Source organism: Arachis stenosperma, chromosome 2 (assembly GCF_014773155.1).
Source record: "Arachis stenosperma cultivar V10309 chromosome 2, arast.V10309.gnm1.PFL2, whole genome shotgun sequence".
NCBI lineage: Eukaryota > Viridiplantae > Streptophyta > Magnoliopsida > Fabales > Fabaceae > Arachis > Arachis stenosperma.
The window spans coordinates 6,926,437-7,042,188 of NC_080378.1; the positions used below are offsets into that span (position 1 = coordinate 6,926,437).

The 115,752-nt window shown below is 33.1% G+C and overlaps 3 protein-coding genes and 1 pseudogene across 3 annotated transcripts; 1 reads left to right on the top strand and 3 right to left on the bottom strand.

Moving 5' to 3' along the window:
* Positions 1-32,312: 32,312 nt before the first annotated feature.
* On the bottom strand, positions 32,313-64,298 carry LOC130957377 (uncharacterized). The gene is made up of 8 exons (XM_057884240.1): positions 63,997-64,298; positions 52,034-52,380; positions 51,822-51,928; positions 51,487-51,633; positions 51,231-51,318; positions 32,955-33,673; positions 32,620-32,766; positions 32,313-32,408 (listed from the first exon to the last, which is right to left on the bottom strand). The coding sequence occupies exons 1-8, from the start codon at positions 64,296-64,298 to the stop codon at positions 32,313-32,315; spliced, it is 1,953 nt and encodes a 650-aa protein (XP_057740223.1).
* Positions 64,299-73,373: 9,075 nt separating this feature from the next.
* LOC130957970 (uncharacterized) lies at positions 73,374-85,292 on the bottom strand (annotated as a pseudogene).
* Positions 85,293-87,623: 2,331 nt separating this feature from the next.
* Positions 87,624-90,754, top strand: LOC130960642 (protein CURVATURE THYLAKOID 1B, chloroplastic-like). Its single transcript, XM_057886089.1, has 6 exons — positions 87,624-88,001; positions 88,427-88,530; positions 88,761-88,847; positions 88,982-89,044; positions 89,636-89,673; positions 90,357-90,754. The coding sequence occupies exons 1-6, from the start codon at positions 87,836-87,838 to the stop codon at positions 90,412-90,414; spliced, it is 516 nt and encodes a 171-aa protein (XP_057742072.1). The 5' UTR covers positions 87,624-87,835; the 3' UTR covers positions 90,415-90,754.
* A 3,899-nt stretch (positions 90,755-94,653) lies between these two features.
* LOC130961477 (cathecol O-methyltransferase 1-like) lies at positions 94,654-107,872 on the bottom strand. Its single transcript, XM_057887408.1, has 5 exons — positions 107,477-107,872; positions 106,488-106,653; positions 96,020-96,330; positions 95,848-95,912; positions 94,654-95,139 (listed from the first exon to the last, which is right to left on the bottom strand). The coding sequence occupies exons 1-5, from the start codon at positions 107,796-107,798 to the stop codon at positions 94,843-94,845; spliced, it is 1,161 nt and encodes a 386-aa protein (XP_057743391.1). The 5' UTR covers positions 107,799-107,872; the 3' UTR covers positions 94,654-94,842.
* Positions 107,873-115,752: the final 7,880 nt, after the last annotated feature.

Here is a 115,752-nt window from a genome sequence, read left to right on the forward strand (position 1 = left end):
GCAATGCCATGTTTGAACCATTCGTGTGTTATTTCACATTGCCATCATTCCAAACACCAATTACATAAAATGGCAAACTTATTATAATCACAGATACGTGTCGGAAATTCCATTGTGAAAGCTGTTTGACAATAATAAAGTGATCAAGGTGGTGAAGTCAAACTCAAAATAATCATGAAACTATTCAATCCCAATTCCAATTTCAATTCTATATGAATAGCCCCACACCACAGTTATAATAAGACATTTTTCACAAAATCGCATTTCATAACCAATAATGTTATAAATTAATATGTAGTTATTATTAATATACACGAGAAAAAATAAAAAATAATTAACCAGTTTTTTTATATTAAAAATAGGAGTAAAATTCGAACTTACAATCTCTAAGTAAGTATGAAAAGATTATACCATTTAAACTATAAAAAAATAAATAAAAGTAAATTATTAATTATATATATTGAAAAAACATTATTTTTTAATTAGTAAAAAGTTATCATAGTAGAATTTTCTATAAGATTGATAGAGAACTGTTTTTATTTATTATATATATTTTAAGAAATTGATTTGAGATTATATATATTTATGTTATTCTCTTAATAATGGATTATTTATGTTGTCTATTTCTATTAGTTTAAATTAAAAAAAATAGTATTATTACAATATAATATTAAAATTTCATATCTAAAAAATTCAATAAATTCTAAATAAAATAACATAAAGTAAATAAAAGAAGAAAACAATATTTATATAAAAAATAAAGTAAATTTTTTGTTTGAAAAAAATATTAAAATTATAACAATTTATATTATATTCTTCTATCTACTTAAACTTAAAAAAAATAGTATTACAATATTGTACAATCTTTCGATCTCAATTTCAATTCCATATGAATAGCTGACAACATAAGTATAATAATATATAAGATATTTTTAACAAAATTTTATTTTATAACCAATAATTTTATATTATATGTAGTTATTATTAATATTAAAAATTAAAATTAATTAATCAATTTTTTTATTTTAAAAGAAAATGAGTAAAAATAAAATTATTAATGATATATATTAAAAAAACATTTTTAGTCACTAGACTTTTTAAAGACATTGATTTGAGCTTATTTATAATTAGATAACATATATGTATATAATAATAATAATTACTCTTAAAAATGTGGGAATAAAATAAGAATTATTTAATATATAACATCAGTGAGAAAAAAACAAAAGGAAAAAGAAACACACATCCCCATGTGCAAGTGTAGTGTGTGTGTCAGAAGGACAAAACAACCCCTCTCCTTTTCAGCACAGCTCGAACCCCAAAGCTTATTTATAGGTAAAAAAAATTATTAAAACATTTTAACTAAAACTCTTTTAGAATATTTATTAATTAAATTCTTCTTTCAATAAATAAATAATAAAACTATCATAATTTTTCTCTTAAAAATATTTTTTATATTAAATATCTTTATAATACACGTAAGTCCTCTTTATAAATGTACCTGAAATTGTAATCATTCACGAAAATTAATTAAATATGATAAAATAATATATTTATTTATAAAATATATAATTTTTTAAAAAAATCATTTTAATTTATTGTTTTATATTATTTAACCATTAAAAACTGAATTAGTTTAATTACTTAACTGATTTTTAATTTATTTTTTAATTTTTGACCAATTCATTACCAAACAATTTTTGTTTTATATCAAATCGATCTGATAAACCAATTTCTATTAATTGAGTCGAATCAATTGATTCATTTTATTAGTTATTATAAAAGTTAATTATTCTGTTGGTTTTTAGAGTTTTGTCAAATTTTTAATTAAGTCTTTATATTTTTTTAAATTGTATCCTTGAACCAATATTTTTTAATTAAGTTTTTTTTTACAATAAACATTATAAAAAACGTTAAAAAAATAAATTTATCATTATACCCATTATTTACTCTTTACAAATTAAAATTCTAACTCTTTTTGTCTCTCCCTAACCTTTCTCCTCCTCTGTTTGACCATATCCAAAAATATAAATATTATAACTATCCATCACAGATCTAATTAACAATTGAGTGTCTTTAACAATTTTATTTGTGTACAAAATTAGAATAAATTTTAATAAAATGATGTAAAAGAGAGGAAAAAGGAGAAAATTTTCTATAATTAGCATATGAACCTTGACAAGTCTTTAGACCAAAAATCCGATTGAACTGAAAAAATTTTCTTTCCATCTTTCGATATTTTAGATGGATCTAAAATGAATAGAAAATCATCCTCCCTAATGAAATCAATAATATTCTTGGATTCAGCCTAAAACGAGGGTTTAATTTGGTAGTAAATTCGAATATTACATGTGATTTGAATTTAAAAAGTTGGACAAAATTAACTTTGGTTAATAATATATAAAGAGAAAGTGACCATTAATTAAATAAGCAATTAAAACGTTTAACTTTTTAGATCTTGAACCATGTTAAATAATTTTCTATTCTCTTCTACTACTTTATTATATCCATCAGCTTTAGTTGCCATATCCTCTGGTTGACTCCCTAAATTCATATAGAGTTCATTAAAAAAACTTTGAATTTGTGATTGCATATCCTTAAAATTATTCTTGGTTTTCAACTTTAAAGTTGAGATCTTAAAGAAAATACAGAATATTATAAGTATTATCACAGTAAATACAAAAAATCAAATCTCTATTTTTTTTAACACAAACTTGTAATTAATAAATCTTCATAAGTTTAACATTTCATCTATATCATATGTTGTCATTCATTAATGCTGTCACAAATCGAAGAAAGACTTTATGGTTAGGTTAATAATATAAACTATTATATATGGTGTTATTGGTGGCGCTGATAATAGAATCAACAACAAATAAAAGAAGAAAAAAAATTTCAAGTGCATAACAATGACAATAGAATTAACAACAATTAGAAAGAAAAAAAAAATATAATTGATAGAGAGAAAGATCTCCATATAACTCAAAACTCTTAGAAAAAAAACTGTTGTGCTGCAAGTAGCTAGCAACGGTGAAAACTAAAACTGTTCGTAATGACATATTTCGTGCAGAAAAAGATGAGAAAATATGATTCCAATAAAAAATTTTCAGCAGACACACCTTCAATGGTGGGGATAACAACGGTGAAGCAACACCCTTTAACAATGTTACAGTGGTAGAGTTGAGTTCGAGAAATGATTGTGTGCGCCAATAAAGAGACGGAGGAGGAAGTGAAGGAAAAGGGTTTTTGTTGTTCTTGAAATGACTAATTTTGTCCTTTTGAAAATTCAAGAGAAGAGACAATTAGGGTTTTAAAAAAGTTAAGGTATCTTTAATTTGGAGACAAAAAATTCTGTTAAACAAATGTTTTTGTCATGATAGGAACTTAATTGAAAAAAAATAAATGGTTCAGTGACCCAATTAAAAGGAAAAAAAAAAGTATAGGAACCTAATTAAAAATTTGACGAAACTATAGAAACCAACAAAGTAATTAAACATTCTCATAACTAATACAACTAAGAAAATGCAAGCAAATACAAACTTTTAACGGGTTAACTATTAATTCGATACTCGAAAGATTCAGAGATCTCTGAAAGATGTTATCAAAAAAACAATTCCTGAATGATTTAAAAATACGATAAAAAAATTAATAAATATTATAATTTTTGTAAGTAATAAAATTTTTTATATTTAGCAAACGGTTTATCTATTAAATCTAAATTTTTATGGTAACATTTGAATAAATATTTAGAATATGTATAAAAAAAATTTGAAACAAAATTTGATTTTTAGATTTTTCTTTTTATTTTTTAGAAAAATATGGTCATACACAATAAAAATGTTTTTAAAAAAATTTACTTGATAAAAAATTATAAAAAATTTAAAAATAAAAATATCTTATTTTTTTTATAATAATTATAAAAATTTATATCAAAATTTAATTTCTAAAATCATTTTTTAGAATATATATCTCTGGCGAAGACTTATTCATCGTTAATCAGTGATATGATTTTTCAGATGAGGCAACTTGCTTGGCTCAGGATTCGGTGGTCCAGGAATCTTTGGACCACTTAGTGGTCCAAGTAAAAAACATGTTTTTAGAGTTTTTTTATCAATTGCTATGTAGTCCTTGAACTAATTTTAATTACAAATTAATCTCATATATTTTATTTAATTATAAAAATTGTTTTTTATTTTATAAATTATTATTTTATCAATTATCTATTATATTTATTAACAATCAAATACAAAAATAACAACCAATTATATCCTCCATTCATCCTAATAATTCTAATTGATTAAAAAATTAACTTTGATATCGTTACGTTCGTCCATGTCTTCCAAATCGTGTTTCCTTGAAATTCAATCGATTGGTTTTTCAAAACAATCGATTGAATGATAACTCAATCGATTGCTTTACACTATATCACAAAACAATCGATTGAAAGTTGTAAGGTAGAATGGTAAAAAGCTTAAACCAATCGATTGTTTATACTTTCCAATCGAATGAATGCCTCAAAACAATCGATTGTTGTTGTTACTCAATCGACTGAGTTCACGAAAACAACATGAATTTGCCAAATACAATCGATTGAAAAGTGATGACATTGAAGTTTTAGCCAAATTCAATCGATTGGTAATGTAATCCAATCGATTGGAAGGTGATGAAGTTGAATGTTTTGCCAATTTCAATCGATTGGTAATGGTACCCAATCGATTGAAATGTGATCTGCGGCTATTTCAATCTTGTTATCTTTTTAGAAATTATCTTATTATTCATCTATCTTATCTTTAAAATTCTATCTTCAATTTTTTCTGTTTTATTTTTATGTAGATAAAAATAAATTAGTTTATCTACTATAAATTGGTGAATAATCCATCACTACAAGGATGATTAGTTTATCTACATAAAAATAAAACAGAAAAAATTAAAGATAGAATTTTAAAGATAAGATAGATGAATAATAAGATAATTTCTAAAAAGATAACAAGATTAAAATAGCCGCAGATCACATTTCAATCGATTGGGTACCATTACCAATCGATTGAAATTGGCAAAACATTCAACTTCATCACCTTCCAATCGATTGGATTACATTACCAATCGATTGAATTTGGCTAAAACTTCAATGTCATCACTTTTCAATCGATTGTATTTGGCAAATCCATGTTGTTTTCGTGAACTCAGTCGATTGAGTAACAACAACAATCGATTGTTTTGAGGCATTCATTCGATTGGAAAGTATAAACAATCGATTGGTTTAAGCTTTTTACCATTCTACCTTACAACTTTCAATCGATTGTTTTGTGATATAGTGTAAAGCAATCGATTGAGTTATCATTCAATCGATTGTTTTGAAAAACCAATCGATTGAATTTCAAGGAAACACGATTTGGAAGACATGGACGAACGTAACGATATCAAAGTTAATTTTTTAATCAATTGGAATTATTAGGATGAATGGAGGATATAATTGGTTGTTATTTTTGTATTTGATTGTTAATAAATATAATAGATAATTGATAAAATAATAATTTATAAAATAAAAAACTATTTTTATAATTAAATAAAATATATGGGGTTAATTTGTAATTAAAATTAGTTCAAGGACTACATAACAATTGATAAAAAAACTCTAAAAATATATTTTTTACTTAGACTACTAAGTGGTCCAAAGGTTCCTGGACCACCAAATCCTATGCCAACTTGCTTTGCTTCTCTACTTCTCCATGATAATCTCAACAAAAAAAAAAGGATACATAATATTGGAGCTAGAAGTGAACAAGTTCTTAGTAGGTCCAGCATTTTCAAAATAGTATTGCAAATTAGTTAAAATTCTGTTTAATTAACCACATGCATTACCAATTACCACGTTTTAATTTGAATATGAAAGTAACAGTGCTGTTGAATTCGGATATGGGGAATATAGGTGCTTTACGGCCATGTGGTGTTGATGGAACAACTCGGAGGGTCCGAGTTGCTTTAGATATTCCCTTTCATGAAAAAAATTGACAACAACAAACAATTCGAAGGGTTCGTTTTCTAGCTTCTGAAATTCATATTTGTTTAACCACAAATCGGACCATACGATTTCTTAAGTAAAATTTTAAAATCAAACAACTCGCATGGTCCGATTTATGTACTCTGAGTTTTTTCCAATTTTTTAACACAAATCAGACCCTCCGATTTGTGTACTCTGAATTTTTTTTCCACTTTTTAAACACAAATCGGAGGGTTCGATTTGTGTACTCCCACAATTTGAAAAAACACCAAAAATTACCATGTTAAAGTATATCACTCATCTTACTTCCATATTAAAATTTTTTAGCCACCAATTACAGCATGTGATTTTTCTTAAACCCGTGGATTATTCTACATTGAGCATTTCAAATTTATAATATGTAGCAATCAACGATTTAAATTTTAATAAAGTATTGTTTTTTTCTCTAACGTTTGGGATAGATTACAAAGTTGTCTCTAATATTTAAATCGTTCTATTTAAATTTCTAACGTTTTAAAATTGATTCAGTGTTATTCTTTTGTTAGGGATTTATTAACAAAATTGACGACGAGACAAAATTAAGACGATTTTTAAACGTTAGGAACTTAAATAAGACGAAAATATTGAGGACAAAAACGATACATAGAAATAAATTTTAATTTTATCCTTCAATAATATCAATTTTTTACAGTATATAGTTATTCAATTATTTTTTATTACATCTAAGTAAATTACACTTAATTACATTACTTTTATTCTAAATCAATTAAAAATTTGTATTCATCGTAAAATATTTGTAGAATGATTAGTATATAAACTTAGCTTGTGGAAACAAAATGATACATATACAATAAAATAATGTGATTTTAGTCATTCTACAAATATTTCATTATGATTAAAAATCTTTAAGAATAAAATTATAAAAAATTAATTTATTTAGAATGAAAGTAATGTGATTAAGTGTAATTTACTTAGATGTAATTAAAAAATAATTGAAAAACTATGTATCATAAAAGATTGATATTATTGAAGGATAAAATTAAAATTTATTTCATGATATCGTTTTTGTCCTTAACGTTTTCGTCCTATTTAAGTCTTTAATGTTTTAAAATCGTCTTAATTTTATCTCGCCGTCAATTTTGTTAACAAATCTTTAACGACATAGCAATATTGAGTCAATTTTAAAACGTTAGAAACTTGAATAAGACAATTTAAAATTTATTCTAAATATTAGAGACAAAAACGATCTTTATTCTTTAATAAATAATAAATAACGAATCATGTAAATGAACCAAATACATATATAATATAGGAAGCATTTCAAGTGTACTGGGAGTACCGGTGCACCAGTTGTTTTAACCGTTGATCTGAATTATAAAAAATATATATAATATATATTAATTCAGATCAACGGTTAAAACAACTGGTGCACCGGTACTCCCCGGTACACTTGAAATGTTTCCTAATATATATATTCATGGCAAAACCAATGTCTTCGGGTAACACATCACAGCATTGACTTGAATGAACAGTACCTAAAAGGAACAATGGTCAGAACTTTTTGAACTATGTGACTTCTTTATTGGAAAAGAAGAGACACACCCTTCGATCCTCTCTCTTATTATTCTTGCATTTCCATTTAGTTAAGACGCAAAATAGTTTTTGACATTAAAATCGTAGATTAAAATTGTTCATGAGATTTTAATTATATTAATTATATTTTTAAGATTGATAAAAATATATTATATTAATTTTTGACTATTTTTGTTAATAATCTACTGATATAATTTGATGACATAAATTATTAGTGATATATATTACTTTAAATTTTGACTACGAGTAATAATATGAGACATAACATATTAATGTAGATGGTTGTGTAACATATTATAATACTATTTGTTTACGTGTCACTTTGTGTCACATGTCGTCATTGTAACATTATTCGTCTAAGTATCATCCGTTATGTTATTATTATAGAAGTATAAAATTAGTTTTTAAGTTTGTTTTAAATGACTTATGTTCGTTTCTAAAATTAAATATCGTGCACAAAATTAGTTCTTTCTTTTGCTATTTTTTGGTAAATTTAAAATTATAAAAATTTTTAGATACACTAATTTCAATAATATTTTTTCACATGTCGTTTAAATACAAGTACTTTTATAAAATACTTTTAAAATTGTAGTTTTAATTACACAATTTTTTTACAATAATTTAACATTAATAAATTTGTAATATATAAGTATATTATTATAAAAAAAGTTATATTCTTGATTAAACACACTTTTTTTTCGTAAAAAAATATGCATGTCTCTAAACAAAAATCAAGAATTAAAATACATATATTTTTATTTTTTTTATTCCTATGAAATATACAATTTTTGGACTTAAAAATACTTTTTTTAATTAATCATATAATTCTTTTGTTAAATAACATCATCATTGTTACGAGACGTACCTGAAACTGATTGTGTGTAAATAAACTAGACGAAAGAGGTCAACGATGGTAGTAAGAAAGCTTGATGAAGCTCCTTCACATCAACTCCAATGCAATGGCGGGGATACCTGTAATGGACTCCAATACCTATGTGAGCACGAGTTTAAGTTGGTTAATGTGAGGTTTGGGTTGAGAAATACCTAAATTTATTGGAAATTTATATGGATTTTGCTAGGTAAACAATAGCTTTTGTAAACAATGTGAACAATGGATTCTAAAATTGGCTCAATAAAGTAAAAATATACTACACTCTCAAATTATCCACCTAATTTTAATATTAGGATAACCATATATCCGCACATCTAGTAAATTGAACATCCTATATATCTATTATTCACATTGTTTAATATTTTCATTGTCTACCTATACTTTTTCTATTTATATATAGGCTTGAAAAAGATGATGACTTAATCATCTGAGTTGATAATTTGATCTAAAGTCAGTGTGTAGTTCTTCCTCTATTGTATGGAAAGTTAGTTAATGTTACGTAGTTATCAGTATTAAATTATTATGAAAAAAAATTTGTATGATTAAAACTAAAATTTTAAAATTTTTTTATCAACAGCACTTGTATTTAAATAATATGTAAAAAAATATAATTAAAATTAATGCATTTAAAGATATTGAGAATTTTAAATTTATAAAAAAAATAAAAAAATTAGTGAAGGGACGACTACTTTGATGCATAACATTTAAATTAAAGGCTAAAATGAGTTATTTAATGTAAGTTTTAGAGACCAATAATTTGATACATCTATTATCATGATATAACAGATGATATATGAATGAATAATATTGTGACACGTGGTTAAATAATATTGTGACATGTGATACAACCGTCTATATCAGCATGTCGTGTGTTACTGATTAATCTGTCATTATATTATTACACGTGGTCAAATCAAGAAGTGATACATATCACTAACTGTCCATATCATGTTAATAGAAATGGATTAAGGACTAACATGGTATATTTTTGTCAATTTTAAAAATATAATTTATACAATTAAAATCTCAAAAATAATTTTAGTACCCATTTTAAAAAATTACTTTAAGATTTAACTCTATTTCCATTATTAGCATTTTTACAATTTTTAAGGATTTTTTCTAAGAGTAATCATTAACATTTTTGGCTTTTGATGTTATTAATAAATATTTAAAGTTATACACGTTTTGCAAGAAAAGAATTACACTTATATATATGACTTTTACATCATATTATGATGTTAGATATAATCGATTATTTATGTATTTTTAATACTTGATAATTTAAATTTTTAAAAGATAATTTTATGATGCGATAATAAAATTTATGTAAGAAAACAACTAGAATTCTATCTTTATTACCTAAATTCTTTTAAATAAAGATAGAATATCAACATAACATTAAAATTAAAAAAAATCTTAATATGAAAATGTATTAAATATACAAGTTAATCATTACATTCAAACAATTACATTCAAACAAATTAGGTGTTATAACAAAATTTTAAAGTGCTGAAAATCAAACTTGTTATCAAACTAGGAAAATGTTTAAAAGTTCAACTAAAGTCCAATTATAATTAAATCGAATATAATAAATTAAAAAAAAAGCTGGACCGATTCAACTTGTTTACAAGAATTTTAAGGATTAAGTACGATTTTGGCCTCTAATATAGAGGTCGAAAATTTATTTCGTCTCCAGCATTTTTTTCGTTACAAAATAGTCCCAAATATTCAATTTAATTTTAAAATCGTTCTTCAAACGAAAATATCCCTTTGTCCCCTCTTCTTCCTCAATATTAATCAGAAGCAGAAGCAGAAGCGCAAACGCAGAAACAAAAACAGACAAAAGCAGTAACCAGAAGCAAAAAAAAAAAAAAAAAAAAAACAACAACAACAACAATGGATAATGAAATCAGGGGGACAACAAAAACAGAACCAGAAACAAAAGCAAAAACAGAAACAGCAGGCAGAAGCAGAAGCAACCAAAGCATCAACAACAACAATGGAATCCTTTAAATCTGAAAAATTAAAGAAAAAAGGAATAAAAAATTGAAACAGAGGAGAAGTGTTGCGGCAGTGGTGGGAGAGGAGGGACTGCGGCGGTGAACGGCGGTGAACGGCGATGCGGTGTTGGCGGACTACAAATCGCCACGAGGAGGGCGCTGTGGTGGTCGGCGGTGCTGTGGAGGATTCGTTCCTCTCTTTTCTTTCTCTTTTCCTCTGCTCTCTCCTCTATTACCGTTAGTGTATGTGCTGAGGAAGAAAGGAGCAGCGACGGCAACGTGGAGCGGCTGCGGCGGCGTGGAGCAGCGACCTTTTCCCTTCCCCCACTTCCCTGGAAACAACACTCCCCCCCCAATTCTCTTTCTCTCTCGTCATCTCTCTCTTTCTTTTTATTTTATTTTATTTTATAATTTTTTTAGTTAGAGGTAATTTGGTAATAAAAATAAAAAAAATTTGGTAAAAAGAACGATTTTAAAACAAATTGAAACATTCGTGACTATTTTGTAATGAAAAAAAGGTCAGAGACGAAATAAATTTTCAACCTCTACGTTAGGAACCAAAATCGTACTTAACCCGAATTTTAATCTGTTAGAGATATAACTATTTATATTATCTATCTTATCAATTTAATTTTTTGGGAGAAGTGATTTCATAATATAGTATCTTGATGTTCGAAAGATCAAGAATTCGATCCTTAGTAAACCTCAGAAATGAAAAAAATAGCATACAACAAATAAAAGAAAAAAAAGATACCTATACAAAAATTAAACAAATTTAAAAGAGACGTTTAATTGAAGCAGAATATTAGAGATATAACCATTCATATTGTCTCTTCCTATCCTACGTTTAAACTCTTAAAAAAAATAATTTCATGATATAACTATTTTTCTAGTTTTTTATCAGTTTACTCATCACAATCAATTTTTATTCTGAACTGAATTGACTTAGTGACAAATTTTCAGTTAATCTGATTGAACCCATCGATATGGTCCAATTCTGATACCCATACAATTTTCTGAAACTCGATTATGGTGTATGTTTACCATGGTTATTGTATTAGAAAGCGCCAATACGTATTGCTAATGGACCAAAATCAGAAGACGAAAGGTATGTATTTCATTTTCAGCCTAAGGGGACCGCTCTATATGATATGGTATATATATGCATGGTACCCTTTTATCAGAATGAAAAGAGAATCTTAGCATTATTGACCTATATATATTTATGCTATGTTGCTTGGCTTACGTGACTATGCAAAATGCATGTTTAAGACTACGTCCTTCAATGGTGATGGGGATGGGACACAAATGTATTATTAATTAACATCATAAACTCACAATATCATATTCCAATTTTTTCACTTTAAAGAGAAAGCAAATTATTCGTTTTAAATATTCCTTTGCTTTTCATCGTTTATACACCAATATATATACCTTAATTAATTAATTAAAGTGTGACTATATTATCTGGTACGTCATCTCTTACAAAACTTTCTTTTATACTTAAAATGTGATTATACATAGAAAAACCTAATATAAAATTCGCTCAAATATTAAAAAGTGGTTTTCCATAAAAGAGGTATCATAGATATATGATTGTAGCTTTTAGAACAAAAAATTTAGAATTAAATTTTTATTGACTCTTAAAAAAAATTAGCATAAAAAAATAAAAAAGGAAACTCTATGCAAAATTGAGGTAAACGCAAAAAAATTCTTGTCTATCATGTTGCACACTATTGTTGGGATTTTCATGATTTACATGCAATAACTAGAGATGGTAGTAAGGACCAATTGTATAAGGAGGGTACACCTCTTTGCCAGAGAGAGGGTCTTCCTATTCCAACCTGAGAGCTTGGCTTGCATTTTGTTAATAGCAAATTAGAAATGATGCTAGTTACATCTCTTATGGATGAGGGGAACACCAATATAGTTTTTCGAATTTGCTGTAAGAGTTATTCTTAGTTTCTGGCTAAGTTATATCTTGGTGTTGTGGTTCACAATAGAGATGTTCGCAGTGCGGTTTAGTTTGGATATTTAAAAAAAAGTCAATAATAAATCATAAACCACAACAAAATAACTTAATAGAAAATATAAACACAGAATCAAAGTAAAAGCACAAGAAAATAAAATTACTAACAGAATTATAAAACCAAATTAAAAATAAAAAATATAAACATAGAATCATAAAAAACCAGAAGTAGAACCACAAAAAAATAAAATCATTAACAGAATCATAAAAACAGAAATTGAATACCTGATTGTAGGTTCCATTCTTGAGGACAACGACGTGGATGACGACGGCACCTGTTGGTTCGTGGAGGAGATGGCGATTGATGTGCGTGGACTATGATGGCAGCTCCTCGTGCATGGAGAGATGGTGTGGAGGAGCGGCGGGGGCTGTACGTGGAGGAGGACGACGACAAAGGGAAGGAGAGAAAGAAAGGACCACACCGGGAAGAGGGAAGCGCGATCACAACTAGAAAATTGTTTAATACAGACAAATTCGGTTTTTATTATAGACGGATTTTTGGTTACCGACATATTTCGTCCTTCTGTAAAAACTTCGTCGGAAATTATTTACAGACAGATTTTTTTCCGTTGGTAATTTACCAACAGATTTTTACTAGTTATCGACAGATTTTTCTTCGGTAAGTTCTCTCCTCCATTTTCCTGGAACGTCAAACTTTCCGAAGGATTTTTCATCGGCAATTTGAGACAGATTTTCTAACGAATTTTCCGTTGGTAATTGGCAACAGATTGTTCGACAAATTTTTCATCGGTAGTTGGAGCCTTGAAAAATCATTCCAAACTCTGAATACAGATAGAAAATTCGCCTATAAATCTATCAGTAAGGTAAAATAGAATTTTAGATTTTTTTTATATCTTAATAAATACAAATTTTTATCTAATTTGTATTTTTGAATATTTATAATATTTCAAAAAATAAACAAATTCATCGTATTATCAAACTAAAAGAAAAGTATTATAAACAAACAAGTCAATATAATTCAAAACATAAACAAAGTGTATTGATATATCAACTATAATAATAAGTAACAATCATACATCAATAAAATGTGTTGATACATCAACTATAATTCAAAACATAAACTCAATGTATTATTCTCATAGCATCATATAAATTTTGAATGCCAGCATTCTTATGAATGGACATTATCTCCATGATTAACTCATCAACTTTCAACTCCATGAATGATTCCTTGAGATACATGGTATCTGGAGGTACAGTAATCTTTATTCTCTCATCACATCACATCAGTTCCTTAAATGTATCTGTTCTCTGCTCTATGTACTAAAAAAATTTAAAGTAGTCCTTAGTTTTACCATTCACAGTATTTAAATTAGTTGTTACATAATTTGTATCCTAATTATTGGTGGTAATGAATTTTAACAAGGCAGAGTTAATAATACTATCACATAAGCTGACATTTAATCTTCTTACATGTCTTATCTCTTCAGTTGTTGGAAGGATTCTCACCCTGTTGGATCCATCTTGAGTTAATATTCTGTGTTCTGGAAGCATCTAGATAGATCTACATTTGGTAAGCTCTTCAACACTGCATCTAGATAGATAAACATGATATATAGGTAATAACAATAGCATCACAAGAAGTACCATTTTGTCATTCAAGTTCAAACGGTAGCAGCAAGGCAAAGAAGGGAGAAAATAAGTGAAAGAATTAGGGTTTTGCAGAAGATTGTTCCTAGTGGAAGCAAGATGGACACTCCTTTTGTAAATCTCGCTAAATTAGCTATTTTAATGAGGAAGATTAAAAATAAAAATCTTATATTAAAATAGGATAGAGATCTTTAAAATGAGAATTTTGACACAAATTTCAAAGAATTTAACCAAAGATTGAGCTAAACGGACCGAACCAGTCGAACCGGACCCAAACCAGACCCATAGACCCAACCGGACCCATTACTTAAATGAGCTTCATCTCCTTACTTCCCTTTCATTCCCATTTCCGTTCCAGCATCCATGGGAGAAGGGAGGTGAAGAACAACCCTAACTACCACAACAAACCACCATAACTTCCTTATCCGAGTTCCGATCGCCGCACCGTTTGCTGCTAAGCGTCAAGCACGTCGAGCTCTACAATTTCATCGGATTAATTTTATAGGTAAGTCACACCACTGATCCCAGCCTCTCAGTCTCTTGAAATTTCAAAATTTTGAGATTTTGGTTATTGAAATTCGGTGTCTTGATGTTTAGGCTCAAACTAGCTTGAAGAGCTTGTGGGTTCTTGTTTAATCAAGACATATATATGGTGAGAAATCTCAAAATTCTGAAAATTCTAGCTTATGTGGGTTGGGTATTGAATTTGGGTGTGAATTATGTGAATTAGACTTGTATAAGTGTATATTGAGGTTGATTGAGCATATTGGAGGCTTGGTGGAGTTTGGGAAGCCTTGCCTTGAAGATTTTGAGCTTGGAAGGTTGCTTTAGGTGCCTTGTTGGTGTCTCGGGTAATACGCAGAAATCGGCCAAGGTAGGTTAGGTTTTGCATGTATAATATATAATGTCGTGTGAAAACCTAGGCTAGAGAACTATAGGATAAGCTGGAATGGTTATGTGTATTGAATGTTTAGTAATAATGATATGGTTTGAGCATGTGTGGTATTCACTTGATTTTGTTGGTATTGAAATAATGAATGATGATGTGATGATGGTTGAAGAATTTATGATCATGGATATATATATATATATATATATATATATATATATATATAGAGAGAGAGAGAGAGAGAGAGAGAGAGAGAGAGAGAGAGAGAGAGAGAGAGAGAGAGAGAGAGAGAGAGAGAGAGAGAGAGAGAGAGAGAGAGAGAGAGAGAGAGAGAGAGAGAGAGAGAGAGAGAGAGAGAGAGAGAGAGAGAGAGAGAGAGAGAGAGAGAGAGATTGAAATGTTGGTGTTTATTGTCAATCTTGTGAAGGTTAGGTTGAAATGAGATGTTATTGAGTTGAGAAAATGATATGATTGTAAAGATTGTTGTGATATTATTAAGGGTAAGTTATATTGATGGTTATAGGTATGTTGGATTGGGTTGGAATGAGTTTTGAAAAGAAAATGAGGTTTTGAAGCTTTTGTGAAATTTGGTTTTTCGCTGAACTTCGGCAACTCATAACTTGACTTCCAGACCCCCTTCAAACTAGTTTTGTATGAAAATTGTATCCGTGAAGTGTACACCGTTTGAAGAACGGAGGAAAAATGATTTAGAACGAAAAAGTTATGTGCGTCGGAAGTTTGGTGTTTAAATTAGCAAATCTGTAGATTCAGAGTTAACCAAAACTTTGATAAACTTCACACCCAAGCATATGCGTGGCCGACGCGTACGCGTGGCCGGGGTAATTTGCGTACGCAAAACCTTCATACGCATAGGGTAGCTACTGCCTCGTGTGTATGTGCGCGGGCGAGCCTATGCGTACGCGTAATGGGCTAAGTTTGCACGCCCACGCGTACGCGTGACCGACGCATGCACGTGACTTGAGGTTTACGTGTACGCAAGATCCTCATGCACGACCATGCGCTACTGCCAGGCGCATCTGCGTATGCGTAGTCAGGTGATGCGTACGCGTGGCCCTGTTTTCTGCAAAAACTAGATTTTGAGTTTTTAAACTGAATTTCAAACTTCTAAACCTTTATTTTCTTACCGTTAGTTCTAAACTTGGTTAGGAAGCTTAGTAACAAGGTGGAGTTAGTAAATTAAGGTAACTTGATGGTGAAGTAAAGGTTAAGAATGATAAAATCATGTAAAAAGGAGATGCATGCATGAATGATTGAAGATGTTAAGGCTTGAATGTTTGATTTCTATAATTACTATGAAATTATGAGGCTTACACATGTAAATCATCTGAGATACGGATTTCTCTGGGTAAAGTATCGTGGCTTGCCACCACGTGTTCTAGATTGAGACCCGATACTCTGTTGACCCTGCGATGTAAGATGTGACCGGGCACTCTAAATTCTCGGGAAGGTTGACCCCCCATTGAGCAATTTATAATATGAGAAAAAGCTATGCATAGACTCTTGGGGATGCGCGTCGGGGGAAGTCCAAAGGTTTAGCAAACCGAACTTGTCGGGTTGGCTTAATAACCGACAGATGAGACTCATCGGCCATAGGACAGGCATCACCATATGCATATTACCTAAATTACTTGTCTGTGCAATAAATGAGTGTGCCTAAATGTATTTGCCATGCTAATTGTATAATTGTTATCTGTAGTACTTGTACCCTTCTTGTGTCTGATTTTATCTGTTTAACTGTGTATGGACCATTGGAGATGGAGGTTTCGAGGAAAGCCGGAAAGGAAATAGGACTAAGGTTAAGTTATGTTAGGCTTGGATATCTCTAGAAAGCTACCCCTTTATGGTTTCTGTTTAATATTTTAAGGCTTTTTTTTAATCTGAGTGTCGGCGGTCTAGGATTGCCTCTGGCATTTCCAAGACCTTATATATTATATGCATGGCACCTTCACCATGCTGAGAACCTCCGGTTCTCACCCCATATTGTATTGTTATTTTTAGGTGCAGGTCGAGAGGCTCATCGCTAGGCGTCTGGACTTCTGAAGCAGAGTAGTCTCGTGGTTTATTTTGTTGTACAACTTTATATATATGTACTTAGCTTTCTCTCCAAGAAACTTGTTTATTTTGTCCCTTCTAGAGGGCTGAGGAGAGTTAAGTTTTCAGGATATGTATATATATGTAAATATTCTCCGGCAAACCTTAGCTTCGTAGGCTGAGTTAGGAGCTTGTTATTCTGTACTTTTGGCCCTCTATTCCCGTTTTCTACTTTGTTATACCTATAATCTCTAGGTGTCTTAGCACTCAAGTAATCTTATTTTCTGAGCGTTACGCTTTTTATTTTGCTATTTTGTTTTATCTGTTTTCCATGGCTCCTCGTATATTACTCTTTTTCAGATACTATTATGTATATATATTTTGTTTTAGAGGTCGTAATATCACACCACCTCTATTTTACGGCTTAAGCGTAAAGCTTTGTGTGGTAGGGTGTTACAGCTTCAATGCTTGATGAACCTGCTAACTACCTCAAGACTCTCCAAACACGCCAACTCTAGAAGCAATTGCGTAGTTAGAAAAATTCAAAATTGAAAACTTAACTACTTATTCATAAGATAGAGACTTCATCAATCGAACACACGTGAAAATCAACTTATCTTGACTCCAAGTTTACAAGAAAAAAATAAAATAAAAACAACAATGAATTCATACCTCTAAGAACTAGAACAGAGATTGATTATATAAGTCTTTACCTTCTGATTGTCGACACACTCGCACATGGCCAGATTTGGAACAGAATCACAAAATTAGTGTTCGAATTAGAGTGGCGGCAGCGAGAGCTCTGCGACGACGGCGATGAAGGGAGCATACGCGACGAGAGCGGCAGAGAAGGCTGTGCAACGATGGCGACAAAGGGAGCAGACGCGACGAGAGCGGCGACGGAGGGGGCTCGTGCGATGCGAGCGGCGGCGACAGTGGCAGAAGAAGCTTGTGCGACGAAGAGAAGAAGTAGCTCATTGACGGAGAGAGGAACAAGCTCGTTTAATTTGTGTGGTGAATGGAGCTCGATAGGATGGGGGAGGAGAATGCTAGGTTTAACTCAAATTTTTCGACGGAATATTTTAAATTACAGACAGATTTTCTATCTGTAATAATTTAACAAAATGCAATATTTTTGTTCATTTAAATACAGACGAATTTTTCGTCGGTAATCATTTTCCACGAAAAAAAATTAATTTTTCCGACGAAATTATCGGCAGATTTTCTTTTCCGTCTGTAATTTATGCTAATTCATTTTCTTTCGTTTCCAACAGAAATTCTCTCGCAAAATTTGTCTGTATTTCCGTGGGATAAAATCTGTCAGAAATATCTGTCTATAATAAATAGTTTTTTAGTAGTAGATGAGGAAGGGTTGCCGCAAGGGTGATGTCTGACGACGTCAGGAGCTGAGAGGATGACAGCTTTGTGGAGAGCGAAAAGAGGAGTTTCCGACACTGTTGTAGATTGTGGGGTGGTCGAGTGTGGAGTGTGGAGAGAGTTACTGAGTGGTTTAGGGGTTCAAGTGAGGTTGGCTTGGTCATCTACTTGGGGTTGGGGTTGGTTTTATTTAGGGATTTTTAGTAAACCGGTCCAGTTCGGTTCGATTAGAGTTTTCACTAGCAAAATCGAAAACCGAACCAAATCACAAAAAAAAGCAAAATATCATATTTTCGATTTTTTTAATTTTTAGTTTGTTCGGTTTACGATTTTTTTGGTTCGGTTAATCAGTTTTGTTGGGTTTGGATCGATTTTGAACATCCTAATTCACATTGTTGGAAAAATCATACACGACTTTTCGAACCTGTTTTTTGGCCCAGAGTAGTTACAAAAGTGTTGGAGAGCTTCCTTAAACCTGCTTCAGGTCTGTCTTTACAAACAAAACAAATATGTGAAGTTTTAGATCCTCCTCTTAAGATTGTGACGGTGTGATAGGTTCTCATTTATTATTTTTAAGAATAAATTAAAGTACTCAAATTGACATGAAACATTATAATGTTGACAAATTTGATTATAAAAAAACTAAAACTAACTTGTAACTAAGAAAGATGTAATTATAACTACCCAAATTCTAATAATCTATCAAAAGTTTTTAAATTGCTTTTTTACTCTAACCTAATCACTCTCAAACTCTAATTTTACCTCATCTCCAACGATAATAGCATCACTTCACACCGTTACTACAATCTCACTCCCTTCAATCCAAATCCCAAGATCCCTTCTCACCCACCCAAAACCCATCTTCAACCTTTCTCTCTCCATACCACTGCCTTTCTCTCCTTCTCCCTCAAACTCACTCATCCCCGTTGCTCCGCCTCGCCATCGTGTGGCCTCCACCGTTGTCACATAATCGTTCGCTTAGAAAACTTATTAGTAATAACAAAAGGATTAACAACCGAATCGAAACAATAAAAAGATTTAAAAAATTTCATCTCCAATCTTTAAAAGTAATCGCATCTTCAATCTATTCTCTATCTCCTTTCTTTAATGCTGTAATCTTATTCCTTCTCTTCTTCTGTTTCTTTTTGATAGAAGTATTTAGAATTTTTGTCACCAAAATTAATATAATTACATCTTGACATTTGTTGCTAACAGCTCTCCTCTTAGATGGCTATAACTTCGTAATCTTTTCATAAGTCTTTTTGAAGCATGTCCAAGCTAAGAAAGGGTTGGTAATAAAGGACTGTCTATTATTGATACCCTCAAGCTTTGATAAGATATGTTGTTTATTTCTTCTTAAAAATGTGGCCGAAACCCTCCCTATTTCACACTTTAACTTTATCCATAAAGTTGGCTAAATTCAGCAGCAAATCTTCTAGGTTCGTACAACCCTCCTTGACCATATTATTATGATCTTAATTCATGTAAAGGAGCTAGGAATCTAAATGGTCTATTACTTCCATCCATATGATTCATCTGAAAGTCTAGTAAGATGGGAAGATGGTCAGATTTGAGTTTTGATAAGTGTCTAATACTAAAGTCAGAGAAAAGATTACAAAATTCAAGGTTTCGATAAGTGCTTTCTTTTGATATTACCCTTGCTCCATGTAAAGGGAGACGCTTCTTTGTACTTCTTGCCACCAAATCTTTCTCTTCTAGTGACTGTTTTTCAAAGTCGATAATAGTTATTTCCGGGTTCATACAGAAAGGGCGAAAGAAAAAACAATAATAACCTTTTTTCTCAACTACCACAACCATGATATAATTAAGGTGAAAATTCAGAAGCAGTCGACTTCACATGAAGTTGATAGCTGAGAGCCATTAGATGAAAATTTAGTCAAATCAGTCAAATCATCCAATGACTTCTAGTTATTAACTTCACGTGAATTCGACTGCACCTGAGTTTCTACCTATAATTAAAGACATGCGTTAATGAAATTCATAACATATATTAATTAAGATACTAAAATAAGTAAGAATACAATCAAATTATGTGAACTCAGCAGAATATTCCTTTTAGGTACCATGATCCAATGACGGAAAATGGAAATTCATTAACAGAAGAACTAAAAGCCTAAAACATGTATTGGGTCAATCTTAATCAAACTACTGATTATATGTCTTGAAAAAATCTTTTGTCCACGACTTGTCTCCGAGGAATCTTGACTTCTATAATGTCTTTAGTGGGTTTCGCCTTTTACTTTGGTTGAAAATGTGTTTTCTAATCTAGGAAGTGTAGAATTATTCTCACATTTATATAATATTTATTAGACGTTTAAATGGTATACTAATTAAAACTTTTTGTAAATTTTCCTAATTTTATAATATAATATATAGATAATTTTTATGAGATTAGGTCATTTTGGTCGGTCTTTTGATTATATTACATTATTAATATTAATTTAGAGTATGTTTTGGAACCATAAAAATAAAAGACTTTTTCGTTCAAAATAGTCTTTTGAAAAATAAGATCATGTTTAAAAAATAAGTAGTATATTTTAAAATAATATTTCAAAAACTAATGTATTATTCTTAAATTGTAATGATTTTACTAATTTAATCTCAGGTATCAAATATTAAATTATATAAATAATAATTTTAAATATACTACTTAAAAATACATGCTAAAATCTAAACACAAGAAATTATTTTAAAACCAATTTTCTAAAGTAAAGAAATAAAATATTATTAACTAAAATCTTTTTTTTTTTCCGATCGATGAGACAAAATGAGTGGAATAATCGTATCTTTGTGAAATAACTGACCGCAAATTATGAATCTATGAATTAGTTTATTTATACAAAATATTTGACCCAACCAACCCAATTTGCCACCCTATCTAAAAAAATGGATTTTGGTTAATAATGTTTGATTTGTTTAATTTAGGAAATAAATGTTTTATTTAATTTATTTAAGGAAAAAATCATTATTATACAGACCTCATCAACCAATAAATGCTCAATAAATTTAAAGACATATCTTTTTCTTTTGGTGATATCTAATCTTAGCTTGTCTCCCTAGCATGACAAAATTTTCTAGCAACTTTAATTTTATTTAATTATTTATTTTTAGTAAAGTACAAATGAAGTAAAGGAGAAAAAGAGGTTTGGATGGAAAAGAAGAAAAGGTAGATAGACAACACACAGCGGCAATTGTTGTTGATGACTCAAACGTGTTTTGACAGAGTTACCAAAATCTTGTTAAGTTCCAAAGCTATAAAAATGGATGCAAAATCGGGAAAACATTGGTTGTATATAACTATATATACCACTACCCTACAACAACAACAACAACAACAACCACCACCACCAAACCTAGCTTGTTTTTTTTTTTTAAGTGATTCAAATTCCAAAGAGATCCATTCTGGCTCTTATGTCAAACCTTTCAATCAACCTCTCCCATGACTCTTAGCTTCAACCTTATAAAATCACTGTTTCTAAAAAAAGGAAAAAAACAATTATAAAAGTAGGATAAATTATCAAACTATACTCGAATAATTTTATTGTTGACAAAAATACACTCGAATTTATTATCGAAAAAAATAATTTCAAATAATTTTAAAATACTATAAAAATATTCAAAAAGAATATTATTTTTTTTGTAAGTAGCAAATGACTTTTGTATTTGACAAATTGCTTATGCATTTGATACAAAATTTTATAGGAATATTTAGATAACTGTTTAAAAAATATACACAAAAAATGGAACAAAAATTTGATCTCTATATTATTTTTTTAAGGGAAAAAGACAGATAGGTCCCTGACTTTTCAAACTTTTGACAAATACATCCCTGACAAAATTTAAATACAAAAAAGTCCTTGACTTTAACAAACGGAGGACAATTTAGTCCTTCCGTCTATTTGCCTCTCATACACCTAACGGAACTGGCTGACGTGGCTGAAACGGTGTACAAGTGTCTGTTACGGTGCCACGTTGGAAGGGAAAAAAAGTTCGAAGGACAAATAAGTCCTTGACGTCATTTTACAAATAAAGTTCGAAGGACAAATAGGTCCTTGGGAAATTTTTTTTTCATTATACTTCTATTATGCTTCTATTATGAGAATTTAGTTTATAAAATTAGGCTAATTTTTTTTTGTATGGAAAAAATATTGGTGTTTTTGTTGAAAATGGGAGAATGTGGTGTAATTATAGATGGGTGGATTTTTTTTGTGGGAAGTTAACAAGTGGGGGGCGTGGTGAACACGTGGCATCATTCTGGCCAACACGTGGGGGCGTGTTGAATAATTTCCACAATACTGTAATACACTTCAAATGTCAATATTCAACCAAAACACCAATTTTCTTTCCATATTAAAAATAATTTCTGATAAAATTATGCTTGTATTTGAAATCTAGTTAACTTGTTTTATTCTACAATTTAAATTATTTGTATTAAAATTGTAGAAATTGGGCTTGTTATGTTTCTACTCTTTTTCTTAAATTGCATTAGTTTAGTTTTAGTGTATTTGTGTATTATATTAGAATTTGTTAAATTGCATTAGTTCAATTTTCATCATACTAGTGGCATTAGTTAGCATCAGTTCATTTATGCATCAAGTTAGCATTAGTTCATTTGTGCATCATTCATGTATTAAGTTAGCATTAGTGCATTTGTGTATTATATTAGAACTAGTATTTTTATGCATAATAACATTATGAGAATATATTTTTTTTAAATTATAGTTCACTTTGTTCTAACAGTATAAATTATGCATGACACAAAAGATTTATAAAATCAAACTACTTTTACAAAAAAGTCGTAAGTTGACAAAAATTTCTGACTAAGAAGACCAAGATATCTGCAGATAAAAAATTAAATAATAAGATTTTTAGTTATTATTTTTATATGAAAAAGTCTAATTTTTTATTAGTAATTAATTTTAACATTCGTTATCTAAAATTTAAAATAATTTAATGTGTATAATTTTACATTTAAAATATTTTAATTGTAAGAAAATATCGAATGACATATTTTGATTTGTCAAATTACTAATATAAAATATAATTATATATAGAGTAAAAATAGTAGAGAGAAATATAAAAATGGAGAGAGGTAGATGGGAGAATTTAGGAAATGAGTTTATTAATTTTGAAAAAAAAAATTCTCAAGGACCTATTTGTCCTTCGAACTTTATTTGTAAAATGGCGTCAAGGACTTATTTGTCCTTCGAACTTTTTCCCCCTTCCAACGTGGCACCGTAACGGACACCTGGACACCGTTTCAGCCACGTCAGCCAGTTCCGTTAGGTGTATGAGAGGCAAATAGACGGAATGACTAAATTGTCCTCCGTTTGTTAAAGTCAGGGACTTTTTTGTATTTAAATTTTGTCAGGGATGTATTTGTCAAAAGTTTGAAAAGTCAGGGACCTATTTGTCTTTTTCCCTTTTTTTAAAAGGGTATTATTGATTGTTGACAAAAAAAATCACAAATTAAAAATGTATATATTTAGCAAAAAATCACCAAATTTTAAAGATAAAAAATATCTCATTTTTCTATCATGCTTGCAAAAAATCGTATCAAAATTCAATTTTTAAAATATTTTTTGAGAATATATATTTAATGTTGTACATTTTTATCGCGTTTTTAAATTATTTAAGAATATTTTTTTCGATAACAAAATTCAAGAACATTTTTGTCAATGACAAAATTATTCGAGTGTATTTTTGGTGGTTTATACATAAAAACAAATACAAACAGAAAAGATAAATTAAATATGTTAAAAAATTTGAGATTTTATTTATGATAATTATTAATAAATGCAGAAGTTAATTATTTAAAAATAAATTTGGCTTTCGTCAATATATTTAATGAATTAAGAACAATTTACCTTCAAATTTTATATATTCACATATATAAAATTTAATATATGCTTTGAATTATTCTTACAAATAGCATACAGTTTTTTCCTCTATATCTCGATTATTCTCTAGGTTATTGCATGACAATATCCATAATTTTTTTTATTTCTATTGTTAGATATCATTCATCTTAGATTTATTATTATTGTTTTAAAAAAAGTGAAGAATAAGTATCCTATGATGGGATATATAAATAAATCGAAACTGATGACCTAATAGTCTAAAAGAGCATATAACCACTATTCCAATTAAATTTTATTTACTTACTATTTTGTGTCATATTAATTATTTGATGAGGAATTATAAATTTATAGTAGAAATAAAAACTTGGTCCAATAGTGAAACAATAATGATTCTTAGTTATAAATTCTTATCTTTCATACTGACACATTGTTCTTTTTATTTTTTCTTTTGGTTTTGCACCAAAATGTTCGTTAGGCCAAAAGTTTAATGACTAATCTTTTGAATATTGCAAAGGTACAAAATAAACAATCCTTTCAAATAAATAAGTTTTATTTTTATTCTTCCGTGAATGTTAAATCTAAAAGAGATAGTTACGAGAAGAGCTTTATTCATCTGTGCTAATTTATATTAATTATTCTTTTTATTTTATAAACATGCAGACATATCAATTAATCATTGATCATATATGCATATTATTGCTCAACTTAAAAGTTTAACTTTTTTATTTATTACAATTTCTTTTTTATATATATAATTCCTCATCAGGTACTACAAAATAAAATTGAAACATAAACAAATAAAAATCAATAATTCAAATTAAATGTCATTATTTTATCATTTCAAATGACATTCATATTGTTTATATGTTTATTTTTACACGATATGTTAATTATTTAATATATGCTGTAATTTTTTACAGATTTGTTATATCGATTTTTAATATTATATTATACGACAAATTTAATTCAATAATTTGGTATATGACCTGATTAATGTCAAGACAAATTACTACTTTTATCTTTTTTATATTGCTTTTTATTAAGAACTTATAGAATTTTTAATATCTTTTAGAATTAATAAATAATGCAAGTATATACTGCACAGACATAGTCCTACATCTTTATCTTTCTCTGTATTATTGCCATATAAACTTATTTTCCAAACTCTCTTGAAGTCAAAATGAACAATGCTCTTTCTCAAAAATTTAACAAAATCATATGCTCAAACTATGATAAATAAGATCTCATCTATTTAGGTAATATCAAACTAAAAACGAAAATTTATTATATATTCTAAAAAATTATAGGTCTCGTGCTCTGATCTATTTTACAAGATTTTTTTAATTATGAAATTATCACTCATTTTTTTTTTACTTTAACTTTATGCAAAATTATAAAGTTCTTTTATTTGATTTATAATGTCACTAAACAATTGCATACAATAGAACATTATAATGATTTCAAATTTTTTGTTCCATTAGTTTATTTGTTTTATTTTTTTGTTCTTTGTGCAGAAAAACGACACCACCATTCCTGTCATATCACTTTTATCATTATCCAACTGAATTTTTCGTAGATCAAATCGCCATCATCATTCTTAGCGCCCTCCATTAAGTCTTATTTGATCCAAATCTACAAAATAAAGAGTCAACAGTTGTTAATTTATCTTTAATATTTTGTATTACTATTTAATTTTATATTTATGAAAATAAATTCAAACAATACAGAGATCAAAATTTGAGATCATCCTCTACTAATATCATAACAGCTCAAAGCCAAAATTATTATTTGTTATTATAAGTTCAAGCAGGTACCAAATACGAGGAGGGGGTGAACTCTAAGAAAACCAACATTCATAACAAAGAGATCAACTTTGATATTTTTAACTAATATAGAATATCTATCCTTTGCTTCTTTTGTAGTATTTGATTTTCTTTTTACCGCAAGAGTGATGATTAGATGACTAACATTTTTTCTTGAATTTGAAAAGACATACAACTATAGATTCATTCAAACAGCAAAATAGCTCAAAGCAATTATACTAATTCCATGATTATTGTTTATTCTGATATTTTTTGTTTAACCATTACAGGTAACGAAGACAAATGACCTCAATAGAATAAATTACCAAGTTATTTATACTTCGGTATAACCATGTCTAAACTAGTTTGCTTATATAAATTTTTTTTATCAAATTTTATTCTATCATAACTTTTTATAAAATATGTACTTTATATATTCGAATTGCTTCACTTTTACATATCATAGCATTTCACGTGTCATAATCGATCAATGAATCAATCTGAGAAGAAATTCAACTTTTAACCAATCTAAAAATAAATTTGACTTTCAATCGATCCGAAAAAAAAATTAGTTTACCTTTTAACCAATCCGAGAACAAACTCGACTTTCAATTAATCGGAAACAAATTCGACTTTCAATCAATCTAAGAAAAGACTCAATTTTCAATCAATTCGAACACAAACTCGACTATCAATGAATTCGAAAACAAACTCGATTTTCAACCAATACAACAACAAAGTCGACTACCTTATCAAGCACACCTACCCTCTATATTATCTATACAAGGACAAACTCGACCTCAATTACTATCTATGGACTATTCTTGAGCTATATATGCTCTACCAATAATTCTTTTTATGCATTTTCTATCCTCTATAAGACCATGATTAATCATTTCTTTTCTGTTTACTATATAAATTCATAAGAGTTCCTATTTGAAATAAATTGAAGCAAAAGTCATTAAATATAGTAGTTTATAAACATTATATTTCAATGTCTTTTCATTGAATTATTATTTCATTTATATGCTATAGCATTTGAAATTAATGCAAACAAAATAAGATGGTAGATTAAAGTCATCCATCTACAATAACGCTTGCATTTATTAATAATGAATTTTGTTATAAAAACTTTATACATTTTCATGCTAATTCATACTTCTTAATTTAAAATATTGCTACTTGGCATATAATTACGTATTTGATTTATTTATTTTATTCTACAATTTATGTATATTTATTATCATATTCATATAATTTATTTTGCATATTTCTTGTTAAGCCAATACTCATAAATTAAAGATGAGCGAAAAATAATCATCGGTCTCTTGTTATAGGTTGACGAAGTATCTATCTCATAGTTAAGTCGAGCAGATAAAACTCATTGCAGAATTATTTATTTTTATAAGTGCCGACATAAGAACCTAACTAAGTTTAGGCTCACTATATCATTATTCGCTTATCTTTTTCCCAAGTTATAATTCATTTTATTTCGAAGCTTAGCCTGGATCATATGATCGATAGACAAGGCTTGGGGGCTATGATCCGTTACCTTAGTCATAACTCAATTTTATTTGCTTCATTCTAAGTTTGTAAAGGATGATCTTAATAACAATTATTCCAACTTAATGACCAATGACCCCAACATCAACTCTATTCATCAAATCTATACCTATGAAAGGCACTTATTTCTATATCTCAAGGAGGACATTACATGATAAGTTTTACAAGTTCTATTTCACACTTGATTTGTGAACCTTATTTTAAGGTTCTGTATTCATTAATATGGTGACACAGATAATGGATTAAAACAGGACCGAACTGGCAAGTTCGACCAAAAAATCGAATCCAATACCGGTTCGGTCTAAGATTAGGACCGTTTAAAGTAGAGAATCGCCACAAACCGGTCAAACCTAGAGTGAACCGGCCAAAACCGGTCAAGTTGGACCAGATCGAACTGCTCAATCCAGTTGAAGGCAAATCTACGACGCACGCACCACGGTTCTACAAGTCCACCATGCTCCAACGCTGCCAAGTGTCAAGGCTTGTGATTTCTATAAAAAATTTTAAGGTGCTTAACATGGGTTTCAAACCCATTAACCCAAAGTTGCAGCAAGGACTCTCTTACCACCAAGCTGGCAATGCTTGTTACCAATATATATACAAATTATGATACATAATTTGTATACATATAGCAATCTTTTATTTTACTTATATTCAATTTATTTTAATTTTAAAGTCACTCATTTTTAAAGCAATTATATTTTATTTAACTATAAATTTTATTAAATATATAAAAATTAAAAAGATAAACAAAAAAAATTATTAATCACAATTTATTTTTTCTTTTCTTGATTATATGATATCTATTAATATTATTTATCAATAAATACTTATAGTATATAATAATAGGTAAAGACTTGTAACACCCTAATATTCATATCCTTATACTCGAGTCATAAGTCAATGATATTACGGTGGTACAACTTTCAGGTGGATTATAATACAGTTATAAGTAAAAGTGAAAGGAAGTATTAAACGAGAAGCCTGAAAAGGAGTAAAATAAAAATCGCGAATTCGTATCGCTCATGTATCGACAACTAAAAGATAAAGCGTGACGTCGAAAGCGATATACAGATAAAGGCATAAAGGAGAATAAGAGAAGGACAATATATAGATATATAACATAAGTAAATAGCCACTAGTCGCGACCTGCGAAGTTTAGGCCGACTAGGGTACAGTATAATAGTAGTTGACAACAGTATCTCCTAATCTCTCCCAAAAAAAACATAAAAATCTCTATAGGCAAGTTCAAAAGAACTCAATACATAATATAGGCTTTTCAAAATAAAGGTGGAGAGATTCTAAGCAAAATATAAAATAGAGAATATAAAGATCTTCGCCATCTCTCAGATGAACCACAACTCACTTCTGAACACCTGGACCTGTATCTGAAAAATAAGAGATATATACGGAATCAGAATCCCCGACCCATTGGTTCCCAGTACGGTAAAAGTGCCAAATAAATACAATGCACTATAATAAAAACTTACTAAGCATCCTAAACTTCCTTTCATCAAATATTCATCCTATGTTTTCGCTAATCCATAAATAGGCAACTGTCCTAAGGGAATACTAAATCTAATTCATCTTTCTTTTAAACTTCCCAACATCCTAAATCTTCAACAAAACAAAATCAGAATCTTAAACAAAACCATCACCTGCTATTCTATCTCAATAATTTTATGTCAATACCTCATATCTGCACCTAGAGCAAGTGAAATTACTTCACTGCGTCTACCCAGGGAACTCAAATTACCTCATTCGATAATCATCATTTTAAATCAATCATATCATTATTCCATCTCAACAAGAACAACCTTCAGCATCAATCGACACCAGCATGAAGGACCTCTTGTACAAACACAAGCAATATAGACAAGTAATACACAATTAAAGTACAAGTAAAGCAAGTAGCATTTAATTAGGTAGCACATCATATATGTACGATTTGGCAATCCAAAACAAATAGGCAAAGCCAAACAAGTCAAACATATGCAAATGATGAATGCCTGTCCTATGGCTGATGATATCATCTATCGGTTACATAGCCAACCCGACATGTTCTGGTAGCTAACCACGGACAAAAAGTCCCATGCGGAGCAAGTGAGCTTGAGCTACAACCCCTTTACTGCTACCCGCTTAACCAAGAGCCAGTGGAACAACCACTACTGCGGCTACTACCCAGGTGGGTGTTTAAAAGTTCAACCTGGAGCGAGTGAAATCACCACTGCTGCCGCTACTATCCAGGGGTCACAATATCTGACCTGGAGCAAGTGGGACGAACCACAACCCTTGCTACTGTCCAAGATCTCAAAACATACATTCATTCAGTTTAAAAAAGATCAATCATCATTGTTATCAAATCTCAAACATTAACCTAGAGCAAGCGGAGCAAACCACAACGTTGCTACTACCCAGGTATCACAAATACACATTCATTCATAATCACTCTTCATTATTACCAATTCTCAAACAATGACCCGGAGCAAGCGGGACGAACCACTATCCTTGCTACTACCCAGGTATCACAAATACACATTCATTCATAATCATTCTTCATTATTACCAATTCTCAAACAATGACCCGGAGCAAGCGGGACGAACCACGACCCTTGCTACTACTCAGGTATCATAAATACACATTCATTCATAATCACTCTTCATTATTATCAATTCTCAAACAATGACCCGGAGCAAGCAGAACAAACCACAACCCTTGCTACTACCCAGGTATCACAGACATACATTCATTCAAAACTCCATAATTAAACTCATTTATCACAATTCTCCTTTCCCATCTCATACCCGGAGCAAGTGGACAACGCCACTACCTACTACCCGGGGTCACACGTCACATTCATTTTCAACCATCATTTCTGCACTTCCTCACTCACAAGTCATTACTCCAAGTCTTTCTTCATCAACAAGTTATCACATTTCCTAACTTCTTCTCATTACTAGGCATACTATAAAAATTTAGGACTTAAAGGATGAAAATGGAGACTTAGAAGTCTAAAAATTTGGCTTTAAAAACTCAAAAATTAATTTTTGCTGAAAACGGGGTCACACAATTCTCAACCCAATCATTAATTCACATTACATATCAACTATACGTAATAGCACCAACCATTTATACAATCCAAACTTAATCTTAGGGACATCTAGCCTATGAATTCTCATCACACCACATGGTACTTAAATGAAACTTAAACCGTACCTCTTGTAGCTAAAATAATTGAGCTTCTTCTTAGAAGTCTCCACCAACCCTTAGCTCCAAGCCTCACCAAAGCCCCACAAGCAATATCAATCTTCCAATTGTGCACCAAAATCACCAAATACTCTAACATAATCAATTTTTACACTTATAATCAACCTAGGGTTTATAAAATTGATAAATCACAAGGGTTAGAGGGTTTCTTATCTTAACCCATGAAATTGTTTGATGGAACTCACCAATAGCTCATACTAGAGCACTTCTAAACAATCAAAACCATAAAATCACTCAACACCCGTTACCAAATTTGAATTTAAGGAGAAAAATAAAAACTGGGCAGAGGTCAGTGGAATACTCACCACAAAACTTAGATAGAATTGTAGAGGATGAGAAGAGCGATGTATGGCCACAAACGGCTTGTCAATCGGAGTTCCGGAGAAAAAGTTATGGTAATTTGAAGTTTCAAGGAGGCTAGGGTTTCTCTCTTCTTCCCTCTCCTCTCAAATTTCGGATCTCTCTCACAAATGGGGGAGTATGGTGGCTGAAAGTGTGCTTAATGATGTTATATATATGTGGGCTTGGGTCCACTTAGGCTCGGTTCACTTATTTTAGCCTGTTGGCCCAATTTTGGGTCAAAACCTTTAAGATTAGAGTTTTAAATCGTATTTTAAATATTTCTATCTTCCCAAATTATAAATTCTTATTTCTTAAAATTATTCACTTCTAATTAAATTTCTCAGCCACAGTACCGGACATATCGCAGCCGGTACTGCCGGTCGAATTTTCAGTGCGCATTTTTATTCAGAAAACTATGTTTTCCGACTCAGAAAAATTTACTGAGTCCAAATATCATATTTAAATTATCAAATTCCAATTGCTAGATTTTCTAACCATATTCGCTCCTATTTAATTTATTATTTAATTAATTACGATTTGACCGGGTTTTACAAGACTCACATGTAGTTGTCTTCATATGAAGTTGATAGTTGAAAATCATTATATGATATTTAGTCAAACTTGTCAAATCATCTAACTGTTTTTAAATATCAACTTCAGATGAAAATAACTGTATGTGAGTATTCTCCTATAATAATATAATAATAAAATAAATATAAACAAAATAATAAAGTATTAAAATGTAAAAATGATCATTATTTTTATAAAAACAAAATAAAAGTACTAATAATAAAGAAAAAATAATTAAAATTTATATAATTATTTAATTATACTGGGTTAACCGGTTTGACCAGTGACTCACTGGTTAAACCAGTAATCCAGTGACCCAGTAACCTGACCGGTTTGATCACCGGTTCGGTTCTGACAACTATGGTAATTCTTCTGCCAAATACACGTAAAAATGTCCCATAAGTCCAGTATTATATTTGTTTTCATGTATGAACTCAGCAGTTAATATTTCGCCATCCTGAATCTTGATAGAGCCTGGTTTTGGATAACAACCAGACATTCCAACAACATAGCCTTTTTCATTTCCTGGCTCTTCTCCTGTGCCGTATGTTGGTTGAACTGCACATAATACCTTTCCATTCTGAAGAAAAGCAAAAAAATAAGGACAAAGATATTTTAAAATATTTTACTTCTTAAGAAGATGAAAAATTAAGAAATAATATTACTTAATAAACAAATATAGAATGGTCAGCTAACAAAATAATTTATACATAGTTGTAAAGACTATATATGAAAAATTGATAATTACCTCCCCATATAAAGTTGCATTAACGATTCCTGGATGCACGTGAGCTGTAGAGTAAATTAGATTACCACCCTTTTTCATTGGGATCTTTGTCCTTTTAATATGATAATGTTCAATATCAGTATTTTGCGGAGTGATAGAATACTCTACCTGCAACAAATAAAAAAGTTTTTATGGATCATTTACTATATAACTAAAAAAGAAATTAATACTCACTTCATTTCATAAAAAATATTTTTTGGCCAATCTAATTACCTATGATAAATTATGTCACCATGTGAAATACATGAATCATGCATTTTAGCATTCAATTGAAATGAAATATACTTGTCACTTACCATACAATTATGAATTGGTTCGGAGCCATTATATGTCACTTGATCAGTAACATCAAGTATGTAAAACTTAATAGGTACTTGGTATTGATCCCAATCAACCCATGTTACTGTATATTTAAGGGAAGCTTTTCTCTGTTGTCTGTTATTATATCCTTGTTGTAATTTGCATTGAGAAGTCTTTTCACAACAAAAAATTCCTCCTTTATAATCACTAGACATTGGTTTCCCATCAATACCGGTTTTGCTTACAAAGTCTTCACTTTTGACATTATAATAGTCACATCTGCATTCGGTGCAACCTTTTTTGTCTTCTGTACCACGTGTATCAATAACCATGATATTGAATAACCATTTCTCTTCATTATACTCCTTTGGGACATTCTCAGGGTGCGTACCTACTTCTATTCTAAATGGATCTGGTAGTTCTAAGCTAGTTTTTCGTGCATCAACTCCAAGCCCCCAGGAATATGAATTAACACTACCCTGGCATACTCCATCGTTTCTTCTAAAATACTTACCGTATATGGGCTGACTTTGATTAGCTTGACGTGACATGGTGACATTTTCAAAATATCTTAAAACAAAATAATGGTGCAGGTAAGCTTCATATAATGGCAAAGAATTTCGATGTTCATCAACTAACTCGGCTTGAAAATTCTTGATTCCGATGTGTCCTCTTGGAAACTCAATATCGAATAAATCTGTTATCGTAACCTTTCCTGGTTCCAATACAAATTGCTCACTATAAAAAGTAGCCGTCTTGATATGATTTGAATTCTCATATTGTTGTGCGAATATGATGCTTGATTGCAACAGTATAATTGTTAATGATAGTAATAACACTTCAGGTATAAACTTCATGTTTTCCTGCAAATCGTCATATTTATATGATCATCAATCATCATATGTTTATATGTTAATCTATGGAAATACCAATCATATGTTTATAAATTAGGAAAACATGTTAAGGAAGACAAATAAAATATTAAACCATGTGGAACTTGAATAAGACATATGAAATTGAAATTCACATAACATGTCAAAAAGACAAGTACCTTGTTGGAGATTCAATTTTTGATATTTGAAAAAATAGTGGAAGGTGAATTTGTATTGATATGAAATTTTTGTATGTCTACTGCTTTTATAGCAGAATCTAATGCCAATTTTGTTGAATTCTCAATGCTAGATCCCTATTTTTGGTGGGCTTTCTAACTATGTGTGCCATTTGTTAAAAAACCTTGTTTGTTATTAGTTCCCAATTAATGTAACAGTATTTTTTATTTTTTTTGGTATACATTAAGTAACAACTTAATTCCAACTCAACTATGAATTCATCTTAGTTGCAAAATTGTTTAGATAATAAGATATTTGTTTAGATTTTGTCAAATTTGTTTTTTAACCTTATCCTCTTCTTATGCGACTCTTTTGATATTTTCGCCAAAACAAATCCACATGAATTTATGTTATAGTTCAAACTAACACAAAATTTGAAAGTTAAAAGACTTAATAAAGTATAAAAATTATTTAGTAAATTAAATACGATACTATCTTGGTATAGCGTATATTTAATATTCCTTTTATAATCTCTTAATCTGATAGATGGATACCCTCTTTCTATTTTCTTTGTATTTTTTTTAAAATGACCTATTAACTCAGTATTTAGAGTATTGCTTTTATACGGAAATAGTTCTGCAAAACCATAATGTGAAATTCAATTTTTTTATTTATGATAAAATAAAATTTCCAAAGTTACAAATAAGTTTAATAAAATTTTTATTTATTTTTTTTGGAGCTTTATGAAGTACAATTTCCTCTAATGGGGCATCTAAAAAAAGCACGTTTTACTTTTACTGATTAAAAAGTCTAAACTTTTTTTTTTAATAGATTTTTTGTGTCATTAACTGAAAATTTATATATCACTTTTGTTTTTATTAAGCTAATTGTGTGATATTGAACAAAGAAGAGGAAGATGATGACGACGATAATGATGATAATGAAGGAAGAGTAAGAAGGAGGATGATCGGAGGAGGTGGTGGTAAAGGAGGATATGGTGATGACGACGACGACGACGACGACGATGATGATGATGATGATGATGATATTGATAATGAAGGGGGAGGATGTAAGGCCCACATCGGTTGGAGAGGGGAACGTAGCATGCCTTATAAGGGTGTGGATACCTCTCCCTAGCATGATGCATTTCGTCGAGTGAGTGTGGGGGCTTCGGCTATCATTCCTATCGTCAAAGACAAAACTGTGAGGCCTTGTGTGCCAAAGCGGACAATATCGTGCTAGCGGGTGGTTTGGGCTGTTACATTATGGTATCAGAGCAGTTCATTCCTATAGAGCCTGAGGACAGACTGAATATGCCACTGTGCATTCTCTGTGTAGGTGTCTATGTGCTAGTAGGATATCTAACTGATATAAGTAGCATACATGTTTGTGAGCATGCATTTGAGACTCGTGGATACGAACGAGGTAACTGGAGGAAAAATCCTAGGACCGAATCGATGCGAGGATTCCGAGATGGAAGCTCGGGTGCTGGTACGAGCAATATAGGACAATACTATAGGTCCATGACCCTTACTGATTTCCTCAAGAGTGGTCCACCCCGTTTTAACGAAAATGCCAATGCGTTGGAGGCTGATCGGTGGTTTCTAGATGTGGAGAGATTCTTATACACTCAGTACGTATCGAAAGTACAGTCGGTGGAAATAGTTACTTACATGTTGGAGGGAGATGCTCAGGAATGGTGGCAGGAGTTATATCACAACTTGCAGATAGAGTTAACAGATATTCGTTGGAGTAAATTCAAGACGGAATTTTACGGGAAATATTTCTTACATGCGATTCGCATTGCAAAAGAATTGGAGTTAATGCAACTTAAGCAAGAAACTATGTTTGTTGCTGACTATACCCGTGAATTCGACAACTTGTGACATCTCTCAAGAGTTTGTCAAGGAAATCCAGCTGACTATGAGGCATGGAAGTGTGTTCAATATGAGAAAGGGCTTAGAAGAGACATCTTCAATTGCGTGAGTCCGCAAAGGTTAACCAATTTCCTTGAGTTGGTTACATAAAGTCAATTCGCAGAACGTTACTCCATAAAATCAGCAATATTACAGAAAGGCAATGGAGAGACTACTCCGGATGAGCCGCATAGAGCCGGACTAGGCGTATGTTGCAAGTGCGGGAAGCCGAGGCATATAGCTCGAGACTGTCTGTAACACCCTACCATACAGAGTCTTATGCTTAAGTCATAATTCAGAGATGGCAAGGTATTACGACCTCTAAAATAAAAATTTAGTACGTATAGTAGTATGAATGATTGATTATAACTAAGAGCCTTTGTAGAAAAAGGGGTAAACAAGAAAAATCGCAACTCAAAAGCGCAACACTCCGATCGTTAACGTAACGAACAAGGATAAACCAACGCGAGATTATATATATACAGAGGAGTGTCAAAAGCAGGAATATCAAGACTCAAGATCCAGCTGCGAAGATAACCGGTCCGAGCATAGCAATATATACATATGATAAAATAAGGAAAACCCCAAAGGAAACCCAAAGGGACACAAATACATAAAACTTATTCTCCAAGATCTCCCATAAGAGGAGTCATCATAGTTTGTATTATTTAATGGAGATAAAAGTATCTAAGCAAAACATATAAACCGAAACATAGTTCCGAGAACAAAGGATCTTCGCAAATCTAGAAGTCTCCAGCATGCCTCAGCGGGAAACCTCACGTCTTGCATCTGAAAACCACAAAATCCGCATGGGTGAGAACCAGAGGTCCCCAGCATGGTAACAGCTTCCACATATATAATACATAATAATAGAGGAAAGCCAAAGGCAATCCTAGAACTTCCTCCAGATAATATCAAAGCTTATAAACAAGCTAAACCATATAAGGGCATCTGACTAAAGATTCTTCAGTCTAACTAATACTTCCCTTTCCAATTCCTTCAAACCTCCCAACCACCAGCAGGAGTATATTATAGCAAACACAGTTATATCAGACAAAGAATATACAAATAGGAGCAGTTAAGACATTTAGACAATTAGCAAGTAATATGCAGTCAAATAGGCAATCTCAAACAATTCACATAGTATGCATATGATGAATGCCTGTCCCTAGTGGCCGATGATATCATCTTGTCGGTTATAGAGCCAACCCGACAAGTCCTGGTCGCTAACCATTGGACTGTCCCTCTGTCGCGCATCCCCAACTCGAGTTATACTCGTTATAAACTTGATCATAAACATGATCCATATCCATCACCCTCACTGGTGAATATTTCGGGGGCGAGCTCATCCGGGTCTTTCACAGTGCCCGGCCACACTTACGACATAGGGTCAACAGAGTCTCGAGCCTCCACCTGGAGCACGTGGTGGCTAGCCACTGCTTCCTCCCAGGGATCTCGTGCCTCTGATAGTGGAAGTGCAAATCTCAATTATCAATAATTCAGCATAAACATGCATGAATTCTCATCCATGGATCAACATCCATATCAGCCATCCGGCTCACGGTTCAGTCCAGAACCAGCCAATATTCATACCATGCACAGCCTTTCCGGCTCATGGTTAAATCCATAACCAGCCATCCGGCTCACGGTTAAATCCATAACCAGCCGTTTCATTAACAATTATAGCCTTTCGGCCCATGGCATAACAAGCACTTCCACCACCATCCTCCGCATCTCACAAAATCATCTTGATCCTCATTGATCATTCATTTTTCCCTTGCTTCACTCGCAAGTTACCTCATTCACTAGCCCCTTTTTAATAGCTAGGCATGTCATAATGATTTAAGACATAAATGGTGAGATCGGAGGCTTAGAAGTATGAGATTTGGCTTTTAAAACTCAAAAATCAACTTTGGGATGAAGACAGGGCCACGCGTACGCGCACTCCACGCGCACGCGTAGATGGCCTCAAAAACTCATTGACGCGTAAGCGTCATGCACGCTAACGCGTGGATTAAAAATTTGCCAATCGACGCGCACGCGTCAACCACGCGTACGCGTGGGTGCTCTCGTGCCCCAGGCACAAAGCTGGCACGGTTCTGGCACAACTCTCTGGAAAATGGCTGGGCATTGGGTGCAGCACCATCGGCGCGCCCGCGCACACCACGCACACGCGTGGATGGCGTTTTCTGGAAGATCGGCGCGTACGCGCCAAGTGCGCCCACGCGCAAGGGGTCATTCTGCTAAAAATTTTCTAAGTTAAAAGCTGCAGAATTCACAGATTTAAACCCCAATCTTCCAACGGACATAACTTCCTCATTTTAAATCGTTTCTCACCCGTTCTTTGAACGGCATGGACATCCCGGATCCAATTTCATTTCTAAACAGATTTGGTACAAAACAGAGATCCGTAGTCCAAGTTATGTCCCACCAAAGTGTGCCCAAAAACCATATTTTCATACAAAACCACAAAGTGCCATTTTCAAAACAAGCCATTTCCAACTCTTTTTAAAACCAATCAAAACATGCCAAGTTCATCCCTTTTTCTTTGAAATCAATCAAAATATATCAAATTCAACATCAAGCCTCCTCAACTCACACATTGACACATTACCACAATTTACCAAAATCACTATTTCATCATTTTACCCCACTTCACCCAAGTGGCTCAAACTCAAACACATTGACATATCATATACTATTCCTCATGCCAATTCTCAACAACACCAATTCCAATAAATCATTATTGTACACAATCAACATCATACTCACCAACAACATGGTTCAACCCACAATTCAACCATAACCAATCATCAAGCATATATCACAACACGCATATTTCTCATACATCATACCACCAAGGCATCAATAATCATCATCACATATATGACCACATCATATATCTCAATCATTCAACAATATCAACAATTCAATGCCTATCTTAGGGCCTCTAGCCTAAGTATTTCCTACCACATTACATATTAGATACGGAAAACCGAAATCATACCTTAGCCGATTTTCCCAAGCTCCCCCGGAGTACTTCCAAACCACTTATCCACAAGCTCTCAAGGCCTCAACACCTCCAAGAACAGATTTTTCACCACCAAACCCTTTCCAAGCTTTTCAAAGTCACCAATCAAGCTCCAATATCCACACATACACAACCTAAGCCACAACCATCATACCCATACACAACATCTCAAAACCCAAACATCATAGAACAACAAAATTACACTAGGGTTGAGAATCTTACCACACCCAAGGTCCAAGGAGACAAGATTAACCTTCTCCTTCAAGAGAGTTGGGTCCTATAACATCAAAGAACCCAAAATCTCAACATTTTACCCATGAAACTCGAAAATAAGGGCTGGAATTTCGAACAGAAACACGTGGCTTACCTCAAGATTAGTTGTATGGGTTTTTTAGAGCTCTCCGCGGTGAACGCGTGGCCGCAAAAGGAGCGGCAATCGGAGCTCTAGATCAAAAGTTATGGTGGTTTGAAGATCAAGTGAGAGATAGAGGTTTGAGAGAGTGTTCTTCCCCCATTTCCTCTCTTTTTCAGCGTGTTTGGTGTTGTGTGAGGAGAGAGAGTGCTGAAAACTAGGGTTTTGGTTTAGTTATGTTGGGCCAAGGGCCCACTTTGGGTCCGGTTGGCCCGGTTTGGCCCGTTCGGTCCAATCTTGGTCCGAATTCTATAAAATTGGTACCAAAATTCTCGTCTCAGTCTCCTCTATCACATTTAGCCATAAAAATCATATTTTAGGCTTTCTAGAATAAATTCTCATTTATGGGTTAATTAGCCGTTAATTAACCGGGTTTTACACTGTCCACACAAGAAACGCCGGGATGCAGTCGAATCCGATCTTCAGACCCGAGGTAACCATAAGCTAGCAGTAGAGTTTTTAACTACCTTGCGTATCATTAATATATGTATGAACCATTTGTGAAGCACGACAAGTTTTGATGATTGTGGAGTCCGAGCCGATGGTTAGTCAAAGACTACTATATGTTGAGATGGTATCAGAGCCAGAACCCGGATCGATGTGCCAACGAGGGTGCTGGGCTCCTTAGGGAGGTGGATTGTAAGTCCCACATCGGTTGGAAAGGGGAGCAAAGCATGCCTTATAAGGGTGTGGATACCTCTCCCTAGCATGACGCGTTTTGACGAGTGAGTGTGGGTGGCTTCGGCTATCATCCCTATCGTCAAAGACAAAACCGTGAGGCCTTGTGTGCCAAAGCGAAAAATATCGTGCTAGCGGGTGGTCTGGGCTGTTACAGAGGAGGAGGATGAGGACGAAGAACAATGAGAATGAAAACGATAACGGTAACATAAACGCTCATATATAAATTTAACTTGGTTGAACTTAGTTAAAAAGAGACTTGATTATCTAGAATTTTGATGTGTAAAATTTTTGCACTAAAATATACATATTTGAACTTAACTTCTGCCTATTTTTACTTAATTATTACCTATTTTAACTTCTATTATAAGTGGAAACTATTTGATTAATTTAAATAATAATATAAAATATATTATTATTATTATTATTGTTGTTGTTGTTGTTGTTGTTGTTGTTGTTGTTGTTGTTGTTGTAAATTTTTATTTGTTTTAATATCTTATTACATGCTATTAAATATTTAACTCATTACAAAAAAATTTAATTCAATTTTTATATATATTTCATGACTAATGTAATAAATTTATTTATTTTTAATATTTTATTAATAATCATGAATATATAAAAACTTTAAATTAATATTTTTAGGATGACTTAAAATATTTTAAGCTATGTGATAAAATATTAAAACAAATAAAATTTATTACACTAATGACAAATATATATATATATATATATATATATATTAAATTATATATTATTATTGTTATTTAAATAAACCAAATAACTATTACAACTTACATATATAACTATAATGGTTATTAATAGGTATTTTTAGCAAAATAAATTGAAGTATATGTTATTTTAATCCTTGAGAAAAAGAGAATATATATTTTCTAAATAGATAAAAGAGATTATTATTTAGAAAGAGAAAAGTGATACAATTTATTTTAATATATTATTTTTTTTCTTTCTTTTTGTTATATTTACTTTTATATTTTAAAATTTTGCATATATACCACTATGATAAGATATAATGCACTACATGTAACACATGAAGGTGAGTTGATTTGGGAAGAAGTTAAATCACACGGAAAAAAAATAATTGTATGTACAGTGGGGATGGCACTTTAAGAATTGGATAAAATTGAAAATTGAGATATGAGCATTTTCTCTTACATTAGGGGATGAAACTAATCTAGCATTTTCAGCATCTTTGAGGGATTTTTTAGGATTTTGATACTTTTTTATTAGCCTTCTTCTCTTCATACCTGTAAAAATATAAAAGAAATAAGAGAAAACCATATTACTTAAAACAAAGAATAACAACCATGTATAGATTCACACTTTATTAGTCTTCTTTTCTTTAATGTGTTTTACACAAGCATATTCTCATTCTGTCCATGTCATTTTGGGGAAAAAATTGCTAATTTGTCCTATAACAATATTATTTGGATTGAATCCTAATTACCAAATTTATATATCCTGTAACACCCTAACTATCAAAGCTCACGCTTCTGGCTGTGCAACTCTGATAGCTCGGACATTACGACGACACTTATACTATTTAATACTAAAATATGAGCCTGTTTAAAACTTTAAACCGCAATACCGCTCCCAAAAATACTTTCGTTCGACAACGTACATCCATAGATACCATACAACTTACAAAAGCTCATCAAGAGTGCATCCATATATATACATATATATATATATATATATATATATATATATATATATATATATAATATTACAAGCATTAACCAATACAATTCCTATCCCTCTTACAGAATATATCAAGGTAAAGGCGAGGGTACAAAAATAATAATCTAAAGCAATACAGAGCATCTCAACAACAATTAAATAAACTCTTTATGACTTCTGCGCCCATATCCTGAAAGGGAAAAAATATAGGGGGTGAGAACATCATCCTCGAAAGGGTTCTTAGTAGGGGGTTTTTGGGAATTACTGTAATAGGATACGTGAAGATAAATCGTACCAGTGATTAATAACCGTCTTATGCCTCTTTTCAAAAACATCAGTTTACAATAAAAGTAAAGTCGAAAATCTTTTCTAAAAGAGGAACCGTTCAGTTCTCAAAAACATCAAAAGCCTTTCAAAAGGTTTATCTATACTGAACCAAAATAGCCTTTCATATTTTTCCAAACCAGAAACATAAAACCGAAACCAACCGTTGGTCCATCTCAATCCAACCACGGCCCTAGGCCCAAGCAATCCAACCATCAATCAAATCACCACAATCCAACAGAGTCCCAATTGCAAACACAGATAGGGAGTTCAAGCACAAACAAACAGTTACAGCAAGTAGAACAATTAGCAGTTAATCACAAAGGCAAACCATGTACAATATGCACACCCAAACAATGTCACATAGATGCATATGATGCATGCCTGTCCTAGTGGCTGATGATATCATCTGTCGGTTACCAAGCCAACCCGACGTGTCCGGTAGCTAACCCGGACACAGTCTCTCTGTTGCGCATTATTATCATTAGAGGGTATCTGCGCCCTGTCGCCATTAGAGGGTATCTGCGCCCTGTCGCCATTAGAGGGTATCGGTGCCCTGTCACCCTTACAACCAGAGAGAAAACACAAGCATACTCGCATACAACATTCATCTCAGCCATCCGGCTTAAATACACAATTCATTCAAATGCATACATGCATTTGTACTCTACCATGGATCACCATCCATCTCAGCCATCCGGCTCACGGTTCAATCCAGAACCAGCCAATTTATCAATAAATATAGCCCTTCGGCTTAAATTCATAATTCATAATCAGCCATACGGCTCACAACTCATTCGGCAATCAGCCATAGTTCAATAGCATACACAGCCATTCCAGTTCATAACAAAATAGCACTTCCACCATTCAACATCATCAAATTCATAAAACCGGCATTTAAGCCATAAATCACTTTTCTCAAGCCATTTCACTTTGAAATCAAATTTCAACTCTTTTCAGCGTTGGCTTTAAAGATCTCATTTCTCAAATCATCTCAGGCTCATAAACCAAATTTATTCAAAGTGAGTTCCCTTTTTTTAAAACAAAATCACTCCCGGCATTCTCTCTCCAAAACTTCCAAAACCATGGCAAGTTAAGGATTTATTTCAAAGTATTCAAAATCACCCATCCAACAATGGGATTTTATAACAAAAGCTTCTCGGCAGAGTCCCAAGTCTTTAGGGAAGGTCAACTTATATCAATTCCTTAAAATTCATTGAAACTCTTAAAATCATGGATTCTCGGTTCAAGTAAATAAAATTGAATTTATTATGAAACCGACCATACAAAATCACAAGTTTCAACCCGGTCCAAAAATCAACTCATTTGAAACGGAACCGGTTCATTTGAATCAAACCACTTTCAGGTTTCTTTTTGGAACCCATTTTTCTAACTCTTCCAAAATGCCTCAAACTTGATTACTCAATCAAAAGTATAGGTTCCTTTAAAAATCACTAAAAGCTCCTTTTTATATTGAGATCAATATTAGAGCATCATTCTTTCCTTCAGTGATTCAAACGGTAAAAATAGTTCATTTCTAAATAAGTCGAACTCAAGGCATAAAGTTTACTAAATAAATTAAGCTTGAAAACATAAATATTCTCTTAGTAAATCAAATAATACAACTTCTCAAATCCAACCCTTTTCAAATAACTTTTCAAACAAGACTAGGATTTTATAGAAATTTTGGCAGCACTTCCCCTAAAACTTGGACTTTTGCCACCCAGTCCGGGTCCTAACTAAACCGTTCCTCATTCCTTTTCAACAACACAAAACCAGAAATCAATTCAAAGCATGCTAAATCCAACAATTGCCTTAGTTGCGTATCTCAAGGATACTATTTCAAAATTAACTCAATATCAATCGATTTAACTCATTTCCAAGGCTTTAAAGAAACGGCTCAATAACAAATCATTTGTCCAAAACCGAATCAATTAAAGTAAACCAGGCTGAATTCAAAAGTGCATTCGACTTTTCAAATCATCAAAACAATTAACTCAAATCAAATCAATCCTCAGCGGATTAAACTCAGATTTCAAATCTTTAAAGAATTAACTTCAAAATATTACATTTCACAAAGCCGCACAACAATTCAGCCAAACCAACATCCATAATCATTCGAGTCAATCAAATAATACATAAGGCAGATACAATCACCAAATACACAATATCTCACATCAGTATCCATATGTAATAATTCCAATACATAAAACATAGTTTTTGGAAAGCGCCTCTACCTCAAAATGCAATTCCATAACCCAAATAACTCATCAAGTCTTTCCCGCCTCAACTCGAAATCACCGGCAACCAAAACCTCAGCTCCCAGCCACTTTCGCAATATCCATCGCAACACTAATCGCAACGTACAATAACTGAGATTCAATCTTATAGCGATTAACGCCGCAAAACCTCAGCGTATGATAACAGAATAGTAACTAGAGAGCTTTCAAATCAAAAACGCTTATCGAACGAAGAAGGAACGGCTGAACCAGAACAGCGGCGATCTCTGAACCGGTTTGGCTGCAATCCGGCAACCACCTCAAGCGGCAGCGGCGACCGGACTCCGGCGATGAAGACCGAAACCCACATACAGAAACGGTAAGGCTTCCGGAATCTTAAACGAATGAAAACCGAATTCAAAACCCTTACCGGCAGAGTTCTCCGGTGACGGTAATGGCGTTTTCCGGCGGCCAGGCACAGCGACGTGAGTCAACACGGAACTAGGCAGAGCGGCAGCAACCCATTGGCGGCAGCGGCTTCCTCAGGCGGCATGGACAACGACGGCACTGGCTTCTGCAGCAGCTCCTCGCGAGCGTTCTTCCCTCTCTCCTCCATCGATGGTGACAACAATGGCACTGGCGGCGAGGCGCGGCGGGGCACGAACGTCGGCGGCTTCTTCGGTGGCGCCAGGGAGCGACGGCGATGCACGAAGCTTCTCCCGCGACGGCAACAGCGCGGTGGCGGCGCTACAGAGGCTCCTGGGTCGCGTTCTTCTCTGCGATCTGTCTCTCTCTCTCGTCGGGTTCTCTTCAGGCGATGGTGGTAGTTTTCTCGCGGCACTCTTCTACCTTGAACGGCGTTGATGACTTCCTTCTTTCTCGGCGACAAGGATGTCGGCCACAAGCCCGCGAACCCCTCACCTGCGAGCCATCCCACATCGTCAACGTTGGTGGCACCAGCAGCATGGATTCGTTGGCAGGGCGCAATGGCGCGGCGCCGAGGCGTGGTGGTGACGCCCTTCCTCCCTCCGGATCTCCCTTTCCTGCTTCCCCCTTTCTTTTTCCGCGTTTGTTCTTCTATTCATGGAAAAAAGAAAACTGTGTTTGACTTGTGCCGCTGAGCAAGGAAGAGAGGGATAAAGTGTGACGGCTGAGTGAGGAAGAAGGGTAAGAGTGTTGTGTTGTGTAAATTAGGGTTAAGGGCATTTTAGTAATTTCACATAAAAATAGGTATAATGTAGTAATTAGAAATAAATTCTAATTCAACAATAACAGTGTATAAAAATACCATTTGCTCATCAATTCCACACTTTATTTTCAATAAAATGTCCAAATCCAAAATTTAGAAATAATATAATTAATTTCTCTATTTTCCAAAATAGCAATATCAATATATTAAAATATTGATTATTTAGTCCATATCATATAAAATCCTTATTATTTCATAACTATCAACTTTATAATTTAAATATAGAAAATAACTCAATAATTATAAAATTGGATAATAATCATAACTCGTCTCAAATCCAATAAATCAAAAATTGCCTTAATTATCTCTAATAAAATAATTTCTGAAATTAAGGCTATAAATAACTATATGATTTGAGACTTACTCATAAAAAGACTTTTCAAAGGTTTTGGGTCTTACATATCCTACATATATAACTTACAATTATTTACTCACAGCAATAACCAAATTAATACACAATCCTAATATACCATGATATCTATTTTTACGCATACTCAAGCACAAGTTCTTATATGTATGATTGAATGTGTTTTGAAGGTAGAGAAAAGCCTCCAAAGTCATCCACGAGCAGTTAGAGTAATTCTTACTCGCTAATATGGAATTCATGTCGATAATTCTAATTTGGCTATGAATTTTAACCCTACAATGTAGAGGATTTAATCCTATTGGCTCTGGTCTGTTGCTATGAGTAGATTTTTAGCTGAACTAGTCAGTCCTATAAACTTTTTTTTTATTCTTATTAATTGTGTTCGGTTGAAAAAGGTAGGGCATGACAATGAGAAATGGCCTCCAATCCCAAAATGAAAAATAATAATAGAAACAAAAAAAAATGGTTGATTTATAATTCCTTAACCATATTTAGATGTAGCTGAAGTATAGTTCGTTATTACATGAATTAATGCATATGTTCCTTAACTTCATCCTAAAAAATGTTGCCTAAGAATGTTTAGTATTAAACAAGACTTTAACAGAAAATGAATTGCATTCATAAACACCAATACAAAAAACCAAGAAAGAAGAGAATGCGAGTAAATTAAATACATTAAATTAAAATCAATTGAAAAAAAAATTCACTTTAGAAAGAACAGCAAAAAAGAATTTATATAAAATTATAAGATAATACATCAAAGAAGAGAAATCCTCTAAACTTAAAAGGGTGAAAAAAGCAAAGAAATTATTACAATGAAGATTACAAATACTACTATAACAATTAATTAGCAATGCGTAACAGGTTTAATACCATCTCCTGCACTAAAAAGTTCATCGTACTACTCATGTTCCAAATTGCTTTGAACCAACAAAAAGTAATTACAAAAATCAAATTACAATTGAAGATATTATTTCCTCACTCACCGAAAAGTAATAGGCTAATAGCCCCTTTCTTATTCAAGTAGTGCCGATCTGTAAAAAAATTGAATCATCACTACGGCCAAACTACTTATAGCGAATGCGTTGAACATGAAATGTAACACCCTAATGCTTTTAAACTGAGTTAAGCTTTACTTGGGTTATATTTAGTAGCTGATATTTAAAACCTTGCGAAATTTTTAAAGAAATATGAAATCTTTTTATAAAATAATGTACATGTGTAAAAATATTGAATAACTAGTTTTTATTAGAATAGTTATTAGTTGAAAAATATAAGTGGATCTAGAAATACTAACATGAAAAAAATGGGCATGCTAAACTATGAAGGCATAACAATGACAAGCTTTACTCATACAAAATAATTATAACAAGAAACATCATAGGTACAATTTGCAATCACTCAATAAAATAAAACAAGATACACAGAAAATCCTAATTCTCTTAATTTGTATAACTATGGCTAAAACAATCGCATATTCTTCCTTTTTAAGGAAAGCTTAATGTTTTGTATCTACGTCCTCGATAGCTTCTACTAGTGCACTTGTCTTTTCACCTCAACTGAGCAGTGTATTGCTTTGTACTGCATCGTTCCTGAAGATGGTACGGGGAGAGGGGTGAGAAACAAAAGTTTCTCAGTAGTTTATCTATATGGTGTCATCGTATCCATCCCCAGCCACTCCGAGTTTTAAAATAAAAACAATGATAATGCAATGTTGTCCAATTATTATTTTCAAAAGTCCTTGTTAATCGGAGTGGTGTGACTTTTAGATGCTTCTCATTTACTTATGTTATGACATGTGTGATGCATACAAAATGCCTATAGCGTTAAAACATATAAATATAAACTCATAAACTTTGGTATAATGTCCTCATAGGCCATAAAGCAAGGCAAAATAAATAATAAATAAGAGAAGAATATTAACATTGGTATAGATAAGTCAAACAGAATAGATCTGAATAAAATAAAGATCTTAAACAATATCACCCATCAAATAAAAAGGAACTTTGAATAAAAGAAGAATCTTTAAATGAAATAATAAACATAATCATAAATAAAAAAATATAAAAGAAGAACAATCATGATCACACTTTTCATTGTACTTTTCATTACTTTTTCTCATAGCTTTTATGGAAGGTATTGAGCTCAAACCGGTATAAAAGGTGGGAGTCCCCTTCCTTTACCGAAGGTTCTTATCCCAAACATTTTGGCGATCACCTTCCCTTACCAAAGGATCATCTTGATCGATCACCTTCTCTTACCGAAGGATCATTCCCTCAGTTCAATTTACAATCAAGGTTATTTAGACATACACAAGAAGAGAGTCATATCAACAAAGATATATTATTATATAAAATTGATGGAAGTCTCCTTTCCTTACCGAAGGTTCCTAAAAGTTTGCTGATCACCTTCTCTTACCGAAGGATCATCTCGATTATCTTGTCTTTGGGGGGTCACTTTCCGTTACCGAAGAATCATTCCCTCAGTTCTTTAATGCACATAAGATTGTTATTATAATGCATAATGCGTATGAAGGAAAGAGACATTATACCATGACATGCAACTAACATCTATGTTCGAAAACATTTAAAACATGACATATAAAAATTAGCACAAAACCCCCTACCTCAAGTAAAGTTCCGATAGGTATTCCGATGCAAATAGATGCGGTTTGTTAGTGAAGAGAAACTTGTTCTATAGCTAGACTTTGTGTATACTAGAATGTTTTGTATAGAAAAAGGGAATAGGATGAGAAAGGAAGGATCAAATAGCTCTCAGGTATGTGCAGATTATGTTAGGAGGCATTTAGGTAAAATCTTCAATCTGAATCGTTACTTTGTGAGCCCTATAACATTTTCTACGTTTGGAATTTGGAAATAGCTATTAGCGACAAATATATAGATAATTGAATTAGCTTTAAAACGAATCTTAAACCAAGTAAATCGGATAACCACAACTTGAGATATTTTCGAAATACTGTTAGTATATCAGGCTGGCTGATAAGAGCGCGATTTTTTACTATGAACTTGTAACCGATTTATCTACCTAATTTAATTTGATTTTATAATAAACTTAAGGAATAGAGCTAGCACTCTTATCTTTTCATATAACTAAATATCATTCAAATCTAATAATTGTAGAATTAATTATGACTATATTTTCAAAGGTTGTTTATTGTCGGTTAGAGATTTACTACCACTAGTGTTTTCATATGTTTAAATTTTAAATTCAAATCTTAATACTATTTTAATTAATTAGTTGGTTATTAAGAAATGATTTGAGTAAAAAAGTTGGGATGTTACATGAAACACAGATAATGGATGAAAATACTTGGACCGGAAAACTATTTAAAATGATTGAACACCACTAATGTTGATTTGTCCGCTCTATGTTAGTACAATATTAAAAATGTTTGTATGATCACAAATGTAGCAAAAATGTCAAACACAATGAAATTTATATATAAGGCATAATTGTGATCTATGTATATGATTGCATATTAGTTTGTTATAAAAATCCATGAAATATATTGAAATAGAGCTATATTACTACAATGTACTTTAACTTTTATGAGTAAGATGTATAAAATTAAATAGAAATGTTTGGTAACAAAAAAGAATTAACCAAAAAAAGCTAGTAAGGTAAGTTCTGACTTTTTTTAGTATTACCGAAGTTAAATATGAGGGTTCTTGTCTTTAAATATTTCATTATTTCTTATGAAATTTTTATAATATTTACATCATAAATTCGCCTAAAACTTTCGTATTATGAAAACCAATATAGTTGTCTACCATATAGTTGCTCTTTTGATTGCTTATTCAACAGTGAAGTAAATAAATAAATGAGAAGTAATGAGTGTAAGACCCTAGATATCCATGAATATATAAAAAAATGGTTAATGCCTTTTAATATTTTATGATCTGTAATACCGATTTACTAGGTAACATACTATCAAAGTAAAGCAATTTATTTTGAAATGATTTATTATGATTTCATAGTAAATCATTTTAAGTTATATCGATTTATGTAAAGACATTTTTAAAACAAACGTCAAAATAGGACAATTTAGTAATATTGATAGTCAAATAATTTAAAAGGATAATTTATCCAATTTATTATATATAGTATACAATAATTATAAATTTATCTAAAAATTTTATCTTACAAAAATCAATGAAATCTAAAGGATAAAAAAAAGTCAATAGAGTCGTTTGTTGTCACTACACTAAATTGACCATATAGTTACACTTGATTTGTGAACCTTATGTTAAGGTTCTCTATTAATTAATATGGTGACAGAAATAATGGATTAAAACCGGACAGAATTGACCGGTTCAATCGAAAAACTGGTAAACCAGATCCAATACCGATCCGATCCAAGATTAGGAATAACGTTTAAAGTAGAAAATCGTCACGAATTGGTCAAACCCGGAGTGAACCGGCCAAAACTGGTTAAATTGGACCAAATCGAACCACTCAATATAGTTGAAGGCAAATCTACGACGCACTACGGTTCTGCAAGTCCACCCAAAGTTGCAGCAAGGACACTCTTACCACCAAGTTGGCAATACTTGTTACCAATATATATACAAATTATAATACATATAGAAATCTTTTATTTTACTTATATTTAATTTATTTTAATTTTAAAGTCACTCATTTTTAAATCAATTATATTTTATTTATAAATTTTATTAAATATATATAAATTGAAAAGATAAACAAAAAAATTATTAATCACAATTTATTTTTTCTTTTCATGATTATATGATATCTATTAATATTATTTTTTCAATAAATACTTATAGTATATAATAATAGGTAAAGACTCACATGCAGTTGTCTTCATATGAAGTTGATAGTTGAAAATCGTTAGATGATATTTAGTCAAACTTGTCAAATCATCTAATTGTTTTTAAATATCAACTTCACATGAAAATAACTGTATGTGAGTTTTCAGCTATAATAATATAATAATAAAATAAATATAAACTAATTAATAAAGCATTAAAATTTAAAAATGATAATTATTTTTATAAAAACAAAATAAAAGTACTTATAATAAAGAAAAAATAATAAAAATTTATACAATTATTTAATTATACCGGGTTAACCAGTTCAACCAGTGACTCACCGGTTAAACCAGTAACCCAGTAACTTAATCGGTTCGATCACCAGTTCGGTTCTGACAACTATGGTAATTCTTCTGCCAAATACACGTAGAAATGTCCCATAAGTCCAGTATTATATTTGTTTTCATGTATGAACTCAACAGTTAATTTTTCGCCATCCTGAATCTTGATAGAGCCTGGTTTCGGATAACAACCAGACATTCCAACAACATAGCCTTTTTCATTTCCTGGCTCTTCTCCTGTGCCGTATGTTGGTTGAACCGCACATAATACCTTTCCATTCTAAAGAAAAGCAAAAAAATAAGGACAAAAATATTTTAAAATATTTTACTTCTTAAGAAGATGAAAAATTAAGAAATAATATTACTTAATAAACAAATATAGAATGGTCAGCTAACAAAATAATTTATACATAGTTGTAAAGACTATATATGAAAAATTGATAATTACCTCCCCATATAAAGTTGCATTAACGATTCCTGGATGCACGTGAGCTGTAGAGTAAATTAGATTACCACCCTTTTTCATTGGGATCTTTGTCCTTTTAATATGATAATGTCCAATATCAGTATTTTGCGGAGTGATAGAATACTCTACCTGCAACAAATAAAAAAGTTTTTATCGATTATTTACTATATAACTAAAAAAGAGATTAATACTCACTTCATTTCATAAAAAATATTTTTTGGCTAATCTAATTACCTATGATAAATTATGTCACCATGTGAAATACATGAATCATGCATTTTAGCATTCAATTGAAATGAAATATACTTGTCACTTACCATACAATTATGAATTGGTTCGGAGCCATTATATGTCACTTGGTCAGTAACATCAAGTATGTAAAACTTAATAGGTACTTGGTATTGATCCCAATCAACCCATGTTACTGTATATTTAAGGGAAGCTTTTCTCTGTTGTTTGTTATTATATCCTTGTTGTAATTTGCATTGAGAAGTCTTTTCACAACAAAAAATTCCTCCTTTATAATCACTAGACATTGGTTTCCCATCAATACCGGTTTTGCTTACAAAGTCTTCACTTTTGACATTATAATGGTCACATCTGCATTCGGTGCAACCTTTTTTGTCTTCTGTACCACGTGTGTCAATAACCATGATATTGAATAACCATTTCTCTTCATTATACTCCTTTGGGACATTCTCAGGGTGCGTACCTACTTCTATTCTAAATGGATCTGGTAGTTCTAAGCTAGTTTTTCGTGCATCAACTCCAAGCCCCCAGGAATATGAATTAACACTACCCTGGCATACTCCATCGTTTCTTCTAAAATACTTACCGTATATGGGCTGACTTTGATTAGCTTGACGTGACATGGTGTGATGAGCGGATAATTTGTATGCTTTTTGGCATTGTTTTTAGTATGTTTTTAGTATCTTTTAGTTAGTTTTTAGTATATTTCTATTAGTTTTTAATTAAAATTCACTTTTCTGGACTTTACTATGAGTTTGTGTATTTTTCTGTGATTTCAGGTATTTTCTGACTGAAATTGAGGGTCCTGAGCAAAAATCTGATCCAGAGACTGAAAAGGACTGCAGATGCTGTTGGATTCTGACCTCCCTGCACTCAAAGTGGATTTTCTGGAGCTACAGAAGCCCAATTGGCGCGCTCTCAATGGCATTGGAAAGTAGACATCCTGGGCTTTCCAGCAATATATAATAGTCCATACTTTGTCCAAGATTTGATGGCCCAAACCCGCGTAGCAATCCGGCCTCAGAAATTCCAGCGTTAAACGCCGGAATTGGAATAAAAGTTGGAGTTAAACGCCCAAACTGGCACCAAAACTGGCGTTTAACTCCAGAAAAGGTCTCTACACGAATTTCCTTCATTGCTCAGCCCAAGCACACACCAAGTGGGCCAGGAAGTGGATTTTTCTGTCATTTACTCATTTCTGTAAACCTTAGGATACTAGTTTTACTACTTATAGGATCTTTTGACATTGTATCCATACCTTATGACCTCATAACATTTTGTACACGTTCTTTCCACAGTATGAGCCTCTAAACCCCATGGTTGGGGGTGAGGAGCTCTGCTGTGTCTTGATGGATTAATGCAATTACTACTGTTTCTTATTCAATCATGCTTGCTTCGATTCCAAGATAACACTTGTTCCTAATCCGGATGAATGTGATGATCCGTGACAATCATCATCATTCTCAACTATGAACACGTGCCTGACAACCACCTCTGTTCTATCTTAGATTGAGTAGTTATCTCTTGGGTTCTTTCATCGGAATCTTCGTGGTATAGGCAGGACCTGATGGCAGCATTCAAGAGAATCCGGAAGGTCTAAACCTTGTCTGTGGTATTCTGAGTAGGATTCAATGATTGAATGACTGTGACGTGCTTCAAACCTGTAACCTACTGGGCGTTAGTGACAGACGCAAAAGAGTGATTCTATTCCGGTAGGGGAGGGAACCAAACCGGTGATTGGCAGCACTGTGACAGAGTGTGTGCATTAGCTTTCACTGCGCGGATGGGAGGTAGCTGCTGACAACAGTGAGACCCTACACGAGCTTGCCATGGAAGGAGACATGCGTGTTTGATGAAGAAGACAGTAGGAAAGCAGAGATTCAGAAGATGGAGCATCTCCAAACCTCAACCCATTCTCCATTACTGCAGTACAAGTAACCATTACATGTTCTTTTGCTTCTTACAATCAATCCTGATAATTTCTGATATCCTGACTAAGATTTACAAGATAACCATAGCTTGCTTCAAGCCGACAATCTCCGTGGGATCGACCCTTGCTCACGCAAGGTATTACTTGGACGACCCAGTGCACTTGCTGGTTAGTTGTGCGGGATTGCAAAAGTGTTATTGCAATTTCGTGCACCAAGTTTTTGGCGCCGTTGCCGGGGATTGTTCGAGTTTGGACAACTGACGGTTTATTTTGTTGCTTAGATTAGGACTGTTTTATTTTTGTTGGTTTAGAGTCTTTTAGTTGAGTCTAGTTTCATATTCTAAGTTTGGTGTCAATTGCATGCTTTTATTTTTCTTTTGATTTTCGAATTTTTCTTGTTCTTAGTCCCTTTTTGATTCATAAAAATTCTAAGTTTGGTGTCCTCTTTGTGTTTTTCTCTTTAAAATTTTCGAAAAAAATTAGTGTTTGATTTTCTAAAAATTTTAAGTTTGGTGTCTTTTGTGTTTTTCTCTTTCCTCTTTTTAAAAATCAAATCTCTTTCATAAAATTTTTTTTCAATCATATCTTCTTAATTGCTGTTTTCAAAATCTTTTTTTTACTAATTGATTCAGTTCTCAATTTGCTTTGATCTCATTTTCCCTTTTGATTTTCGAATTTTCTTTTATTTTCCTTTTATTTTATTTTACTGAATTTTATTTTTTCGGTTATTTCAAAAAAAAAATAAATAAATAAAAATAAACAAAATTTATCTCTTTGCAATTATCATCATTTCCCTTTTGTCCATTATGGACTTAAGTGGAATTAACCAGTCCAAGAGGACTCTGGGGTCCTATGCCAACCCCAGTACAGCTGCATATGGGAGTAGCATCTGTGTACCTCCCATCAAAGCAAGCAGCTTTGAGCTAAACCCTCAACTCATTATCATAGTGCAGCAAAATTGCCAGTATTCCGGTCTTCTAGAGGAAGAACCTACTGAGTTTCTGGCACAGTTCTTACAAATTGCTGACACAATACATGATAAAGAGGTAGATCAGGATGTCTACAGCAAGCATAAAGACATGGAAACAGTTATCAGAAAAATTCCTGAATCATTTTTACCCTCCAAAAAGGATGACACAGCTAAGGCTGGACATCCAAGGCTTTAAACAAGAGGATAATGAATCCCTTTATGATGCCTGGGAGAGGTATAGAGGTATGCTTAGAAAATGCCCCTCTGAAATGTTTTCAGAGTGGGTACAGTTAGACATCTTCTACTATGGGCTTATAGAAAAAGCTCAGATGTCTTTAGACCACTCAGCTGGTGGATCTATACACATGAGGAAGACAATTGAAGAAGCTCAAGAGCTTATAGACATTGTTGCTAGAAACCAATACTTATATTCTAGCAAGGAATTCGTTCCACAAGAAGAGGTCATGGCAGTAGTCACTGATCCTGATCCTCAAGAACAGATGAATGAGCTTAATCAACAATTGCTCCTGATGACAGAACAGTTAGCAGAATTTAAAGAAATGCTCCATGATACTAAGGTTGCTAACAAGAGCATAGAACTGTAGTTGAATCAAGCAAAACAGCAAATATCTAAACAAATAACAGAAGAATGTCAAGCAGTTCAACTGAGGAGTGGGAAAACATTGAATGCCACTGCTCAAAAGAGTAAGAAGTCAATTAAGGAACAGTTGACAGAGGATGACCAAGCCACTGTTCAAAATCCCTCTGAGGACAGTAAGAGCCCAGAGAGGAATATTATTGGCGTTCAAACGCCAGAAAGGGAAGGAAAGTTGGCGTTAAACGCCCATTCCTTGCCCAATACTGGCGTTCAAACGCCAGAACAGGGAGGAAAGCTGGCGTTAAACGCCCATTCCCTGCCCAGTTCTGGCGTTCAAACGCCAGAAAAGGGGGAGAAGTTGGCGTTTAACGCCCAAACTTCATCCACTCCTGGCGTTCAAACGCCAAGGGAGGATCAGACACCTGAGAGTGCTGACAGTAATCCCTCTAACAAGGCTTCTTCAACCACTTCTGTAAGGAATAAACCTGCAGCATCTAAGGTTGAAGAATATCAAGCCAAGATGCCTTATCCTCAGAAACTCCGCAAAGCGGAACAGGATAAACAATTTGCCCGCTTTGCAGACTATTTAAGGACTCTTGAAATAAAGATTCCTTTTGCAGAGGCACTTGAGCAAATACCTTCTTATGCTAAGTTCATGAAAGAGATCTTAAGTCATAAGAAGGATTGGAGAGAAACTGAAAAAGTGTTTCTCACTGAAGAATGCAGTGCAGTCATTCTAAAAAGCTTACCAGAAAAGCTTCAAGATCCTGGAAGCTTTCTGATACCATGCACATTGGAAGGCACTTACACCAAGGTAGCCTTATGTGATCTTGGAGCAAGTATTAATTTAATACCTGCATCCACTATCAGAAAGCTTGGGTTGATTGGAGAAGTCAAACCAACCAGGATATGCCTCCAACTTGCTGATGGCTCCATTAAACACCCATCAGGCATAATAGAGGACATGATTGTCAAGGTTGGGCCATTTGCCTTTCCAACTGACTTTGTGGTGCTGGAAATGGAGGAGCACAAAAGTGCAACTCTCATTCTAGGAAGACCTTTCCTAGCAACTGGACGAACTCTCATTGATGTACAAAAAGGGGAAGTAACCTTGAGAGTCAATGAGGATGAGTTCAAGTTAAATGCTGTAAAAGCAATGCAGCATCCAGACACACCAGAGGACTGCATGGGCGCTGACATTATTGACTCTCTGGTAGAAGAGATCAATATGGCTGAAAGCCTAGAATCAGAGCTTGAGAACATCTTCAAAGATGCTCAAACTGATCAGGAAGAGCCAGAGGAGGCAAAGGAATTTTCGAAAATTCCTCAGGAGGAGGATAAGCCTCCTAAGCCTGAACTCAAACCATTACCACCATCCCTGAAATATGCATTTCTGGGAGAGGGTGAAACTTTTCCAGTAATTATAAGCTCTGCCTTAAATTCACAGGAAGAGGAAGCACTGATTCAAGTGATAAGGACACACAAGACAGCTCTTGGGTGGTCCATAAGTGATCTCAAGGGCATTAGCCCAGCCAGATGCATGCACAAGATCCTATTGGAGGATAATGCCAAACCAGTGGTTCAACCACAGAGGAGGCTAAATCCTGCCATGAAGGAGGTGGTGCAGAAAGAGGTCACTAAATTACTGGAGGCTGGGATTATTTATCCTATTTCTGATAGCCCCTGGGTGAGCCCTGTCCAAGTTGTTCCCAAAAAGGGAGGCATGACAGTGGTTCATAATGAAAAAAATGAACTGGTTCCTACAAGAACAGTCACAGGGTGGCGCATGTGTATTGACTACAGAAGACTCAATACAGCCACCAGAAAGGATCATTTTCCTTTACCATTCATAGACCAAATGCTAGAAAGACTAGCTGGCCATGACTATTACTGCTTTTTGGATGGCTACTCAGGCTACAACCAAATTGCAGTAGATCCTCAAGACCAAGAGAAAATAGCATTCACATGCCCTTCTGGCGTGTTTGCCTATAGGAGAATGCCTTTTGGTCTGTGCAATGCACCTGCAACCTTTCAGAGGTGCATGCTCTCTATCTTCTCAGATATGGTAGAGAAATTTCTGGAAGTCTTCATGGATGACTTTTCAGTATATGGAGACTCATTCAGCTCCTGTCTTAACCACCTATCACTTGTCCTGAAAAGATGCCAAGAGACTAACCTGGTTTTAAACTGGGAGAAATGTCACTTTATGGTGACTGAAGGAATTGTCCTTGGGCACAAAATTTCAAGCAGGGGAATAGAGGTGGATAAGGCAAAGGTAGAGGTAATTGAAAAATTACCACCACCTGCTAATGTTAAGGCAATCAGAAGCTTTCTGGGGCATGCAGGATTCTACAGAAGGTTTATCAAGGATTTTTCGAAAATTGCTAAACCTCTGAGTAACCTGTTAGCTGCTGACACACCATTTGTGTTTGACACACAGTGTTTGCAGGCATTTGAGACCCTGAAAGCTAAACTGGTCACAGCACCAGTCATCTCTGCACCAGATTGGGCATTACCATTTGAATTAATGTGTGATGCCAGTGATCATGCCATTGGTGCAGTGTTGGGACAGAGGCATAACAAACTTCTGCATGTCATTTATTATGCTAGCCGTGTTCTAAATGATGCACAGAAGAATTACACAACCACAGAAAAAGAATTACTTGCAGTGGTCTATGCCTTTGACAAGTTTAGATCCTACCTAGTGGGATCAAAGGTGATTGTGTACACTGACCATGCTGCTCTTAAATACTTACTCACAAAGCAAGATTCAAAACCCAGGCTTATCAGATGGGTGTTGCTTCTGCAAGAGTTTGATATAGAAATAAGAGACAGAAAAGGGACAGAGAATCAAGTAGCTGATCATCTGTCCAGAATAGAACCAGTAGCTGGGGCGTCCCTCCCTTCTACTGAGATCTCTGAGACTTTCCCAGATGAGCAACTCTTTGCCATTCAGGAAGCTCCATGGTTTGCAGATATTGCAAACTATAAAGCTGTGAGGTTCATACCCAAAGAGTACAGTTATGTGCAGAGAAAGAAATTAATTTCAGATGCCAAATACTACCTTTGGGATGAACCATATCTCTTTAAGAGATGTGCTGACGGAGTGATCCGCAGGTGTGTACCCAGAGAGGAAGCACGAAGGATCCTATGGCATTGCCATGGATCACAGTATGGAGGACATTTTGGAAGTGAGCGAACAGCCACTAAAGTTCTCCAGTGCGGCTTCTACTGGCCTACTCTCTATAAAGATTCCCGAGAGTTTGTGCGTAACTGTGACAGTTGCCAAAGAGCTGGTAACCTGCCTCATGGATATGCCATGCCTCAACAAGGGATATTAGAGATAGAGCTGTTTGATGTATGGGGAATTGACTTCATGGGGCCATTCCCACCATCATACTCAAACACTTACATTCTGGTGGCAGTGGACTATGTATCTAAGTGGGTAGAAGCAATTGCTACACCCACTAATGATACCAAGACTGTGCTGAAATTCCTCCAGAAAAACATTTTCAGCAGGTTTGGCGTCCCCAGAGTGCTAATCAGTGATGGGGGCACTCATTTCTGCAATAAACAGCTATACTCTGCTATGGTTAGATATGGAATCAGCCATAAAGTGGCAACTCCGTATCATCCACAGACAAATGGGCAAGCTGAAGTCTCTAACAGAGAGCTAAAAAGAATCCTAGAACGGACTGTAATGTCCCGAAGAAAGGATTGGGCAAAGAGCTTGGATGATGCTCTGTGGGCATACAGAACAGCATTCAAGACTCCTATAGGGACCTCCCCATACCAACTGGTGTATGGGAAGGCCTGTCATTTGCCAGTGGAACTGGAACATAAAGCCTACTGGGCAACCAGATTCCTAAACATGGATGCACAGTTAGCTGGTGAAAAAAGACTGCTCCAGCTAAATGAGCTAGAGGAGTTCAGACTCAATGCCTTTGAAAATGCTAAGATCTATAAGGAAAAGGCAAAGAAGTGGCATGACAAGAGATTGTCAACCAGAGTCTTTGAGCCAGGACAAAAAGTTCTGCTCTTCAACTCTAGGCTCAGACTGTTTCCAGGAAAACTCAAATCCCGTTGGAGGGGTCCATATGTGATTACAGGAGTGTCACCATATGGATATGTTGAGCTTCAGGATATTGATTCTGACAGGAAGTTCATTGTTAATGGACAGAGAATCAAGCATTATCTTGAAGGAAATTTTGAGCAGGAATGCTCAAAACTGAGGCTTGAGTGATTCTCAGCAGAAGTCCAGCTAAAGACAGTAAAGAAGCGCTTACTGGGAGGCAACCCAGTCATTAGGAAGTTGTATGATTAGTTCTTACAGAGGCAAGTATCAAAAATGAAGGAATTCACAGAGTTACAGAAGGATTCAGCTCAAAAAGCAGAGAAAATGAGCTTACTGGCGAAAAAACGCCAGTAAGGGGCATTTTGGGCGTTAAACGCCAGAATGGGCACCATTCTGGGCGTTTAACGCCAGTAATGGTACCATTCTGGGCGTTAAACGCCAGAATGGGCACCATTCTGGGCGTTTAACGCCAGGTGTGCAGCATCACTGGGCGTTCAGAAAAACGCCCAGTGAGGAAGGTTTTCTGGCGTTTAACGCCAGCCAGGGTACCTGGCTGGGCGTTAAACGCCCAAAAAGGGTGTCAAGTGGGCGTTAAACGCCAGAATGGGTACCATTCTGGGCGTTTAACGCCAGAAAGGTGGGGGGACCACAATTTTGTTTTCAAATCAGATTTTTTTCAAACTTTCCTTTTCTCACCCATACTTTTCTACAAAATCACACTTCAATCATTCATCACTCACTTTCAAATCTTCAAAAATCAAAACCATTTTTCAAATCTATTTCAAAATAATCTCAAATCTTCTTCAAAAACTCACGCTTTTTTCAAATATTTTTCATATCTTTTCAAATTTCCTTTCAAATCTCTCTTTTGTTTCCGAAAATCTCCCCCCCCACTCTATAAATGAATGTTCCTCACCCCTCCTTCCTCACACCATTCGAATTTCCTCTCTCTATCTCCCTCTCTTCTCTTCTTTCTTTTCTTTTTGCTTGAGGACAAGCAAAACCTCTAAGTTTGGTGTGCTTTTCCGTGATCACTAAGCCAAGATTCATCAATATCATGGCTCCCAAGGGAAAACAAACCAACTCAAGAGGAAAGAAAGAGACTAATCCAAAGAATCTTTGGAATGAAGAGAAGTTCTTAACCAAAGAACATGAAGACCATTATCACAAAATAATGGGTCTGAGGTCAGTGATCCCGGAAGTTAAATTTGATCTGAAAGAAGATGAATATCCGGAGATCTAAGAGCAAATTCGAAACAGAGGTTGGGAAGTTCTGACCAATCCTGAGACAAAGGTTGGAAGGAACATGGTTCAGGAATTCTATTCAAATCTGTGGCTAACAGATAAGCAAAGAATGACTGAAACCGCTTACCATACCCACAGAACCATGGTCAGAGGGAAAGTTATATACTTCCATCTGGACAAAATAAGAGAAATCTTCAAGTTACCTCAACTGCAAGATGATCCTGATTCCTTTAATAGGAGGATGGTGAGAGTAGATAAGGGGTTGGATCAAGTTCTAGAGGACATATGCCTCCCTGGAACTAAGTGGATAACCAATTCTAAGGGTGTCCCAAACCAACTCAAGAGGGGAGACCTCAAACCAATTGCAAGAGGTTGGTTAGACTTTATTGGGCGTTCCATATTGCCCACTAGCAACCGTTCTGAGGTCACCATCAAGAGAGCAGTGATGATTCACTGCATTATGCTTGGAAAAGCAGTGGAGGTGCATCATGTGATTGCTTGTGAGATCTACACAATTGCAAATAAGAATTCCACTGAAGCCAAACTGGCTTACCCAAGCTTGATCTCCTTGCTCTGTAAAGAGGCTGGGGTAAAGATGGGAGTAGATGAGTTCATACCCATTGAACATCCAATCACCAAGAAGTCAATGGAAGGACAAGTGCAAGACAACTCTATCAAGAGGAGGGCGCGTGAGTTCCTCCCTGAATTTCCTGAAATTGGCTACTGGGCCAGCCTAGAAGCATCCATCAACAAGCTGCAAGAGACTATGGAGCAACTGAAGGAAGAACAGCAGAATCAGAACTGCATGATCTGCAAATTGCTGAAGGAACAAGAGAAGCAAGGGCGTGAAATCAAAGAACTGAAGCGCCAAAAGCTCTCCTCTCAAGCTGGGGGAGCATCCACTTCTCAAAATCAAGGTTGTTGAGTCCTAACTCTGTGAAAACCTCTATCATTAGGAGCCTCTGTTTTTCGTTTTTTTATTTTCCTTTATTTTGTTTTTATTATTATTTATTTTTAGTCTCATCTTATATCTATATTTGAGTCTTGTTCTTAATTAATAAAATTAATAAAGTTTATGCCTTAAAGCTATGAATGTCCTATGAATCCATCACCTCTCTTAAAAGAAAAATGCTTTAATCACAAAAGAACAAGAAGTACAGGATTTCGAAATTTATCTCTGAAACTAGTTGAATTAGTTTGATGTGGTGACAATACTTTTTGTTTTCTGAATGAATGCTTGAACAGTGCATATGTCTTTTGAATTTGTTGTTTTAAGAATGTTAAAATTGTTGGCTCTTGAAAGAATGAGGAGAAGGAGAACTGTTATTGAAGATCTGAAAAATCACCAAATTGATTCTTGAAGCAAGAAAAGCAGTGAAAAAAAAAAGTTTCGAAAAAAAAAGAAAGAAAGAAGAAAGAAAAAGAAAAAGAAAAGAGAAAAAAAAGAGAAGGAAATAAAGTTGTGATCCAAAGCAACAAGAGTGTGCTTAAGAACCCTGGACACCTCTAATTGGGGACTTTAGCAAAGCTGAGTCACAATCTAAGAAGGTTCACCTAATTATGTGTCTGTGGCATGTATGTATCCGGTGGTAATACTGGAAGACAGAGTGCTTTGGGCCACAGCCAAGACTCATACACTGGCTATGTTCAAGAATCAATGTACTTCACTAAGAGAATCAATAACACTATCTGAGTTCTGAGTTCTTATAGATGCCAATCATTCTGAACTTCAAAGGATAGAGTGAGATGCCAAAACTGTTCGGAGGCAAAAAGCTACTAGTCCCGCTCATCTAATTGGAGCTGTGTTTCTTTGATATTTTGGAGTTTATAGTATATTCTCTTCTTTTATCCTATTTTGATTTTCAGTTGCTTGGGGACAAGCAACAATTTAAGTTTGGTGTTGTGATGAGCGGATAATTTGTATGCTTTTTGGCATTGTTTTTAGTATGTTTTTAGTATCTTTTAGTTAGTTTTTAGTATATTTCTATTAGTTTTTAATTAAAATTCACTTTTCTGGACTTTACTATGAGTTTGTGTGTTTTTCTGTGATTTCAGATATTTTCTGACTGAAATTGAGGGTCCTGAGCAAAAATCTGATCCAGAGACTGAAAAGGACTGCAGATGCTGTTGGATTCTGACCTCCCTGCACTCAAAGTGGATTTTCTGGAGCTACAGAAGCCCAATTGGCGCGCTCTCAACGGCATTGGAAAGTAGACATCCTGGGCTTTCCAGCAATATATAATAGTCCATACTTTGTCCAAGATTTGATGGCCCAAACCCGCGTAGCAATCCGGCCTCAGAAATTCCAGCGTTAAACGCCGGAACTGGAATAAAAGTTGGAGTTAAACGCCCAAACTGGCACCAAAACTGGCGTTTAACTCCAGAAAAGGTCTCTACACGAATTTCCTTCATTGCTCAGCCCAAGCACACACCAAGTGGGCCAGGAAGTGGATTTTTCTGTCATTTACTCATTTCTGTAAACCTTAGGATACTAGTTTTACTACTTATAGGATCTTTTGACATTGTATCCGTACCTTATGACCTCATAACATTTTGTACACGTTCTTTCCACAGTATGAGCCTCTAAACCCCATGGTTGGGGTGAGGAGCTCTGCTGTGTCTTGATGGATTAATGCAATTACTACTGTTTCTTATTCAATCATGCTTGCTTCGATTCCAAGATAACACTTGTTCCTAATCCGGATGAATGTGATGATCCGTGACAATCATCATCATTCTCAACTATGAACACGTGCCTGACAACCACCTCTGTTCTATCTTAGATTGAGTAGTTATCTCTTGGGTTCTTTCATCGGAATCTTCGTGGTATAGGCAGGACCTGATGGCAGCATTCAAGAGAATCCGGAAGGTCTAAACCTTGTCTGTGGTATTCTGAGTAGGATTCAATGATTGAATGACTGTGACGTGCTTCAAACCTGTAACCTACTGGGCGTTAGTGACAGACGCAAAAGAGTGATTCTATTCCGGTAGGGGAGGGAACCAAACCGGTGATTGGCAGCACTGTGACAGAGTGTGTGCATTAGCTTTCACTGCGCGGATGGGAGGTAGCTGCTGACAACAGTGAGACCCTACACGAGCTTGCCATGGAAGGAGACATGCGTGTTTGATGAAGAAGACAGTAGGAAAGCAGAGATTCGGAAGATGGAGCATCTCCAAACCTCAACCCATTCTCCATTACTGCAGTACAAGTAACCATTACATGTTCTTTTGCTTCTTACAATCAATCCTGATAATTTCTGATATCCTGACTAAGATTTACAAGATAACCATAGCTTGCTTCAAGCCGACAATCTCCGTGGGATCGACCCTTGCTCACGCAAGGTATTACTTGGACGACCCAGTGCACTTGCTGGTTAGTTGTGCGGGATTACAAAAGTGTTATTGCAATTTCGTGCACCATGGTGACATTTTCAAAATATCTTAAAACGAAATAATGGTGCAGGTAAGCTTCATATAATGGCAAAGAATTCCGATGTTCATCAACTAACTCGGCTTGAAAATTCTTTATTCCGATGTGTCCTCTTGGAAACTCAATATCGAATAAATCTGTTATCGTAACCTTTCCTGGTTCCAATACAAATTGCTCACTATAAAAAGTACCCGTCTTGATATGATTTGAATTCTCATATTGTCGTGCGAATATGATGCTTGATTGCAACAGTATAATTGTTAATGATAGTAATAACACTTTAGGTATAAACTTCATGTTTTTCTGCAAATCGTCATATTTATATGATCATCAATCATCATATGTTTATATGTTAATCTATGGAAATATCAATCATATATTTATAAATTAGAAAAACATGTTAAGGAAGACAAATAAAATATTAAACCATGTGGAACTTGAATAAGACATATGAAATTGAAATTCACATCACATGTCAAAAAGACAAGTACCTTGTTGGAGATTCAATTTTTGATATTTGAAAAAATAGTGGAAGGTGAATTTGTATTGATATGAAATTTTTGTATGCCTACTGCTTTTATAGCAGATTCTAATGCCAATTTTGTTGAATTCTCAATGCTAGATCTCTATTTTTGGTGGGCTTTCTAACTATGTGTGCCATTTGTTAAAAAACCTTGTTTGTTATTAGTTCCCAAGTAATGTAACAATATTTTTTATTTTCTTGGTATACATTAAGTAACAACTTAATTCCAACTCAACTATGAATTCATCTTAGTTGCAAAATTGTTTAGATAATAAGATATTTGTTTAGATTTTGTCAAATTTGTTTTTTAACCTTATCCTCTTCTTATGCGACTCTTTTGATATTTTGGCCAAAAACAAATCCACATGAATTTATGTTATAGTTCAAACTAACACAAAATTTGAAAGTTAAAATACTTAATAAAGTATAAAAATTATTTAGTAAATTAAATACGATACTATCTTGGTATTGCGTTTATTTAATATTCCTTTTATAATCTCTTAATCTGATACCTGGATACCCTCTTTCTATTTTCTTTGTTTTTTTTTAAAATGACCTATTAGCTCAGTATTTAGAGTATTGCTTTTATACGGCAATAGTTCAGCAAAACCATAATGTGAAATTCAAATTTTTTTATTTATGATAAAATAAAATTTCCTAAGTTACAAATAACTTTAATAAAATTTTTATTTTTTTTTGGGAGCTTTATGAAGTACAATTTCCTCTAATGGGGCATCTAAAAAAAGCACGTTTTACTTTTACTGATTAAAAAGTCTAAACTTTTTTTTAATAGATTTTTTGTGTCATTAACTGAAAATTTATATATCACTTTTGTTTTTATTAAACTAATGGTGTGATATTGAACAAAGAAAAAGAAGATGATGACGACAATAATGATGATAATGAAGGAAGAGTAAGAAGGAGGAGGATCGGAGGAGGTGGTGGTAAAGGAGGAGATGGTGATGACGACAACGACGACAACGACGACGACGACAACGACGATGATGATGATGATAATGAAGGGGGAGGATGTAAGGCCCACATCGGTTGGAGAGGGAAATGAAGCATGCCTTATAAGGGTGTGGATACTTCTCCCTAGTGTGATGCTTTTTGACGAGTGAGTGTGGGGGGCTTCGGCTATCATCCCTATCGTCAAAGACAAAACCGTGAGGCCTTGTGTGCCAAAGCAGACAATATCATGCTAGCGGGTGGTCTAGGCTGTTACATTATGGTATAGGAGCAGTTCGTTCCTATAGAGCCTGAGGACGGACTGAATATGCCATTATGCATTCTCTGTGTATGTGTCTATGTGCTAGTAGGATATCTAACTGATATAAGTAGCATACATGTTCGTGAGCATGCATTTGAGACTCTTAAGCACTAAACTTGAGATATTGAGACTAATCACCTTAATATCAATTGTTTGGTGTGAACAGGGACCAAATGTCGACTCGCGGATCCGAACGAGGTAACTGGAGGGAAAATCCTAGGACTGAACCGATGCGAGGATCCCGAGATGGAAGCTCGGGTGCTGGTACGTGCAGTATAGGTCAATACTATAGGTCCATGACCCTTACTGATTTCCTCAAGAGTGGTCCATCCCAGTTTAACGAAAATGCCAATGCGTTGGAGGCTGATCAGTGGTTTCGAGATGTGGAGAGATTCTTATACACTCAGTACGTACCGAAAGTACAGTCGGTGGAAATAGTGACTTACATGTTGGAGGGAGATGCTCAAGAATGGTGGCAGGAGTTATATCACACCTTGCAGATGGAGTTAACAAATATTCCTTGGAGTAAATTCAAAACCGAATTTTACGGGAAATATTCCTTACATGCGATTCGCATTGCAAAAGAATTTGAATTAATGCAACTTAAGCAAGAAAATATGTCTGTTGCTGACTATACCCATGAATTTGACAACTTGTGTCATCTCTCAAGAGTTTGTCAAGGAAACCCAGCCGACTATGAGGCGTGGAAGTGTGTTTAGTATGAGAAAGGGCTTAGAAGAGACATCTTCAACTGCGTGAGTCCGCAAAGGTTAACCAATTTCCCTGAGTTGGTTATAAAAAGTCAATTTGCAGAACGTTACTCCATGAAGTCAGCAATATTATAGGAAGGCTATGGAGAGACTACTCCAGATGAGCCGCATAGAGCCGGACTAGGCGTATGTTACAAGTGCGGGAAGCCAGGGCATATAGCTCGAGACTGTCCACACAAGAAAAACCGGGATGCAGTCGAATCCGATCTTCAGACCCGAGGTAACCATAAGCTAGTAGTAGAGTTTTTAACTACCTTGCGTATCATTAATATATGTATGAACCATTTGTGAAGCACGACAAATTTTGATGATCGTGGAGTCCGAGCCGATGGTTAGTCAAAGATTACTAGATGTTGAGATGGTATCAGAGCCAGAACCCGGATCGATGTGCCAGCGAAGGCGATGGGCTCCCTTAGGGGGTGGATTGTAAGTCCCACATCGGTTGGAGAGGGGAACATAGCATGCCTTATAAGGGTGTGGATACCTCTCCCTAGCATGACGCGTTTTGACGAGTGAGTGTGGGGAGCTTTGGCTATTATCCCTATCGTCAAACACAAAACAGTGAGGCCTTGTGTGCCAAAGCGGACAATACCGTGCTAGCGGTTGGTCTGGGCTGTTACAGAGAAGGAGGATGAGGACAAAGAACAACGAGAATGAAAACGATAACGATAACATAAATGCTCATATATAAATTTATCTTGGTTGAACTTAGCTAAAAAGAGACTTGATTGTCTAGGATTTTGATGTGTAAAATTTTCGCACTAAAATATACATATTTGAACTTAACTATTGCCTATTTTTACTTACTTAATTATTACCTATTTTAACTCCTATTATAAGTGAAAACTATTTGATTAATTTAAATAATAATATAAAATATATTATTATTATTATTATTATTATTATTATTATTGTACTAAATTTTTATTTGCTTTTAATATCTTATTACATGCTATTAAATATTTAACTCATTACAAAAAAATTTAATTCAATTTTTTATATATATTTCATGACTAATGTAATAAATTTATTTATTTTTAATATTTTATTAATAATCATGAATATATAAAAACTTTAAATTGGTATTTTTATGATGACTTAAAATATATTAAGCTATGTGATAAAATATTAAAACAAATAAATTTATTACACTAATGACAACTATATATATATATATATATATTAAATTATATATTATTATTGTTATTTAAATAAACCAAATAACTATTACAACTTACATATATAACTATAATGGTTATTAATAGGTATTTTTAGCGAAATAAATTGAAGTATATGTTATTTTAATCCTTGAGAAAAAGAGAATATATATTTTCTAAATAGATAAAAGAGATTATTATTTAGAAAGAGAAAAATGATACAATTTATTTTAATATATTTTTTTCATTCTTTTTGTTATATTTACTTTTATATTTTAAAATTTTGCATATATACCACTATGATAAGAGATAATGCACTACATGTAGCACATGAAGACGAGTTGATTTGGGAAGAAGTTAAATCACACAGGAAAAAAACAATTGTATGTACAGTGGGGACTTTTAAAAAATGTATTTTTTGTTTTCTTTTCTTCCGGCAATGTATATGTTCGATGTAATGTTAGGAAGACAAAAACAAAAGTCAGAACTTATTTTATTTTGTATTTATTAATTATTACAATAATTAATGATTGATAATTAAAGTAAGTTTTGGCTGTTTATGATTTTCGACAAGCAGTTCAATCAAAGAATAATTATATATCAAAACAGCATTTTTGCGACCTTTTTTAATGCTTGGTGACGGTTTTAACCGTCAATAAATGTTTTCACTATGGTTAAAAAAAGCATCATAGATTTTAGCATCGACGGTTGACAGTGATAGTTTTGGATCATTGTTGGTAAAAAGTGTTGCTAATTTTGTGACGATTTTTGAAGTATAAAATCGTCAATAAGTTGTAACACTTGTTAAAGTATTTTTATGTTGTATTTCGTGACGTTTTGAAACTGTTATTAAAATAGTAAATCCTATGACAGTTTTTTTCTTATATTGCATGACTGTTGTAAGCCGTCATGACATTTTTAGTGACGACTTAAAACCGTCACTAAGTAATTAGTTTTTAGGATAGCTTTTTAGTGACAATTTTTCGATTTGGAACCATCACTAGATTACTAATTCTTGTGACAACTTTTTTTTCTGTATTTAGTGAATGTTTTAAACTGTCATTATCTCTCCAACATCAAAGCTTTCTTTTATTAATTATTACAAAAAAAATTTCTATTATATATAATAATTTATATATCTATCAACAAAATAATAATTTATCTCTATTATCAAAAGTTGAATTCTCCAAAAATGGCATTGTATTTCAAACAAATCCAAAGTCAATCTCACAAATTTTACAAAATGGCAACAATGTATTTCAAAAGTTGAATTCTACAGGTGTTATATATTCATAACCCATAAGATGTATATTTAAAAAATCCCAACTTAATGCCAAGTTTTGTATATTATGAATTATTGAAATTACTTGCAATGAGCCCCAAAACACCTCCCAAGAGTCCACCAAATTCTCCAATTGGTTGACCACTTCTATTCTATTCTGTAAGAACTCGTTTCTTATTATGATAAAGGATAAATACATCTTTTACCCTAAGATGCATATTCTTTTTAACTTCTTGCTCATTTAAAGAGAAAATAAAAGAGAAGGGAATCACTGTAGTTGGCATTGTAATATTCTAAGTATGTAAAAATAAAGAAAAAATAATATACCTACAATAATAACAGATCATGTGGTGTTCCACTTCTTTCGAGAAATAGCAACCACATCCACCTCTTCAACATTAAGAAAATCAACATCTGATAGGCTATGACTATGAACTTCATTTTGAATAGATGAACTTTGAGCTATATGCTCTTTTTGACTCGTGCCTTTAGAAGATGTTGACCTAGAATGACTTGCAAGATGTTTTTTTTCTCGAAACAAGATAACTTCAAAGTAAAAGGATTAGAAACTTAATGAAAGAGGCAATAACTACAATAGATCTACTATGCAAAAAGAGGAGAGAGTTACCATTTTCATCATTTAAGGGATGAACATTTTCTCTAGCATATACAACATTCGGTTCAACATGTTCATCTTCTTCCTCTTCAAATTGTACAAGCCTTCTACTTTTAATACATACAATAATATTTAAAAAATAAGAGAAAATAATATTAGGGGATGGCACTTTAAGAATTGGATAAAATTGAAAATGGAGATATGAGCATTTTCTCTTACATTAGGGGATGAAACTAATCTAGCATTTTTAGCATCTTTGAGGGATTTTTTAGGACTTTGATACTTCTTTATTAGCCTTCTTCTCTTCATACCTGTAAAAATATAAAAGAAATAAGATAAAACCATATTACTTAAAACAAAGAATAACAATCATGTATAGATTCACACTTTATTAGTCTTCTTTTCTTCAATGTGTTTTACACAAGCATATTCTCATTCTGTCCATGTCGTTTTGGGAGAAAAAATTGCTAATTTGTCCTGTAACAATATCATTTGGATTGAATCCTAATTACCAAATTTATATATCCTACATATATAACTTACAATTATTTACTCACAGCAATAACCAAATTAATACACAATCCTAATATACCATGATATCTATTCTTACGCATACTCACGCACAAGTTCTTATATGTATGATTGAATGTGTTTTGAAGGTAGAGAAAAGCCTCCAAAGTCATCCACGAGCAGTTAGAGTAATTCTTACTCGCTAATATGGAATTCATGTCGATAATTCTAATTTGGCTATGAATTTTAACCCTACAATGCAGAGGATTTAATCCTATTAGTTCTGGTCTATTGCTATGAGTAGATTTTTAGCTGAACTAGTCAATCCTATAAACTTTTTTTTTGATTCCCATTAATTGTGTTCAGTTGAAAAAGGTAAGGCATGACAATGAGAAATGGCCTCCAATCCCAAAATGAAAAATAATAGTAGAAACAAAAAGAAAATGGTTGATTTATAATTCCTTAACCATATTTAGATGTAGCTAAAGTATAGTTCGTTATTACATGAATTAATGCATATGTTCCTAAACTTCATCCTAAAAGATGTTGCCTAAGAATGTTTAGTACTAAACAAGACTTTAACAGAAAATGAATTGCATTCATAAACACCAATACAAAAAACCAAGAAAGAAGAGAATGCGAGTAAATTAAATACATTAAACTAAAATCAATTGAAAAAATAAAGTCCATTTAGAAAGAACAGCAAAAAAAGAATTTATATAAAATTATAAGATAATTCGTCAAAGAAGAGAAATCCTCTAAACTTAAAAGGGTGAATAAAGCAAATAATTTATTACAATGAAGATTACAAATACTACTATAACAATTAATTAGCAATGCGTAACAGGTTTAATACCATCTCCTACACTAAAAAGTTCATCGTACTACTCATGTGCCAAATTGCTTTGGACCAACGAAAAGTAATTACAAAAATCAAATTACAATTGAAGATGTTATTTCCTCACTCACCGAAAAGTAATAGGCTAATAGCCCCTTTCTTATTCAAGTAGTGCCGATCTGTAAAAAAATTGAATCATCACTACAGCCAAAATACTTATAGCAAATGCATTGAACATGAAACACAAATAATGGATGAAAATACTTGGACTGGAAAAATATTTAAATTGATTGAACACCACTAATGTTGATTTGTCCGCTCTATATTAGTACAATATTAAAAATGTTTGTATGATCACAAATGTAGCAAAAATGTCAAACACAATGAAATTTATGTAAGGCATAATTGTGATGTATGTATATGATTGCATATTAGTTTGTTATAAAAATCCATGAAATATATTGAAATATAGCTATATTACTACAATGTACTTTAACTTTTATGTGTAAGATGTATATCAGCACACACCACCCACTAGCACGATATTGTCCGCTTTGGCACACATGGCCTCACGGTTTTGCCTTTGATGATAGGGATGATAGTCGAAATTCCCCACACTCACTCGTCAAAACGCGTCAAGCTAGGGAGAGGTATCCACGCCCTTATAAGGCATGCTTCGTTTCCCTTCCCAACCGATGTGGGACCTTACAAGATGTATAAAATTAAATAGAAATATTTGGTAACAAAAAGAATTAATGAATGCTAAATAAGGTAAGTTTTGACTTTTTTTTAGTATTACCGAAATTAAATATGAAGGTTCTTGTCTTTAAATATTTCATTATTTCTTATGAATTTTTTATAATATTTACATCATAAATTCGCCTAAAACCTCGTATTATAAAAACCAATATAGTTGTCTATCATATAGTTACTCTTTTGATTGCTTATTCAACAGTGAAATAAATAAATAAATGAGAAGTAATGGGTGTAAGACCTTAGATATCCATCAATATATAAAAATAATGGTTCATGCCTTTTAATATTTTATGATCTGTAATACCAATTTACTAGGTAACATACTATCAGAGTAAAGCAATTTATTTTGAAATGATTTATTATGATTTCATAGTAAATCATTTTAAGTTAGATCGATTTATATAAAGACATTTTTAAAACAAAAGTCAAAATAGGACAATTTAGTAATATTGATAGTCAAATAATTTAAAAGGATAATTTATCCAATTTATTATATATAGTATACAATAATTATAAATTTATCTAAAAATTTTATCTTACAAAAATCAACGAAATCTAAAGGATAAAAAAAGTTAATAGAGTTGTTTGTTGTCACTACACTAAATTGACCATATAGTTACACTTGATTTGTGAACCTTATGTTAAGGTTCTCTATTAATTAATATGGTGACAGAGATAATGGATTAAAACCGGACAGAATTGACCGGTTCAATCGAAAAACTGGTAAACCAGATCCAATACCGATCCGATCCAAGATTAGGAACATTTAAAGTAGAAAATCGTCACGAATCGGTCAAACCCGGAGTGATCCGGCCAAAACTGGTTAAATTGGACCAAATCGAACAGCTCAATCCAGTTGAAGGCAAATCTACGACGCACTACGGTTCTGTAACTCCACCCAAAGTTGTAGCAAGGACACTCTTACCACCAAGTTGGCAATACATGTTACCAATATATATACAAATTATAATACATATAGAAATATTTTATTTTACTTATATTCAATTTATTTTAATTTTAAAGTCACACATTTTTAAATCAATTATATTTTATTTAACTATAAATTTTATTAAATATATATAAATTAAAAAGATAAACAAAAAGTTTATTAATCACAATTTATTTTTTCTTTTCATGATTATATGATATCTATTAATATTATTTTTTCAATAAATACTTATAGTATATAATAATAGGTAAAGACTCACATGCAGTTGTCTTCATATGAAGTTGATAGTTGAAAATCGTTAGATGATATTTAGTCAAACTTGTCAAATCATCTAATTGTTTTTAAATATCAACTTCACATGAAAACAACTGTATGTGAGTTTTCACCTATAATAATATAATAATAAAATAAATATAAACTAATTAATAAAGTATTAAAATTTAAAAATGATAATTATTTTTATAAAAACAAAATAAAAGTACTTATAATAAAGAAAAAATAATTAAAATTTATACAATTATTTAATTATACCGGGTTAACCAGTTCAACCAGTGACTCACTGGTTAAACCAGTAACCCAGTAACTTAATCGGTTCGATCACCAGTTCGGTTCTGACAACTATGGTAATTCTTCTGCCAAATACACGTAGAAATGTCCCATAAGTCCAGTATTATATTTGTTTTCATGTATGAACTCAACAGTTAATATTTCGCCATCCTGAATCTTGATAGTGCCTGATTTCGGATAACAACCAGACATTCCAACAACATAGCCTTTTTCATTTCCTGGCTCTTCTCCTATGCCGTATGTTGGTTGAACCGCACATAATACCTTTCCATTCTGAAGAAAAGCAAAAAAATAAGGACAAAAATATTTTAAAATATTTTACTTCTTAAGAAGATGAAAAATTAAGAAATAATATTACTTAATAAACAAATATAGAATGGTCAGCTAACAAAATAATTTATACATAGTTGTAAAGACTATATATGAAAAATTGATAATTACCTCCCCATATAAAGTTGCATTAACGATTCCTGGATGCACGTGAGCTGTAGACTAAATTAGATTACCACCCTTTTTCATTGGGATCTTTGTCCTTTTAATATGATACTGTCCAATATCAGTATTTTGCGGAGTGATAGAATACTCTACCTGCAACAAATAAAAGAGTTTTTATCGATTATTTACTATATAACTAAAAAAGAGATTAATACTCACTTCATTTCATAAAAATTATTTTTTGGCTAATCTAATTACCTATGATAAATTATGTCACCATGTGAAATACATGAATCATGCATTTTAGCATTCAATTGAAATGAAATATACTTGTCACTTACCATACAATTATGAATTGGTTCGGAGCCATTATATGTCACTTGATCAGTAACATCAAGTATGTAAAACTTAATAGGTACTTGGTATTGATCCCAATCAACCCATGTTACTGTATATTTAAGGAAAGCTTTTCTCTGTTGTCTGTTATTATATCCTTGTTGTAATTTGCATTGAGAAGTCTTTTCACAACAAAAAATTCCTCCTTTATAATCACTAGACATTGGTTTCCCATCAATACCGGTTTTGCTTACAAAGTCTTCACTTTTGACATTATAATGGTCACATCTGCATTCGGTGCAACCTTTTTTGTCTTCTGTACCACGTGTGTCAATAACCATGATATTGAATAACCATTTCTCTTCATTATACTCCTTTGGGACATTCTCAGGGTGCGTACCTACTTCTATTCTAAATGGATCTGGTAGTTCTAAGCTAGTTTTTCATGCATCAACTCCAAGCCCCCAGGAATATGAATTAACACTACCCTGGCATACTCCATCGTTTCTTCTAAAATACTTACCGTATATGGGCTGACTTTGATTAGCTTGATGTGACATGGTGACATTTTCAAAATATCTTAAAACGAAATAATGGTGCAGGTAAGCTTCATATAATGGCAAAGAATTCCGATGTTCATCAACTAACTCGGCTTGAAAATTCTTGATTCCGATGTGTCCTCTTGGAAACTCAATATCGAATAAATCTGTTATCGTAACCTTTCCTGGTTCCAATACAAATTGCTCACTATAAAAAGTAGCCGTCTTGATATGATTTGAATTCTCATATTGTCGTGCGAATATGATGCTTGATTGCAACAGTATAATTGTTAATGATAGTAATAACACTTTAGGTATAAACTTCATGTTTTCCTGCAAATCGTCATATTTATATGATCATCAATCATCATATGTTTATATGTTAATCTATGGAAATATCAATCATATATTTATAAATTAGGAAAACATGTTAAGGAAGACAAATAAAATATTAAACCATGTGGAACTTGAATAAGACATATGAAATTGAAATTCACATCACATGTCAAAAAGACAAGTACCTTGTTGGAGATTCAATTTTTGATATTTGAAAAAATAGTGGAAGGTGAATTTGTATTGATATGAAATTTTTGTATGCCTACTGCTTTTATAGCAGAATCTAATGCCAATTTTGTTGAATTCTCAATGCTAGATCTCTATTTTTGGTGGGCTTTCTAACTATGTGTGCCATTTGTTAAAAAACCTTGTTTGTTATTAGTTCCCAATTAATGTAACAATATTTTTTATTTTCTTGGTATACATTAAGTAACAACTTAATTCCAACTCAACTATGAATTCATCTTAGTTGCAAAATTGTTTAGATAATAAGATATTTGTTTAGATTTTGTCAAATTTGTTTTTTAACCTTATCCTCTTCTTATGCGACTTTTTTGATATTTTGGCCAAAAACTAATCCACATGAATTTAGTTTATAGTTCAAACTAACACAAAATTTGAAAGTTAAAAGAATTAATAAAGTATAAAAATTATTTAGTAAATTAAATTCGATATATCTTTGTATTGCGTTTATTTAATATTCCTTTTATAATCTCTTAATATGATACCAGGATACCCTCTTTCTTTTTTCTTTGTTTTTTTTAAAATGACATATTAGCTCAGTATTTAGAGTATTGCTTTTATACGACAATAGTTCAGCAAAACCATAATGTGAAATTCAAATTTTTTTTATTTATGATAAAATAAAATTTCCTAAGTTACAAATAACTTTAATAAAATTTTTATTTTTTTTTTTGGAGCTTTATGAAGTACAATTTCCTCTAATGGGGCATCTAAAAAAAGCATGTTTTACTTTTACTGATCACCTTAATATCAATTGTTTGGTGTGAACAGGGACCAAATGTCGACTCGCGGATCCGAACGAGGTAACTGGAGGGAAAATCCTAGGACTGAACCGATGCGAGGATCCCGAGATGGAAGCTCGGGTGCTGGTACGTGCAATATAGGTCAATACTATAGGTCCATGACCCTTACTGATTTCCTCAAGAGTGGTCCATCCCAGTTTAACGGAAATGCCAATGCGTTGGAGGCTGATCGGTGGTCTCGAGATGTGGAGAGATTCGTATACACTCCGTACGTACCGAAAGTACAGTCGGTGAAAATAGTGACTTACATGTTGGAGGGAGATGCTCAAGAATGGTGGCAGGAGTTATATCACACCTTGCAGATGGAGTTAACAAATATCCCTTGGAGTAAATTCAAGATGGAATTTTACGGGAAATATTCCTTACATGCGATTCGCATTGCAAAAGAATTGGAGTTAATGCAACTTAAGCAAGAAAATATGTCTGTTGCTGACTATACCCGTGAATTTGACAACTTGTGTCATCTCTCAAGAGTTTGTCAAGGAAACCCAGCCGACTATGAGGCGTGGAAGTGTGTTCAGTATGATAAAGGGCTTAGAAGAGACATCTTCAACTGTGTGATTCCGCAAAGGTTAACCAACTTCCCTGAGTTGGTTATAAAAAGTCAATTCGAAGAACGTTACTCCATGAAGTCAGCAATATTACAGGAAGGCTATGGAGAGACTACTCCAGATGAGCCGCATAGAGCCGGACTAGGCGTATGTTGCAAGTGCGGGAAGCCAGGGCATATAGCTCGAGACTGTCCACACAAGAAAAATCGGGATGCAGTCGAATCCGATCTTCAGACCCGAGGTAACCATAAGCTAGTAGTAGAGTTTTTAACTACCTTGCGTATCATTAATATATGTATGAACCATTTGTGAAGCACGACAAGTTTTGATGATCGTGGAGTCTGAGCCGATGGTTAGTCAAAGATTACTAGATGTTGAGATGGTATCAGAGCCAGAACCCGGATCGATGTGCCAGCGAGGGCGATGGGCTCCCTTAGGGGGTGGATTGTAAGTCCCACATCGGTTGGAGAGGGGAACGCAGCATGCCTTATAAGGGTGTGGATACCTCTCCCTAGCATGACGCGTTTTGACGAGTGAGTGTGGGGAGCTTTGGCTATCATTCCTATCGTCAAACATAAAACAGTGAGGCCTTGTGTGCCAAAGCGGACAATATTGTGCTAGCGGGTGGTCTGGGCTATTACAGAGGAGGAGGATGAGGACGAAGAACAACGAGAATGAAAACGAAAACGATAACATAAACGCTCATATATAAATTTATCTTGGTTGAACTTAGTTAAAAAGAGACTTGATTGTCTAGGATTTTGATGTGTAAAATTTTCGCACTAAAATATACATATTTGAACTTAACTATTGCCTATTTTTACTTACTTAATTATTACCTATTTTAACTCCTATTATAAGTGAAAACTATTTGATTAATTTAATTAATAATATAAAATAATTATTATTATTATTATTGTACTAAATTTTTATTTGCTTTTAATATCTTATTACATGCTATTAAATATTTAACTCATTACAAAAAAATTTAATTCAATTTTTTATATATATTTCATGACTAATGTAATAAATTTATTTATTTTTAATATTTTATTAATAATCATGAATATATAAAAACTTTAAATTGGTATTTTTATGATGACTTAAAATATTTTAAGCTATGTGATAAAATATTAAAACAAATAAAATTTATTACACTAATGACAACTATATATATATATATATATATATATATATATATATATATATATATATATTAAATTATATATTATTATTGTTATTTAAATAAACCAAATAACTGTTACAACTTACATATATAACTATAATGGTTATTAATAGGTATTTTTAGCGAAATAAATTGAAGTATATGTTATTTTAATCCTTGAGAAAAAGAGAATATATATTTTCTAAATAGATAAAAGAGATTATTATATAGAAAGAGAAAAATGATACAATTTATTTTAATATATTTTTTCATTCTTTTTGTTATATTTACTTTTATATGTTAAAATTTTGCATATATACCACTATGATAAGAGATAATGCACTACATGTAGCACATGAAGACGAGTTGATTTGGGAAGAAGTTAAATCACACAGGAAAAAAACAATTGTATGTACAGTGGGGACTTTTAAAAAATGTATTTTTTGTTTTCTTTTCTTCCGGCAATGTATATGTTCGATGTAATGTTAGGAAGATAAAAACAAAAGCCAGAACTTGTTTTATTTTGTATTTATTAATTATTACAATAATTAATAATTGATAATTAAAGTAAGTTTTGGCTGTTTATGATTTTCGACAAGCAATTCAATCAAAGAATAATTATATATCAAAACAACATTTTTGCGACCTTTTTTAATGCTTGGTGACGGTTTTAACCGTCAATAAATGTTTTCACTATGGTTAAAAAAAGCATCATAGATTTCAGCATCGACGGTTGACAATGATAGTTTTGGACCATTGTTGGTAAAAAGTGTTACTAATTTTGTGACGATTTTTGATGTATAAAATCGTCAATAAGTTGTAACACTTGTTAAAGTATTTTTTATGTTGTATTTCGTGACGTTTTGAAACTGTTATTAAAATAGTAAATCCTATGACAGTTTTTTTCTTATATTGCATGACTATTGTAAGCCGTCATGACATTTTTAGCGACGACTTAAAACCGTCACTAAGTAATTAGTTTCTAGAATAGCTTTTTAGTGACAGTTTTTCGATTTGGAACCATCACTAGATTACTAATTCTTGTGACAACTTTTTTTCTGTATTTAGTGAATGTTTTAAACTGTCATTATCTCTCCAACATCAAAGCTTTATTTTATTAATTATTACAAAAAAAATTTCTATTATATATAATAATTTATATATCTATCAACAAAATAATAATTTATCTCTATTATCAAAAGTTGAATTCTCCAAAAATGGCATTGTATTTCAAACAAATCCAAAGTCAATCCCACAAATTTTACAAAATGACAACAATGTATTTCAAAAGTTGAATTCTACAGGTGTTATATAGTCATAACCCATAAGATGTATATTCAAAAAATCCCAACTTAATGCCAAGTTTTGTATATTATGAATTATTGAAATTACTTGCAATGAGCCCCAAAACACCTCCCAAGAGTCCACCAGATTCTCCAATTGGCTGACCACTTTCATTCCATTCTGTAAGAACTCGTTTCTTACTTTGATAAAGGAAAAATACATCCTTTACCCTAAGATGCATATTCTTTTTAACTTCTTGCTCATTTAAAGAGAAAATAAAAGAGAAGGGAATCACTTTAGTTGGCATTGTAATATTCTAAGTATGTAAAAATAAAAAAAATAATATACCTACAATAATAACAGATCATTTGGTGTTCCACTTCTTTCGAGAAATAGCAACCACATCCACCTCTTCAACATTAAGAAAATCAACATCTGATAGGCTATGACTATGAACTTCATTTTGAATAGATGAACTTTGAGCTATATGCTCTTTTTGACTCGTGCCTTTAGAAGATGTTGACCTAGAATGACTTGCAAGATGTTTTTTTCTCGAACCAAGATAACTTCAAAGTAAAAGGATTAGAAACTTAATGAAAGAGGCAATAACTACAATAGATCTACTATGCTAAAAGAGAAGAGAGTTACCATTTTCATCATTTAAGGGATGAACATTTTCTCTAGCATATACAACATTCGGTTCAACATGTTCATCTTCTTCCTCTTCAAATTATACAAGCCTTCTACTTTTAATACATACAATAATATTAAAAAAATAAGAGAAAATAATATTAGGGGATGGCACTTTAAGAATTGGATAAAATTGAAAATTGAGATGAGCATTTTCTCTTACATTAGGGGATGAAACTAATCTAGAATTTTTAGCATCTTTGAGGGATTTTTTAGGACTTTGATACTTCTTTATTAGCCTTCTTCTCTTCATACCTGTAAAAATATAAAAGAAATAAGAGAAAACCATATTACTTAAAACAAAGAATAACAATCAGGTATAGATTCACACTTTATTCGTCTTCTTTTCTTCAATGTGTTTTACACAAGCATATTCTCATTCTGTCCATGTCGTTTTGGGGGAAAAAATTGCTAATTTGTCCTGTAACAATATTATTTGGATTGAATCCTAATTACCAAATTTATATATCCTACATATATAACTTACAATTATTTACTCACAGCAATAACCAAATTAATACACAATCCTAATATACCATGATATCTATTCTTACGCATACTCACGCACAAGTTCTTATATGTATGATTGAATGTGTTTTGAAGGTAGAGAAAAGCCTCCAAAGTCATCCACAAGCAGTTAGAGTAATTCTTACTCGCTAATATGGAATTCATGTCGATAATTCTAATTTGGCTATGAATTTTAACCCTACAATGCAGAGGATTTAATCCTATTAGTTCTGGTCTATTGCTATGAGTAGATTTTTAGCTGAACTAGTCAATCCTATAAACTTTTTTTTCATTCCCATTAATTGTGTTCGGTTGAAAAAGGTAAGGCATGACAATGAGAAATGGCCTCCAATCCCAAAATGAAAAATAATAATAGAAACAAAAAGAAAATGGTTGATTTATAATTCCTTAACCATATTTAGATGTAGCTAAAGTATAGTTCGTTATTACATGAATTAATGCATATGTTCCTAAACTTCATCCTAAAAGATGTTTCCTAAGAATGTTTAGTACTAAACAAGACTTTAACAGAAAATGAATTGCATTCATAAACACCAATACAAAAAACCAAGAAAGAAGAGAATGCGAGTAAATTAAATACATTAAATTAAAATCAACTGAAAAAAATAAAGTCACTTTAGAAAGAACAGCAAAAAAAGAATTTATATAAAATTATAAGATAATTCGTCAAAGAAGAGAAATCCTCTAAACTTAAAAGGGTGAATAAAGCAAAGAATTTATTACAATGAAAATTACAAATACTACTATAACAATTAATTAGCAATGCGTAACAGGTTTAATACCATCTCCTACACTAAAAAGTTCATCGTACTACTCATGTGCCAAATTTCTTTAGACCAACAAAAAGTAATTACAGAAATCAAATTACAATTGAAGATGTTATTTCCTCACTCACCGAAAAGTAATAGGCTAATAGCCCCTTTCTTATTCAAGTAGTGCCGATCTGTAAAAAAATTGAATCATCACTACAGCCAAAATACTTATAGCAAATGCATTGAACATGAAACACAAATAATGGATGAAAATACTTGGACTGGAAAAATATTTAAATTGATTGAACACCACTAATGTTGATTTGTCCGCTCTATATTAGTACAATATTAAAAATGTTTGTATGATCACAAATGTAGAAGAAATGTCAAACACAATGAAATTTATATAAGGCATAATTGTGATGTATGTATATGATTGCATATTAGTTTGTTATAAAAATCCATGAAATATATTGAAATAAAGCTATATTACTACAATGTACTTTAACTTTTATGTGTAAGATGTATAACAGCACACACCACCCACTAGCACGATATTGTCCGCTTTGTCACACATGGCCTCACGGTTTTGTCTTTGACGATAGGGATGATAGCCGAAGCCCCCCACACTCACTCGTCAAAACGCGTCAAATTAGGGAGAGGTATCCACACCCTTATAAGGCATGCTTCGTTCCCCTCCCCAACCGATATGGGACCTTACAATCCACCCCCCTAAGGGAGCCCAGCGCCCTCGCTGGCACATTGATCCGGGCTCCGACTCCAGACCACTCGCTAGCACGATATTGTCCGCTTTGGCACACAAGGCCTCACGGTTTTTGCCTTTGACGATGGGGATGATAGCCGAAGCCCCCACACTCACTCTTATAAGGCATGCTTCGTTTCCCTCCCTAACTGATGTGGGCCTTACAATCCAGCCCCCTAAGGGAGCTCAGCGCCCTCGCTGGCACATCGATCCGGGCTCCAGCTCTGATACCATCTGTAATAGCCCAAACCACCCGCTAGCACAATATTGTCCACTTTGGCTCACAAGGCCTCACGGTTTTGCCTTTGACGATAGGGATGATAGCCGAAATCCACCACACTCACTCGTCAAAACGTGTCAAGCTAGGGAGAGGTATCCACACCCTTATAAGGCATGCTTCGTTTCCCTTCCCAATCGATGTGGGACCTTACAAGATGTATAAAATTAAATAGAAATATTTGGTAACAAAAAGAATTAATGAATGCTAAATAAGGTAAGCTTTGACTTTTTTTTAGTATTACCGAAATTAAATATGAGGGTTCTTGTCTTTAAATATTTCATTATTTCTTATGAATTTTTTATAATATTTACATCATAAATTCGTCTAAAACCTTGTATTATGAAAAACAATATAGTTGTCTACCATATAGTTACTCTTTTGATTGCTTATTCAACAGTGAAATAAATAAATAAATGAGAAGTAATGGGTGTAAGACCCTAGATATCCATGAATATATAAAAATAATGGTTCATGCCTTTTAATATTTTATGATCTGTAATACCAATTTACTAGGTAACATACTATCAGAGTAAAGCAATTTATTTTGAAATGATTTATTATGATTTCATAGTAAATCATTTTAAGTTAGATCGATTTATATAAAGACATTTTTAAAACAAAAGTCAAAATAGGACAATTTAGTAATATTGATAGTCAAATAATTTAAAAGGATAATTTATCCAATTTATTATATATAGTATACAATAATTATAAATTTATCTAAAAATTTTATCTTACTAAAATCAACGAAATCAAAAGGATAAAAAAAAGTCAATAGAGTTGTTTGTTGTCACTACACCAAATTGACCATATAGTTACACTTGATTTGTGAACCTTATTTTAAGGTTCTCTATTCATTAATATGGTGACAGAGATAATGGATTAAAATCAGACAGAATCGGCCGGTTCAATCGAAAAACTGGTAAACCAGATTCAATACCGATCCGATCCAAGATTAGGACCATTTAAAGTAGAAAACCGTTACGAATCGGTTAAACCCGGAGAACTGTCTAAAACCGGTCAAATTGGACCAAACCGAACCGCTCAATCCTGTTGAAGGCAAATCTACGACGCACCACGGTTCTGCAAGTCCACCCAAAGTTGCAGCAAGGACACTCTTACCACCAAGCTGACAATGCTTGTTACCAATATATATACAAATTATAATACATATAGAAATCTTTTATTTTACTTATATTCAATTTATTTTAATTTTAAAGTTACTCATTTTAAATCAGTTATATTTATTTAACTATAAATTTGTTTAAATATATAAAAATTAAAAAGATAAACAAAAAAAATTATTAATCACAATTTATTTTTTCTTTTCATGATTATATGATATCTATTAATATTATTTTTTCAATAAATACTTATAGTATATAATAATAGGTAAAGACTCACATGCAGTTGTCTTCATATGAAGTTGATAGTTGAAAATCGTTAGATTATATTTAGTCAAACTTATCAAATCATCTAATTATTTTTAAATATCAACTTCACATGAAAACAACTGTATGTGAGTTTTCACCTATAATAATATAATAATAAAATAAATATAAACTAATTAATAAAGTATTAAAATTTAAAAATGATAATTATTTTTATAAAAACAAATAAAAGTACTTATAATAAAGAAAAAATAATTAAAATTTATACAATTATTTAATTATACCGGGTTAACCAGTTCAACTAGTGACTCACCGGTTAAACCAGTAACCCAATAACTTAACTGGTTGGATCACCAGTTCGGTTCTGACAACTATGGTAATTCTTCTGCCAAATACACGTAGAAATGTCCCATAAGTCCAGTATTATATTTGTTTTCATGTATGAACTCAACAGTTAATATTTCGCCATCCTGAATCTTGATAGAGCCTGATTTCGGATAACAACCAGACATTCCAACAACATAGCCTTTTTCATTTCCTGGCTCTTCTCCTGTGCCGTATGTTGGTTGAACCGCACATAATACCTTTCCATTCTGAAGAAAAGCAAAAAAATAAGGACAAAAATATTTTAAAATATTTTACTTCTTAAGAAGATGAAAAATTAAGAAATAATATTACTTAATAAACAAATATAGAATGGTCAGCTAACAAAATAATTTATACATAGTTGTAAAGACTATATATGAAAAATTGATAATTACCTCCCCATATAAAGTTGCATTAACGATTCCTGGATGCACGTGAGCTGTAGAGTAAATTAGATTACCACCCTTTTTCATTGGGATCTTTGTCCTTTTAATATGATAATGTCCAATATCAGTATTTTGCGGAGTGATAGAATACTCTACCTGCAACAAATAAAAGAGTTTTTATCGATTATTTACTATATAACTAAAAAAGAGATTAATACTCACTTCATTTCATAAAAATTATTTTTTGGCTAATCTAATTACCTATGATAAATTATGTCACCATGTGAAATACATGAATCATGCATTTTAGCATTCAATTGAAATGAAATATACTTGTCACTTACCATACAATTATGAATTGGTTCGGAGCCATTATATGTCACTTGATCAGTAACATCAAGTATGTAAAACTTAATAGGTACTTGGTATTGATCCCAATCAACCCATGTTACTGTATATTTAAGGGAAGCTTTTCTTTGTTGTCTGTTATTATATCCTTGTTGTAATTTGCATTGAGAAGTCTTTTCACAACAAAAAATTCCTCCTTTATAATCACTAGACATTGGTTTCCCATCAATACCGGTTTTGCTTACAAAGTCTTCACTTTTGACATTATAATGGTCACATCTGCATTCGGTGCAACCTTTTTTGTCTTCTGTACCACGTGTATCAATAACCATGATATTGAATAACCATTTCTCTTCATTATACTCCTTTGGGACATTCTCAGGGTGCGTACCTACTTCTATTCTAAATGGATCTGGTAGTTCTAAGCTAGTTTTTCGTGCATCAACTCCAAGCCCCCAGGAATATGAATTAACACTACCCTGGCATACTCCATCGTTTCTTCTAAAATACTTACCGTATATGGGCTGACTTTGATTAGCTTGACGTGACATGGTGACATTTTCAAAATATCTTAAAACGAAATAATGGTGCAGGTAAGCTTCATATAATGGCAAAGAATTCCGATGTTCATCAACTAACTCGGCTTGAAAATTCTTGATTCCGATGTGTCCTCTTGGAAACTCAATATCGAATAAATCTGTTATCGTAACCTTTCCTGGTTCCAATACAAATTGCTCACTATAAAAAGTAGCCGTCTTGATATGATTTGAATTCTCATATTGTCGTGCGAATATGATGCTTGATTGCAACAGTATAATTGTTAATGATAGTAATAACACTTCAGGTATAAACTTCATGTTTTCCTGCAAATCGTCATATTTATATGATCATCAGTCATCATATGTTTATATGTTAATCTATGGAAATATCAATCATATATTTATAAATTAGGAAAACATGTTAAGGAAGACAAATAGAATATTAAGCCATGTGAAACTTGAATAAGATATATGAAGTTGAAATTCACATAATATGACAAAAAGACAAGTACCATGTTAGAGATTCAATCTTTGATATTTGGAAAAACAGTGGAAGGTGAATTTGTATTGATATGAAATTTTTGTCTGCTGCTTTTGTAGCAAAACTTAATGCCAATTTTGGTGAATTCTTAGTGTTAGTTATGCCTATTTTGGTGGGCTTTCTAACTATGTGTGCCAATTGTTAAGAAACATTGTTTGTTATTAGTTCCCAATTAATGTAACAATTTTTTTTATTGGTCTACATTAACTAACAACTTAATTCCAATCCAACTATGAATTCATCTTAGTTGCAAAATTGTTTAGATGATAAGATATGTTTTTATATTATGTCAAATTTGTTTTTTAACCTTATCCACTTCCTATGTGGCTCGTTGATATTTTGGCCAAAAAAAAGTCCACATGAAATTTAATTAACTAAAATTTTAGTAAATACAGAAACAATCGACAAAACCATAATATGAAATTTAACTTTTTTTATCTGTGATAAAATAAAATTTCTTAAGTTACAAATAAATTTAATAAAATTTTTAGATATTTTGTGTGGAGTTTTGTGGAATACAATTTTCTGTAAGGAAGGAAGCATCTAAAAAAGCATTTTTTTTATATAGAGTAAAGTGAAAATTAGGTTTCTGAAAATTTTAATTTTAGACTAATTAGTTTCTAAAAAAATATCAATTCAGTCCTCCACGATAGTAAATGAGGGACACGTTATGTCCTTCTATCAATTTATCACGTAAAATTTGATGGTGGTGCTTATATGTACCATTAACTACTGTGGCGTATTTATTTATGAAAGATTGTTATGTAGATAACAATTTTAGAATGAAACTTCACCTATTTTAGTATGATTCGTGATAAATTGATAAATATTATATGAAAACTTAAAAGATAATGAATATTTCATTGTCCAAAATTATATCATTTTTATACTCATGCGACAGCAACATGACACGCACCAAATACATGGGCAACTCCGTTTTATTTGCACTAGGGGTGTTCATAAAATAACCAAATTGTGGTTAACCGGTTAAAAAACTATAACCACATTTTGGTTAACCAATTTAATAAAATATTTTAAAAAATCATATCCATATTATTAAAAAGTAGTTAATCAAAACCAAATTTTAAAAACTGGTTTTTAACCAGTTAACCAAAACCAAAACTAAATTTTATGCAACTCTTGTGATCAAATTAGTTAACGAATTTTTTTGTAAAAACCGATTTTAAAATTTTTTTTTTTGAAAAATCCAAATTTTTATGTAAAAAACCGGTTTTTTAAAAAATGGGTTATTTTTTAAAATTAGTTTTTATTTTTATAATCAATTAAAAATCGATTTTTGAATTTTCTAACCGGTTAATAACCCGTTTTATTACATAAAATTAATTTGGTTAATTAACCAAATTATATTTTTGACTAACCAAAAACAGGTTTAGTTTTTGGATTAACCAAACTATGAACAATCCTAATTCACACTATCCATTAACGAAAGAACATACATGTCCACTGTTTACTATTGCAGAAGATTTGATTAATACTTTTTTTTTTCTTCAACAACTAATTATTAGTCTTAGGTTGAAATCCTTAAGGATCTAATTATTATTTTATTCTTTTATATATTAAGAGTCATCCCACTTGAACTAAAGCCTCAATTGCACCAGTAGACTTGTTAAAATAAATCTAAAGTTTTTGTTCCATGGATTGGATGGACTTCATATATAAATGAAAATTTAAAAGGCGTACCCAATATACAAGGTATAAATAACCCAATTAATTGAATGAGCTATGTTAAGAACTTCGGATATCACCTAATTCCTTATTGGGCCATAAGATTTCCATCAATGCCCATCCAAACATCCTTGCCGCCCAATCATTTGGTGGTTGCTGGCCCAGGAAAATAATAATAATAATAATAATAATAATAATAATAAACTGAACCCTAATTACAAAAAATTAAGGTTGGCAATTAGAACATGTTTGATCCTTTTAGTATTTTTAGGGTTTCAAAAAGGCCCAACCATGAAACTCCTATCCATTAGAAATACCATTAAAGCCCTATCTTGCTGCCACGTCAGCACACTATTATCTTCATGAAAGCAAATGAATGGTTCAGCTTCAGCTTCATATTGTGGGAAAAGCATCTCCACATTCATTTCACAAATTATCAAACACTAAATTTTAGACCAACCAAGAAAAATTTAGAAACATAGAAAAATATACCAATATCTTATTATTAAGTCATTATTCCCTAATAGTAGTAGTAGTAGTGGACTCATAATTGTTTTTGTTCATATCACGGTAAAATTATTATAGTCTAAGAACAAATAAAAAAAAAAGGTTTCACTGGGAAATTGCAACAACAATGGCATCAACCTCTTCCTCAACTCTTACAATATCATCTTCTTCCACCATTTTTGATGGCAAAGCTCTAAGGAATTCAGCAACTTCACCACAATGTGTGAGCCTTCCAACTCTCCCTCCTCCAACTTTGCAAGCTCAAATTCGTCAATGGAAGCCCAATGCTTATTGTAAGTTAATCACTAATTAAAAATGTTACAAATATATAGAATTGTAACATGTATATGTTGATTAAGTTTTGAGTATGGTTTGTAAAGTTCTACATCGGTTAAATTTAGATTAAATAAATAATGTGCATATAAAATATGATTTAGTGGTTAGTTCATTAGACCGTTAAAGTAAGTGTTTGGAGTTCAGATTCCGATTTTTGCATACAGCAATTCGATGGTCAATAAAAAACCTTTAAATAAAGTTTTTTGCGACAGATTAGTTTTTGAACTGTTTGATTAGGAAATACTGTGAAATACTAAAAGATGGGGTGTTTAACATGTTATATTTTTTCATTTAATCTATTAATTCGAATAATTTCGATTCTTCTTTTTATTTGCATAGGAGAATTTATGGTAATGTTGTCAAATTGATGATGAATTTTTAGGCCGCAAGATTGCTAGGAATGTTATGGCAATGGCCACAGGAGAGGCACCATCAGAAATTGCCACTACTGAAACTCCAGAAATTGTTAAGACTGTTCAAGAAGCTGTAAGAATATTTGGTTCCTATTTTTTGTTTTTTTTAAATAAATACATAAACTAACTTTAGGGCAATTTTATTGTTTATATATTTTGTTTTGACATTAATCTCTTGAGTGTGACACTATTAACAAATATTTAGTTCTTTTATAAGTAATTTATCTAAGATGGTAAAGGTGATTATTTATTTATTTATCATTTATTATTTAATTATGATTTTTGTTGCATAAATATATATAGTGGGATAAAGTTGAAGACAAGTATGCAGTGAGTTCACTAGGGGTAGCTGCTTTGATTGCATTGGTTGGCTCCACTGGTTTGGTCTCAGTAAGTTATTTAAATAATTCAATTTGAATTTATTTGTTTATTTTCATTTCATTATTCACAAATAATCATAATATTTATTTGTTATTATTTAATTGATGAATTTTTTTCTAAGTAATGATTATTATTTGTGTCAGGCAATTGATAAGCTTCCTTTGATCCCTGGGATTTTAGAGGTTGTAGGCATTGGTTACACTGGGGTAAGTCAAATACACTCTTTTTATTTTTATTTTTTAAATTTCTTTTTTGGTACATAGTAAAAAATTTACTTGATTGATGAGATTAGTTACACAAGGAATGCTTGTTTAATGTGTACTATAACATCGAAAAATAAGTAATTATAAATATTCTTAAAATATGTGTTAAATATATTATGAGATCATATAAATATTTCTTTCTGTTATTTCAGTTAAGAATTCAAATAAAAATATAGACTCTAGTTACTTTATAATATTTTTATCCTTGGTTTGTGTCATTCCATCCTTTTAACACTTTCATGGGTGCAAATTAAAGTGATTAACAAATGAAGTATGTAATTTAGTTCAATTAATCAGGATGAGGCATAAACTCAACAACCAAACCAAGAGGGAAAAAAAAAGAAAGAAAACATCCTAAGACACTTTTTAGAGTGAAAATCACAAAAGACAGAAACAGAGTATAAAAAAAAAGAAAAAAAAAGAAGAGGGAGTTAAACAATTGGAAATTAATAAGAATTGTTAAATGGAATAATAACTTTGGATTCACTAATTTGGAAAACCTGTTATTCATATCCTCTATTTCTTTCTTGGCAGTTGTTTGTTTACAAGAATCTAGTATTCAAGCCAGATCGGTAAGCTTGATTCTTCTTTTCTTGATTAATATATTACACTTTGTTGCATGGATTAACTTAAAGTGAAATGTGCGAATACTAAACTTTGAAAATTTGCAATTCAACACTTTGAAGTTGTTAAATAATGCAAAAAGACATGTTATCCTTTTCTTTTTCCTCCCAAATTACTCTTGATGTGTTTTATTTACAAAACAAGGGTAATTTTGGAAGAGAAATTGAGAGGCAGCATTTGAATAAAGTATATTTTTTATTTTTAATATTTGTTAAAAAATTTTAAATTATCTTTAATGTTTAATTTATTTTAATTTTATTTCTAACATTTAAAATAATTTTAAATTCTTTTCATACATCTAAATTTAGCATTTCAATACTTCGAAAATAATTTGCCTTTATTACTTTTTTTTTCTGAGTTCTGACCCGTCATTATCACTACTCTTTGAAAAAATATATTTTGTATATTTTAAAAGTTTAGAATATGTAACTATTTATAGGAAGTTATTTTTATTAAATGATAATTTAGTAAAGACAATTTTACATACAGATCATCTTAAAAATATAAAATCTGAACTAGGATTAATTGTATTATTTTTCTTGATATAATGATTATCTTTTTAAGGGGGGGAACTTTGCAATGAATAAAAGTTGTATCTGTTTTAAATATGTTTATTGGACTAATTAAACAGGGAGGCATTGGTGAGGAAAATAAAAGAAACATATGAAGAAATAACTGGAAGCAACTAAAATCTGATGATGAGTTTATTGTTGAGGTGCTGTTGACTTTGGAAGACTTCAATAATCTTTGCAACACATTGTTGAAGATGTCAGCATGATTCTTCTTTTTGAGGCCAAAAGCTTCTGACCAATAAATACATTATCCTATATATGGAATGTAATATGTCCAGAAAAAAAAAATTGAGTGTAACTTTTTATAAATATTAATCCACTCTCTGAGACAATCTCATTAATCTCCTCAAGTATATATAGTAGTACGTCTCCAAATAATATGATCGGTTTGATTGACTAAAGTTCTTCACTATCAACTCAGAGTTAATTGTGTTTAAGTTCCACTTTTTTTCATTCACTTAATACCTTTTTTTATTTTGACTCAGTGGAATAGGTTTTGGTTAATACATGGCTAATTGATTCCTTTAGGCATTTGAAAATCTCAGTATCACTCTTATTGTGATAGCAATAAACAAATAACAACAAAATCTTGTCTTATTAAGTAGATCAGTTATATGAGTCAAACGATATTATTGAGTTTTATTATATATTATATCTTCAAAGAGATTGTTTATATATAGATCTCATTTTATCATCTCATAGATGATTTTCTTAAGTCTTCCTCTGTCTTTCACCCCTTATTCATCTTCCAGCTCATCCATCTTTTTAACTAGGTGCTCTGTCGGTCTTATTCTCACATGTCCAAACCACCTGAGATGCGATTCTATCATCTTTTCTACAATAGGTGCTACTCCAATTCTCTCTCTCTCTTATATCTTCGTTCCTTATTCTATCCAATCGCGTATGACTACTTATCCATCTCAACATCTTCATCTCTGTCACACTTAACTTATTTTCGTGCTTCCCTTTAGCCGCCCAACACTCTATATTATAAAGCATAGTCAGTCTGATAGCAGTGTGACGATAGAATTTACCTTCAAATTTTAAAGGCACTTTTTCGTCACATATAAAACCAGACGCACTCTAATATTTTGACCAACCTGCTTGGATCTTATTATTTACATCATGTTCAATCTCTCCATTATCTTGTATGATGCACCCAAGATACTTAAAACTTTTAACTTTTTTTATGATGTTTTCTCTAATCTTTACCTCTATATTATGGTTTTCCCTTCGGCGACCAAACTTACATTCCATATATTTCGTCTTGTTATGGCTCATGCGCACACCATACACTTGTAGAACTTCTCTCCATAAATCCAACTTCTTATTTAAGTCTTCCCTTGACTCTTCCATAAAGACGATATCATCGGTAAAAAGTATGCACTATAGCACAGGCTCTTAAATATGCTCTGTGTGTACTTTCAAGACTAATGTGAAAAGTATAGACTTAAGGATGATCCCCGGTATAATCATATACCAATAGAAAATTTCTCTGTTACACCACCTTGAATCTTCACACTAGTTGTAGCCCTGCCATACATATCTTTAATTGCACGAATATATCTGATCCTTACTCTCTTCCTTTTCAAAACCTTCCATAAAACCTCCCTTGTCACTCTATCGTACGCTTTTTTCAAATCAATAAACACCATATGTAGATTCTTTTTATTACTACGATACCTCTCCATCATTCTTTTTAACAGGTATGTAGATTCAGTAGTGGATCTGCCTATAGCATAAAACCAAATTGGTTCTCTGTTACTTGTGTCTTTTGTCTCAGCCTCCATTCTATCACCATTTCTCATAACTTCATGATATGGCTCATGAGTTTGATCCCTCTATAGTTTTCACAACTCTATATATTTCCTTATTCTTATAAATAGGTACCAGGGTGCTCGTTCTCCACTCATATGGCATCTTCTTTAACCTTAAAATCTCATTAAAAAACTTGGTTAACCAACTGATGCATTTCTCTCCAAGACCTTTCCAAATTTCAATCAGAATATCATCGGATCCTATTGCCTTGCCATTTTTCATCCACTTTAGAGCCTCTTTTATCTCGAAGTCTCAAATCCTTCGATAGTAGTCGAAGTTTTGATATTCTTCCCTCGTGCATAACCGACCAAGACTCGGAAGAGTCTTCTGTCCTTCATTAAATAATTCGTAGAAGTAGCTCTTCCACTTTTTATTAATCTTTTCATCTTGAGCGAAAACCTCTCCGTTTTTATCCTTTATACACTTAACCTGATCCAAGTCTCTCGTTCTTCTTTCACTGTTCTTTGCGATTCTATATATACATTTTTTTCCTTCCTTCGTGCCTAAAGACTGGAAGAGGCCCTCATATACTCTTGTTCTTTCTTCACTTGCAGCCACTTTTGTCTATTTCTTAACAGCCTTATATCTTTTTCAATTATTTGTATTATGGCACAAAGACCATTCTTTAAAACACTCCCTTTTTACCTTTATCTTTTCTTGTACACTCGTATTCCATCACCAGGACTCCTTATCTATTGGTCCTATCCCTCTAGATTCACGAAAACTTTATTTTTCTATTCTTCTAATAACTTGTGCCATCTCCTTCCACATCTCTTCCAAACTTCCATCCCTTTCCCACTTTGCCTCTTCTCCTACCCGTTTTAAGAAGCTTCTTTGTTCCTCATCTTTCATCTGCCACCACCTCGTCCTTGGATTTTTCGTATGATGTCTTTTCCTCAATTTTTGCTCAACGCGTGAAAATCCATAACAAGCATCCTATGTTGTGTTGTTAAACTCTCTCTTATGATAATTTTACAATTAATGCAAAATTTTCGGTCAAATCTCCTCAACAAGAAGAAATCGATTTGAGAGCTTGTCATGTCACTCATATAGGTTATAAGATGTTCGTCTCTCTTTTTAAAACATGTATTTGCGATGAGAAGGTCAAAGGTTGAGAAAAATTCCAAAATAATTTTACCCTCGGTATTGACCACCCAGAAACTATGGCTTCTGTGAATACTTTCATACCCACTCACTTCTCTTTCAACATGGCCATTTAAATCTCCTCCTAAGAAAATTTTATCTCCCAAAGGTATGTCTTGGACCAAACTCTCTAAATCCTCCCAAAACCTTATCTTGTATTGCTCGTCCGAATTCACTTACGATACATAGGCGCTAATCATATGAAAAGTACCTCCTTCCACCACAAGTTTGATAGAGATGATCTGATCACCCACCCTCTTGACATCCACTACGTCCTTCTTTCACTGCTTATCCACAATAATACCTACCCCATTCTTATTCTTCACATTTTTTGTATACCAAAGTTTGAACCCGGAGGTATCCAACTCCCTAACCTTCGCGTCGACCCATTTTGTTTTTTGTATGCACATGATGTTAATCTTTCTCCTTGTCATGGTATCCACCACATCTATGGATTTTTTTGTTAAAGTACCTATATTCCATGTCCCAAATCTCAACCTTATGTCGCTCCGACCTTTACCTTTATCTTTTTCTTTGTGAACTAGCTTATTTACCCTCGTCCATTCACGAAAATTCAGGAACTCTTACTCATTTAACACTACACCCGGACACCGATGCAGCAGCTCTTGTTCATTTGACACTGTATGCGAGTCATACAACGTATTGTTTCTGGATAATGACCTAGTTTTAGCACAATAATATCTTTGATCCATATCATAAATATTCGACTAAGTTTTTGTGTTGGCTGTTAAAGGCCTAACACAATCCTTCTTCTTTATCCAAATTTGGAATCAGTTATGTAAAGTAAATATAGCATAAATGGAGTTTGTGAAAATAATAAAAATAGGGTTAAAAAATAAGAAAGAAAGATGACTTTCTTATGGATAATTTAATTATTTACATTATTTTTTTTAAGTATAACTATGATTTAATTATTTTTATTTATAAAATTATTTATTTATTGTCATATCAGTAATAAATTTTAAAAATGAAAAATTTATAAATTTTATTTTAATAAAATATTATTATATAATTTTGATATTAAAATTTTTATTATTTCTAAAAATTCTATTTAATGTTGCCAGGGAAGGTATTTTGAGGTTTTGTTGGGTTTGCAATCCAGTAGTTGTTAGTTGAATTTTATTTGATATTTTAATGTATGTTATTATTAATTTAACTAACAATACATATATATGGACAATATATATAAAACAATAAAAGTATAAATACAGAAATAGATAATAACTTTGTGTCAAGATAATTTATCTAATATTTTATTTATATACTAAAATCTTTAAAATAATATACTAATAGAGAGATATAACTTTTTTTATTTTATCTATATCCAAACATCTGAATTATTCAATATTTTTTATTGGTGTTTATTTCTACACATATTACAAGTATATGGAAATCCGGAAAGAGAGAGAAATTTTGTTTTCAAGGAGTGCCTTTTGTATTTTATTTTATTATATACTATTTTAATCTGTACGTGAGTGTGTTTTTTTTTTAATTTATTTAGATACACTCATCAAAATATATATATATATATATATATATAGGACTCTAGATACATAAGTGTGTCTACTTGTAGAACTCCATAACCCAATATCCAGAGACAGAGCACACAAATTTGATGGAAGAAAATCCAGAAGCAGTGGCCAAATGAATGAAGTCATGTTTGGTTCTCTCTTTTCCTCCAATGTTTTGAGTCATCATCAATAAGTCAGCTTTGAAAGCAACCTTAGCGGCGGTTTTATTCTCCGGCAAAACCGGAACCATTGTGTCCACAACAATCACTTTTCCATCTTCAGGAATGGCTTTATGGCAATTCTTCAACACCTTCAAGCAATGTTCATCACTCCAATCATGAAGTATGCACTGAAATTTTTGGTTTCAAAAGTAAAGTCATGTCACATGTCCATATGTAAAATATGAGAAAAATATACAATTTTGTCTTTTCCCCTCCTTATTTTTGTATGTTATATATAAAGTAATAAGTTAGATAAAATATTATAATAGTAAAAATAAAATACTTCTTTTATTAATATAACAAATGTAATTGGTTTTAGTATTTAGCCACATGATAAAAAAAAAATTTAATTGCTACAAAAATATCTAATTTAATATTTTTCATATATTCCACTATAAACGATATAACATTTAAAAAATGTAATTATATATTATAAATAATTTTTTATAGGATAAAGTATATTTTTTGTTTCTAAAGTTTGACAAAAATTTCAAAACTATTCTTAAGTTTTATTTTGTTTTAATTTTGTTCCAAAAGTTTTTGATTTGCATCAAATATACTCTTGACGGTTAATTTTTCAAAAAATTTAAGACCGATTCAACAACAATTTCATAAGAACAACCCCTTAACACAAATAAATCAAGCATAAATTTCATGCATTATTATTAAATTAGTCTTAAACTTTTTAAAAATTTAGCCGTCGATGATATATTTGATGCAAATCGAAAATTTTTTGAACAAAATTAAAACAAAATATAACTTAGAAATATTTTAAAAATTTTTGGCAAACTTTAGGACAAAAAATATACTTTACCCTATATATATATATATATCACCTTCATGAAAATGGCATCTCCGTTAGGAACACTCTCAAACATATCTCCTCCCACATGTTTCACACCTACAAAATATACAAAAAATATATATATAAAAAATAACAATAAAAAATAAAAAAGGAATAATAATAATAATAATAATAATAATAATAATAATAATAATATATTATACCGGGATAGGTGAGGGCATGTTGAATTACATGAGGCAAGTCAAAGTTAATAGCATTGATATTTGGATATTTGGAAGTGATCATTTTGAGATTGATACCAAGACCTCCACCAACATCAATTAGAGTGTTAATGTTGTTGAAACCTTCATAGGACTCAAGAACCCTCTTCATCACTATGGTTGTGTGGCTTATCATAGCTTTGTTGAAAACATCATTGAACCTTGGATCCACACTTGGGTACTCAAATGCATGCATCCCATTAGCCCTAACAAATGGCACACCTCCTTCCAATATTGCTCCTTTCAATTCACTCCTTTATTTCAATTCAAAAATAATTCCGTTACGTTACCAACAAAAATTCTATCAATTTTTGTCAATTCTTGTTTATGATTGTGTTTAATGAAAGTGTCTTTATAGATATGTCTAATAAAAATATCTTTTTCATCACTGTGTCTAATAAAAATGTTTTTATAGATATATCTTTTAGATATGTCTCCTTATACATGTGTTTAAAATATAATAATTAATTATTATTAACAATAAATTGACAGATAATATATTAGTATCCTACACTTTTCCATACATTTAAAAATCATTCAACATCATTATGTCACCTAAAAATTCAAACGAATTAAAAATAAATAAATAAAGTGGGAAAGGAACAAAGAAAAAACACACATCTACATCTTATTGGCCACGTCAACTTAAATTTCCACCAAACTCTTTAATATTTTATGAATATAGAGATATTCTTTCTTTTTCTATTATGTAAAAGATTCTTATTTGTTAGGGACTTAATATCTAATGATCCGTTAGACTAAAACAACCAGATAGCAATGAACTCAGAACTGAGTCAGCGCACAACCCTTCCACAAATCTCTCCTCAAACCACCAAAATTCCGAGAAACAAGCCACCAACGAAGATCCCATCCAAATCGGTAACAAACAGATATGCATAATTACACTCAATAAACCCATTATATACGAATGACTCACGCAGTCATAGGTATGTTATTCACTCTGAATATCATCTCTATTACTCACACACTTACTTACTTGAGCGTTGGAGTCCCTTTGTAGGTATCCAACGCCGCCTCCCCGCAAGAAGACGACGTTCCACCCCCCTTTGCTCCAAGGAAAGCTAGTTCGAATATCACGAGAACGAGCTATACCTCGGAGTCTATTTTCACACAGGAACATTTGGCGCCTACCGTGGGGCCGAAATCTCTCTAACCCCACTTTTTCTTTATTTTGCATATCTCTTCATTTCTTTTTGCAAGACATGAGAGATGGCAGACGAACACAGTCACGCTCCCTCCAACATCAATCAGGCGAAAATCTTGGCAATCAACGAGGCCCTCAGGGCTGAGAATCAAGGAATGGTCGAGCTCTTGCGACAGATGGAGCACGACCGTACCAAAGGAGAACACAAAAATGCCGAGCACAAGGAAGACAACGACGAACACACTTCGAAAACTAGACAAACCACCCCCAAAACCACAAAGACCACTATCAAAAGAACCAACCATTTCACAAAAGAAGTTATAAGCTTCAAAATGCCCGAGAATCTCACCCTGCCTTCAACCCTGAAATCCTACCAAGGAATAGGAGACCCAAATGTCTACGTCACCAAATTTTATGCCATGATGTTCATGAATAAAGAGTTTGACCCCATCCTATGCCGAACCTTCCCAACCTTTCTGGATGGAGCTGCCCTCATCTGGTTCTCTAACCTACCCGAAAGTTCCATTTCAAACTTTGATGAGCTGGCCGACCAGTTCGTCAATCACTTCGCTGCGTCTAAAATATATGTCCACAACTCTGATTATTTGAGTACCATCAAACAAGGGCCGAACGAAAGCCTAAAAGACTACATGACCAGGTTCGCGGAAGCAACCAACGAAATACCCAACCTAAACCCTGAAGTACATCTCCACGCCCTTAAAAGTGGCCTCCGGCCAGGAAAATTCCAAGAATCCATAGTAATAGCGAAGCCTAAAACCTGGCCGAGTTCCGAGAGAAAGCAACAGTCAAATTGAAGTTGAAGAATTTTGAGCACTACGAAAATCAGAAAAACCTACTCCAAATAAGGAAGAAGAAAGGTGAAACAGGCACTTAACCGGCAAGACGGACCAGAAATCATTCAGACTAACTCCTAAGTTTGACAGCTACACTCTCTTCAACACGAAAAGGGAGGATATTGTAAAAGACATTCTGCATTCCAAACTCATCAAACCCCCGAACAGAGCCGGTACATATCAGGACCAGAGGCACGTGGACAAATTTAAATATTGTGCTTTCCACCAAAAGTATGGCCACACCACAGACGACTGCGTAATAGCAAAGGACGTCTTCAAGAAGCAGGCCCGCCAGGGACTGTTAGACAAAAACATTGACAGCCGAGGACGAAGGAGGAGCACCGAAGGCCTCGGCCATCAGCCCAAAACAACCGACAATTCCCGAGACAAGGGAAAAAAGGTAGACAATGATAACAATCTACCCCACAGAATAATAAACTGCATTTCTGGTGGTTTTGCAGGTGGAGGATGCACGAACTCGGCGAGAAAAAGGTCGTACCGAGCTATGATGACCATGATAGAGTCAACTTTACCCCAACCTGTCAACAAGGACAAACCAAAATCTCGTTCAGTCCCGAAAACTATAAGGCTACTGATCAAAATCTAGATGACCCCGTAGTCATCACAGCACAGGTCGGAGAACCTCTCGTAAAGAAGATCCTGATGGACCCAGGGAGCAGCGCGGATGTGTTGTTCTACTAAACGTTCCAAAAAATGAATCTGAGCGACAAAATCCTCCAACCATCATTCGGAGAACTGGTAGGTTTCTCAGGTGAGCGAGTATCTATCCGAGGTTATATATGGTTACGGACCACCTTTGGAGACTATCCCAACAGCAGAACCTTAGAAATACAATATCTTGTAGTAGATTGCAAAAGCCCCTATAATATCATCCTAGGCAGACCATCATTAAATGCATTCAATGCTGTTATTTCTACTATACATTTGTGTGTCAAGTTCCTTTCGCAGGATAACAAAGTTGTCACTATCTATGGAGACCAAAAGGAGGTCAGACAGTGCTATAACGCCAACCTAAAGAGCGAACAACCAAAGCAGTCTGATAAACAATATGTCCAGGCGGTGTATAATTCGGAACAACTATCCCCCTTGGCAGACTTAGATCCAAGGACCAACCATCAAGAACGACCAATGCCAATCGACGACCTCACTAAAGTGCAATTAACAAGCAACGAGGACAAGTACACATACCTCGACAACGCGCTAAGAAACGACAAGCGAACCCAGGTAGTGGAGCTATTGAGACAAAACGTTGATCTGTTTGCATGGACACCAGCAGATATGCCAGGAATAGACCCCAACGTCATCTGCCACAAGCTAGCCATCAACCTGTCAACGAGACCTATAGCTCATAAGAAAAGACACCTTGGCACTGACAAAAGGACGGCCTCCCTGGAGGAGACTCAAAAACTACTAAACGCTGGCTTCATCAAAGAGCTCAGATACTCCACCTGGTTAGCCAATGTGGTAATGGTAAAGAAAAACAATGGTAAGTAGAGGATGTGTGTGGACTATACAGACCTCAACAAGGTCTGTCCAAAGGACGCATACCCCCTCCCATGCATTGACAAACTTGTTGATAACTCTTTTGGTTTTCAATGCCTAAGTTTTATGGATGCCTATTCCGGCTATAATCAAATCTTAATGCATGAGGCTGACCAAGATAAGACTGCTTTTATTACTGACATTGGTAATTTTTGTTATAAGGTTATGCCATTCGGACTTAAAAATGCAGGCGCTACCTATCAACGCCTCATGGACAAAATTTTCGCAAATCAGATCGGAAGAAACATAGAAGTCTATGTCGATGACATGGTGGCAAAATCAACACACACGACAAACCATGCCAAAGACATAACAGAGATATTCCAACAGCTTCGAAGATACAACATGAAACTCAACCCAGAGAAATGTGCTTTCGGGGTACAAAGCGGAAAATTCCTCGGCTTTATGCTTACTTGCCGAGGTATTGAAGCAAACCCAGAAAAGTATCAAGTAATCTTAAACATGCGAAGCCCAAAGACAGTCAGAGAAGTCCAACAACTAGCCGGCCGACTCGCAGCACTGGCCAGATTCCTCCCCGTATAGCCCACCGATCACATCACTTTTTCAAGAACCTGAAGAAACAAGAAAAGTTCCACTGGTCTAAGGAATGTGAAGCAGCCTTCACAGAATTAAAGACCATACTTTCAGCCCCTCCAATCCTCCAAACACCAGAAATAGGTAAACAACTTTATTTATACCTATCTATCACTAACAATGCTATCAGTTCTGTATTAGTGACAGAAATAGGAAAGCAGCAGCATCCAGTATACTTCGTCAGTAAATCACTTCAAAATGCCGAGACTCGCTATCCAAAGTTGGAAAAACTAGCCCTAGGTCTAGTCACAACAGCCAGGCGCCTACGACACTATTTTCAAAGCCACACCATCATGGTCAGAACAGAACAACCACTAAGACAGATGCTAACAAAACCCGAACTAGCAGGTAGATTAATTAAGTGGTCGATCGAACTATCAGAATACGACATCTAATACTAATCCTAAGGCGCCATCAAATCACAAGCACTAGCCGACTTCATTGCAGAACTTACCCCAGAATACCAAACTCCGAAAGACATCATATGGACACTATATGTTGACGGAGCCTCAAATAGCAACGGCTCCGGAGCAGGAATACTCCTCGAGGGTGATCACGGAATACAATTCGAACAATCACTACAATTCACTTTTCATGCAAGCAATAACCAGGCCGAGTATGAAGCTTTAATAGCAGGACTGCAACTAGCTCATACCATGGGCATCACACAGATAAACGTCAAATGCGATTCTCTCATAGTAGTACAACAGGTAACAGGTAACTTTCAGGTAAAAGACCCCCTATTAGAAAAGTACAACACAACGATTAGTAATCTTATAGGTAATTTTCAGAAATTTAATATTTCCCATATACCTCGAGAGCAAAATAATAGAGCGAACCTCCTCTCAAAATTAGCAACAACAAAAAATCAAGCCAAACCACCCATACTATCTCAATTAACACTAGACGAACCCAGTGTTATGCTAACTAGGGCTGGCAATGGGTAGGGTAGGGTAGGGTTAACCCTACCCGCGGGTTGAAAATTCTATTAAAACTCTACCCTACCCTACCCGCGGGTTGAGAATCTCTCAACCCTAACCCTACCCGCACTCTAAAGTTCTAAACCCTACCCTATCCTACCAGCAGATATATCAAATTTTTTCAAAGTAAATATAAAATTCAATCATTTCAAATTTTATACATATTAATAACATAAAAAATAACAAACTAATACTCTAAATTACTAAATTAACTAACTAGTTTAGTGGTTGTTCATTTATTGTAAATTATTACATAAGAGAGGTTGTAGGTTCAACTCTCACTTCTTTCACTATATATGTGTTATATATTTGAGGTACGGGTAGGGTACACCCTAAACCCGTACCCTACCCTACCCGCAGGCATACCCGAACCATACCCGCTGCAGGTAGGGTAACCTACCCTACCCGAACGGGTTGGACCGGATTGGGTACCCGCGGGTTGGGTATGAATTGCCAGCCCTATTGCTAACAACAATTTCGAGTGTCCTGTAGGAAGACGACTGGAGATCACCCCTCATAACTTACTTGAAAACAGGTATCGTACCAGACAACATCCAAGATCCACGAAAATTCAAAAGAAGAGTAAGCTTCTATACCATAGTAGGAACCGAGTTGTACAAAAGAGGATTCACAAGACCCCTACTACGATGTCTAAATACAACAGAAGCCAAATTGGTAATAGACGAAGTTCATGAAGGAGTCTGTGGCACACACATCAGCGGCCGAAGCTTAGCCGCCAAAATTCTCAGAGCTGGTTATTACTAGCCGACACTTAAACAGGATTGCATGAATAAGGTCAAACACTGCGATCAATGCCAACGTCATGCACCAATCATCCACAACCCAGCCGAGCAGTTACATACATCCGAGATATGTTGGTCGTTCAACAAATGGGGACTAGGTATCCTCGGACAATTTCCTCCTGCTCCAGGCCATGTTAAATTTCTAATTGTCGCTATAGATTATTTTACTAAATGGATAGAGGCTATACCATTGGCAAAAATCACTTTTGAAAAAATGATCTCTTTGTATGGAAAAACATCCTATGCCGCTTTGGTATTCGTCAATTTATTATCACTGATAACGGCAAATAATTTATAGATCAAAAGTTCACAAATTTTCTGCAAAATTTCAAAATAATCCAACAATTTTCTTCCATAGAACATCCACAAACTAACGGCTTAGCCGAAGCCGCCAATAAGATCATTTTGCAGGGCCTTAAAAAGAAACTAGAAGATTCAAAGGGAGAATGGGCCGAGCTTATCCCCGAAGTAATATGGAGCTACAACACCACCAAGCAATCATCAACAAAGGAAACACCCTTCAGGCTAGTATACGGATGCAACGCCATGATACCAATTGAAGTATTCCTACAAAGTAACAGAACCACAAGCGCAAGTGAAAGCTACAACATAGAGAAACGAAAAGCCGAGCTCGACCTTATAGAGGAAGATCAAGACAAATCAGCACTTCAGCAACTAGCAACAAAACGAGCTATAGCTCAGAAGTACAATAAAAAGATCAAACCAAGGACATTCTCAGAAGGCGACCTCATACTCAGAAAAGTCGAAGACATACGAAAGCCACAAGGACATGGCAAACTAAGTGCAAACTAGGAAGGACCATTCAAAGTATACAAAGTCGTTGGCAAGGGGGCTTACAAAATACAAAAGCTTGATGGAACTATCTTACCAAATACATGGAACATATCCTCCCTGAAAATGTATTTCAGTTAGTCTATAAGTCGGACACGGTGATGCACTCTTTTTCCTACTTCTAGATTTTTCCCTAAGGAGGGTTTTGCTGGAGAGATTTTAATGAGGCACACCACCCCGCAATTTCTCAAACAAATATATATTATAAACTAAACATCTACTCCTATCATCCCCCTTTACAAAATATTGTATTTGAGAAAACAAGATTGAGTACCGACGCATTTAAGCATGCCTATCAAAAAACAAAACGGCTATTGAATATGCAAATCAAACACTTCTCTAATACTACAACTCAAAGAAAACCCAACCAACCGTCCACAAAACAACATTAACAGCAGCATAACAAACCAAATAACGCGATACATTCATCAACAATAACACAACACCCTAAGCAAACAATACAAGGCAATCCAATAGCAAGACAAATCCTCGCACGAGGAAATGGTATAATTAATTGTTCAAAAGCAGCCACATATGTGCCACATATGCACAATAAACAAAACACAAATCGTCCAGAAAACACCAACAAAATACTAGTATATTACAAAGCTAAACACCAGGATTTTCGCCCTTACCCTCAGCATCATCATCATCTTCAACTAGCTCGCCTTCGACAATAACCTTACAGAGGTCCATCCTCGACAAATCAGCATCAGGCACCAGAAACTTCGCCTGCTCAACAGCTCTTTCAAACCCGGCTGCAAACATTTCCAAACCATGATTTTCCTTATCCTCCTCAGCTTGTTTCTTTTCAACTCCAAGCACAATTAACCTAGCTTCAAGAGAAGCTTTCTCCTCAAGGGACTTCTTCAAAGACGTCTCAACATCACTGAGCTTCTCCCCCAACTGATTTACCAGATCCAAAGCATCACGAAGTTTATCACTTTTTTCCACATTCTCACGAATAAGCTGGTCCATAGCAGCTTTGTCAAAAACAGCCCTAGAACGTTTCAACTCCTCAGTTCGACCAACACACATCAAGCGAGCACCAATAACCTAAACACAGAAAACACGTCAAAAACAATGACACGCAAACAAATCAAACGAATAACTACTTCCAGGTTAACCTCTCCTTCTGTTTCCTCCTCAACCATGTTCTTATTTTTCTTCACCTCACCTCTTTTTCTCTTAAAATTAACCTTCTTCGGAGATGGCTGATTAACCTCAGCACCTTTCTCCACCATAGCCTGACTAGTCGAACCCTGCTTCTCTACGTTCTTGGTTCAGAAAAAGGCTCGCAAGCTGGATGAGGTCACCTTAGGAGCCTTTTCAACTGCAAATACATACATAGAAATAAATACCTACAAACAACAACATACAAAATAACCAAACAAAGCAGTTACCTATGTATCCATCAAGGGCATCCTTATCAACTTCCAACTCAAGGAGCTCAACAACAGACAGCAAACCCGACGATGAAATATGATTAACTAAAAACTCCACGATCATTTCATTCCTATACTCCATTCCATCCATCCCAAGTATCTTCCTAGGCCTCAGAACCCAGTACAAAGGGAACCTTTCCAACAAACATTCATCAACAAACCAAGGATACTCACCCTCGACAACACCTATCTTCAAAAACATGGACTTAAACCCCTTATACGAGGACCTATATAAGCTAAAAATAGCACGACCTGGAACACTCACAAGATTCAACCAACAACCCTGCCTAACCCCCTTACACTGAAATAATGCAAAGAAAACTTCCAACGAAGGCTCAACATCTAAAAACCCCATCAGAATTTGAAAAGCCCTAACGAACGCCCATGAGTTAGGATGCAACTGCGACGGTGCACAGTTCAACTGCATCAACACGCCACACTCGAACTCGGAAAAAGGGAATCTCACACCCAAGTCCACAAAAATACAACTATACATAAAAAAGAACTCAAACCCCTCCCCACGATGAAACACACGATCGTCAGCACTACACGGAAGAAACCTAAGCTTCACATCACTACCCTCCGTGACCCATGAAGAAGGCGAACCTAATTGAGCAATACTACACTCATCATCGAAAACAGAAACATACTCCTTCACTGATTTAGCCACCCATGCAAAAGGATTCAGCGGGTCCCAAACCCATACATCCTTAACAAGTTTCACCTCCGTTTTCACATCTGTCCCCACCTCTACCTTTTTCCCTTTCTCCATTTTTAATAACGTCAGTACGCAAAGAAGACAAAGAGAAAAGGAAGAGACAAAAAGAGAAGAACAAACTAACCTTTACTCATCTTCCGCAAATAGAGGAGAAAGAAAAACAAAAACCCAAACAATTGGATACACCAAGAATCTGAAACCACCCACCAACCCACTATCCTTCCCAAGCATTACATCTCCCGGAGCAAACCCCAACCGTTCAAAATGCAAACCATAACAATTAAATGCAGCTTTCTTTTCCCGAAACTCTCTCTCCCAAAAGGCAATCCCCGCGAAAATTCAAAATAAAACCTATCACATTTCCAAAAATTTCAAATGAACAAGTTAAGCTTGGGGTCTCTGAGTTATAGCTCGGCACAACAAACGACCTATATCCCAAAAACCGCAACAAAACCCAGTTCCGAGTTATAACCCACAAGTAAAAGCTTAACCTGTTCATGACTCTAAAACAGGTCAACTTTAGGGGCTATGATCCATTAGACTAAAACAACCAGAGAGCAACGAACTCGAAACTGAGTCAGCGCACAACCCTTCCACAAATCTCTCCTCAAACCACCGAAATTCCGAGAAACAAGCCACCAACGAAGATCCTATCCAAATCGGTAACAAACAGATATGCATAACTGCACTCAGTAAACCCTATTATATATGAATGACTCACTCTGTTATAGGTACGTTATTCACTCTAAATATCATCTCTATTACTCACACACTTACTTACTTGAGCGTTGGAGTCCCTTTGCAGGTATCCAACGTCGCCTCCCCACAAGAAGACGACGTTCCACCCCCTTTGCTCCAAGGAAAGCCAGTTCGAATATCACGAGAACGAGCTATACCTCGGAGTCTATTTTCACACAGGGACATCTAATATATACTAGAATGAGTAATATACTAATATTTATGATAAAAAAATAATAAAAATTAACCCTTCAAAAAATTAAAATTAATTTATTTTATATTTATTAATTATTAATTATTAATTATTTTAATTTTTATTAATTACTACTAATATACTTTAATAATATTAAATATAATAAATATGTAATTATAAATATTACATATATTAAATAAAAAATATTAAATTAAATAAAATAATTTTGAATGATCGTGTTCCTACCAATACGAGTTATGACAAAGGAATAACGTGCAATCTTACTCTTTGCTGAAAATGATAGTATGTATATAGGTGAATTTTAGTATGATTATATTATGATAATTATAATAATTATATAAGTGTTGTTAAAATTAAAATTATATTCTTTTAATAATATTTAAAAAAAACATTACTTAATAATAAAAAAACGTTAGTTTAATTTTAGTCACATTTTTTAAAACACTGTAATAATAAAAGTTCGTTAAAGTTTTGGTAACACTGACCAGCTTTCCAAGAAAACCTTATCCAGAATCAAGCTCAAACTGTGTCCAAAATTGACACCATCATCATCAGTCACAAAATATTTGGAAGCAACAGCTGTAAGACTATACACATTCTTCTTAGGAGATGCAATAAGCTCATGTTCTTGATCATTTTCATCTTTGGTGACTGAATGCAGAAAACATGTGGTAATAATAAGAGCAAATAAATTATATATGAGTTAGGAACTTTTTATTTTTTATAATTGGATTAATTTTTTTATTAAAAAAATTAAGCACATTTAAGTTTATTGGTCACATTCATTTAACTTGTGAGACTAATTAAACTATGTATTTAAACGAATTAGGCTAATATGTTTAACATTCTTAATACATACATAATAAAAAAATTTAAGTAATTTTTATCTTAATACAAAACAAATATAATAGATAAACACTACACCAATTCCAGTAGATAGCGGCCGTTATAAACCATTGCAAATTGTTTAGTGGTGATTATTCTAACAATTTTAAAAAATTATTCCAAAATTAGTTTCTAACTTCTTAAAGAAAGATACTTGATTAACAGCAGAAATTTAAGACTATCACAAAATTAAAAAAAATGCCACAAAAATACCAACCATGGTGCAGTGAAGTGAGAGTAAAATAAATAGAATGAATACTTAATCTGACTCCTGACAATTATCTCGAAAAAACTACGAGGCTTTTAATAAATAAAAATACTCAACCCGACCTCTAAGCTTTACTTTTATGGGACTAATTAGTTCCTGTGCCAAAAAAAAATACTGACACAAGGATTAATCAGTTCCATAAAAGTAAAGCTCAGGAGCCAAGTTGTGTATTTATTTTTGTTAAGGACCTCGTTGTCTTTTTCAATAATTGTTAGGGGCGTTTAGAGTTTTTCTCAAATAAATATGTATAAATTCGTGTATATCCAAATCAGCAAATCTAAAAGCTTTAAAAAGGAATACATGGCCGCTACATATATATACCTTGAGGAAGTGACGAACAAGACAACAAAGAATGACTTGCAAGTAGCCTAAGAAGGCGATCCACCATCGAGGGTGCATTAGGGTTTATGCTACCAATCTGTGATGCGATGTCTTCAGATGAGAGCTTTGCATGTTCACCACCTTTGGCTATTATGTCGAAGATTCCAAGCTCGAATGCAGTCTTAACAGCCATTGGAAGCGCCACTAAAACCCCCAAGTCCATTGCAAAAAGCATTCCATCTTCTTCTTCTTCTTTAAGAAGATTCTTATTGGATTCATCATCAATAACAACATTTTTATTGCTCTCTAATGATGGAGCCATAAAAATGATAGATATAGCAATGGGTTATTCCTAGATATATAGAAGATGACGATGTTCTATATATTACAGTTGAATAATAATGTATGTTGGTTTTGATTCATGGCTTGTGTGGTTATATATATATATATATATATATATATATATATATATATATATATATATAATGGATGATTTGTATCAAATAAATTTTAATTACTTTATTTGCTTTTACTTAAGACAATAAAAAATTAATTTAAACAGTTTAAATTTGTCTTTTTAATATTTATTATTAATTATAATAAAATTAATTAATATTAAATAAGATCAATTTAAATTATTTTTAACTAATTTTTTTGTTATTAAATATTTTTGATTAATTTTATTTAAAGGTTTTTGCTTACATTTAACTTTGTATTTTTTTTTAATAATTAGCTGTTTTAATAATATATTAATCGGATATTAAAAAATTACTAGTCAGCATAATCACATTATTAGCCAAATAAAGAAGTGATAGCATTCAAATGTCTATTAGAAAAATCGTCATATTTCATAGTCAATCCTCGTGCCATGAAAAACAAATAATGTAGCGAAAGATGACTTCAAGATTAGGTAGGGCAATTCTTTATTCACCAAATTAAACAATTTTAAAACACCATGTAGAAAAGTAATCTTATGCATGAGTTAATAAATAGTTAAACACACTTATTAGTTTGAGGCACTAAAAATAGTTAAACAAATAAGTTACTTTTTTTCATAACAAGATGTAGATATTTTGATTATTCCATATGTCATATCTGGAAAACGATTTATATTACCATTATATTCTTTTATAGATATTTTTTATAACCCTTGCTTCTAATATGACTATACTACAATAACTAGCAGTGATTACAGTATTTTAAAAAATATTATTAAATTTAAAATAATATTTTTTATTATTAAACAATATTTCTTAAAAAATTATTTAAAAAAATATTACTTTAATTTTAACAATACTTAATTACCATAACTTAATTATACTAGAATAATTCACCTCCTTATAATTCATGAATGATTCAAGTTTTGGATTGTCTACCATTGCTCACAAGAATATTGAAATATTTTGATCCAAGACTTGTGAAGTAGCTTTCATACGTACCATCTATCATGCATTATTCTAAGGTAATAAAATGTGGTTGCTAAATTGGGTCGTCTTGTTATTGTCGTCTTTGTGAGAAAATGTTATTGTTGTTTTTGTGAGAAAATTGGGAGTCTGTCAAATTTATAGAAAGTCTAGTAGATTTTAATCACAAAATCTAAGTTATTAGTCAAAATTTTGACAAATTAATATACAAAATCAACATATCATTTACATAAATTAGTTCAGAAACTAATAAACTAAAAGAATACAAATTATTTTAGTTTATCTATTTTAATATAATATCTATCATTGACATTTATATAAATATTTTTGTATTTATCAAAAAAATATTATCTATCTTATAAAAGATTTTTTAAAATTTAGATTTTTAAAAAAAAAAATTTAAAAACAAAAAATATAGTAACTCAAAAAATAAAATAAGTTATATTAATTTAAAAAAAATTCATTCTAAAATTAAAAAATGCACGTATAACTGTATAAGCACCATTTTTATTATTTCAAATAAAAAATTACGTATAAACGCGCCATTTTCAATATTTTAAATCAAAAGTTAAAAGTTCCATTATTTATGTAGTAATTTTTTTTGTTATTATTGCCACCTCTTAAAGAGAGAAAGATAAATAAAAGTTATTGCTTAAAAGTTAAAGTAACTCAAAATGACCTAACCCTCGTTGACATTATCTCCTCCATACTTTCCATACTTTCTGCGTTGAAAATCAGTCTAACATCAACATATCTTAGAAGTTGTTAGAGTCATGATGTTTCATTCTAACATGCCAAAGAAACTTTGGAATTTTACAACAAGGCATTCGGTGCATATCATCAACAAAATTTTCAGTGTCTTATTGAAAAATCATTCTCCCTATGAGATTTTAAAAGAAAAACTACCTGACATATCTTACCTTAAGGTGTTTGGATGTTTAGGATTTGTTTCAACAAAATTAGCACATAGATCTAAATTAGAACAAAGGGCAGTTAAATGTGTACATTTGGGCATTAAGAAAGGTGTTAAGGGATATGTTTTATATGATATAACAAGTAGAAATATATTAATCTCAAGAGATGTATACTTTTATGAGAATATATTTTTATTTTCATTTGAAAGTTCAAAAACAAGTGACACTGCCACAAATTATGCACCATCCACATTACACAATTTTACATTTGATGATCCATTCCTTGAATTTTATAGTAGCATTAATCCTCATTCATCAATATCACATAATCCATTAGTTCCAATGCTTCATCATAAGCTTGACACATCTGAATGCTTACCTGCATCAGTAAGGTCGAATGAGTCACCATTCATTAGTGCTGCATCCGAGACACCTCAGGTTATTAAGAAATCCACAAGAGATAGAAAGCGTCTTGCATATTTAGAGGATTATCATTGCATGTTTGCTATGTCAGTGAATTCATACAACAATTGTTCCTCAAATTCAAGTCTTAACTCACATGAATCTCATCGGTTTTTCCTTGAAAATTTTGAAAACATGCTACATGAGCAAACAGCAAATTTTTTGATCAGTCCACCCTTTTCCCTCCTTCCCCTTGATGCTTCTACCATTTTATCTACCACACACACTTCCCAACCTAAACACAAAGAGGCGAAATGCTATGTTGAGGCCATCTGTGATCCTAGCTGGCAAGAGGCTATTAATTCTGAATTGACTACTCTAAGAAAAAATAGAACTTGGATCCTTACCAAACTTCCTAATGGGAAGAAAGCTGTGGGTTACAAATGGGTCTTTAGACTAAAACTGAAGTCTGATGGTTTGGTTGATCGTCACAAGGCCAGGCTGGTTGCTCAGGGATTTACCCAAACTGCTGGGGTAGATTATTTTGAGACATATAATCCTGTGGTTAAGATGAACACATTCCGAATTCTCATGTCTATTGCTGTAGTGAGGGGCTGGTTCGTCCATCAATTGGACGTCAACACAGTTTTTTTGCATGGTGACTTACCTGAGGAAGTATATATGCGCCCACCGCAAGGACTCACTCTGCCCTCCCCAGACTTGGTCTGTAAACTGGATTGTTCCCTCTATGGCTTGAAACAAGCCAGCAGATAATGGAACACCAAGCTGTGCACCACTCTGCTCAATGCTGGATACTCTCAATCAAGACATGATTATAGTCTCTTCACCAAGTCATCCAATGGCAGATTCACCGCTATTTTAGTCTATGTAGATGATTTAATATTGGCTGGAGATGATTTGAATGATATTACCTTCCTCAAACAGCATCTACATGACCTCTTCAAAATCAAAGACATTGGCGAGTTACAATTTTTCTTGGGTTTAGAAGTAGTTCGCAGCAAGAGGGGGATTGCGGTTTGTCAAAGGAAGTATTGCATCGACCTCCTCAAGGACTACGGATTAATAGAGGGTAAGGCAGCATCAACTCCAATGGATTATACCATCAAACTGACAAAAAGTACTGGAACTCCTCTAAGTTCAGTAGCAGAGTATAGAAGACTAGTTGGAAGATTGTTATATCTAACTAATACAAGACCAGATATAGGGTATGCAGTTGGAAAACTAAGCCAGTTTTTGGACGGTGCCACTGACAAGCACTTTGAAGCAGCCTTAAGGGTACTCAGATATCTCAAGAATGAGCCAGTATTGGGATTGATGTTCTCATCTCAAACAGATCTAGAGCCTACTGGTTTCTCGGACAGCGACTGGGGTACATGCGCAGACACTAGGAGATCTATATCGGGCTATTGTTTCTTCATAGGAACATCTATTGTGTCATGGAAAAGTAAGAAGCAAAATACAGTGGCTGTGTCATCGTGTGAAGCAGAATACAGAGCTCTTGCCATGGCTACGAGGGAAGCACAGTGGATTACCTACATACTAAAATACTTGGAAGTGAAGCAAGACAAGCCGATTGCAGTGTACTGTGACAGCCAATCAGCATTGCATATTGAGGCTAATCTAGTGTTTCATGAGAGAACTAAGCATATAGATATGGATTGTCATGTGGTGAGGGATAAATAGCAAGAACAAGTAATCAAGTTGCTGCCAATCACAACAACAAATCAAACAGCTGATGTGTTAACTAAGGCATTGGCTCCCACCCTATTTCAGAAATGTTGCAGCAAACTCAGAATGGTGAATGTCACTGATTCTGGTTTGAGAGGGGGTGTTACCTGAACTAATTGGTCATGCATAACAGTAATTAGTTAGGAAGTGCTGATGTGGACAAATTCTTTAGTAAGCAAGGTAGTTAGTTATTAGCAAGTGAGATAGTTAGTTGTGCGACTTAGCTTTGAAACTATTATAAATAGCTGATGATGTAACATTGAAGGCAATTTTTGCAATCAGAACAAGAGAATGCAAGAGTGATGGAGTTGTGACAGTTGTACACACCCTCCTCTGCTTCAAGCTTCGTGAGGTTCTTCCCTTCGATTTCCTTCGAACTCACCAACTTTAACACCCACACCCAGCCAGAGACTCAGCGTCCCTTATCATCCTCTCGTTGCTCCGCTATCAACGTTGCCAAACAGTACTAGCTTTGGCTTGCATCTCGGAACCCTTTCCTCTTCTCTCCCTTCCTCATGTCACCTCTCTGTCTTCGTCGTCTTCCCCGGAAAAGCTTCACGCAGCAACAGGTTAGCAGCACGTCGTCGCCCTCCACAACTCCACACATGCCGCAGCAACTCAAATTTTAGGATCTCCAACCGAGAAGGCAATTCTTTCTCGGGCCGTGAAGGTTGGTCCTACTAATTAGTTAGCTTGTTGGTTAAGATATGTTTGTATATATGTATGTATTGATGTATTGATTTTGAAGCTGAACTTAATTAATCGAGTCATGGCAATTGGAGATGAATTTTGATCTTACTAGTCAAATTCGATAATTCTCCATGTCTTCCCCTTCAATTCAGAGACAAAGCGAGGTGGTCTTCCATCTCTGGATCTTTAATTGTATATTTTTTTGCTTATACTTATAGTTCATGACCATCTTTTGCTATGTTCCTTTTAGGCAGATAATGATCTTTCTATGTGCAGATCACCAGTTGGCTGAAGGTTTGTATTGCTTCATTTGGTTCTAATTTCTGCCTTAAACAATGTCTCTCGCCTTAATTTCACACCATGTGCTCTTGCTCGATCTTTCAGAAAATCTCTTATAACTAGTGTCATGTGGAGGAACTTGATCATACAAGTAGTAGCTAGAGTACACCATTCTTAATACCGTGCAGAGAAGTTAAACTTGCACATTGTTCTATTGTGGATCATCATTTAGTTGTGTGTAGCCTGGAAACATATTACATATGCCTCTTTGGATACAATCACTTTATGGTCTTTTTATATATTTGCTTTCCCAGGCTATTTATCAAGGAACCTTTTTCTCATTCTTAATTTCGGTTGGCAAAGTATTAATCTAGGTGATGATCAAGATTCTAAATCTCACTCCTTACAAGTGAAGAATACTTTAATATTCAACACATTCGTTCTATGCTAAGTGAGTAGTGAAAACCTATAGATTTGCTACAAAATATGATAGATTTGCGATCATATTAGCGGACAACTTGCGACGAGTTAGGTTCAAAAAAATTTCTTGCTAATTAATTAGCGTCAATTAAGCATTCTATTTCGTTTACGAAGTTAGCTTGCATTTAGCAATGAGTCTGTTGCAGTAGAGTTTGTCGCTAATTAGCGACTACCGTTTAGTCTATTTCTTCTATAGAATTTGTAACGATCCAACTCCCAATACGTCATGATCGTACCAAAAGTAAGGCATTACCTGTTTTCCTTATTAACTATTTAATATTGAGCCTTTAGTTCGATATTGCATTTCAATCTTTAATAAAATACCAAAAAATTATTTTTAACTCATTAAGAATCATATCAAACATCACCAAGTAATAATAATCACATAATTACTAATAATAATAAATCTTATACAAATAAATCAACAAAGTATCGAGTCTCAACCTGGAACACATGGTGGCAAGCCACAGTACTTTATCCAGGGAAACTCGTATCTCAGATAATTCAAATAAATAAGCCATATGAATATTTCAATCATAATTTATCAATATCCACATCATTCTCAACCATGTTTCATCCATCACGAATCTTGTCATCAATATCATAACCAACGTCATCAATCACAGTCATCACCCCACAACACTATAATTAACCAGAATCATCATCAAATCTCAAACAACCCAATTGTCACTAAATCCTACCTCAATTTCAAGGACAACCCTCAAACAACTCACTAAGTTCGCTTCCAAACCAATACCACACATTTTTCATTATATTTCTTAAAATAACTTTCTTCCTCTAAACTGTTTTGTTCAATTTCATTAAAAACCTTAAACTCATCTTCCTATTCCCAAACCCTTAAATTTATACTCAATTTAATATTTTAAAGTATTTTACTAGTTAATCAAATCTTGTTTCATCATTAGAAATTAAATAAGTTTAAAACCACAAGTTAACCAAATCATAAGAATCCAATTCTCTTTAATAATCTTTTAGAAATATTCAAAACGTACTTCTTTTATTAAAGTTACTTAAATCAAAATCATTTTCGAAATTACAACCAAAACTTCTTCAAAATTCTTAGAAAAATTCTGGCAGCACCTCCCCTAAAAATTGGAATTTGCCACCCATTACGAGTCCCCTCTTTTCAATCCTCAACACCACAAAAATTAGCCTTTTAGTTTAACAATTTCAAATCCATAATTTCAAAACCATTCTTTATCAATTTCTATCTAAAATCCAAAATGAGCCCACTCAATCGATTTTATCATAAATTCAGAAAATCAACCAATAACCAACAAACCTAACCTCTCAATCACAACAGAAAATCATTTACATCACAGGCATCCATCTATTTGCATTAACCTACTAAGCTTGTCAGGTATTCAAAGCCCAGAACATTTTTAATTTAAAACAAATCCCTACCTTATCGTGACAGTTTTCTTTCCTTTTAATTCATGGCAGCAGCGATAGCATTAACCCCACGAAAATAGCAACAGCTCTAATGCCTCTTATAGCGACCGCATTATTACAAATTGTAATTATAGTAGCTGAAACAACTTCAAGAAACCCAAACAACGACATATTCAAAAATTGAATCAGAATAAGCATGGCAAAAATAGTAAAACATGTAAATGACCTAGAATTGAAAAAGGTATCTGACCATAATTATTAGGAACAGCTCCGATGTCGGCTCCTAGAAGCAGAAGAATAGAAATCTGACCCGGACATCCGTCCTAGCGGCAGCAGCATCATTCCAAGTGATTAAGGCAGAGGAGACACCAACAATAATCAGAATAGTGGAGCAGAATAGAAGCAGAACAAATTTCAAGTAAGGAAGAAGCAGAGTTACCGGTGAATGTTCCAATTTCGACGTCGACGGAGCACAGTGGCGGCGGGACGTTCCCCCTGCGACGGTGGCTGGGCAGTGGCAAAGCTCCCGTGAAGCCCCCTGTTCTCTCTTTTATACGCATTTCCTCTCCCTTAGCTCAAACCGACAGAGAATTCGACCCCATCGACGACGGCAAGGGCTCGTGCCGAGGACGAAGGTGGCAAGGCTCGAGCCAACGACGGTGGCTTCGCACAGCACGGCGGCAAAATGCAGCTCCGACACCCTCACGAGCGCTCTCTCTCTTTCTCCACCGCAGACCTTCTCTCCCTCCGACGCTTCTCTCCTCATCAATGGCGGCACAGCCGTGATGACGCGACATCGCTGATGCGACGGCACTGGCTCGGCGACCCTTCCCTCTCTCGACGCTAGCTTTCCCTCCCCTCTGTTCAACCTTCTCAGCAACGATTGGTAAGGCGCAGCGACGACGACGGCGACAGCGAGGTCCAC

Excerpts from the sequence above, each read along its gene's own strand:
- LOC130957377 (XM_057884240.1), bottom strand. The coding sequence starts at position 64,298 with ATGAAGTTTATACCTAAAGTGTTATTACTATCATTAACAATTATACTG. Across the intron at positions 51,929-52,033 it reads TGATGGGAAACCAATGTCTA|TAACATGGGTTGATTGGGAT; the intron begins GTGATTATAAAG and ends TTAAATATACAG. Across the intron at positions 51,319-51,486 it reads ATGCAACTTTATATGGGGAG|AATGGAAAGGTATTATGTGC; the intron begins GTAATTATCAAT and ends GCTTTTCTTTAG.
- LOC130960642 (XM_057886089.1), top strand. The coding sequence starts at position 87,836 with ATGGCATCAACCTCTTCCTCAACTCTTACAATATCATCTTCTTCCACC. Across the intron at positions 89,045-89,635 it reads TAGGCATTGGTTACACTGGG|TTGTTTGTTTACAAGAATCT; the intron begins GTAAGTCAAATA and ends CTTTCTTGGCAG. Across the intron at positions 89,674-90,356 it reads CTAGTATTCAAGCCAGATCG|GGAGGCATTGGTGAGGAAAA; the intron begins GTAAGCTTGATT and ends CTAATTAAACAG.
- LOC130961477 (XM_057887408.1), bottom strand. The coding sequence starts at position 107,798 with ATGGCTCCATCATTAGAGAGCAATAAAAATGTTGTTATTGATGATGAA. Across the intron at positions 106,654-107,476 it reads TTGTTCGTCACTTCCTCAAG|TCACCAAAGATGAAAATGAT; the intron begins GTATATATATGT and ends TTCTGCATTCAG. Across the intron at positions 96,331-106,487 it reads AAGGTTTTCTTGGAAAGCTG|GAGTGAATTGAAAGGAGCAA; the intron begins GTCAGTGTTACC and ends ATTGAAATAAAG.